This window comes from Scyliorhinus torazame, chromosome 5, assembly GCF_047496885.1.
Source record: "Scyliorhinus torazame isolate Kashiwa2021f chromosome 5, sScyTor2.1, whole genome shotgun sequence".
NCBI classification, from domain to species: Eukaryota; Metazoa; Chordata; class Chondrichthyes; order Carcharhiniformes; family Scyliorhinidae; genus Scyliorhinus; species Scyliorhinus torazame.
This window is the reverse complement of record NC_092711.1, coordinates 285,276,478-285,420,656: the sequence shown is the minus strand read 5'-3', so window position 1 is coordinate 285,420,656 and position 144,179 is coordinate 285,276,478. Positions and strand designations below refer to the sequence as shown.

The following is a 144,179-nucleotide window of genomic DNA, read 5'->3' as shown; positions in this document are numbered from 1 at the left end:
CAGCGCCTCGTGCACCTCCACCTTCACCGCCAAACCCAAGATCTCCTCCTCGTTCTCCGAGGCCTTTTGCCGCACCTCCCGGATCGCCGCCCCTTGGGCCTTCTGGGTCTTGACCAGCTTATCGATCGATGCCTTCATCGGCTCCAGCAGCTCTGCCTTCAGGTCTGCAAAACAGCGCTCGAGGAACTCCTGCTGCTCTTGCGCCCATTGCGCCCATGCTGCCTGGTCTCCACCCGCCGCCATCTTGGTTCTCCTCCCTCGCACTTTTCGCTGCACCAAAATCACTTTTTTCACCGCTCCACTCCTGGTCCCATCCATACAGTGCCAGGGGAATCATTCTGTCGCCTTCCCACACTGGGAACCGTCGAACAAATGCCGCTGGGGCCCCTAAAAAGAGCCCAAAAGTCCATTTCCAACAGGAGCTGCCGAACTCCGGCAACTTAGCTCAGCATAGCCGCAACCGGAAGTCCTGGTTCCCACAGATCTATTAGCTGCAAGCCATTCATAGCTTTCTAGCGGTGGTCTGTGATTGACAGCTTCTGCAAGCCATCTGTAGCTTTGATTCATTCATCTCCCTTCATGGGTCAGTGGCCTAAGTGGTGCAACTCAATTGTTTACAAATATTGACCTCATCAAAGAGAGGTAAGTGCAGTGCAATCACATGCTTGAGTGATTGGAATGCACTTAGTGCTTGGAATTCACCTCCAGCAGGAGAACATAATGCTGGATTCTCCAATTTTGAGACTATGCTGACGCCGGCTTGGGAACGATAGTGTTTTATGACAGCAAATATGGCGCAACAGGCGCACTCATTCAACAACTCTAAATGGGCTAACACCATCGCCATGTGGAATGCAACCGGTTCCAAGCAAAACGGCGCCGGATTCATCGGGTCCGTGATTGGCGCACGAGACTCATATGCCGCAGCCGCACTTAAATCATCCATCCATCTCCCCCCGCCCCCCCCCCCCCCCCGGCACACTCCCCCTCCCCCGGGGATGGCCGAACCCCCACCCTGCCCCACGTGCCAGCAACCATGCCAGCCGCAATGGCCGGGTGCCCTGGCCACTGATGCCATCAACTACCCAACCCCTGGGCTGCATGAGTCGGAATGTCTGACACAGTCATTGTTTGTGTTAGCCCCCCCCTCCCCCAGGAGGTCAGAAGGGGACCACCAGACCTGCAGCCCCTCACCATACTCGAGCAGAGGCCACTGGACGTGATCGGCGGCCCGGCGGAAAGGGTGATCGTCGACGCGGAGGTCAGCGGCGGGTGAGAAATGTGATACCTTGCGGATCCCCATGACACATGTGTGGACACCAGCCCCCCACACACACCCCTCACCCCCCCGCAACCCACACCCCCTCACCTCCCCGCAACCCACACCCCCTGTACCCCCCCCATAACCACCCCCCTCCCCCCAAGACTCCCCGTCCCACTCTATAACCATACATGCCGTCTTGTGTCTTACAGGACCCACCAGAGAAGGGGCCGGTCCATCCGGAGACCCCCACCCTCAGCCAGTGCCAGAGCTGGTGCCCCCCCCGGACGGCAGGGCACTGACGGAGAGAGCAGCCAGAACACCAGCCATCTGCTTGAGACTCAGGAGACACCGGAGTTCGAGTCGGAGGAGGACACAGACTTTCCGTCACAGCTGTCTCCAACACCCTCCACCATCCCAGAGACTATCACCTCGGTTGGGCACATTAGTGAAGAGGCTCCTGGGACACTGTCTGGTGCGCACCACACATTGTATCTGGTACAGTAGATGCAGGTGCCACCCCCACCCCCTCCACCCCTGCCCAGTCGGAATCCGGCCCCATCGGTGCCCCCAGTCCTGGCACCCATCCAGCTGCCATGGGCACTGTTGGGTGGCACTGCCCTCACTGGGGGCTGCCTGTCGTGGGTGTTCCACTGGGTAGTCACCCAGTGGGTGGCTGCAGATTGGGTGGGATGTTCGGGGGCGGGGAGGGATGCACTGTGGCGAGGGGTGGGGTGTGGGGTGGGCACTCCCATACGGCCAGTGTCACTGTGTAGAACCAGGGGCCAGGGTGGGTGCTCAGCAAGATGCGGTCAGTGTCTGGGCACCGTCCCAGTCCTGTGGGGGGCCACCCTGGCTGCTTGGCCTGTCCCCCCCCCCACCCCCCCCCGCCCCGGCCGCAACCAGTGCGGCCAGTGTCTGGACCAGCAGCCCACAGTCACTCCGCACCATTTGCCACCTCCTCTCTCGCTCAGCATCCAGGACGCCAGGTTCACGATTTTTATAACCACAAGTGAACGATGCCGTTGGGAAATCGGCCATTGGGACCGCTGGTGATATGCTTACTGTACTTTAAGGCCATGTGGCGAGCGCCGCATTAATGCCATTTTCGGGGCGCCGGAGCAACCCGATTTGGCGTCAACCGCGATTTTGGCGTCGGAAGCTATTCTCCGCCCAATTGCGTTTCACGATTTTGGTGTCAGCAAACGGAAAGTCCAGCATATAGTCTCCCAAAGGGAGAATCCAGCCAATGGGCTTTGGAGTTACTTTGTTATTGCCAGAGGGCACCAAATACTTGTTGCTGTCAATTTCCAGCAGTCCGAGAATCATGGAATCCCCACAGTGCAGAAGGAGGCCATTCGACCCATCAAGTCTGCACTGATCCTTTGAAATCCTATCTAGACACATGCCCCCACTTTATCTCTGTAACCCCACCTAACCTTTTGGACACTCAGGAGCAGTTTTTTTTGTCATATCCAATCCACTTAACCTGTACATCTTTGGACTGTGGGAGGAAACTAGAGCACCCGGAGGAAACCCATGCAGACATGGGGAGAAGGTACAAATTCCATAGTCACCCAAGGCTGGAATTGAACCCGGGTCCCTGGTGCTGTGAGGCAGCAGTGCTAACCACTGTGTAACGTGGTCAGTCTATTTTCTTCTCCTTTTCTGTAGTGATTCCCATTTGGGAATGTCCACTTGGGAGACTATGTTCTTCCTCTGGAGGTGAATTTCACCTGCTTTAAAATCCCCCTGGCAGTGCAAACCGGCAAGAAATTTAGTGTTCCATGCCATGCAGATTTATGCATGGTGTGGAATGCAAGGGATTCCTGAGCCTATTGGGCACCATTCTCATGTGAGAGTACCTTTAAGAAATGGATGTTTAAGCAATGTACCGTTAAGAAATGGAGCTGATCATATTACTGAAGTGATGTCAGGGGTGGGGGGTGGGGGGGGGGGGGGGGGGGGGGCGCGGAGCTGACCTCACTTCTGCTTTTTTGAGTTCCAGTGTGAGAAGGCAGCTGGGTGTGTCTGTGTGTTTTGCTGAGAGCTGCAGGAAGAAACACAGAGCTGGTCTGTTGATTTCTGAAATGCAAAGACTATAAATATATTGAATGTAACCTAATGTGTTATTATTTTTGAAGGTTTGAAGTCTTTTGGATGTTTAAAGGAACAGTTTGAAGGATTATTTAGTGCTGTAGTCTTTTGGGGTTATCTTTGAAGTAATGGGTGTTAAGATATTCAATGTTTGTTTTTAAATGGTTAACTTGAGTTCAAAGAATAAACATTGTTTTGTTTTAAAAAACACTTATCCATTTCTGCTGCATCACACCTGGAGAGTACGCTGTGTGTTTCCCACACCTGAAACTATTAAAAGTTGTGGGTCGGTTGAACTCCCTGAAACACTTTGGGGTTCTGTAAATGCGGACCCATAACAATTGGGGGCTCATCCGGGATAAAAATCTATCGATTGGATTGGCTTAATGAACTTAAAGACAGTGAGGGGTGAGCATATTGTGGTTGCTTTTCAGGTGTGGTATTTTAGTTTAAGTGGGGAGTGCGTTGTGGACAATGGCTCTTTCAGAGGCTCAGGAGTTTTTGGGGGTGGACACGGTAACACGCAATACCTTACGGACAGAGACTAAAAGCAGACAGTTAGATCTGGCAAAAGCATTGCAGTTAACATTGCCTGGCAAAATGCGAAAAGATGAGGTATTTACCGCGGTAGTGTAGCATTTAATTTTGCCTGAGATACATTCTGACTAATTAGAAATGGCAAAGCTCCAGTTGCAGATTAAGCAATTTGAACATGAAAAAGAATTAAAGCAGCTTGAATATGCAATGAGAGAAAAAGAAAAGGAGAGAGAAGAAAGAAACAAAGAAAGAGATAGAGATAGAGAGGAAAAAGAAAAGGAGAGAGAAGGAAGAAACAAAGAAAGAGATAGAGATAGAGAGGAAAGGGAAAAAGAGAGAGAGTTTGAACTTCATAAAATGGCTATGAAATATGAAAATCAGTTAAAATTGGCAGACGCAAAGGGAAACATACAGTTGGATGAGGTTAGTAAGACAGAGCGTCATAGTCGAAGACGTGGTGGGGATCTATTAAAATATGTCCAAGCATTGCCAACGTTTGACGAGAAGGAGGTAGAAGCCTTTTTCAATTCATTTGAGAAGGTAGCTAAACAAATGAAATGGCCACAGGACATGTGGATATTACTGATTCAAACAAACTGGTAGGGAGAGCTAGTGAAGTGTTTGCATCACTACCAGAGGAGGTACCTGGAACGTATGAGGAGGTGAAAAAATCCATCTTAGGTGCATATGAGCTAGTGCCTGAAGCTTACAGACAAAGGTTTAGAAATTTAAGGAAATAATTTGGTCAAACATACATGGAGTTTGAAAGGCTCAAACAGAGTAATTTTGATAGGTGGATAAGGGCTTTGAAAATAGACCAAATGCATGAAGCTCTCAGAGAAATATACTTTTGGAGGAGTTTAAAAATTAAATTCCTGATGTAGTGAGAACTCATGTGGAGGAGCAGAGGGTTAAAACTGCAAGATTAGCAGCAGAAATGGCAGATGATTATGAATTAGTTCATAAATCAAGGCTTGGTTTCCGACATCAGTTTCAGCCGGTGAGGGATAGAAACTGGGGACATGAGAAATACTCAAGTGGTAAAGGTAAAGGTAATCTGATGGGAGATAATAAAGAGAGTGTACCTCAGATTAAAAAAGAAATCCAGGAGGGTGGAAGAGAAATGAAAAGTTTCAAATGTTTTCACTGCAATAAACTAAGCCATGTAAAGTCACAGTGTTGGTGGGTGAAGAAAAGCACTGGGAAGGCTGATGTGGTAAAACAGGATAAGATAGTGGAGTTTGTTAGAGTGTTAAAGGAAAGCCCAAGGGAGGCGAAGGAGGTGCAAACGATTGTACAGTCTGTTCAAGAAGTAATTGATAAGAAGGTGCCAGATCTCTTTAAAGAATTTACATGTGTGGGTAAAGTTTATCATGTGTATCAGGAGGAGCAGGTAAAGAAGTCACAATTTTAAGAGATACAAGAGCTAGTCAATCTTTAATGGTAAGAGATGAGGAGTTATGTAGTTTGGGAAGAATGTTGCCAGAAAAGGTGGTAATATGTGGAATTCAGGGTGAGAGGAGTAGCGTTCCATTATATAAGGTAAGGTTGGAAAGTCCAGTGAAGAGCGGTGAAGTGGTTGTAGGAGTAATAGAGAAACTATCTTGTCCAGGAATACAATTTATCTTGGGTAATGATATAGCTGGATCGCAAGTGGGAGTGATGCCTACTGTGGTTGATAAGCCAGTGGAAAATCAGACAACTGAAGTGTTGAAGGACGAATATCTTGGGATTTTTCCAGATTATGGAGTAACAAGGTCGCAAAGTCACAGGTTAAGACAAGAGGAGAAATCAAAGAGTGAAGATGAAGTTGAAGTGCAATTATCAGAAATGATTTTTGATCAGATGGTTGAAAAAGAACAAGAACAGGTGGAAGATGAGACGGATATTTTTAGTTCAGGAAAATTGGCGGAGTTACAACAGAAAGATGTAGACATAAAACGGATATATAGAGGAATCTGAGAGTATACCAGAGTGTTATTACTGTAAAAGTGATGTCTTGATGAGAAAATGGAGACCTGTACATATGCAGGCGGATGAAAAGTGGGCAGAAGTTCAAGTAGTATTACCGGTCGGGTATAGAAAGGAGATGTTACGAGTTGCACATGAGGTACCAGTGGGAGGTCATTTGGGGATAAGGAAAACTCAAGTTAAAATCCAGAAACATTTTTATTGGCCTGGTCTACATAAAGATGTAGTTAAATTTTGTCAATCATGTCACATATGTCAAGTGATAGGGAAAACTCAAGCAGTGATAAAATCAGCGCCCTTAATACCCATTCCAGCCTTTGGGGAACCTTTTACAAGGGTCCTAATTGATTGTGTAGGACCGCTTCCTAAAACAAAAAGTTGGAATCAATATCTTTTGACTATAATTGATGTGTCTACTAGGTTTCAAGAGGCTATTCCAGTACGTAATATTACAGTTAAAAAGATTGTGGAGGAGTTACTTAAATTCCTCACTAGATATGGACTACCCACAGAAATTCAATCGGATCAAGGTTCAAATTTTACCTCAAAGTTATTCAAAAGAGTTATGGATAGTTTAGGAATAAAACAATTTAAATCAACTGTGTACCATCCAGAATCGCAGGGAGCATTAGAAAGGTGGCATCAGACATTAAAGACAATGTTGAGGGCTTATTGTCAAGATTATCCAGAGGATTGGGATAAAGGAATTCCATTCGTACTGTTTGCAATGAGAGATGCACCAAATGAGTCTACCAAATTTCGTGCTTTTGAACTAATTTTTGGTCATGAGGTAAGAGGACCACTTAAATTGATTAAAGAAAAATTAGTGGGTGAGAAATAGGAAGTTACACTATTGGATTACGTGTCAAATTTTAGGGAACGATTAAATAGAGCAGGTGAATTGGCTAGACAACATTTGAAAGTTGCACAAAATGTGATGAAACGGATAGCGGACAAGAAATCCAAAGTTCGTAGCTTTGCCAGATGTAGATAAAGTTTTAGTGTTGTTACCAGTGGTAGGTGAGCCTTTAAAAGCTAGGTTTTGTGGACCGTATCTGATTGAAAGGAAATTAAGTGAGGTGAATTATATGGTAAAAACACCAGATAGAAGGAAGACTCACCGAGTGTGTCATGTGAATATGCTTAAAAGGTACTTTGAAAGGGAAGGAGAGAAAAATGAGGTTTTAATGATTCTAACTCAAAGTGACGAACCAAATCCAGATGACTGTGAATTTGACAGACCTCAAATTAAATTGGAAAATGAGGATGTTCTTAAAAATTGGGATGCATTGTTAAGTTACCTTCCAGAGGAAAAACAAACTGACCTGAAAGAGTTATTGCTATCACATGGGCAAGTTTGTAGAGATAAATTGGGAAGTACTAAAATGGTTATATATGATGTAGATGTGGGAAATGCTGTTCCTATCAAACAACATCCATATAGATTTTATCCTTTAAAATTGGCACAGGTTAACAAAGAGATTGAGAGTATGCTTAATCATGGCATAATTCAAGTGGGTTGCAGCCAATGGAGCTCACCCATAGTGATGGTACCTAAACCAGACGGTACCCAACGGTTGTGTGTAGACTATAGAAAGGTGAATGCAGTTACAAGAACGGACTCTTATCTATCCCATGTTTGGAGGATTGCATTGAGAAAGTGGGACAATCCGCTTTTATTTCCAAATTGGATTTACTTAAAGGTTACTGACAGGTACCTTTATCCGAAAGGGCGGAGGAGATTTCAGCTTTTGTGACTCCAGATGGTATATGCCAATTCAAAGTTATGCCATTTGGCATGAAAAACGCCCCAGCCACATTTCAACGATTAACTAATACAGTTGTTTCAGGATTACCCAATTGTGCGGTATATATCGACAATCTGGTAGTTTTCAGCCAGACATGGAAAGAACATTTAAAACATCTTATGGAGTTATTCGATCGACTTCAGGAGGTGGGTTTGGTGATAAACTTAGCCAAAAGTGAATTTGGAAAAGCCCAAGTCACTTTCCTTGGCCATACAATCGGACAGGGTCGAATGGTCCCACCGGGATGTGAAAACAAAAGTTATTGGGGAGTTTCCGATACCCTCGACACGATGGGAAATAATGCGATTTCTTGGTATGAGTGGATTTTACCGGAAGTTTGTACCAAATTTTAGCAGTGTGGACGCTCCACTGACGGACTTGCTCAAGTAGCGTAACAAATTCCAGTGGACAGCGGAGTGTTAACAGGCTTTTGACGGCCTGAAGGCTGTGTTAACCACTGCTCCTGTGTTAGTCATCCCAAATTATACCAAACCATTCAAAGCGGCTGTTGATGCGGGTGATGTGGGCGTAGGTGCGGTGCTTCTACAAGATGACGACGAAGGGCGAGAGCGGCCTGTTGGTTATTTTTCAAAGAAATTGAATTCTCACCAGAAAAGGTATTCGACGATTGAGAAGGAGATTTTGAGTTTGATGCTGGCTTTGCAACATTTTCACATTCATATGACCAGCAATCCATCTGACACCATTATATATAGTTTGAAGGATAATTTAGTGTTGTAGTCTTTTGGGGTTATCTCTGAAGTAATGGGTGTTAAGATATTCAATGTTTGTTTTTCAAAGGTTAACTTGAGTTCATAGAATAAACATTTGTTTTGTTTTAAAAAACACTTATCCATTTCTGCTGTATCACACCTGGCGAGTACACTGTGTGCTTCCCACACCACAATCTATTAAAGGTTGTGGGTCGGTTGAACTCCCTGAAACACTTTGGCGTTCTGTAAACCCAGACCCATAATACCATGTTGAGCGGCCAGCCTGGTAGCGAGGTCCCGCGGCCGGCCACCCCACCCCCGCACCACAAATCAGCCTCCACCTACCACCCTTAGATTGCCTGAGTGCCCACCCCCAAGTACGGGGGGTGACCAGATGCACACCCCCTCTTGGGCCCCCTGAAATAGGGAGACCCCCCCCCCGGGACCCCTGTAATAGGGAGACCCGCCCCCCCCCCCCAGGAACCCCTGCAATAGGGAAACACCTGCAAGGGATGCCTGTAAAAGGGGACCCCCTACAAGGACCCCTGTAATAGGGGGACCCATGTCATATGGGGCCCTCCCAAGGACCCCTGAAATAAGAAGACACTTACAAGGACCCCCTGCCTAAAGGGAACTCCCACAGACCCCTCCACCCCAGAAAAGAGACCCTTTTCTGGAGATTTGTCTGGACATGAGTAGTGAGAAGAATTATAGCGGTAACACTTACCTTGAATTTCCACCTGTCCATTCCTTGAAGGAGACATTTGCGTCTGGTTCCCACAGATCCATTAGCTGCAAGCTATTCATAGCTTTCTAGTAGTTGTCTGTGATTGACAGCTTCTACCTACCATCTGCAGCTTTTCCCTTCATGGTTCAGTGGCCTAAATGGTGAAACCCCAATGTTTGTAAACATTGACCACATCAAAGAAGGAAAGTGCATTCCAATCACTCAAACCTGTGATTGCACTGCTCTTACCTCTCTTTGACATACTCTCCACCAACTCCACCCAACTTGTATCCCAAGGTAACCAAAATTCAGCCCTACCAACCGAAGCGGTAGCCCCTTCCCCCAATCTCCACTCTTGTCCCTGGGCATTAATTGGGAATATCGCACATTTCCCCCAGCGGCACAGTGGCACTGTGGTTAGCACTGCTGCCTCATGGTACCGAGGACACGGGTTTGATCCCAGCCCCGGGTCACTGTCCGACTGGAGTTTGCACATTCTCCCGGTAACTGCGTGGTTCCCACCCCACAACCCCAAAAGATGTGCAGGGTAGGTGGATTGGCCATGCTAAATTGCCCCTTTTTTGAAAAAACAGAATTGGATGCTCTAAATTTATTTTTTACAAATCTCACATTTCCCCATGTTGAACTTATACCCCGAAGAGTCAAACTCCCCCCAAATCCCCATGATCCTGTCAAAGATCTCGACCAGATTTGAAATATACAGCAGATCACCCGCATACAAAGAAACTCAGCGCTCCCCCCCCCCCCCCCCCCCCCCCGCTTAATACCCCTGAGCACTATTGTCAAGGGCTCAATCGGCAGGCAAAGAGCAGCAGGGAGAGCAGACACCCCTGCCTCGTCCCCCCGGTGCAACCCCAAGTACTCCGAGCTGACCCTGTTAGACGGAACAGTCGGCTTAGGTGCCTTATACAACAGCTGAATCCAGTCCACGAATCCCTCCAAACCCAAACCGGCCCAGTACCTCGAATAAGTATGCCCACTCTGTCCGATTGAAAGCTTTCTCCACGTTCATCGCCACAACCACTTCCACCTCTCGGCTCTCTTGAGGGCATCAAAATGACATTCAGAAACCTCCGGGCATTCATCGACAGCTGTCCCCCTTCACAAATCCTGTCTGGTCCTCATCTATCACCCCCGGCACACAATCCTGTATTCGCGTCGGCAGTACGTTCGCCAGTAGTTTCGCATCTACATTCAGCAGTGAAATTGGGTGGTATGACTCACGCTGCTCCAGATCCTTTCTTTAAAATGAGCAATATCGAAGCCAAAGACAACATGGGGTGGGGTGGGGGGTCACCATCAACTCATTAAAAATCTAGACTAACAGTGACCCAAAGTTGAAAAAACAGGCCCAAAGTTGACTCTGACCCAAAGTTCTTATAGAACTCTGCTGGAAATCCAACCGGACCTGGGGCCTTCCTCATCTGCATCAACCCCATGCAATCCATTACTTCCCTCAGCCCGATCAGAGCACTCAGCCCCTGTACTTTTACCTCCGCCACCCTCGGGAACTCCAGTCCACCCAAAAACTGCCTCATACTCTCATCCCCCACCAAAGGTTATACAATTTCCGGTAAAACGCCTCAAACACCCCATTAACCTCCTCCGGCTCCGTTACCACCACACACCCACCATCTCTCATCCTCCCAATTTCCTTCACCACAACCTGCCTCCTCAACTGATGCACAAGTATCCTGCTGGCTTTCTTCCCATATTCAGATATTGCCCCCCTGGCCCTGCGCAGCTGCCCCACTGCATTTCCTTTGGCCATAAGTCCAAACTCCATCTGAAGGTTCTGTTTTTCCTTCAACAGCGCCTCCTCAGGTACCGAGTACCTCCGGTCAACCCTCAGAACGGCCTCCATTAACCGCAACCTCTTCGCCAGCTCCACCCTCTCCTTGTGCGCCTGGATTAAGATAAACTTCCCCCTTATCACCGCTTTCAGCACCTCCCACAACGCGGAGGCAGAAACCTTTTCCCGTCTTATTCTGCGCCATAGTTCCGGATAGCCACCCCTATCTTTTTGCAAACCTCCTTATCCACCAATAAGCCCACATCCAACCTCCACTGTGGTCATTGGGGACTCCCCTTTGCCACCTGCAAATCCACCCAATGCAGCACGTGATCAGACTCGACGATCGTTGAATACTCCGATCCAACCACCCCTGCCAACAGCGCCTTATCCAGGACAAAGAAGTCAATCCAGGAGTACACCCGATGGATGTGCAAGTACGAAAGTTCCTTGCCCCTCCCATGCATTCCTTAAACCCCGACAACTCCTTTGCCATGGCCGATTCCCTAGGGATCTGGGACATGACCTGTCCAGCCTAGGGTTGATTACCTGGATGGTGTCAAACTTCTTGAGTGTTGTTGGAGCAGCATTCATCCAGCCAAATCAAGAGCATTCCACCACATGCCTGAATTATGCCAGAGATGGTGAAAAGGCTTTAGGGAGTAAATGAGGTCGCTTGGTTACTGCAGAATTCCCAACCACTTACCCGCTCTTGTAGCCTCAGCACTTACGTGGCTGGCCAAGTTAAGTTTCTTGTCAATCATGACCTCCTAGGCTGTGGATAGTGGGGGAGATTAGCATTCAACATCATCACCATTGCCTAAGGAGAAGTAGTTAGACTTTCTCCTGTTGGGAGACACTGTCTGATGCTTGCATGACCTTTTACTTACATTAGATATTTAAAAATTCAGCTCAAGAATGAACTTTCATACTATGAAGCTATTGTCCAAAGATGTGCAGGTGAGGTGGATTGGCCATGATAAATTGCCCTTAGTGTCCAAAATTGCCCTTAGTGTTGGGTGGAGTTACTGGGTTCTGGGGATAGGGTGGAGGTGTGGACCTTGGGTAGGGTGCTCTTTCCAAGAGCCAGTGCAGACTCGATGGGCTGAATGGCCTCCTTCTGCACTGTAAATTTTATGAAATGTTCTACATCTAGGAGTAAATTCATTTATAAAGTATTTATACCTACAGGCACAACTAAATGCTGGAAAACATAAAATAATCAGAAAGCATAATTATGAGTCAGCTGCTTTTGACTTTCTATAATGCCCAACTCAGAATTTCCAAGAGACTAATCGTATAAAGCATAATGCCAGTGCATTGCTTATTGAGTTGTAGTAGGATCAAAGATTGTGGACACAATCTACAGGCTATGTCGCACCAGTAGAGGCCGCTTCCAGGATTAACCCAGCTTGCCACCCCTCATGAGATCTAACGGGATCCCGCGAGCTGGATCCCACCAAAATCTGCATATTAGGGCGAGTAGCTAGTCTAATATGCAGCTCGCCTGATCTACCCGAGGCGTTTCGATCTAACCCTTGGTGACCTTAGGCGAGCGCTGTTCAGTAGAATCATAGAATTTACAGTGCAGAAGGCCATTCGGCTCAAGTCTGCACCGGCTCTTGGAAAGAGCACCTGTACAGGTCCCCACAAACAGGGACCAGTTGCGACAGCACTTGGATGATCGGAGTCCCTGGGGGGGTTGGACTCTGGGTAGGGTGGTACCCTGACACCACCTGTCTGGCAGTGCTACTTGGGTGCCAGCCTGGCACTGCCAAGGTGCTCAGGTGGCACTGCCAGGCTAGCAGGGGTACTGCCAAGGTGCCAAGCTGGCAGTGCAGCTGTCAGGTTGGCCCAGGCAGGGATGCCAAATTGGCATTGTGCCCACACTGGGGATCAGGCCTGGAGGTGTCCTGTCCGTGTAGTAACATTGTAGTTTGTGAACATAATGTTAACAACTGTTTGACAGTTGCGACGATTGGAAGCTGTTAGGAAAATTTGGATATAAATGTAGTGGGCAATATCAGGGTTAAAAGCCTGGCGTTAGAATGGGTTTGTTTAAAAAGGATTTTGTTTTGCTTCTAGGAAAGAGCAGGTATATCAATCTGGGATAATGGATAGTGGGGAAGTCCATGTGCTTTTGCACCCTGTGTTTTCAGCTTGGGGAGGTGAGGTCATTGCTGGGTGGAACTCAGAGAGGCAGTGAGATTGAAGACGCTTTGTGAGAGAGAGAGAGAGAGAGAGAGGGGGAGAGAGGAGCTGAGTTCTGATCTGTCTGACTGAGTCCACAATTCTTTCCAAGTACGAGAGTTTAAAAACAATAGTAATATTTTGAAAGCAGAGCAGTCTTGTCTCAATGCACGGAAGAGATCGAAACAACCCAGTGGAAGCAGCTATTTGAAGATTTTCAGCCAGAGTCTCAAAGGGTTCTAACCAGAGCCAGAATCTGTTCTGTACTGCAAGCATTACTCTATGCCCTGCTAATTTTGATAGAGAGCGGGTTTTTTTCTTGTTGTTTAGTGGGAAATTGTGTGGTAGTGTTAAGGGGTAAGCCGTTCCTTTCGGGTACAAAGTTAAAAAGTTTAATTGTAATTTGTCATAAAATTGTATTTATAATAAAGTTTTGTTTTAGAAATACCAAAGCCCTATTTTTTCCTGGAGAAAATCATTATTTAAACACTGTCTTAAAATAAACTAAAATATTGGGATTTTCATCCAGTATCCTAGCCACTGTTGGGGTCTGGTATGGGATCCTAATTGAGTGTAAGATATCCTTAATCCTCCAGTAGCACATAATTTTATTGATCCCTACCTCATTTCATACAGGAGGGTGATATTGGATTTTGGTAAATCTGTATGTTTTATTTATTTTAAAACCCAATGGGTGCAATTCAACAGAAATATTTTTGAGTGTCATTTTGGGTGAGTTTGGCAGGGTGTACCTCGATGGCTGTGATGACAAGTTTGCAGTGGAGGAAACCGGAGCACTCGGAGGAAACCCATGCAGACACAGGGAGAACGTGCAGACACCGTACAGACAGTGACACAAGCCGGGAATTGAACCTGGGATCCTGGCGCTGTGAAGCAACAATGCTAACCATTGTGCTACTGTACAGCCAGCGGACCTGCCTGCACCCCAGGCACAGTGGTCCAAAATCAAGTGTCCCTGCTGCAGACCCTGTTCAAAGGATGGGTGTGAGCGCGTTGTAAGCAGAAAGACAGGCGTCAGACTTTGGCATAAACTGAAGAGCACCAAAGCTTTCCTCATCACTCTTCCGCCTTGTATATTGATCCGCTGAGTGGCGATCCAGGGCCATCACTCTGGAGTGATGATACACAGACCCTTGGAAGGTGGGAGAGGGCGGAGAGGTGGGTGGTGCAATGCGGAGAATGATGGGGAATTGGGGGAAGGAGGGAAATGGGGGGGGGGGGGGGTGAGAAGATGTTGATCTGACAGCCTTCTATACTTATACGTCCCCCTAAACCCAGTATTCCAGAACCCAAGTATCTAAGAAAAAAAAGTACTTCTTTCCAGATACAGATAAGGAAACAGCCACCAGTAGGAACAAGCAGGAAACACAACCTGCAAATATTTTAGTTTATTGACAGTGTCAAAATACAAAAGACAATGGGAACAAAGTCCCACAGCTGTATATCCTAGCACTCGCATTGCCAAGAAACACATGGCTATTCAACGCGACTTGCGTTGGAAAAGGAGCCTTGACGGGGAACGCGCGTCCAAGGCCACACATAGCCTTGTGCTCCGCTTGCCGGAACTCCCCTGCGAGAGATCGGGATGCCATTATTTAAATGGCTTATTCCAAGGCCCTGAAGCGATAACCAACCTCCCCCCAGCCCAAACACAATGTGTGGGTGGGGGTGTCCCTGCAACCCCCCCCCCCCCCCCCCAAAAAGCAGGGCACCCCCAGCCTGATCGCGTGCAGACAAAAATGTCAATTTGGCAACTTGGCAGTGCCAACCTGGAAATGCCCATGCTAGCTGGCAATGCCACCTGGGCACCTTGGCAGTACCAGGTACATTAGAGGTACCCAACCAAAATATTTGAAAACCTTTAAGTTTCTAGAAATGTAACAATTAATCAGTACATGTCCAAACATTAGACAGAACAGTGCCTACGTGCAGATACTGCAACTATTCAATGTGGATTTGAGACTGTTCAAGACTGAATGAAGATCTCCTCTCACTTAATGTGGGAGAACCTCAATCCAAGTTTAAATGGAAGTGAGCCCATACCATAACACTGCTCATAATGCTGTATATGTTTGGATTTGGTTCAAAAGTCTCCAAACGTAGCTGTCGTATAGCTATCCAGTATGTCTCAGGAGCGTAACATTTTTAAAGTTTATGCTTTTGCTGCTTTGAACTATTTAGTACTGGATATTGAAATGCGTTTAACCAGTCTCAATCTGCATTTTTATTTTAAAAACACTCAAATCGATAGCACAAATCTGCTTTGCTAATAACATATGAAGCAGCATGATGGCACAGTAGTTAGCACTGCTGCCTCATGGAACTGAAGACACGGGTTCAATCCCGACCCATTGTCTGTGTGGAATTTGCACATTCTCCCCGTGTCTGCATGGGTCTCACCCCCACAGCCCAAAGATGTGCAGGGTAGGTGGATTAGCCATGCTAAATTGTCTCTTGGTGGCACAGTGGTTAGCACTGCTGCCTCACGGCACCAAGGTCCTAGGTGTGATCCCGGCTCTGGGTAACTGTCGTGTGGAGTTTGCACATTCTCCCCATGTTTGCGTGGGTTTTGCCCCCACAACCCAAAGATGTGCAGCGTAGGTGTATAGGCCACGATTAATTGCCCCTTCATTGGAAAAAATGAATTGGCTACTCTAAAAGGTTTTAAAAATTGTCTCTCAATTGGAAAAAAAAATGAATTGGGTACTTCGAATTTTAAAAAATGTGAAATTCTTTAATTTTAGAAAACTAGGGCAGCACGGTGGCGCAGTGGTAGCACTGCAGTCTCACGGCGCTGAGCTCCCAGGTTCGATCCCGGCTCTGGGTCACTGTCCGTGTGGAGTTTGCACATTCTCCCCGTGTTTGCGTGTATTTGGCCCCCACAACCCAAAGATGTGCAAGGTAGGTGAATTGATCACGCTAAATTGCCCTTTAATTGGAAAAAATGAAAAAAATGAATTGGGTACTCTAAACTTATATTTAAAATTTTTTAAAAAACTAACATGAAATTTTTAATAAGCATGTATGGTGTGAGAAGTACAGTATTTTACTTTTCTGGTAATGAGGTAAATAAACATTGCTGAACAGAGAGAAAGGAGCTTACTAAACATGCCTGATTCACCCAGATCAAGAGTGAAAAATGCTCTATTTCACCGAATCATCTTGATGCATAAAAAAGGCGCATGTTTTCGATCAGCGCAATGATTGGAGAAAAGATTGCTCAGTACAGTATTTAATGCTATTGCCGTGTGTGAACTGAAAATATTGGAAAAGTTCTGAAAGGCTGGTGGAGGTTGCTCACATCAATTACAATATCAGGAAAGAATGGCCAAAAGGAGCAAATAGTATTTTAGGACAAGCAATAGCTCAGGAAGAAATGAAGATATAATCCTATTCTTAAAAAAAAACATTTCTTACATGGTGCCTCTCATGATCACAGGATGTCTCAAAGCACCTTACTGCCAACAAAGTTATTTTTCTTTCATGAAGTGCAGTTGTAGTTGGAATGTAGTCAGTTGGGCACAGCAATGTGATAATAACTATCTAGTCTGTTAGTAACCTTTTTTTTTTTTAAACTTTAGTATTCATTTAGCATGCAAGTAAAGAGTCCATCTGCCACTATATTCTTCAAAAGGTGAAACATTATGAGACTCATCAGGTAAAATGAATCCGGAATTAATTGGTAAGTTTTGCAAGTGATCCATTCCAACATCAGCACCTGTGCAAAATTAAAGTAGTCTAGTTTGTTTATTGTTGTAAGAAGATGAATGAATCCTGGATGATTTTAATTGAAGATTCAAAAAGAGGTGGGGAATGTGGAGGAAATCAAAAACACCACACTATACTTAAAACTGGTTTTATTTATACATGTTCATAAATGACCTAGTCGGATGGAAAGTAGCACATTTTATAAATACACAAAACAGAACAGTCAACAGTAAGCTTAATTATGATAAAAGATTTTGGTTGGGGCTGGGGAAGAGAAGAAAGGGAATTAGATACTTCAAATGGCAAAAAAATTTAACAATGGCAACATGATTGTTTGAATTACTGATACATCAATAACTTCTAGTGCTATGTACAACTCAGATGAAGTACAGCATTTTACTGGTTGGGCCAATACTTTTGAAAAGATTTCATAAAACACTGACATTTATCCATGTGCTTAGCCGTTGGTCTACAGTACATTCAACACGCTCAATGTGGTTTAGATGATGTAACTGGAATACCATACAAAGGCTAGATGTTACAATGTTAATTGAATTCTATGTTTGAGCATTTAGGGTTGCTTTCTTCTTTTTCCCCAGCCCATGTTTGGTAACTCAACCAACAAATATTATGCAATGATGGTGAATCATGGCAACATTTTCCCCTTTATTCAGATAAAAATGTTTGAATTAATTTACTTTCTTATGCTGGGATCACTTTGAATACCTACTGAAAACATGCTCCACTTGACAAAGGATCTATTAATCTGTCAAATAACTTACTAAAATTAGTTGATTACATGTCGGGAAATATGTATTCTACATTCTTCACAGCATAGCCAGCAAATAATTGCTTTAACTTTACAACTGTGTACAGTCTATCATGCAACCCACATTGTAGTCCTGATTATCGGACAAATTTTGAACTGATTCATCCACAAGCAGATTTAACAAAAGCACTCCCAAACAGCATAAACCTGCATTTGAAACTTTGTTTTTCTGCAGTTAACAAGACCAACTTGTGGCACTTCCAAATAAACAGAAACATTACATAAATAAAAATCATAAAAAATGTTACTCAAAAATTTGAGATGGAACATTTGCCTCCATTTACTAGCAACATTTAAATTAAACTGGATAGATTTTTTTTTTTTTTTTTAAAAGGGTGTAGGAATATCAGGGTTCCCATAGCTACCTTGTGAACCTTTCCAAATTACTTTCTTATAATAGTTTTCTATTAAACTCTGATGTAAAATTCTGGCAAAGAGCACAATTATGGTTAAAAATAGGCAACATTAAAAAGTTAGTAATAAAAGGAAAATACTGCAGATGCTGGAGATCTGAAATAAAAACAAAATGATGCAACAACTCAGCAAGTCTGGCCGCATCTGTGGAGCGATTAAGGGCGCGATTCTTTGGCCACATTGCACGCAAGCGAGAGCACAACGCGGCCGGAGAATCTCAGGAAAAGCCTGCAGCGAGCCTCCCAACAGCTTCCATGTCTCATGGGATTCACCAGAGTCCCGAGAGACGTCGGAGTTGGAACTCCGCCCCAAATGGGGGGGTACAGAATGACGCTCGCGGAAGTAGGTCGTAAATCTCCTGACGACCTACCTGCCCGGGATCCACTGGCCTCCCCAAGGGGGCTGCAGCCGGGCGCCAATCAGTGCCGGTCCACACAAACGTGGACCAGGTGGAACGGCACCTGGGGGAGGGGGGGGGGGGGGGTCTCCCGGGCTATTGGAGACCCCTGAATGGCCAGGATAAGTGAAGGGTGATTCCCTGGCCCTCCCTCTGGAACATGGGCACCTAGGCACTACCCAGCTGGCACCTTGGCACTGCCACCCTGGCACAGCCACGGTGCCCATTTGGCACTGCCAAGCCAGCAGAAGCACTGCCTTGGTCAAGGGTGCCAAGGTGGTACTGCCAAGGGTGAGGGGGACCATGCCCATGAAATGAGGGTGGAAGGATTGAAGGGTGGAGAGTGCAGGGCCGCTAAGTAGGGGCCTCTGGGGAGGATGGGGTAATGAGTGGTGGTCTTAGAAGTGAGGTGCGCTGGATGGGGGCTTTGGGAGGCCTGAAGAGGGGTAACTTCCAGGGACCTCATAGTGGGGTGTCCTCACTTGGGGGTGGGGTAGTGTCCATGTGTGGGGGGTGACATTGCCCATGGGTGGGGGGGGGGGGGGGGGGGGGGTGTTGGCGACCCACAAGCTCACTTAGAGAGTGGGGCACCCTTTCAAAATGGCAGCCCGATCTCAGAGTTCAGCTCCACAGTGCTAAGAAAAATTCTAAGTGTGGGCTAAACTGGTGAGAAACTCCCCATGGCCCCAAAAATTGACTAAATGTCATTGAATAAGGGTGGGGAACTCGCTGGCAGAGCAGGTGGGAAACTTCCTGAATAAAACGTCACAAATTAACTTAGAAATCTTTTTGGAGAAACGCGCACAAAGTGTCAAATCCAATATGACTCTTGTTTGGTCCAAAGAGAGAGTCATATTTGACACAAAACATCAACAGTTTTCTCTCAATAGATGCAGCAGACCTGCTGGGTTTTCCAGCACCGTTTAATTATAAAAATTATGCAGGAAACTGCATTACAAAATCATCAGGCCAATACAGTGATTTAACATGCTAAACAATGTCTCAAGTTTTTACAAATCTGAGGTGGAATACATTTATCCCTTTCTTACTATCACTTTTGCAACATTGATGCAATTAGATGGTCTTTAAATATCTTTCCTCAAATCGGATAAGTGACCCATCAGAAATAAAGTGGGGAATGCACAAAGCAGGAGAGGAGATGGTTCATTATTTTTTGTTTAAAAAGTGGGGGTATAAATATCAACATGATTTTTGCTCTAGGGAACTATTTTATCTAATAATTGTTCAGTAATAATTTTAGAAGTTACTGTGAAATAATCTAGATCAAATTGGTTGGGCGAAGTGATAATCTAAACACTTATTGTATAAGGTGTTGGTGAGGCCGCATCTGGAGTATTGTGTTCAGTTTTGGTCTCCTTACCTGAGAAAGGACATATTGGCACTGGAGGGAGTGCAGAGGAGATTCACTAGGTTGATCGCAGAGTTGAGGGGATTAGATTATGACGAGAGGTTGAGTAGACTGGGACTGTACTCATTGGAGTTTAGAAGGATGCGGGGGGATCTTATTGAAACATATAAAATTATGAAGGGAATAGATAGGATAGATGCGGGCAGGCTGTTTCTACTGGTCGGGGAAAGCAGAACTAGGGGGCATAGCCTCAAAATAAGGGGAGGTAGATTTAGGACGGAGTGTAGGAGGAACTTCTTCACCCAAAGGGTTGTGAATCTCTGGAATTCCTTGCCCAGTGAAGCAGTTGAGGCTCCTTCTTTAAACGTTTTTAAGAAAAAGATAGATGCCTTTCTAAAGAATAATGGGATTCGGGGATATGGTGTACGGGCCGGAGAGTGGAGCTGAGTCCACAAAGATCAGCCATGATCTCATTAAATGGCGGAGCAGGCTCGAGGGGCCAGATGGCCTACTCCTGTTCCTAATTCTTATGTTCTTATTTATCTTCAATGTATTCTAATTTATCCTGAGATCTGGCAATCCTGACTAACAGAGGTGTAGAGGTGATTAGAGGCTTAGACAACTGCTTCCACAGGTAGACCATTTAGTTAATTTGGCATTTGCCACATCAAGGGACCAATTTTAACAGTTTAAATAACGACTGTTAAAGTTACATTTGATTGGTTCTTCGAAGTTTCAAGATGAAAAGAATCAGTTCTGGCAGAAAAAGGAAACATTAAATATAAAGGGGAAATATTAAATTCAAATATGGGGTGGGGAAAACAAAAACCTCAACAAAAGACATTAAAAAGGTATAATCTAGAACACTTCGGTAAGCCTGGGGAGAGAGACTAAAGCACAAAATTTACAACAGCTATTAGAAAGTTCTTTATTTAAAGGATGAAATGCTTGCAAGAAGTTACCAGGGAGGGTAGTTGAGCCAAATACAAGATCATTAAAAATGTAGCTGGATACTGCAACGAGAGACAGAGAGTTTGGGTACGAGAGACCAACATCAGTGCACCAAAGGGCATTTTCTGTCTCCCTGTCCTAACAGCTATTTAGTGACAAAAAAAATATTACCGAATGCAATACAGGTATGGCAGGTATATGTACTAAACATCCATAAAATTCTCAAATGTCCTGTCCTTTTTAAGTTGCAAAAAAGCTTTTGGTATTATACCACTGCAATGAATATTTCTATGCAAGAAGGTACAAGCTGCAAAAAAATGGCAATGAGACAATAATGAATTTCAGCTCCGCTATTTAAAATTATGCAGAGTGGCCAACTCCACTTACTAAAAAAAAATGTGCTAAATTACTAAAAAATAAAATCCACAAGACTTAATAGTCCTGAATAGGAAGCTCAACATGTATAACCTGCATCTTTACTAACCCCCCAAATCTTTGTAGAATAGGAACAAAGTCTCCAGGAGTATGTTTTGGAGGGAGTGAAATTAAAAACTCTTGTTGACATAAATATTCATAATGCATTCTTCTTTCACAATTAAAACTTGTTACTTAGCAACATGATTAAAACTCAGAGAAGGTGTTACCAATTAAATAAAGAACAGTGATTTTCATAGGGAAATGAATATTTTACTAGTTTCAGCAGGACTACCCAAGCTAAAGCAGAGGTTAAAAAGCAAAGTATTGTGGGGGAGAGGGAAAAAGATGTTAACTACGGGTACTTTGATACTAATAGGAACCATACACTGAATCTTCCATCATTTTATCCTTCATCCGTAATGAAATATAAATGTTATGCTTCGTGATTCACAGAGTAAAATTTACGGATAACTGGAGATGGCAATAATGATCAGAATACTTAAGTTCAGTAGCTCTATTGCAGAAGTATTAGTTTTTATCTAATTCATTTCCTTGGTCATTTTTCACATGCAGTGTTTATTAGACTTGACATTTTGCTTCAATGGGGGTAATTGTTCCTCGTGTAATAAAAGGCACTTCCTCTTCCAGTTGCTTTGCTAATCTCATTATGAATATGTTATACAGATTATATTCTGCACAAAAATACACACAATCAGAAAGTCCTTCCATACTTCTAGGTTCTTGTTGGGGTGTAGTAAAGAAGTAACATTACAATCTGTAAACATTAATGTAACCACACTGTACAATATGGAGTAAAGCACTATGTACAAGATTTGAGTTCTTTAAAAGTGAACATCTCCACATTCAATAAGTGAATGGGGGAACATATTGAGTGCAACACTTCAGAGAAAGGGAAAATAATACATGTGCAAAATGTGCTTTGTGAAAGAAAGAAAATAGATTATAACGGTATTGACACTCACTCCAGTAGATTACTGTTAAAACAGGTGTATTGGCAGTCATCTGTTCAGATATCTACAAGGCACTAAGGCAGGAATGATATGCTGTTACTTCGACAGTTGGGCTTTTTTTCAGTCCGGTCGGAATATAGGGAATTTTGGTAAGAATTCTATTAGTATTACCTGTAAAGAACAAGAAAAGTTACTTTTTTATTCAATACCAAATGCTGTTCAACATTCAGATCTTTATTCTGCAGTCCATAGGTCCTGCATGTTGCACTATTCCCAAATCAAAAAAGCTAGCCTCAGACCTCTGCAAAAGCTGATCTTGAGTGATCCACTAAGAATCAGACGAGCGGAGGTGACCAGCCTACTGATTTTTGCTTCCTCTCATTTCAATTCTAGGTCTGCTGCTAGTTAGCTAATTTCAATCAGGCAATGGTTATGACGACATTGCTGAAAATAAGATAATCCACCAATCCTCCCACTCTTGCTCAGTTTCCAGCTATTCTTGCAGTAAAATGCTTATGTGGGTGATGGGCAAGGATAAAATCACTCAGTCTGCAAACATGCTGCTGACATTCACTGGCAAGAATCAACATGCAGACTGTTCATAGGCAGTGCCCATGAAATTACATCCCAACAAGAATCAGCTTCTTCAGAGGAAGAAAATTGGCAAAGCAAAAGAGAGTTTTGTAACAGGGTTATCAAAATGAAAGTTTACTTACATATTCCATCATGTTACTGGACTCACATTTCCTTTTACTTAACTTCCAGTGCAAACCAAGCTAATCACAAAACAAAAAAAAACATTTAGCGAAGACAAATAAAAACTTTTCCTTAAAAACATCCTAGTGCAAGTGCTATATTAGGTCAGCCAAAGATTTCAACTTCTGGGGTAATTTGATTAATTCTGTACACGAACATTAGAAAGAAACTCCAGTAACACCACATTTAATAAAACGTCATCCTTTATCTGAAAGTTTAACAATTCAGCCTTACTACTCACTCTTCTCTACTACAAGTAGTGACTTAGCTGGTCTTGCTATCAGTCAATGCTGCCAATATTATTCTTTCTCCTACCCTGCATATTCAAGAAACATTCAGGTGAAGAACAGCTTTCATTAATCTATGAACTCCAGGAGCACGGTAGCACAGTGGGTAGCACTGTTGCCTCATGGCACCGAGGTCCCAGGTTCGATCCCGGCTCTGAGTCACAGTCCATGTGGAGTTTAAACACTCTCCCAGTGTTTGCGTGGGTTTCACCACCACAACTCAAAGATGTGCAGGGTAGGTGGATTTGCCACACTAAATTGCCCCTTAGTTGGAAAAATTAATTGGGTACTCCAAATTTAAAAAAAAAAATTAATGTAGGAACTCCAACATTGGGAACATCTTAAGATGCTTTACAGGAAGAGGAGCAGATGAAAGCATGGCTTGGATTTTTCCAGCACAAGAAAGGTCCCAATGTCAGGGCCCAACATGAGTCCTAAGCCAATGCAAGAAGGCAGTGGGACTGTGGTGTCAGTCTTCCCAGTGGCTACTCTCACAGGGATGAAGAAAATTTTATTTCTGTGCAAGAGCCAGCAGGTAAATGCCAGTGATTCGAGAGGTAACTCCTCCAGTGGGGCAACAGGGACAGCCATTACCCTGGACACAAGGTCTGCAGTCTCTAGAAATAAAGCCCCCACCTCCACACCCTGGCACACCATTAGGAGGCCAGCACCCTATGGGTACAGCACCACTGTTGACTAGTCATATGGCCATTGATTGGCCTTTTGAATGATTTAAATTGGTCGCTCACATCAGGTCAGTGGTGGCCAAGCTGCTGTTGTTCCTGCCACCGGAAAATGATCTGCCGGCGTTTGATTGAAGGAATGATTTAATGGGTGAATGAAACAATGCTGGACAGGGTATCAACAGCTGCATTTTGGATAAGTTGAAATCCAAGTTCCAAGTATGAACAATGGAAGCCCAGTCAAGGGGACAGGGGGGAAACTGATAGCTGAATCAAGGGCAGAGGAGGCAACAGTACAGAGATTAATCTTTAATCACAAGCTATCTTGTAGATTGAAATATGAAGCCTACTTCAGAGAAAATTAATAGAGAGACTGTACGTGGTTCAGTTCAGCCTGAGCAAATGACATCGCATCAGCGATTTATGCCAGTTGCCAAAAAACCCCGAGGTGCAGCAGAAAGAAGGCGTGACACGTCCAAGACTTGGGGCGCGATTTAACGGCCGCGTTGCGCATAGCTCAAATCCAGGCGTGCCGGATAAATCATGGGAGAGGTCAAGATCAGGATCTGCACCGGGCGCGAATCAGTTCGTGATCTAACCGGCCTGCTCCCGGTGACGGGTTTCGGATCCTGTCCAGTTGTGGTGGGACATCAATTGATGTAAATTAAGAGTAATCTCCATCGCAATAATGAGATGGAAGCCCAATCTCACTGCCTCCCGGGAACTAACCGGCCCCTTAGCAAGGTCGTGCGGGTGCCGTTTAGCACTCCTATTTAAAAACAGGAAGCTATAGCAATGGCTGCTGAAGGGAGCTGAGTAGCCATTTCCATTCCCTGGAATCCAGCCCAGGGGCACTGGAGCTGCTGCCCAGTGCTTTTGGGGGGGAGAAGAGAAGAGAACCCCAGAGATGGGGATGGGCCTGGTCAGGAGCTGGGTGCCATAGGTCGAGGCTTGCCGCTGGGCTGGGGAGGGTGGAGGAGGGGAGTGGGCGGTGTGATGGCCTTAGCATCTGCGGGGTCTATAGGCCATCCTCCAATATTGTGCATACCCATAACAGAGGCAACTATAGCTGCTGCCTGTCTGTCCTATCAAACACTTCCAGGACAGAGCCCCGTTTGTGCTTATATGCAGACGGTTACTTTAACTACCTTTGGCTGTGAGTAGCCTCTGCCTGCACAGCTGAAGGCTATTGCTAATAAGGAATTGACATCGTTAGTTATGTGAGCACTTCACAGGTGCGCAACATCGTTCCAAATGGGCCATCTGCCAACGCCGTTGAAGAAATTCTTTCGCAGATTGCTGATGCTTTTGTTTCTGGTGTGGCACGTGCTGCATGTAACTAGCATGTCATTGTAGGTTAAACACGCTGGAAGTCAAGGATGTTCAACTGCCAGTGGAATATGTGGATGCCACGATTTGGTTCTGACAAGACTGGGCTGTGTGGGGGAAGGGGGGGGGGGCCTGCACAGCTGCTGCTCCTGGACGGAGGATGGCACTGATACGTGGAACGAGTCACACATTGATGGACAGATTATTTCTACGACAAAGTTCTGGACATGGCAACACACTGTCAGGCTTATCCTCCATTTCTGATGAGGAACCAACGAGGGTTTTGTTTGTGAAAATGAGCTGATATAGCTTTGTATTGGTTTCCTTGTCGTTTAACGGTTAGTGTGATATGTGGAACGTTATGTAGTTGATTTTCAAATCTTTGTTACTGTTGACTGTTTCATAAACAAAATATTCTCAAGTGCATTCTTGTGGGTACACATGCCATGTCTCAGAGGAGTATAATAATCTAGCATTCCAATCAAAGCGAGAGGCCCGGGCACTTTGAATCCTAGGGCCTCAACACCACAGAGGAAGCAGCCAATAATCAAATACCCAAGCGCTGGGGATATCCACACAACCAGAGGGTGAGTGCATGGATCAGGGGAAGATGACCGAGGACGGTCTCCCTAATGTTCCCGGCAGTACTCTTGGGTCTAGTGGCTCCTGCTGTGACCGGGAATGAGTTTGCTGAGCAGGGTTCTCCACCACAATTGGCTTGGTGGATGACAGAAGGCAGGACACGCAAGGGTGAGAGGAGGCTCGGGGGATATGAGGGTCCCGGGTGGAAGCCTTAACTGATTGTTGGTCTCTGTCCTTCTCCAATTCCTTACAGCAACCAAGATGGATGGTGTTGTTGATCCCGCAGCGGCAGCCCTCGTGGTGCTGGCAGCAGCCCAGGCAGCCAAACGCCAGAGAAGGCGGCAGCAGCATCGACACAGGCTGGAGGTAGCACTCCATTTGCAGGGGGCCGCCCGACGCACCCTGCAGATCCGGATGCCCATCAGGCCAAGAAGGCATCCAGAGGGGGAATGCCCGTGACAGCCCCAGTCATAAGCATCGTTGATCTTTCAAGGAGATGATGGACAGCATGTGCCGCAGTAGGCTCCGTCTCAACAAGGAGACAGAGCAGCACTTGTGCCATTTCCTTGCAGACATGGCACCACGTGGAGGAAGAGAACACCCACTCCCAGTGGCTGTGAAGGTCACCGCAGCCCTGAGCTTTTAAGCAACGAGTTCATTGCAGGGCTCGAGTGGCGACTTGTGCTGCATTTTCCAAGCTACAACCTATCAGTGCACCCGTGACCAGGCAGCTGACCATATTAACTTTGAGGTGGATCAAGCCTGCTTAGCAAGATTTTCCACCATCGCTGGGATGCTCTAGGCCCAGGTGGTAATTGATGGCCAAATATCACCTTGTGCGCACTAGGGTATCAAGGAGGGTCCTTTATTAACAGAAAGGGGTTCCACTCCCTGAAAGGTCAACTCGTGTGCGACCACCACCTCTGGATCATGCAGGTGTGGGCACGCTTCCTATGGAGCGTGTACGACAGCTACATTTGGGACAATTAGAGATCCCCAGCGTCTTCGAAGACCACCCAGGATGATGGGTTGGCTCTTGGAGGATAAGGAGTACCCACTGAGGTCCTGGCTGATGACGCCAGTGCAGAGGCCGGAGACCAACATGGAAACCTGATATAACGAGGCCCGTGCTGCCATTGAGTTGTGTATCGGACTGCTGAAAATGGGATCTGATGCCTGGACCGCTGGTGGTGCACTGCTGTACACCTCCCAGAGACTCGCCTGCTTTGTGGTGATCCGCTCTGCCCTCCAAAACCTGGCACAGCAGCAGAGTGATGTGCTGGAGGGGCATACGGCCTCGACTGAGGAGGAGCTGAACAAGGAGAGGCTGGAGGGTGAGCCTGGGGAGAACCTGAGGGAGCAGCGAGAGTCCAGCATGCCTGGAGTGCTAGGGAGGCCCTCACCCTCACCCTCTAAACATAGGACGAGACTTTGTCCTTCAGCTCACTCCCTTCCCCCAACTCCCCACCCCCACCCCATTCCTCTCCCTCCCACCCCTTTCCCCCTGCCACATTCCTTGACCCTCTCACACATGCACCCCCCTCCCCAACTGTTTTGTTCCACCCTCCTAGCTTTATGTGTAAAACAACTCCAGGGTAATAAGCCTGTGTCGGCACTGTCATGGGGTCTCTATACAAGGCAAGAGGGTGATGATAACCAGCTTGAGTCAGCTCTGGTGCTCCTCAGTCTCTACCAAAGTTTAACTCGTCTTTCTGCTGACAGTGTGCTCATACCCAATGCCTACACGGTGTCTGCATCAGGGGCTCTTGCTGTAGGACCAGTGCCCAGGGTGTGGAGCGAGCAGCGGGCAGCTGGGGTTGTGGGCAGGCAAGTTATGAAGAATAACGTGACAGAGGATTCACATATATCATGTGTAACATGTTTTAATAGTGAACATTCAAATCCCCATTCTCCCTAGCTACAGATGGTGACCCCCACCAACCGTACTCGCTCAGTGATCCTTAATCTTTTTTTGTTTTTTTAAAATAAAGTTAGAGTACCCAATTCATTTTTTCCAATTAAGGGGCAATTTAGCATGGTCAATCCACCTACCCTGCTCATCTTTGGGTTGTGGGGGCGAAACCCACGCAAACACGGGGAGAATGTGCAAACTCCACACGGACAGTGACCCAGAGCCGGGATCAAACCTGGGACCTCGACTCCGTGAGACAGCTCTGCCCACTGAACTCAAGACGCGCTGGTGTCAGGAGGTGGGGGGAGGATTCAGGTGAGGTGGAGACCGCCGTAGTCTCCCTGGTGGCAGGCACCGGGTCGGCCTCCAGGGCTTCCTCCTCCCAGATGGTGCCCATAGGGCCCTATGGTCTCCATGGGACGGAGGGGCAACTGGAGTGAGCTCCAGAGGCCTCTGCATCATTCGACTCTTCTGGTCCTGGAGATGAGGGTGTTAACTTACCCTTGTGACTTCGTGGAGGTCACTGGTCTTCTTCCGACATTGTACGGCGGTCTCCTGGTCACGCTGCCCGAACTGGTCAGTGCCACTGGCTCCCAGACGTCCAGCAGCCTGTTCAGGTCCGCATCCCCGAAACATGGAGCAGGTCTAACGTGGTGCCATGGTTGAGTGCTGCCTGGGATTTAGTTCGGATGGAGCATTTATGAGCAGCTCCTCCTTGCTAACAGGGAACCGCCAGATGCGGTTCTGGCGAATCAGCTGGCGGGGCAGCCAGTTCCGCCGGGAAGTTCCAGGGGATCATTTCCGGCGTTCAATACAGGTCGGGGTTTCGCTGGCTTGGCCATCATGAAGCAGCCGGGAAGTCGCACCCGATATGACACTTGAAACCTTTCCAGTTGAATGGGGCCCATGATGGCAAAAAGGCAGTCCCAACAGCGTGAACATGGTCATGGGGATAAAAGTATCGATGTAGAGGGGACGCCACCTGTCATCAGAATATATACACTTGCCAATTTAATGCTCATGGAAGATGTTGCTGAGGGACCACATGTAGTTAGTGAAAACAAGGAAGCCAAGATTCACTCATGGGTGGCGAGAGATGATGATAGAGAAGACAGCAATTGTTGGAAATGTATTGGCTTCATCCAGATAGACAGGAATGGTTCTATGCAAAATCAGTCTGATAGAGAAACAGTGAAGGGGAGTGGAACAGTCACTACTTCAGGAAAGATGAAAAGGAATAATATACCAGGATGTAATTTGTAACTTGATTAAGGGCCATTTCAAAGTAGTGAAAGCTGGACTGGACTGATTCAAACAGGACTGATTCAAACAGGATTTTGGGACAGTTGACCATGTAGCTGAGCTTATTCACATCAATGTGCTAAATATATTGGCATCCTTCTAATAGTTGAGTTTATATATTCTCTCTCCTAAAATAAACTTCCAACAATAGGGCGGTGGAAGTATGTTTTGCAGAATGGAGATCTGTAGGTAGTGGTGATCCGCAGAGATCAGTGCTGGGACCTAAATGATCTGGAGGAAACTGCGGGTGGTCTGATTAGTAAGTTTGCGGATGCAACAAAGATTGGTGGAGTTGCTGATAGTGCCGAGGATACAACAGGATATAAATAGACTGTAGTCTTGGGCACAGAAATGGCAGATGGAGTTTAATCCGGACAAATGCAAGGTGATGCATTTTGGAGGATCAAATCTAGATATGAATTATACTGTAAATGGTAGAACCCTTAGGAACATTAACATATAGGGGGGATGTGGGCGTGCAGGTCCACAGTTCCCTAAAAGTGGCAACACAGGTGGCCAAGGTGAGTAAGAAGGCATATGGCATGCTTGCTTTCATCAGCTGGGCATTGAGTACAGGAGTTGGGAAATCATGTTGCAGCTGTATAATACCTTGGTTAGGCCGCATTTGGAGTATTGTGTGCAGTTCTGGTCACCACATTATCAGAAGGACGTGGAAGCTTTGGAGAGAGTGCAAAGAACGTTCACCAGGATGTTGCCTGATCTTGAGGATGTTGGCTATGAGGAGAGGTTGAGTAAACTAGGAAAGACGGAGGCTGAGGGGTGACCTGAAAGAGGTCTACAAAATTATGAGAGGCAGGGCAGCACGGTGGCACAGTGGGTTAGCCCTGCAGCCTCACGGCGCCGAGGTCACAGGTTCGATCACGGCTCTGGGTCACTGTCCGTGTGGAGTTTGCACATTCTCCCAGTGTTTGCGTGGGTTTCGCCCCAACAACCCAAAGATGTGCATTGGCCACGCTAAATTGCCCCTTAATTAGAAAAAATGAATTGGGTACACTAAATTCATTTTTTTTTTTTTAAAAAGAAAAAAAAAAATTATGAGAGGCATAGACAGGGTGGATAGTCAGAGGCTTTTTCCAAGTGTGGAAGTGTCACAAGGGATACTGCATAAGGAAGTGCCAAGGGATTTGGCCAAGGTTGGTATCATGACCGTTACAGGCTTGGAGGGCCGAAGGGCCTGTTCCAGTGCTGTATTGTTCTTTGTATAAGGCGGCACAGGTTCAAGGTGAGAGAGGGAAAGTTTAAGGGAGATGTGTGGGGTAGGTTTTTCATGCACTGGAACACGCTACCAGAGGATGTGGTGAAAGCAGGCACGTTAGCAACATTTAAGAGGCATCTGGATGGGTACATGATTAGGGAGGAAATAGAGGGATACGGACCGAGTACGGGCAGAATGTTTTGTTTTTTGTTAGGGCATCATACGCACGGTAGCATAGTGGTTAGCACTGCTGCTTCACAGCACCAGGGTCCCAGGTTCGATTCCCGGCTTGGCTCACTGTCTGTGCGGAGTCTGTACGTTCACCCTGTATCTGCATGGGTTTCCACCCACAAGTCCCAAAAGACGTGCCTGTTAGGTGAATTGGACACCCTGAATTCTCCTAGTGGACCCGAACAGGCACCGGAAATGGCGACTAGGGGTTTTCACAGTAACTTCATTGCAGTGTTAATGTAAACCTACTTTTGACAATAAAGATTGTTAAATTAAATGATCGGCATAGGCTTGGAGGGTTGAAGGGGCTGTTCCTGTGCTTTACTTTTCTTTGTTCTAATACAGGAATCCGTAATAAAGTTATTGATAGAGGACGACTGAATTCTCTCTTAAAGCAAGAAAATTCTGAACCGCATAACCGTGGCAGTGTAGAAAATACAGAGAATAATAACTTTATCATTTAAATGGAAAATTTAATCGTGGCTTTCAAAAGGGAATTGGATAATCAGAATGGAAAAAATGTTCATGGCTACAGGGAAAAGACAGCAAAACTAGCTGAGTTACTCGTGCAGAGAGCCAGTATGGACAGTATGCGCTAAAACCATTTGGATTCTTACAGGTCAAGGTATGGACATGTACAGGTACAAGCAAAAGATAGCGCCGCCATGTGGAATTACTGCTTGAAAACGTCTGAGCTTTTTGTTCAGAATCGTCATCAGTACAATTTTTGCCAATTCGTAAGCTACAGTATTTATGTACTTCACATAAAAGGACATAATTCATTTTCTCACCTTGTGATACAATCTGTTGTTCTCCCAATCTAACAGCTTTTGTATTGATCTTCTCGTCTGAAAAACATTAAATGAAAGATTTCCTCTTGGCGATATATTTAAAACACAAAGTATTTCCATAATGAAGCGGCAAGGTATTTGATAAAACAGAAGATTTATTTGATGTGAAGCATTTTATCATTCTGCATTTTGGACTTTTGACAACAACATTATAAAAAGGCAACCTATTACAAACTGTTCCAACTTTACTTGCTCAATCAGCAACTTCTGAAGAGATGGGAACCAATCCACATAAAAATCATACCAAAGACCTAATTTAAAATTTCATGATCCAGAATTTAAAATATTAAAAGTATGCATCAAGTGGCAGCACACACCTCCACTATCCTACAATGGGATTTCAGGAAACCAACAGGCAGGCACGGAAGTTTAAATTTTGCCTGCAGTGAGCTACCGAATGCACCACTTGGTGAAGAATTACAAAACGGCACTGCAATGGTGTTTTCCTGTCATTCTTTGCAACAGATAAATATAGATGCAAGTAAAGTTATAACTTCTTCACTTGCAGCTCCTACATCTGGTGCAGTTCTACAACATCAATTAATTCAATGCCACAATGAGAATTGGGGCTACCATTTACCCAAGAAAATGGCAATTCTGGCACGTAACAAGGCCTGTTGGAAGATCTTAGAAAACATTCCAGACTTTCAGTGTAGAGAAATAGAATGAACCAAATATTTTATTCATACCATGCTGCAATGGAGGATGGCTGCAACAGACTATCATGTAACTAATGTACACACTACCCCCCACCAAAAGAAAAGATGCCAGCATTAAAGTCAGAAGCTTTGAACAGGCTAATTATCAAAGCCTAAAATCCACAAGTTCCAAAACAAGAAAAAAAATATGACAATAGCATTTTCTCAAATTAACTTATAGTAGAGTGACGTCATGAAAATTAGAGTGCAAGTTACTGGATTAGTCAAATTGAATTGTGCAAGTACACGGACTTCCAGTAACAATCCTAATATGAGATTCATCTTTGTCCCCTTTCTTTGGCTACCTCTAATATTCCAAAAACTTCCCAGGCATTGCCATTGACAAGAAACTGAACTAGCCTTAGAAACACTGTAACTACACAGCAGGTCAGAGGCTAAGAATCCTGTGCACATCTGTCCACAATCTACAAGGCACATGTCAGAAGTGTGATGGAATGCTCTCCACTTGCCAAGATGAGTACAGTTCCAATGACACTCAAGACACTCGACACCATCCAGGACAAAGCAGCCAACTTGATTGGCACCTCTTCCACAAACACTCCCTCCATCACCGATGAACAGTAGCAGAAGTGTGTACCACCTACAAGATGCACTGAGTAAAGCTCCTCAGACAGCACCCTCCAAACCCACAAAAACTACCATCTAGAAAGACAAAAGCAGCAGAAACACCACTACCTGGAGGTTCCTTTCCAAGTCACCCACCATCCTGACCTGGAAATATATTGGGCGCGATTTAACGGAAAAACGAGATACCTGTTTTGAGTGCGCTCAGTGGGGTGTTTCCTGGAGTTTTAAGCGCTGAGAACTACCCCATTATTAAATGGGACTCTGCTGACTTCCGGTTGCGGCTATGCCTAGGTAGGTCGCACGTTTGGCAGCTCCCGCCGGGAACGGACTTTTGGGCTCTTCAGAGGGGCCCCAACGGCAATTGTTCGACGGCTCCCAGTGTGGGAAGGTGACAGCAAGGTTCCCCAGACATTATATGGATTGGACCAGGAGTGGAGCGGTTACAAAAGTGATCCTGGTGCAGCGGAAAGTGCGAGGGAGGAAAAGCAAGATGGCAGCGGGTGGAGACCAAACAGCATGGGCGCAGTGGTCGCAGGAGCAGCAGGAATTCCTTAAACGCTGCTTTGCGGAGCTGAAGACAGAAATGCTGGCGCCAATGAAGGCGGTGATTGAGAAGCTTGTGGAGACCCAGAAGGCCCAAGGTGCGGCGATCCAGGAGGTGCGGCAAAAAGCCCCGGAGAATGAGGATGAGATCTTGGGCCTGGCGGTGAAGGTGGAGGAGCACGAGGCGCTGCACAAGAGGTGGCAGGAAAAATTTGAGGACCTGGAGAATAGGTCGAGGAGGAAGAATCTTCAGATTCTGGGTCTCCCTGAAGGAGTGGAGGGGCCCCGATGCCGGGGCATATATGAGCACGATGCTCAATTCGCTGATGGGCACGGGAGCTTTCGCGAGGCCCCTGGAGCTGGATGGGGCTCATTGAGTCCTGGCAAGGAGACCCAAAGCCAACGAGCCGCCAAGGGTTGTAATGGTGAGGTTCCACCGCTTTATGGACAGGGAGTGTGTCCTGAGATGGGCCAAAAAAGAACGGAGCAGCAGGTGGGAGAACACAGAGATCCGTATTTACCAGGACTGGAGTGCGGAGGTGGCTAAGAAGAGGGCTGGTTTTAACCGGGCTAAGGGGGTTCTCCATCGGAAGGGGGTGAAGTTCGGGATGTTGCAGCCAGCGCGTTTGTGGGTCACGTTCCAAGATCAGCACCACTATTTAGAAACGCCTGATGAGGCATGGAACTTTATCGAGCATGAAAAGTTGGATTCAAACTGAGGGTTTGCCGTGGAGGGATGTTTACTGTGTTTGGGGAATGTTCTTTTTGTTTCGGTGCTGGGTGGGGATGGGTGAATGGATTTGATGTGGGGGCTGTGGGAGAGTGTGGACGTCGGTGTTGGAGGGGCAGGGCCCCGCGGAGGAAGAGGGGGGATGGAGGCCCGGGGATGGGGAGTTGGGGTAAGGCCGCAAAAAGGAGCTGTGCCAGAAGGGGCGGGGCCGGCTCAGACGGAAAGCGCGGGCTTTTTCCCGTGCTAGGGAAGGATGGGGGCGGGGCCAGGGGGGCAGTGCTGGAGAGGAGCGCACACTGACTGCCAAGGGATGGGGGGAATTTTCACACTGGGGGGTCGATGGAATGGCGGGAGGCCAGGGTCAGCAGGAGTCAGCTGACTTACGGGAGTGTCATGGGGGAGCAAAATGGCTAGATGAGGATCTAGCAGGGGGGGGGGGGGGGGAAACTGGGTTGCTGCTGCATTGGCCAAGGGGGAGCTGGAAGTAGGAGAGGTGGTCGGGGCGGGGGTCCGCCGCCTGGGGGACTGGATGGTGCGTGGCTGGCCTAGAAAAGGAGATGGCTAGTCGGCAGGGGGGGGGGGGGGGGGGGGGGGGGGGACGGAACGGACGGACGAGTAGCCCCCTGATCCGGCTGATAACTTGGAATGTGAGGGGCCTGAACGGGCCGGTCAAGAGGGCCCGAGTGTTTGCGCACTTAAAGGGACTGAAGGCAGACGTGGTTATGCTCCAGGAGACACATTTGAAGGTGGCAGATCAGATTAGGCTGAGAAAGGGATGGGTAGGGCAGGTCTTTCGGGGGGGGGGGGGACTTTAGGCCAAGGTGCTCAGGGGGTTTATGGACCAGATGGGGGGAGTGGATCCATGGAGGTTTGCCAGGCCGCAGGCCAGGGAATGTTCTTTCTTTTCCCACGTCCATAGAGCCTACTCCCGGACAGTTTTTTCATTTTGAGTAGGGCGCTAATCCCGAAAGTGAAGGGAACGGAATACTCGGCCATAGCCATCTCGGACCACGCCCCGCATTGGGTGGAGCTGGAGTTGGGGGAGGAGAGGGACCAGCGCCCGCTGTGGCGCCTTGATGTGGGACTGTTGGTGGATGAGGGGGGGTGCGGGCGGGGTGAGGGGGTGTATTGAAAGATACTTGGAGGCCAATGACAACGGGGAGGTGCAGATGGGGGTAGTCTGGGAGGCGTTGGTCAGGGGAGAGCTAATCTCCATTAGGGCCCACAGGGAGGAGAGAGAGAGGAGGGAGAGGGAGAGGTTGGTGGGGGAGATTTTAAGGGTGGACAGTGTAGCCACCTAAAGTGGCCAACTCCCATTTCAAAATGGCGAATGGCAAAGGCTGATGGGAAAGTCAGCCAACAAGACAAAAACCAGCAGCTGCAGGTTTGTTGTGTATTTACCTCTGCAAAAACCAGACAACATCGATACCAGCGACCATCAGCATAACAAAGTAACAGCTATATGCATACTGATGAGCAATCCCCGGGAACAATAAGTAACATTTATGACACACAAAGCAAAGCCAGACTCCTCGGTGCCAGCAGGAGCCAACACAGAGGAGGTGAACGAGCACCTCAAGACCGCCCATCGATATGGGAACCGCTCCAGTATTGGAGAAAATCGAACCAAGCGATTGGGACAAAGTCCAATCACTTGGGATCAGGTACAGGGTCCGCCCCGAAAGGCGGGAAGCCCCTGGGGACTATAAGAGTTGAGCCCCAAGTTCGAATCGCTCTCTTCACCGCTCTCTTCTTCCTGCCCGGGTCACCCAGCAAAAGGGACCAACATTGACTGTGACCGGTGCAGTGACTCCAGTGATCATCAAAATCATAAGTCTTAATTCAACGCTCGCTACGAGATAGGCGTTCATAGCTACCAATCCGTACCAACTTCGAATCCCGCAGACTCAGAACCCGAACGAAAGGCCATTTGTTCCCCTGACCTGGTGGGCCAGTTCAAAGTTAAGTATAGGCCTGTTAGTTATAGAAGTAGCTTAGACGTAGAATTTGTGCACGAGTAGCGATTACTGTGTATAATAAATGTGCTTTGATTTAAATCTTACTAATCGGTGTATTGGGTTCTTGATCATTACTCGGACTTGAACCTCGTGGCGGTATCATAAAGATACCTGGCGATTCGAGAGCAAAGGTAATAAAACAGAGCAATTGAACCAAGGAGAAAATCAGCAACAACAGGAGTTATGCAGAGGCCCCCCGAGGAGGGACTACTCAGGGAGCGACGGAACCTCCAGACGGAATTCGACCTGATGACTACGGGGAAAGCAGAGGAACAGTGGAGGAAAGCGCAAGGGGCGGTTTATGAGTATGGGGAGAAGGCGAGTCGGATGCTGTCACATCAGCTTCGTAAGAGGGAGGCAGCGAGGGAGATTGGGGGAGTTAGGGATAGAGGGGGGAATATGGTGCGGAGTGCGGTGAGAATAAACGAGGTATTTAGGGACATCTGTGGGGATCTGTACAGGTCTGAGCCCCCAGCGGGGAGGAGGGGATGCGATGATTCCTAGATCAGCTGAGGTTCCAGAGGGTGGAGGAGGAGCAGGTGGCTGGTTTGGGGGCACCGACTGGGCTGGAGGGGCTGGTTAAAGGATTGGGGAACATACAAGCGGGAAGGCCCCGGTGCCGGATGGGTTCCCGGTTGAATTTTATAGGAAATACGTGGACCTGCTGGGCCCATTGCTAGTGAGGACTTTTAATAAGGCGGAGGGGGACCATGCCCCCGACAATGTCTAGGGCGCTGATTTCTTTGATCTTGAAGCGGGACAAGGATCCATTGCAATGTGGGTCGTATAGACCGATCTTGCTCCTCAATGTTGACGCTAAGTTGCTGGTGAAGGTGCTGGCTACGAGAATTGAGGACTGTGTCCCGGGGGTGATTCATGAGGACCAGACGGGATTCGTGAAGGGTAGGCAGCTAAATACAAATGTGCGGAGGCTCCTCAATGTGATTATGATGCCCTCGGTGGAGGGGGAAGCGGAGGTAGTGGCAGCTATGGACGCGGAGAAGGCCTTTGATCGGGTGGAGTGGGAGTATCTTTGGGAAGTGTTGCGGAGGTTTGGGGAGGGGTTCATCAGCTGGGTCAGACTGCTCTATAGAGCCCTGGTGGCGAGTGTGGCTACGAACCGGCGGCGGTCGGAGAACTTTCGGCTGTACCGGGGGACGAGACAGGGGTGCCCCTTATCCCCCTTGTTGTTTGCACTGGCAATTGAGCCGCTGGCCATGGCACTGATAGAGTCCAGGAAATGGATGGGATTGGTTCGGGGGGAGGGGAGAAGAGGAACACCGGTTGTCGTTGTATGCCGATGACCTGTTGTTGTATGTTGCGGATCCAGTGGAGGGGATGGCGTAGTGAGCTCTTTGTGGTGCACTCAGGGGACCAGGGAAGGGGGATAGACGGGTTAGCGCTGAAGAGGGCGGAAAGGAGCTATCGGTACCTGGGGATTCAAGTAGCTAGGAGTTGGGGGGCCCTGCACAAGCTTAATTTGACACGGTTGGTGGAGCAGATGGAGGAGGATTTTAAAAGATGGGATATGCTGCCACTCTCACTGGCGGGTAGGGTGCAGTCGGTAAAAATGACAGTCCTTCCGAGGTTTCTCTTTGTGTTCCAGTGCCTTCCCATTTTGATCGCCAAGGCCTTTTTCAAACGGGTAAGCAGGAGCATCATGGGATTTGTGTGGGCGAATAAGACCCCGAGGGTGAAGAGGGTGTTTCTGGAACATAGCAGGGACCGGGGGGGGGGGGGGGGGGGGGCTGGCGCTGCCGAATCTGTGTGGCTATTATTGGGCAGCCAATGTGGCGATGATCCGTAAGTGGGTAATGGAGGGAGAGGGGGCGGCGTGGAAGAGGTTAGAGATGGCGTCCTGTGTGGGCACGAGCCTGAGGGCACTGGTGACGGCACCGCTGCCGCTCTCACCGACAAGGTACGCCACGAGTCCGGTGGTGGCGGCGACGCTGAAGATCTGGGGGCAGTGGAGGCGACACAGGGGTGAGGTGGGGGCCTCGATTTGGTCCCCGATTCGGGAGAACCATTGGTTCATCCCGGGAAGGATTGATGGGGGGTTTCGGAGCTGGCATCGGGCAGGGATTAGAAGAATGGGGGACCTGTTCATTGATGGGACATTTGCGAGCCTAGGGGCGTTGGAGGAGAAGTTTGGGCTACCCCCGAGAAACGCTTTTAGGTATATGCAAGTGAGGGCGTTTGTGAGGCAGCAGGTGAGGGAATTCCCGCTGCTTCCGGCACGTGGGATGCAGGACAGCGTGATTTTGGGTGTATGGGTTGGAGAAGGCAAGGTTTCGGCGATTTATCAGGAGCTGCAGGAAGAGGAGGAGGCCTCGGTGGAGGAGTTAAAGGGCAAGTGGGAGGAGGAGCTTGGGGAGGAGATAGATGAGGGTCTGTGGGCTGATGCCCTGAGTAGGGTTAATTCTTCCTCCTCTTGCACCAGGCTTAGCCTAATTCAGTTCAGTTACTCACAGAGCGCATATGACAGGGGCGATGTTGAGTAGGTTCTTTGGAGTGGAGGACAGATGTGGGAGGTGCTCAGGGAGCCCGGCAAATCACATCCATATGTTCTGGTCGTGCCCAGCACTAGATAGGTTTTGGAGGGGTTTTGCGAAGACTATGTCCAAGGTGGTGAATGCCCGGGTCAAGCCGAGCTGGGGATTAGCATTATTTGGGGTATCGGACGAGCCGGGAGTGTAGGAGGCGAAAGAGGCCGGTATTCTGGCCTTTGCATCCCTGGTAGCCCGGCGGAGGATTTTGCTACTATGGAAGGATGTGAAGCCCCCTAGTGTGGAAGCTTGGATCAATGACATGGCAGGGTTATTCAAGCTGGAGAGGATAAAGTTTGCCTTGCGAGGGTCTGTGCAGGGGTTCCTCAGGCGGTGGCAACCGTTCCTAGACTATCTCATGGAGCGTTAGGAGGTCAGCCGCAGCAGCCCAGGGGCGAGGGGGGGGGGGGTTTCTCTTAGGGTGGTGGTTTACTTGGGTTAAGGTGTTTTTTTTTCCTATTTGTGCTTTTTACTGTTATATGGGGGGGTTACTGTATATGGGGGAAATCCAATGTATAATTTCTACTTGTGTTCTTGTTGCTTTCTTTTTGTTGGGGGGGGTTTGTTGAAAATTTGTTGAAAAACTTGAATATATATATATTTTTTAAATGGGACTCTGCTTCTTCTTTGGGCCTCACGATGGGGTTTAACTACTCACTTAAATATGCAAATCTGGAATGGGCAGGATCCAGATGACGACCTCGCAAGATCTCGTTAGATCTCATGAGGCGTAACAAAGCCGGTAAATCTCGCGTTCTACCCATTGTCCCAGGATTTTTCCCCAGCGACAGTGAAGGAACGGCAATATATTTCCAAGTCAGGGTGGTGAGTGACTTGGAGGGGATCCCCCAGGTGGTGGGATGCCCAGGTTTCTGCTGCTCTCTCTATATCTATATATATATATTGAGGGCAGCACGGTAGCATTGTAGATAGCACAATTGCTTCACAGCTCCAGGGTCCCAGGTTCAATTCCGGCTTGGGTCACTGTCTGTGCGGAGTCTGCACATCCTCCCCGTGTGTGCGTGGGTTTCCTCCGGGTGCTCCGGTTTCCTCCCACAGTCCAAAGATGTGCAGGTTAGGTGGATTGGCCATGATAAATTGCCCTTAGTGTCCTAAATTGCCCTTAGTGTTGGGTGGGGTTACTGGGTTATGGGGATAGGGTGGAGGTGTTGACCTTGGGTAGGGTGCTCTTTCCAAGAGCCGGTGCAGTCTCGATGGGCTGAATGGCCTCCTTCTGCACTGTAAATTCTATGAAATCTATGAAAATAAATTTAGAGTACCCACTGCTTTTTTTCCAATTAAGGGGCAATTCAGCATGGCCACCCACATACCCTGCACATCTTTGGGTTGTGTGGGTGAGACTCATGCAGACACGAGGAGAATGTGCAAACTCCACATTAATTATATTTGATTCAACTTTTAATAAGCCAGTATCAGAGCTGCTGCAACTGAAATTCCATGAAAATTGTTGTTTTGAGTACACGTTGGCAATTGTATTCTTCAGTAAAGTCCAAATCTTGGTAATACTTTGCTACTTATTAAACACATGAATGCATAAGTCACAAGCTTCAAATATGAAATGACAATTTCAATGCAAAACATTAAAACCAAAGTTAATAAAATTCCTTTACAATTTTTGAAAGTGCACAAAGTGATTTTAAAATCAAAGTTTAGATGCTAATTATTTTTAGATACTCATTTATTTTCTCAGAAATGTTGTTTTCTTTTTATGCGAAAGTTCAAACAAACTCAATTTTCCTGTCAGTTATATTAGATGCAGCAGGATCACTTAGGCACAGCATTTAAGCAGCACGTAGCATTGTGGATAGCACAATTGCTTTACAGGTCCAGGGTCCCAGGTTTGATTCTGGCTTGGGTCACTGTCTGTGCGGAGTCTGCACATCCTCCCAGTGTGTGCGTGGGTTTCCTCCGGGTGCTCCAGTTTCCTCCCACAGTCCAAAGATGTGCAGGTTAGGTGGATTGGCCATGATAAATTGCCCTTAGTGTCCAAAATTTCCCTTAGTGTTGGGTGGGGTTACTGGGTTATGGGGATAGGGTGGAGGTGTTGACCTTGGGTAGGGTGCTCTTTCCAAGAGCCGATGCAGACTCGATGAGCAGAATGGCTTCCTTCTGCACTGTAAATTTTATGATATGTGCACACAGTTCACCGACCAAGATGGCTTTATACAAAAAAAATTCTGAAAAGTTAAAAATTCAGATTTACTTAGTCAGATTTACTTCCAATATTGTTATAATTTCATTAATAGGAAACATAACTCTCCCAATAAATTTTCTGAGTAAAGAGTGCATCCTCATAACTGACAGCTAATGCTGAAATGCATTTTGCCAAAGACAATCCAAGGGCTGTTGGAATTAGTTTCCTAAAGTGAAACAGGCATTTCTGGCTGGCTTGTCAGTTTAGCAAATTTTGTGTCAACATCACTTTAAGAGTCAGATGATTATGATCAAACCCCTACTTGATCATCATAATACTCCAGTGCAGCTAACTGAATGCTGCATTGTTCAAGTAGACATCCTTCAGACGACATGTTGAACTGAAGTCCCATCTGCCTATTCAGATAGACTTTTGAGGAAGAGCAGTGCTCCTTCCAACATAAACACCAAATAAAAATGAACTGACCACTGATGTTTGCAGCACCTAATGGAGAGCAAAATGGCTGCCACAATTGCCTTCGTAACAATAGTCACTGCCCTTCAAAATAATTAACTGTATGCAAAACCATCCAAATGGTTTGGAGAAGTATGCAGGATAAATATAAGGCAAAGTCTATTTCATTTTCTTCAATGGTATCCATGCAGACCTTCTATGGTCAAGTATGTCAATTCAAAGATGAATATCATCCTTCAGTTGGAAAATATTTAGTAATTTTTGTAACAGGCCTTATTGAAGAAAGAAATACTTTAAAAAAATAAAAATAATTTAGAGTACCCAATTCATTTTTTCCAATTAAACGGCTAATTTAGCGTGGCCAATCCACCTACCACAGATGGGATCTACCCCAGAATACTGAAGGAGGCTGGAGAGGAAATTGCTGAGGCCTTGACAGAAATCTTTGGATCCTCGCTGTCTTCAGGGGATGTCCCGGAGGACTGGAGAATAGCCAATGTTGTTCCTCTGTTTAAGAAGGGTAGCAAGGATAATCCCGGGAACTACAGGCCGGTGAGCCTTACTTCAGTGGTAGGGAAATTACTGGAGAGAATTCTTCGAGACAGGATCTACTCCCATTTGGAAGCAAATGGACGTATTAGTGAGAGGCAGCACGGTTTTGTGAAGGGGAGGTCGTGTCTCACTAACTTGATAGAGTTTTTCGAGGAGGTCACTAAGATGATTGATGCAGGTAGGGCAGTAGATGTTGTCTATATGGACTTCAGTAAGGCCTTTGACAAGGTCCCTCATGGTAGACTAGTACAAAAGGTGAAGTCACACGGGATCAGGGGTGAACTGGCAAGGTGGATACAGAACTGGCTAGGCCATAGAAGGCAGAGGGTAGCAATGGAGGGATGCTTTTCTAATTGGAGGGCTGTGACCAGTGGTGTTCCACAGGGATCAGTGCTGGGACCTTTGCTCTTTGTAGTATATATAAATGATTTGGAGGAAAATGTAACTGGTCTGATTAGTAAGTTTGCAGATGACACAAAGGTTGGTGGAATTGCGGATAACGATGAGGACTGTCTGAGGATACAGCAGGATTTAGATTGTTTGGAGACTTGGGCGGAGAGATGACAGATGGAGTTTAATCCGGACAAATGTGAGGTAATGCATTTTGGAAGGGCTAATGCAGGTAGGGAATATACAGTGAATGGTAGAACCCTCAAGAGTATTGAAAGTCAAAGAGATCTAGGAGTACAGGTCCACAGGTCATTGAAAGGGGCAACACAGGTGGAGAAGGTAGTCAAGAAGGCATACGGCATGCTTGCCTTCATTGGCCGGGGCATTGAGTATAAGAATTGGCAAGTCATGTTGCAGCTGTATAGAACCTTAGTTAGGCCACACTTGGAGTATAGTGTTCAATTCTGGTCGCCACACTACCAGAAGGATGTGGAGGCTTTAGAGAGGGTGCAGAAGAGATTTACCAGAATGTTGCCTGGTATGGAGGGCATAAGCTATGAGGAGCGATTGAATAAACTCGGTTTGTTCTCACTGGAACGAAGGAGGTTGAGGGGCGACCTGATAGAGGTATACAAAATTATGAGGGGCATAGACAGAGTGGATAGTCAGAGGCTTTTCCCCAGGGTAGAGGGGTCAATTACTAGGGGGCATAGGTTTAAGGTGAGAGGGGCAAGGTTTAGAGTAGATGTACGAGGCAAGTTTTCTACGCAGAGGGTAGTGGGTGCCTGGAACTCACTACCGGAGGAGGTAGTGGAAGCAGGGACGATAGGGACATTTAAGGGGCATCTTGACAAATATATGAATAGTATGGGAATAGAAGGATATGGACCCAGGAAGTGTAGAAGATTGTAGTTTAGTCGGGCAGTATGGTCGGCACGGGCTTGGAGGGCCGAAGGGCCTGTTCCTGTGCTGTACATTTCTTTGTTCTTTGTTCTTTGTACCCTGCACATCTTTGGGTTGTGGGGGGGCGAAATCCACGCAAACATTTCCCCTCGTGGAACATATTTAAGGCGGAGCTCAGTGTCATGGGGTTCAGTGTTGATGTTGAGGAATCCCAGGACCACTCCCACCCAACCAATAAGAATGTGGACAGGTTAGAGGGTTGGGCAGATTAACTTTACTGATGAAACATGCAATGATACATTTTCAGGGGAAGAGGGTATGGATGCAATGGTAATATTTTAAAAAGATTACAAGATATACAATCATTTTTAAAAGTTGGAAGACAAGTTGTGAAAATCTATTAAAAAATTAAAGGATTAACAATCTTAGCTTCATTAATAAGGACATGGGAGTACAAAGCAAGGAGGTAATGTTTTAAAATGTAAAATCACTGAACAGCTACACTATGGTGTTGAGTTTTGGGCAATTTCTTCGGGAAGGCTGTGGGTAGGGTACAGAAGAAATATACCAAGAAGGCTCTTTTTTACGAGAGACTAGAGATATTGGGGCTCATTTCAAGATGACGGATCAAAGAGCTGAATGGACTGGTTTTGATGGAGAAATATATTATCAAAGGGCAAGTTAATAACTTGAAGTCAGAAATTCAAGGCCACCACCAATAGAAGGGAAAAGCGAGGAAACTACTTTAAAAAAAAAAAATGCAGGTCTGCTAAAACCTGACCCGATTAGAAAGGGAAAGTAAAGTCCATAATAGCTTTCATAAGGAAATAGAATAGATATATGAAAAAAGACATGACAGGCTGAATTTTACAGGCCACCCATGGGCAGGAGGACCCATACGTTGTGCCACTGGTGGCCAGTCTGTGATCCAATTGAGACGTTAAAGTTGGCAATTAATGTCCAAGAGCCTCAGCCTGCCGCTGCATTGATTTAACAGCTGGGCAAAGAGGCTGGTGCTCAAGTGAAGCCTGGCAGCTTAATCCCTACTGGCCATTGGCAGAGGTCAATTAAATGTCTCTCCATAGTCTTCCTAGTCAGCCTGGCCTCAGCAAGATCCCAGTCGTACCCGAATGTCCAGGTCCATCACTCCTCGTCTACCTTAAGTACCAAAAGTGGCCAATCCTCCTGGTGTTGCTGCAGGAGTGCATAGTTTCTGGCCTCCAACTGGTTGGCAGCTCGATGAGGCAGGACTTCCTCCAGAGAGATGGAAGTCCGGTCTCATACTAATCATACTGTCGCCCGAAATGTACCAACTAACAGAGGCAGGCTCACCCCTGACATTTCTGCTGGGATGTGTGGAGCTCCCCCTAAACATATAATCCAGGCCAATGTTTGCGGAAAGAAATGGGTATAGGACTAAATGTATAGCTCTATCAGATGCCCATATTATCACTCTGGAGCAAGTGACCCCCTCCTATTCTCTAAAATTCTGATTCAATAAAGCAACATATATTGTAACTGTTCCAGTAATCTAGTTTTGTTCACCTCCCACCAGCGGCAGGCTGGAACCCAGATAAGCTACATATGGACAAATACAACTAATTTAAATATTTAAGGAACCAATAAGGGTTGATGTCTGGTCCACTGGCATTTTGACAACAGCGAGGTGTGCCCCCCAGCAAATCTCCACCATCTCCCCCCAACATCATGAGTGCATCAGCAACTCAAGGCAGGCAAATTGCCTATGGCAACCAGGGGAGCCATCAAAATTGGAGGCTCTTTGGCCCATTGAAGGGGCTGCATGAAGGAAAAGCCAAATACTCTACGGGGGGCTTACTCCTCCATCCCGAGGGGCTTTCTGCTCTCAGCACTTACTAAAAATTTGGCTCATTTGAGGGTGCTTCCATTTTGAGGTGCTCTTGCTGCCCCAATCTGCCTCTGCAATGCCCACTTCTCCCGGTGGGGTTGCCAACAGCATAGGAAGCAGTGTGCATGAATTGAACAAAAAGCCTGGAGACAACCAATTAGGAGATCACCTCTGGTAAAATTGCTGAGTGGATCCCATTGTCTGGATCTCCATTTTATCCCGAAGCCCACAGCAAAATCCTGCCCTGGGGGTCTCATCCCGAAATTGTATTCTAAAGTGATGACCTGGTCTTAACTTTGATAACCTTGACGTAAGAAATAGTAAGAAATAGGAGTGGGAGTAGACCATTTGGTCCCTCAGGTTCTAGATGCATGCTGCACTTCATCTCATCACCAATGTCTTACATTTGTCTCGTCTTCATCCATTATTGAATTAACAAAACTTCCTCAAACTAACTATTGGTAAGAGTGATGTCATTGTGCTGAATTATACATGGCAGATTCCCCATCACCCTGGCTAAAAGAAAAAGATGAGGCGCACCCCCGCCTCCACCTTCAAACCCATTGTTGGGGTTTTTAAGGGTGCTAAATAAATGTATGCTGGTTAGGCCAAGGCCTGTACCTGGAAACTAAAACTTGGGTAATTACATCCAAGGAATGTGTGAAATATCATTCAAGGTACTTTTAATTTTAATACTAACCAGCGTTTTTGTTGAGTAACTACTGCTGAAAAATGTATGTGGATTAAAAAGGCGCAACTGTAATGCTTCATAATTGAATTGTATGTCGATATTTACCAAAGATCACCCATGAATAATGGTTGCTTGGGCAACATGCCCAAGGGTGGCCACCACTGGCTGCAGTTGTATAACAATAAAAAAATAATATCTTCATGAGAATGGGAGAAAAATGGGTTAAAAAATGTTTTCAAGACTGGCCCTAATTCTAAAATTTGCAATAGCTATCATTAGTCCCATTTATTCTAACTGATGCGTACAAATGATCTAATTTGTGCAGGATTAAGATTAAGTACTTACTCTTTTGTTAAGACAGATGACAGGCCACAGGCTGCAGCCCAAGGTGCAACAGCAACACAGACAACCACATAGAAGCCACTTCACATTAATGGGAAGATTTTTCTTTAAACATCCATTTACCCGACCAATGCTCATCTTATACTCCTCTGGAGCCACCTAGAACAAAAGAAAGCAGCGCAGCAATGTAGATATTTATAGCAAAGACAGATTGCAAATCAAGTTAACAAATAAGCATTTGACAGTGGACTTTGAACCAGTATTGTAACAGGGAATCAACTGTCGCACACATACATGCGCGCTGATGTATCCATTCACATACTGTGTAAAGAATGTGTGATGAGCGTAGGAATTTTTTATATTGATTGTATTATATATATATGTTGCAGTAATGCTATTAAATGCCTTGGTTAAGGTATATATCTATTGCAGTAATTTAAAAAAATAATCTTAATTTAACCTACAGGCAGCCGATGTGTCTACAAAATGTGCAACTAGAATGTTGTAAAAGTGAGATTATCATTAATTCCAACCAGGTATATGTTTACAAAAAGAGACCTAATAGTATTTTGTTATGATTACTGGAGATTCCCTGGAGAGTAGATAATTTGAGACAGTGTTTAGATTTAGATAAGAGGTTGTGGGATGAGAAGGATAAAGGCAATGTAATAATAGGAGGAACATGTCTGTAGCAGTCAGTTTAGCTATTAGGATTTGCTAGGTGGTTCAAGATGAGCAGCAGCTTTTGCCAAATGCTGTCAGGTTGAGCAAGTTTGACACAGACAGAAAAATCTGCAGGTTGTTTCCTGAAAAGGTCTCTTTCTCTCTCTTCAAACAGTCTTTCCAATAACTTTCTACACAGAGGACAGAAAGTATCTCTGTGTTGGCTAACTTTATTTATAAGTGGCTTTTGACCTGTGCCGGGTGTTGCTTAATTTGAATAGTGAAGGTACAAGTTAATAGTAAAAAAGGTTTCCTTTTCATGGATCATAGATCTACTTTAATTTTAAAATGTTTAATCCTGTATTAAGAATAAAGTTTGTTTTAATATAGAAGATATTTATTGGTCAGCAGAATTACTCCCGGAACAAAGTATCTTTTCCTCACAACTTTAAAAATTAAAAAAAGAAGTTTTGGGGATTCTTGTCCAGGATCTTAACAAAATGACAACATTCACCACAAAAGTGAAAACAGAGATTACTTTTAAAACTAAAATAGGTAATTTGCCAGGATATAATTTTTATCAATTGCTTGACGCTGTTTCTGTGAAATCAAAGCAAAACAGCCCAAGCAAAAATTGTATTTAAAATGCCACTTCATCGTTATTCTTAACTTTGTCTACTTCCCTTTACGCATTTTCTTTCCTACTTTTTGAAGTGTATAGTGATAACCCTCATTGAGATTTTCCTTCTCGACATCTGGGTTATTGCACTCCAGTGAGTTCCATTTTCTACAATAACTGTTCGATATTTGCAATAATCTGATTCAACAATGCAAGGTCTTTTTGTCTCTGTGGGCCATAGCTTCCACCCAGCGGTGTAAAGTGATGTCCCACCGGAATTACAAGAGTTTAAAGCACAATGACCTGCTCTAGAAAGCTTAGTTAAAATTTCTGCTCACTGGAGCTGCTTGGGACCTGCAGCAAGAGTCCCCGTAGGCCACAGCACAATGTAACTCCAGCGAGCTCAGTGAGGCCACACTCCCTTTTTACAGCACTGACTGCTGGGAAGCAGACTGGTTTAAAAGGCCCAGTGAAATGGACCGGCCAGTTAAGGAAGGAAAGTGTCCAGACAAGTGCATGGAATTCAGGGGATCCGGAGGGTTGTCGGGGCTACAAGTCAGGGTGGGGGATTGGATCAGGCAGGGGTCCTTAAAGAGCCGGGCCCACAGCTTGGTGGGGTTCAAAGTCTGGTGGTTTCCTTTACAGGACTTGGTCTGGGTTTTTTAAATAGGCTGACAATTTTTATTTCTATTTCTATTTTTATTTTATTTCTAACTCTATCAGAATAACTATTGGTGTAAAACTGGCCGAACCATCTGAAGTTAGTGATTTAAATCATATTGTTGGATGGTTCCCAGCGCACTTGTCAAGGGGAGTTAGCACTCGTGAACAATTCGTTCCCCCCCCCCCCCCTCCCCACCAAACTCCAACACTTGGGAGCCAGGAGGTTACAGGCTTAAATCTCTTTCCTTTAAAACATCGGACAGTTGTATGGATAATTATTAACAATTTTTAAAAGTCAATCAAAGGCTCTAAGAAACCACTCATGAAGACCCAATGCCCCTGATCTGCAAGGTCACTCAGTATTGACAAGTGGAACATATTGTTTCATTATTCTAAATAAGTCAAAAACTAAAGGTTCATTTTCAATCTTACTTGCATATTTGAGGCAATATAGGTAAGTATTTTGACATGCATCAACAGGTAGGGATGCATCTTCGGGAGGATTAAAAGTAGTTTACAAGATTAAGAAATGTTAATGAACATTAAAACATTAACATTGAAATAAACAGTATGCAATAGAGAACAGAAAAGCTTAACAGATGATTAAAATACTTCAAACAGAATCATACAATGACACCCATTGATCTTTGAAGGGGAAAAAGGCAAGGCCTCGTGGTAAAAAAATAATTTCAGATTAGTTTCAGTGATGCCGTTATTTCAGTTGGGACTTAAGAGTTCCATTGCAAGCATAGCCCTGAAAGTTATTCAAAAGCCATCATTTCAAAATTTACAGATGGCAGTTTATGGCTTCCACTTGAACAGAAAGCCCATATTCAAACACATTTCTTATCTTTTTTATGACTTGTATAAGACATTTTAATAGGGAGATTCTATTATTGTGATATATTTGCAAATGTAAACAAATGTAAGAAAACCTTTGAATCATAACTACAAGCAAAATATCTTTCTTGTAAAGTATGCATTGCCACAAGAAAAATGCAAATGAGCATCCAGCTACTGGTCAGTAAGGTGTGCTTCCCACACTGCAAATGAGTCTTACTTCCTCTTAGCTTTATATTGGTCCTGCCAATAAAGTAGGGTTGTAACATTTTACGACAGGATGCAAAAACACTTCACAAATAGTGAAAAGACTGGCAAAGCCCAGCAGGCTAACCATGCCTCTTCAATCATAATAAGCAAGCCCTCTAATCTATCAACTGTCAGGTACAGTCACAATGCAACTCACTCGTTTATTGCTTACACTTCTCTGCAATGCACAACCACCCTCTCCACAGGCTCTTTCTTTGCTGCAGATTTAGAGTAAGAAGCTTCCTTTCTTATTTATGCATATAGTAGAATTTTGTCATCCAGTGTGTCCCCTGGAGCTACATACTACGCCACAAGTGACATTTACACTACAGTTTTATTCTTGTGTGTGTGTAGGATTGGGGGGGGGGGGGGGTGAAGAGGAACTGGGGACAGGGGAAAGAGAAAATACAAATTTCAAGAGCAGAGTTTTCTGCATGGATTTGATGACAATGAAGCTATAGCAAAAAGCAATAAGGGACCTGAGCTAAATAATATTTTTGTTACAAAATACACAATAGATGGTGTAAATGTTCTTTCAAAAATGAGAATGGACAAATCTGCCAATTTCTTTGGTGTCCTTTCCTGCAGCATTCAATGAAATTAGATCATAATCTGAAAAACTATTGTGCTTTAATTCTAGAAATTGGCAGAAATTACATTTGGGCCTGTAAAATTCTGTATTGACACAGTTCTGTGACCTGAAGGACCATTGCTCCACTCAAAATTTGTGAGAAGATCATCTTTTTCTGAAGGGTACAATTTACAGCATACTAGTTATATCTTGCAATCAGAAGATGAAATTAAAATTAGTGCTCATATTACAGTTACTTACTGTGACAGCTACATTTCTTTTCATATTGACAACTTTATATTTTGCACCCCGACTACATTACAGCTTCATTTAAATTGTTTTAAACTAATAAAAAATATAACAGTCCTCTTCTTGCTAAATTCAACAAACACAGACATTGGGTGGGATTTACCCAGTAACCCGCCGCGTGTTCCGCGGTGCCGATGGTGACCGCCATTGGCCAGCGGAGGGATCTTCTGGTCCTGCTGTTGTTAATGGGGTTTCCCATTGAATGCACCACTTGCTGCCAGGAAATCTGGAAAGTTCCAGCCATCAGGTATCTGTCATCTTTTAGAAATGCCTTCCCCGCCCACCTGCTCTGATTAGGCAAGTATATTCTTAGGTGAAAAGTACAACTCCAGATTGCGTGTGTAAATATGAATTGCAAATCCTAACTGTAAATTAACAATTGTATTAAGTAGCCTAGTGAACATGTGTGCAACAATAGCTCATTTTAATTACTCAATTGAGGGTTTCAATATACTCATTTTTACAGTCAGCGAACAAATAAGTTTTGGTCAGCACCCCTCATCCCCGCTACACTAAACACAGTTGAACCAAGGAGGCACCAAAGCATGCCTGCAGAACTGTTTCCTGGGGAGAAAGGAAAAGGAAGAAAAAAGGGGGGGGGGGGAAGGAAGAAAAGGAAAAGAAAAAAAAAGAAAAAGGAAGAAGGATTTCAGAAAATTATAAATTAATTATACCATGACTTCTAATTCAAATGTTAACTTCGTAATTACTGGATTAAAATTTGTATTACACCTTATTTCAATCATTAATGTAATACATAGTTAAAATTAGGATATTTCAGAAGCTGTGCTTAATAATCATGTAAACTTTAAACTTCATATAGACTGGTCAAATAAAATTGGTAAACGTAATCTGGTGCAGAAAGTAATCAAGAAGGCTAATGGAATGCTCGCTTTTATATCTAGAGGACTGGAGTATAAGAATGCAGAAGTTATGCTGCAGTTTTACAAAACCCTGGTTAGACCAGGAGTACTGTAAGCAGATCTGGGCACCACACCTTCGGAAGGATAATTTGGCCTTGAAAGGAGTGCAACTTGTGTTTACGAGAATGATACCTGAACTTTAAGGGTTAAGTTATGAGGAGAGATTCTCTAGAATTTAGAAGTTAGAAGGTTAAGGGGTGATCCGATCGAAGGGTTCAAGATGTTAACAGGGAAAGACAGGGTAGATAAAGATAAACTGTTTCCACTGGTTGGAGATTCTAGATTTGGGGGCAAAAATTTAAAAATTAGTGCCAGGCCATTCAGGAGATATTGGCAAGCACTTCATGCACAAAGGGTGGTAGAAGTTTGAAACTCTCAAACAAACGGCAGTTGATGCTAGATCAGTTGTTAATTTTAAATCTGAGACAGATACATTTTTGTTAACAAAAGTATTAAGGGATATGGGCTAAAGGCAGGTATTTATCAAATCTATAGAATTTCTTCAGTGCAGAAGGAGGCCATTCGGCCCATCGTGTTTTCTCCCACCCTCTGAAAGAGCACCTTACTAAATAAGCCCACTTCCTCGCCCTAAAATCCTACCTACCTAACTTGCACATCTTTGTACAGTGTAAGGAAACCAAAACACCCAGATGAAACCCACGCAGACACAGGAAGGTGCAAACTCTAGACACCCAAGACCGGAATTGAACTCGGGTCCCTGGCACTGTGAGACAGCATTTTGCCACCCTGCTGTGCCAGGGTGGAATTAGGCCACAGATCAGCCATGATCTCATTGAACGGTGGGGCAGGCTCGAGGGGCTGAATGGCTTACTCCTGTTCCTATGTTCCCAAGAGGAGTTTGTAGCATGCTTTTGAGATGGTTTCCTAGAACATACATTGAAGAGCCAACTAGAGACAAACCTTTTTAAAAATCTAGTATTGTATAACAAGACCAGGTTAATTAATAAATTTCACAAAAAAGATTCTCTGGGAAAAGTGATAATACAATTGAATTCCAAATTAAGATTGAGTAGCAACATAGACTAGAATCTTAAAACATAAACAAAGCCAACTTTAAAGGTATGAGCAGAGAGCTAGATAGGAGGGGAGAGCTTGATAAAGTTGATTGAATAAATAAATTGGACTGAAAGGTATGGCAGGAAATAAACAAGGGAAACATTTAAATAAGTTATTCAAAATGTTCAACAAAAGCACATTCCATTATAAAAGCCAGTGAGAAAGATCCAAGTTTGGCTATTAGTTAAGAATAGTCCAGGTTAAAAGTAGTTTATAATGTTGCAAAGAGAAGTAGCAAAGCCGAGGAATTTTTAAAAAACAAACAGCAAACGGTGATCAAAATGTTGATTAAAAAAGGAAAAAAACGTATACCAGCCAGGAAAATAAAAACCTTGTAAGAGTTTTTACAAGTAGATGGAAAAGAAAGTAGCTAAAGTAAATAGAGGCAGGTGTAATTATCATGGTGAAGGAGGAAGGGGAAGAAACATTGGAATTTTCTTTCAACGAAGACAAAAATTACATTTCAGAAATAGAAATTAACTAAGGGGCTAATGAGAGAGACATTTAAAATAATTAATTTTGGGAAATTTGGGGGACTAAAGGCCTACAAACCCTCAAGACCTACATTCTCAATTCAATAGCTGCAACCAAATAAGGTTTAAAAAATATACCCCTCTTAAGAATCTAGAATACCAGCTGTATATTAGGAATTAAAATAAGTTAGGAACAGTCTGCTCCATAAATATTTAGATATGGTTCAAATTACTTCATGTTAACCATCTGACCTTTGTAGAGTATATTCTGAACAAGCTGTGCGTATCAATGTAAGCTCTGCAGCTAGGACAGAGGAAGTGAAGGGGCAGGTAGGAAGAAAATAAATTAAGAAAGATACTAGGAAGGAAATGATCAGTTTTCAATAACTCACCTTTCCTGTAAGCACAGAGGGAAATTCTGGATCAAATTTGTTGCTGAGGCCAAACCTTAGGGGAAAAAAAACATGAAAAAGTGTTTAAGTCCTCGCTACTAGAGGGGAGTAACTTTATGGAAAAAGCTACCATGCAAATACCGTGCAAGCATTCCTTTTTTCCGACATGTATATGCTGTAATGAGAGAAAGCCCTTTTTCACAAACAACACTTACTGGGATTGATAATGAGGAAGATTTTCATCTTCTTTGGACAGACTAGATTTCAGTAATGCAAATGTTGCACACCACAGCTCCTTTTAAAAAATAAAGGTCACTCAAATCACAATTACATTCCCTCCCATTTAAAATAAAATCCTAACTGCTGGATGAAATCTTTTCAATAACCTATGGATTTTCATAACTATGGGACACTTTTCACTGAGTGAGCCAAGAAATTTTTCAGATTCACTTGAGCATAAACACCATGGGCGCGATTCTCCGCTCCCGTGACTAAGTGCTCACGCCGTCGAGGTTCACGACGGCGCGAAACGGCCCCGAACTCGATCTATTCAGGGCTCGAAAATGGGCTAGGATTGGGGCCGCGAGAAACTCGGGGGGGGGGGGGGTCGCTAAAGCAGCGTCGTCAGCGCGCGCCGGGCATTCGCACCGCATAAAAGCGGCGCCGCGTCATCTGCCGCCTAACTGGCGTCACCCGCGCATTCGCAGGTTGGCCGGCGCCAACCCGCGCATGCGTGGTTGCTGTCCTCCCCGAGGCCGCCCCGCAAGAAGATGTCGGATGGATCTTGAGGGGCGAGGAGGAAAGGAGGTGGGCACCGATCGCGGGCCGACCCCTTTTGAGTCCTACCCCGGTGAAAGAACCCCCCCTCGCCCCCCCCCACAGGCCACCTCCCCAGCGTTCCCGCGCTATTCCCGCCGGCAGCGACCAGGTGTGGATGGCGCCGGCGGGAAGCCTTCGTTTTGGGCAGGCCGCTCGGCCCATCCGGGCCTGAGAATAGCGGGGGTGGCGGAGAATCGCCATTTTGGGTGTCTCGGGCGATTCACCGGACTGTGCCGCGCAGAACTAGATAGTGCTGATCTCGCCGCTTGGGTGTATCGCGGGAGGGCGTCGGACCGCGTCGCGTGAAAAAATGGCGCCCCAGGCGATTCTCCCAAACGGCGCGGCATCGGAGAATCGTGCCCCATTACTCCAGACCAAGTTATGGCAATTACATCAAAATGATGGTACTGGTTTCAAAACAAGTTGGCAGATAGAATACCATCAAAGAGCACCTTGGTCCAATTAAAAACTGTTTTCTAAAGACAACCTAATTCATTTCAAACCAGTATTTGCAACATTAACTACTCCGGTTTGAGAATGCCTGGTTTACTGCATAGTCAGTGAAATGGCAATTCTATGCACATACAGAAGTATGTCAAAATAATTTATAGGTGTTTTAAATAGGAGAAAATAAAGCCTATGACAGACGTTCAATGCTGCAGGAAGATTGCACATTACATTTTTAAAAATTAAGGGAGAGAAGAAAACATTTTCTACTTCATTTAAATAAAATCCTTTTAATCTTAGAATGGAGGGCACACAAAAACACAATATTAGTAAGGATCATAATTCACTGTTTACTATAAACAGCAAGCTCAGCAACGTGTCAAGTTACAAGAACTACTGGATAATAGAAACAAGATCTCTCAATCCAATGTGTAGACTAGATTAGAATACAATCAAAGAGTATGCACACATTTTACAACATAATTTTTAAAAATGCAATTACAATGAAAGTATCGTCTATCTTGGCAGTTTATTAGGTTGCCAGGTTCTCAAAATCTCATCAGAAAGTTGCAGAGTGCTGCAAAGAATCAAGTGTTTCCCCACCCCGTTTTAAAAGAAAGGAATGGATTTAAACAAGCTGACTTTCGCAAAACCTCAATACTGCACTTGTCAGTTATTGAATGAACTACTCTGCTTGGGAAAGGTACCCCAGTCACCGCTGTCCTTGCCGCCCGCCCCCTCAGCGATATCATCAGATAACAGGTCCTTGCATGTATGCTGATGACATCCTGCTCTACCTCATCACCACCACTTGACTCCTGCACCGACTCCGATTTATCACTGATTATCCAATCAGTGGTAGACCTATGGAAATTTCCTTCAATTATATATCAAGGGAGATCAAAATCACTGTATTCTTCATTCCCCAACCACTGGCTGAAGCTGAAACAGACTGTTCCTAACTTAGGCATCCCATTTGAACCTGGGCTGGCTTCTAACCCCATATCCCCTTCATCACCAGATAAATTACATTGGCCTTTGTAATGTCGCCCATCTCTGCAGCAGCTGTCAACTGCTGAAATGCTTATCCAGGCCTTTTGTGATCTCCAAACTTGATTGTGGGTGATGAGACACAGTGGGCGCGATCCAATGGCCACGCTGTATCAGAAAAAATTATTGTTGCAAACTCCATGCAGCAAATTTAGAGAAACTACATAACATAACAAAAAACTCCTAAAACTTCAATTTATTTGATGCCCTGAAACCAGAAGCTGTTAAAATAAATACCAACTGGGGCAGGAAGGGGCAATTGATGTGACCTTCAATAACACCATGTTATCTTTAAGAATATAAACTTGCAGAAAAATTGCTGCTAACTAACGCTACAAGCAGGAATCTTAGAGGGAACTATAAATGTAAAAGCCTTCAAATGCAGTGGCACCTGTTTTGAGAATTATTGCAACGATGCCCTGTTAGATTCTGAAATATATAATCAGGTTGACCTACAACTCTGAAACTCGAGTTGCACTTTCCATTTCACTGGTAACCAATGAAAAAAATGCAAAGGTATTATCCAGTCTGTTTACTGGCTTTCAAAGATTACTCAGAATCTATTTCAGAATACTTTTCTTGTCATGGTATAATCAATCTCTCTACAATCACCAAACTGCTTATTGACTATGTATACAAACAGGATATCTTGTCTATCCCAGGGTCATCTTCTTCATGGCAAAGCAATATTCGATATAGCCATCTGATCACCTTAACAGCTGACAACTTGACGCAGCAAGCACTAATTGAAAGGATCAAAGGACAGGCTGCCAATATCCATTCTGGCATGTACAAACCAATTTTGATTGATATCCTAGTACTAGTAAATAATTACATGATAAAAGCTTCTCAAATGAGACCATTACGTATTTTACAACTACTAGAAACAAAATACAATGTAAATTATTGTCCAAGTAATAAATCATATTATACGTAGGTTTTCTCTTTTTATAGGGGTGGGGGGCAATGGTATGAATTCTAATATTTTCACCTCGGGCCACACATGTTCTTTAATCAAACTGCTTCCATGATTAATCAGAAAGGGAGAGAGGCAAAAAGTAGGAAACTATGGACCGGTTAGATTGACCTCTGTGATAATAATAATAATCTTTATTGTCACAAGTAGGCTTACAATGAAGTTGCTGTGAAAATCTGTGGTGGGAAGTTACTGGAATCAATCATTGAGGAGATGACTGAACATTTGGAAAGACAAAGCTCAATCCACCATTGTCAGCATGGTTTTATGAGGGGAAGTCATACATGACAAACTTGCTTGAGTTCTTAGAAGACGTAACCAGCAAGGGGATATTGGGGAACCTGTGGATGTAGAATATCTAGAAGGTGTTTGATAAGGTGCCACATAAAAGACTGATCCAGAAGGGGAGATCGCAGGGGATTGGGGTTGAATACTAGATTGGTTTGAGGATTGGCTGATTGATAGAAAGCAGAGGGTCAGGATAAATGGCCAACTGTAACTAGCAGGATGCCGCGGGGTTCAGTCCTCAACTGTTTACAATTTATATAAATGATCTACAAGCAGGGTCAGAGTGCAATATAGCAAAGTTTGCAGATAAACTAAAATAGGTGGGAAAGCAGCCAGTGAAGAGGAGATAAAGATTTTACAGACGGATATAGATAGGCTAGGGCAGGCATTGTCAAACGCTGGGGCGCGACCCGTGGGTGGGTCATGGGCGGGTGTCGGGAGCCGTCCGTCGCGGCGCTTCCTATCGCGCAAATCCGAGCACAACAGCCGGCTTTTAATAATGCCAGCTGCGAGCGGCCTTCAAAATGGCCAGGAACAGATTTTAAAAATTCGGCCGCACTGCGCATGCGTGCCCGATCATCGGTGCCATTGCGCAAAACTATGCACATGCGCACCGATGATCGGGCATGCATGCGCAGTGTGGCCGCATTTTCTTTTATATGGTCACAGCCCTTTTTTTCCCCAGTTCAGGGGGGACAAAGGGACCATTGGAGCCAAAGGGACCCAAAACCATTTCCTCCATTTATGTCAGCAATAAACAAGGTAAGAGAAAATGGTGGGTCGTGCAGGTCGGCCGGCGTGGGTCGCGAAGGTCGACCGGGTTGGGTCCCGAAGGTTGGCCAGTTGGTAAAAATGGGTCCCCGGAAAAAAAGTTTGAAAAACACTGGGCTCGGGAATAGGGCCAAAATTTGGCAGATGGAGTTTAATGTAGATAAGTGTGAGGTTATCCATTTTGGCCGTAAAAACAGAAAGGCAAATTATTATCTAAATGGAAAGCAGATTCACGATGCGTCTGAGCAGAGGGATCTGGGAGTCTTTGTTGATGAATTGCAGAAAGTTAGTATGCAGGTACAGCACGCAATTAAAAAGGAAAGAGGAATGTTAGTGTTTATTGCAAAAGGACTGAAGTATAAAAGTAGAGAAGTGTTGTTCCAATTGTATAGGGTGTTGGTAAGACCACATCTGAAGTATTGTGTCCAGTTTTGGTCTCCTTATTTGAAAAAGGATGTGGTGGCATTGGAGGCAATTCAAAAGAGGTTCACCAGATTGATTTTGGGGATGAAAGGGTTGATTTATGAGGAGAGATTAAACAGTTTGGGCTTATACTCGCTGGAGTTTAGAAGGATGAGAGGGGATCCGATGTGTATAAAATACTAAATGGGATTGATAAAGTAAATGTTGACCAAATGTTCCCCCTTGTGGGGAAATCTAGAACGAGAGGTTACAGATATAGGTTGAGAGGCGGTAGATTTAAAACGGAGATTAGGAGAAGAGTGGTGAATTTGTGGAACTTGCTGCCCCATAGTGTGGTGGAATCGGAGCCATGTAAATGGTTTCAAGAAAGAGATAAATATATTTTTGATTAAAAATGGGTTAAAGGGATATGGGCAACAGGTGGAGAGGTGGATTTGAGACCAGGAAGAGATCAGGAAGCGGAACAGGCTTGAAGGGCTGAAATGCTGAATTTGAAAACCAGGATGAAAACTTAAAATTCAAAATCCTAAAGTGCGATGGTCCTAAAGTGTCAATGGTCTGAGCTCATTAATTCGCCCCATAAATCTCTCCACTTCATTGTCTCTTTCCTGCTTTAAAACACTCCTTAAAACCTACCTCCATCATCCCTAATATTACTTTATGTAGCTCAGTACATTGCCCAAATCAAACAGGAATGTGGGTTCACATTCAATGACAGAAGTGAATACAGTACCCAAACAATGGTCACAACTTAAATATTCATTTCCTCCACCACTGACACAGTGACAGCAGTGTGTATTATATACAAGATGCACTGTAGTAACTCACCAAGGCTCTTTCAACTGCACCTTCCAAACCCACGATCTCTATCACCTAGAAGGACAAGGGCAGCAGATGCATGGGAACACCATCACCTGTAGGTTCCTCTACAAGTCGCACACCACCTGACTTGGAACTATATCACCATTCCTTTATTGTGCTGGATCAAAATCCTGGAACAATCTTCTCAGCAGCAGTGGGTGTACCAGCACCTGATGGGTTGCAGCAGTTGATGATTGTCGCTTCCTCTCAAGGGCAATTAGGGATGCCATGCCAGTGATGTCCACATCCCATTAAAGAATAAAAAACTGAAATAACATTTCCAGTGTTGATAATACACTCCAGTCCCCCCTGGTTGCAGAAGGCCTCAGGTGGACACCACATGTATGTCTTGACCATATAGTTGAGCATTCTATTTGTCCTTTTGATTGTTTAGCATATACAACCACTGATAAGCAGCAGAGTTTGCATGGAATTCCTTCTGCACTCAAATCATTAATCAAAGTTAAAAATAGTAAGGGTCACAATATTGATCTTGGGACTCCCAGTTCAGCTCATCCTCACCCTAAAATAACTCTCCAAACACTCCCATCAATCAGTTTCTTATCCATTCCAGAGTTTCACCTGAAATTCTTATCATTTAAACTTTCTCAAATGTCAGGGTACATTATATGAAGTATATAAGCTGCTTAAGACACATTTTGTCACAGAAAGTGATCAGGCATATTTTTTCTCTCGGTCTAAATCTATAGGAATTTACAGGGAATTCCCAAGTTCCCATGACTTAAACTCAATACCAAATGGAGATCAAAGAGCATTCAGCTCTTGTTCTTTCTGAAAATGTGCCCGCATTATCTACTCATTTTTCATTAGGGGGGGGGGGACTGGTGATCCATGTCAGACAAATCTCATTTTTCATCTCTCTGGAATAAATACCATCCATTCATGGGAATTTGGTTCTGAGCCATTTCAACCTGTCTGGTGATTCAAAATCATTAAGATCAAATTAATTTTACTTAGATTATTGCAGTGGGAGGATGGTACTTTACCTGACGTTTTCCCTAGCAATGCTTGGAGGAATGTATAAGTGTAAATGTATACATTAGGTATCTTATGCTCTTTGTTGTCAGCCTCATTGGTACCTTTCATAGTTTTAAAATTCACTTGTCATTTTAGTATGCCAATAACTTTTTGAACCAAGCACCATTCCCCTCAACACTGATATATTTCCACATGTTTTTGTAATCATCCAGAAGGACTGCTTCTCCATCCTTTTTGTCAGATTTAGAGGTTTCCCCCCCTTTCTTTGCTAATCCATTCAATGATATGTTTGTAAACTGTAAAATGTTACTGCAATTAGGTTACCATTCACCCAATCACATCTGTGCCTGCTCCTTGCTCGAGCATTCAAAAATGAATCCCTTGCCCTTATAGCCTTTATCATCCTCTGCACGATTCAGTTTATCCACCTTCCAATTATTGTATCCATCAACTAATGCCATTGATAAAGCAATTGCTGCTTTAACAATGCTCCATCTTTCCTTATTCTCAGCAATTAAATTGATGGACACCATCATTTGCTACCAAACTAGAGAAAGAAAATCTGTCCCCATTCACCCTCTTAAAATCCTTCATACTTCTGAAAACATCTATTAAATCTCCTCATCGTTTTCTTCTCCAGTGGAAATAGTTCCAGTATGTTAGTCATTCTTATGGACAGCACAGTGGCGCAGTGGTTAACACTGGGAGTGCGGCGCTGAGGACCCAGGTTCGAATCCCGGCCCTGGGTAACTGTCCATGTGGAGTTTGCACATTCTCCCCGTGGGTTTCACCCCCACAATCCAAAAGGTGTTCAGGTTAGGTGGATTGGCCATGCTAAATTGCCCCTTAATTGGGGGAAAAAAAAAATGGGTACTCTATGAATTTATTTTTACAAAATGTTAGTCATTCTTCATACATATTGCCCACCATTGATAAATAATTGCTCACATGGAATGGAAATACCAATGCAGTTTGGTCAAGCCAGTTGGTCTAGTTCTATGTTGTAACTTCTACGTACGTATCTTTGCTACGTTTATTCTAGAGAGGGGAACAGTGGTTAACACTGCTGCCTCACAGTGCATGAGACCGAGATTTGATTCTGGCCTTGGGTGACTATCTGTGTTTACACGTTCTCCCAGTGTCTATGTGGGTTTCATCCGGGTTCCTCCCACAGTTCAAAGATACGTACGGTTATGTGGATTGGCCAAGCTAAAAATTTCCCTTTGTGTCCAAAGATGTGCAGGTGAGGTGGGGTTACAGGTGGGGAAGTGGTCTCTTTCAGAGGGTCAGTAGACTTGATGGCCCAATTCGGCAGGTGTTTACAAAGGAGGCAGCAGGAGGGGGGACAGGCGCACCCAAATTTGTTGTATTATTACTGGCCTGCAAACATGGAGAAGGTGGGAGAAGGGGGCAGATTGGGTGCAGGTGGACGAGGCATCGTGTGTGGGGGTAAGTTTAAGGGACCTGGCTGCGGTCCCCTTTTCTTTTCCCCAGGGTGCATATGGTGAGTCCAGAGGTGGCATCATCCTTAAAGGTCTGGAACCAGCCAAGGTGGCATTTTGGCGTGGAGGGGTATGTCGGGTAATATTATTCGTGAGGGAGTTCTAGGACTTTGACCCAGAGACAGTGAAGGAACAGCGACATATACAAGTCAGAATCGAGAGTGGCTTGGAGGGGAACTCCCATGTAGTGTTCCCATATATCTGCTACCTAGCCCATCTAGGTGGTAGTGGTTAGAAGGTGTAGCCTAAGAAACCTTTAGCGTGAGCTTCCTCTTACTGTGGAGGCTTCTGCCAGTCTACATCAAATAGCTTGTTCTGAAAACTGCTCATATTCCACCATAGCAGTGGTGCACAACATTTCTGAAAAAGTCAATTTGCCCCATCTCCCAATGTTATCAGATGCTTTTGAAAAAAATCCAGAACCTGATCCAAAAGAATAATCCATTCTTCCCTGGGTTATACCCTGTCTGTGCACCAGGTTTTGTTGACATCCATCCACCAGTTGTTGAGATAATCTGTTTACAGTCAAACAGAGTAATAGTGGTGAAAGCATTACCTCCACCCACCTTCAGCAGCAGAGGTAAAAATACTGTAGATGTCAGAAAACTGAAGTAAAAACTGCAATCTAGAAACTTTCAGTTGGTCTGGTAGCATTGTGGAAAGAGAAACAGAGTTAACATTTTATATCGAAGGCTTATCATCAAAACTGACAAAAAGTCTTCAACGTGAAACATTCTTTCTCTTCTAGAAAAAAATGTTCATGGGATGTGGGATTGCAGACCCATCCTGAAATGGCATTGAGTAGGTCAGCCACCTTCTTGAACTGCTGACTTCTGGGTGTTGTAGGTGCACCCACATTATTGCTATTAGGTGACGAGCTCCAGGACTTTGACCCAGCAATGATGAAGGAACGATGCAGCATCGGGATGACCGTGACTGGGATGGGAACTTGCAAGTGGTGATGTTCTCATGTGCCTGTTGCCCTAGTTCATCTGGATGGCAGAGGGTACAGATTTTGAAGGTACTGTCAAAGGAGCTGTTGCATGTTGTAACAGTGCATCCAGTATACAGTACACACTGCTGCCACTGTTCCCAGTGGTGTAGGGGGATGCTGCCAGACCTGCTGAATATTTCCAGCATTTTCAGTTTTTGTTCGTTAAACTGCACATTCCAAATCTGTGATACTCCTTTATTCATTTTAATGGTTGCAACCGTGCAATTTCTCCAATGCTCCACGAGCACCAAAACAAAAAATTTTCTCTATAACTTTTCTTCATTTCACTCACAGAAAACAGGCATCACTATTGTCTGGTAACTAGGCGATTTTCACAGTAACTTCATTAAAGTGTTACTGTAAGCCTACTTGTGACACTAATAAAGATTATTATTTTTAAAGAAATATTTTTATTCAAATTTTTAAATATTTTCAACAAACCCACCCTTACAGAAGAAAGAAAAACAAAGAACACATAAACATCTTACAACTACATCACGAATTCCCCCAATATACAAACCCCCCATTAAGCAATAATAAATACAGTAGAAAACACAAAGTACCCCCCCCCCCCACTCTGGGTTGCTGCTGCTGCTGACCACCTCCTAAAACCCCGCTAGAAAGTCTAGGAACGGTTGCCACCGCCTGAAGAACCCACCACCTGAAGAACCCTTGCACAGACCCTCTCAAGGCAAATTTTACCCTCTCCAATTTAATGAACCCTGCCATGTCACTGATCCAGGCTTCCATGCTCGGGGGCCTCGCATCCTTCCACTGTAGCAGAATCCTCCGCCGGGCTACCAGGGACGCAAACGCCAGAATACGGACCTCTTTCGCCTCCTGCACTCCCGGCTCGTCCGATACCCTAAATAGTGCTAACCCCCAGCTCGGCTTAACCCGGGTGTTCACCACCTTAGACACCGTTCTCGCAATACCCCTCCAGAACCCATCCAGGGCCGGGCACGCCCAGAACATGTGGGTATGATTTGCTGGTCTCCCCGAGCACCTCCCACACCTGTCTTCCACCCCAAAGAACCTGCTCAGCCTCGCTCCTGTCATATGCGCTCTGTGAAGAACCTTAAATTGTATCAGGCTAAGCCTGGCACAAGAGGAAGAATTAACCCTACTCAGGGCGTCCGCCCACGTACCCTCGTCTATCTCCTCCCATTTACCGTTTAACTCCTCCACCGAGGTCTCCTCCTCCTCATGCATCTCCTGGTAGATCGGCGAGACCCTGCCCTCTCCAACCCACACCCCTGAGAGCACCCTATCCTGGATCCTGAGTGCTGGAAGCAGCGGGAACTCCCTCACCTGCCGTCTTACAAACACCCTTACCTGCATGTACCTATTATTATTTTTATTAATAAGTTGCCCTTGAGAAGATGGTCGTGAGCGACTTTCCTGAGTATAATGGGAGTGTCTTGCAGTGTATTTAAGAATCACCCACATTGTTGTGGGTCTAGAGTTACATGTAGGCCAGATCAAGAATGGCAGATTTCCTTCCCTAAAGTACATTTGTGAGTTTTTACGACAATCCAGTAGTTTGTGGTTCCCATGACCGATATTAGCTTTTTATTTCAGATTCCATTAATTGAATTTAAACACCCCAGCTGTCATGCTGGGATTTGAACCCACGTCACCAGATCTATCATCCAGGCTTCTGATGAATCATACTGACAACAAACATTTTCCTCAGCATCTGTCCCCGAGCACTGAGCTAAAAGCATGAAAATCAATGCAGGTACTGCCTCTAGATTTTTACTTCAAAGGGGAGCAATCAAGTCGATGTTGCAACCACGCAGGGTTGCAATACTGGATATAGATATAGTTAATGGAAATACAAGTGAATTAATAGCACGGCAAGTTTAACGATGATTTTACAATCATCTCAAGCCCAACTAATCACATTCGTCTTGGAATAAAACGTAACCCAATTAAATGTCATCACATGCTTAAAAAGGTAAACAAATACATTTGTTTGAATGGGTTCACACACGAACCGTTCCGATTATATAAATCACCACCGTTCCTTACATGTGACAGAATGCAGAGCTTTCAACAACAACTGCTATTATAAAAAGGTGGTCATTGTAATGAATGTCTTGAATACGGGGTTCAGCGGCAGAATGGGAATACTGAACACTTTTCAAATCAGATCCACTACTCTGGTTAAAAATACAGGCCACCGAGACCGAGTACAGACTGTAGCAAGCGGACAACATTAATCCCTTCCAGGTACAGTTGCCCGCTAGCCCAGTTTTCCCTGGCGATGCTTCCGCGTCCCTTTGCCTGGTTACCGCCGCCTCATGCTCGGCTGTTGACAGCAAAGGCCGGGAGCTGGACCAGGGCCGTCTCCGGGCAACCCGCCCGGCCGGCAAGCCGGGCTCTCCACCCAATCCGCACCCACCATGTCCCAACTTACACTGTTATATGCCCGGCCCCCCGCACCACCACGGGGTCAGGAGAGTATCGGATCAAATGCTCGTCCATCACCACCCGCTCGTCCTCCTCGTCCAGCTCATATATCGTGTCGAAGTCCGCCATGTTACTGCTCAGGGGCACAAGCCGTGCCCATGCCTGCGCATGCGCTCACCCCGGCCCCGCCGACGTCACAAGCAGCCCCCCCCGCCCCCGCCGCTTGGCGGCCACATGCCGAATCACAGGAGCAGCCAGCCTGGGAATGAGTGGGAGACTGGGAATGCCTGAGACTGGGAATAAGTGAGAGACTGGGGATGAGTGAGAGACTGGGAATGACTGGGAATGAGTGAGAGACTGGGAATGAGTGAGAGACTGGGAATGACTGAGAATGAGTGGGAGACTGGGAATGAGTGAGAGACTGGAAATGACTGAGAATGAGTGAGAGACTGGGATTAAGTGAGAGACTGGGAATGACTGAGAATGAGTGAGAGACTGGGAGTGAGTGAGAGACTGGGAATGAGCGAGAGACTGGGAGTGAGTGGGAATGAGTGAGAGACTGGGAATGATTGAGAATGAGTGAGAGACTAGGAGTGACTGAGAGACTGGGAATGACTGAGAATGAGTGAGAGACTGGGAATGACTGAGAGACTGAGAATGACTGACAATGAGCGAGAGACTGGGAATGAGTAAGAGACTGGAATGAGTGAGAATGAGTGAGAGACTGGGAATGAGTGAGAGACTGGGAATGAATGAGAATGAGTGAGAGACTAGGAATGAGTGAAAGACTAGGAATGAGTGTGAAACTGGGAATGAGTGAGGGATTGGGAATGACTGAGAAACTGGGAATGAGTGAGAGACTGGGAATGAGTGGGAATGACAGAGATTGGGAATGACTGGGACACTGGTGTAGCCATCAGGGATGGCCACTTTCAGCATAAAAAATGGACACTCGCAGAGCATACAGGGAAAAATGGACAATGCAAAGTAACAAGCAGGCACAGAGCCTGAATGTGTATTTAGAAGACAGACTGCAGACAGAACCAAAACTCTTGGCCGATTTGCACAATGATGGCCCATCTCCGATAAAAGACTAGTGCTCAGGTGGCCGATACCATCCCAGATATTCCGGCGCCACTACCTCAGCAAGAAGATACAAACAAAGCCAGGCCAATGGCCACTTAGGCACGCCCAGCCATCAAGGCACCCGCCCCTTTATTGGCTCAAATCGATGGCGGTGATCGAGAAGCTGCCCAATTGATTGGGACCAAGTTTAAGGCCCGCCTAAAAGTGCGCGAAGCCCCTCGAGTATAAGAGGAACCCCACCATGTGTTTGGTCTCTTGGATTTGGCTCTCAACTGGAGAGACCCCTCCATCTGCATCACCAGAAGCAAGTTCAAGTTCAACGCTCGCTACCAGACGGATGACCATAGCTACACTCCTACTACCTCTTCGACCCCAACAGCCTCAGATCCGAACAACGGCCACTGTTCCTCTGACCTAAGCGGGTACCCGAAGCTAAGTATAGGTGTTAGTGATAGACATAGTTTAGCCTGTAGTGTTATTGTGCATGAGGAAACCATACTGTGTGTAAATAAAGTACCATTAACTTTGAACTAACTAACTGGTGTATTGGCTCTTTGATCGATATGTGGTCGAAACTTGTGGCGGTATCAAGAGATACCTGGCGACTCTGAAAAGCATATTCATAATTAAGATTAAGAAAGGCGACCTTATTAACCACCATATTTATAGCCACTAAAAGATAGCAACATTACTGGCGACTCTGGCAGGATTCGACCTAGAAGTGACTTTGTCACTCCGAGAGAACCCAACTTTGAATTAGAAACCCAATTGGAAAAAGTAAAAACCACAAGCGTAAGACCAGTATCGATCAAACCTCCAAGATTCGGAAGTGTGCAATTTGCATGGATACTAAGAAGGGATATAAGGTAATCTCGATAGATTTTGTTGCGTAAAACTGTCGGGAGTCTTGTAGACCGGAAAATAGCTTAAGCCGCACCCATGTTTGCATCACTGCTTTATTCCCCCCTGTTCCAAATTTACAGTAGAAACCCAGAGATTACAGTAGGGATGGCAATGAAGGCAATGGAACGCCTTATGCATCCACAAGAGCTCGAGGTCGCAGCGACCAATAGAGCAGAGCAGTGTCCCATATGGGAAGAAGAGATTAGGAAGTATCTAAAAGTGAAAGGATGGCCGCTTTGGAACGGATTTTGCGCAAACGAGGAAACAGGTCCCGGGAGTATAGGACAGACTTGGTGGGATAACCTGACCGAGATCTATAAAAAGAATTTAGGAAAAGTTTGTAAGCCGATGCCAATCATATCCTGCTTGGCACAATTGCGAGGCAGAGAGGAGGTTGTGAAGAATAGTGAGGGAGATGTCACCGAATGCGAAAAAGTTAATAAGCAACTCAGAGAGCAGTTAGCAGCGAAGGACAAGGAGATGGCTGATGTCAAACGGGCACACCAATCTTGTCTCACTCACCTAAGCAGCTTTCAGTCCCAGTACGATAAGGCCTACCAATACACGCAACGCACAGTATTGGTAAGAGAAGAGACAGAACTTCAAGTCGAACAATTAAAGATGCAATGTAAGGATTTAAGGCAGCCCTAAGAGCACTCCACAGTTCCACCATGGAACAAAGGCAGAGTTCGGTGGACCACGCCAAATGCCGAAAGCAAATTGCAGATCTGCAATCCCTGCTCTCAGTACAAAGTGGTTTCCAAGATACATTTGGACCCTAGCCAGATCAGGAAAATGGCCCCGATTGGCAGGAGCTAAATGAAACTGCCCATCGCTATGTGCATGGAACATGTACTCAAGATAAAACCCAGAAAAGGAAAGCATCCCCATCCCCGACTGCACAGGTGGTGCACAATCCCATGAACCCTGTCACCACACAGCGCAGGGCCACAACAGACGGAGACCCCGATTTTCTGTACACCACGCCATTAACCGTCACCCAATTAAGGGACGCGTGTGACAAAATCAAACCGTTCCAACCCACATCGGACCTGCACCATTATTTTGCGAGAGTTAAGCAATAGGTGACCATGTACGCCCTGGACGAAAAAGAGCAAGTTAAGCTCACAGTTTTGAGCCTCGACCCCTCAGTCGTGGCAGCCCTTCCCGACCCACAAAATGTAGGAGGAGGTACCCTCCAAGAAATGCATGCAGCGATCCTAGATGCGATCGGCTACAATAAGGGAGATCCCGTAGAATGACTCAATAAATGCAGACAGAAAACGACCGAGCACCCAACAGCGATTGCTGGACGCCTTCGGACCCACTTTACTGCAGTATTTGGAGAGTTAGTCAGCGCCCATTTGACACCAGAAAATATGGCCAAATGGACTTGTATCCTAGTCTCCCACGCGATCGAAGCAGGACAGAGAGCTTGCGCCAATTATGACGCCTCAGACGACACGCATAATAAGAAATGGGTATTAAAGAGATTATCCCGAGCTTGGGAACAGTCCGTTCAGAGAAGGTCAGAACAAGGAAAAGTAGAGGAAGAGCAGGCAGATGCTAACATGCATCCAGTCAGGACACATCAAAACCCCGCATGGGTAAGAAACAGCCCACAGCAGGAGGGACGAAACAGCCCACAGCAGCCTAAATCACAAGAATGCTATAATTGTAGACAGTTAGGACATTATGCCCGAGAATGCAATGCCCCCCAGAAACAGCAGTGAAACCAGCAGGAAAATGCCCCAAATAAGAACAAAGCCAAGCCCATTCACAGTGTTAGCGCCCGTTCCGAGAGCGCAGACATGAACGGCACCGATTGACGGTGTTTGGACTCCCCAACCTTTGTCTGCGACACCCTTTGGGACAAGTCCGGAAGACCGGTAGTAGCAGACACAGTCCGGGGACACCCCATAGAATTTCTTTGGGACACAGGAGGGTCCCGTACGACGTTAAATTCCTCCACAATGTTCCAACGGGATACATGGCCCACCACAGACACCATTACCCTTAGCGGCTTCACAGGACACTTACAGCAGGGACACATTACGGCCCCTGTGGCTATTCAGATAGACAATATTAAGACAAAACAGCCCGTTGTTCTAGTGGATATACCCCAGACAGCCGAACACATTTTGGGGATAGATTTCATGAGCTCCCGCAATCTTTTGTTCGACCCCGTCAATAGATATGTGTGGAGAATGGCAAAGGCAGCACGAGCCCCCGCCACGCTCACAGTTGGAGACTACGCATACAGGATTAGCGCAGTAGGAGACTTCTGGTTTAATCCACGAACCATTAGTCAAGACAAAGAAGTTAGAGACATTTTACAGAAACACAAAGCATCTTTTGCCCAGCACAAACACGACTGCAGCAAGATCGCAAGTTTAGTTAACATCACAGGTCCCGATCCTAACCCCAGAAACAGTACGGTTTGCCCCAACAAGCAGAGGGAGAAATTGCAAAAGTCATCCAAAGTTTACTTGACCAAGGCGTACTTCATTCAGTTAACTCAACTAACAATGCCCCAATTTGGCCCGTAAGGAAACCCGATGGCTCATGGCGACTGACCAGCGATTATAGGGAACTAAACAAAGTGACCCCATTAGCAGCCCCCACCGTGGCCCGATTCCCGAGACAATGTTAAAACAGGGACTCCAGTCGAGATTTTTCACGGTTTTGGACATCAGCAACGGCTTTTGGTCCATTCCATTGGATAAAGCGTGCCAATACAAATTTGCTTTCACCTTCCAGGGACAGCAATACACGTGGACGTGCCTACCACAAGGCTTCCACAACTCCCACTCCATTTTCCACAGACAATTGGCAAATGGATTAGCTAAATTTTCCCGACCCAAATGCCTCGTTCAGTATGTAGATGACCTAGTCCTACAGATGGACACTAAGGGAGAGCACATTTAGCTTCTCACCGAATTATTAGGTCTCTTTCACGAAATTGGATGTAAAGTTAACCCCAAAAAGGCCCAGATTCTCCAGGAAAAGGTCATTTATTTAGGCACAGTAATCACCCATGGCAAACACGAGATCGAGGAGAAACTCATTGACTCCATTGTTAAATTACCCTTGCCCCATAATGTTACAGCCCTCCGGTCATTTATCGGACTGGTTGGCTACTGCAGGAACCACATAGACGGTTTTGCCACAAAGGCAGCCCCTCTTTCCAAGCTCCTAAAAACGCAAGCCCCATGGAAATGGCTTCCACAGCACACGGATGCCGTGGATGCATTGAAACGTGCCCTGAGCACAGCTCCCGTTTTACAGGTACCAGACGCACTCTTCCCATACACAATAGAGGTAGCATCCACCGACCGAACCCTTTCGGCTGTGCTCCTTCAGGAAAGACATGATCGTTTAGGCCCCGTAGCCTACGCCTCACAAGTTCTCGATCCGGTAGAACATGGATTTTCTGCCAGCAAAAGGCACTTGCTCGCAGTTTTTGGGGCTGTTCAGTACTTTGTGTACATATCAGGACTCAACCCCGTAACCATTTTGACAGAGCACACCCCAACCCAACTTCTAATAGACGGTAGACTAAAGGACGGCACAGTCAGCCAAATTCGTGCAGCACGATGGACCCTACTCCTACAAGGACGGGACATTACGGTTAAAAGGACTAAGACACACACGTTTCTAGCAGACAATTTACAGTACGCAGGCACCCCACATGAGTGTGAGATCATTACCACCAAGCACAATACAGGACCCTTTGTCCCCAAATCAGCTCCCCCGAAACCAGACTACATCCCAGAGACCCCAGCCCACAGGCCCAGACGCAGCTCTTAGGATTTATGTGTATGGCTCCTCCACAGTTTTAAATGGTAAAAGAATCACAGGTTGTGGTACATATGTAGAGGACGTGCAGCGACGCGTGTTAGAAGAAATCTCACTGAAATTGCCTGGACATCTCGGTTCGCAGGCAGCCGAATTAGCAGCCGTAGCCTACATTGTACAGCACCCCGACTCGTTCCCGACCCCAGCCGACATATACTCCGACAGCCTATATGTCTGCAATAGCTTAACTGAGTTCCTACCCCTGTGGGAATCTAGAGGTTTTGTTTCCGCCGACGGAAAACCCCTACCCTCAGCCCCATTACTCCAGCATATCCTCAAGACAGCTAAAGGCCGTAAATACGTTAAGACGGACGCCCTAGCAAAAGCAGGTTCCACACATGGTCACTTTTGGAATCCCCCCGAGAGTGCCCCAGTACACGCGGTCCAGGTCTCACAGACCAATATTCAAGATTTAGCCCAAGCACAGAAGGAAGACGAAAAGCCCAGGGACGTTTTAAAAGGTAACTTCCCAGCCCCCTATGATAAGTACAGAAACGTTTTATCAGCACACAATGACATAATTTTAAAAGACGGTATTTATGTGGTCCCCACCCAAGATAGAAACCAGATTATCTGCCAATTCCATGACAACCATGGACACCAAGGGATAGATTCAACCCTTGCTCATCTAAGACCTCTCTGCTGATGGCCCGATTTAAAATCCAATGTGACTCATTACATTGAGAATTGTTTGATTTGCGCCCAGAACAATCCAGACAGGTATGCGAAGAAAGGTCAACTCAGTCACACAGTCACACTGTTAATGGCCCCTGGACGAATTTACAGATAGATTATATACGGTTTTAAATATGTGTTGGTAGTGATTGACACCTTCACGAAACGCGTGGAAGCTTTTCCATCTAGGACTAACACGGCAAAAACGACAGCCAAGATTCGAACACAGCAAATTTTCACAAGGTGGGGACTCCCCCGTAGTATCGAGGCAGACCAATACTCACTTCACAGGATGCGCCATGAAAAATGTCCTCACAATTTTCGGCATATGACAAAAATTCCATGTAGACTATCACCCCCAATCCAGCGGGATTGTAGAACGCATGAATCGAACCCTCAAAGCAACCCTTAGGAAAATGGTACATCAGCACAATATGACATGGGACACAGTTCTCCCATTTGCACTCATGTTCATTAGGAACATGTTATCGACTTCAACAGGATACACCCCCAACACCCTCATGACCGGACGACCCATGAAGGGAACAGAATACTTATTAGGGCTTGATTTGGCCAGCCCCACACACCTCCCTCACCCATGAGAAAGCAGTACAACAAATCCTGGAAAACGTTAAAGCAGCCCAGCTCGCTGCAGCTGTTAGGCTTGGCTCACGGAAAAAACAGAGTAAAGAATGTTTTGATAAAATGGTACACCCAACGGAATTTTCAGTAGGACAGCAAGTCATGTTCTCTCTGTACAACCCCAGTTCATTTCTTTCCCCCAAATTCGCAGGACCCTACTCAATTTCGGACAAAGTCAGCCCCTCCGTTTATAAGATCACTTATCCCAATGGCAAGTCAGGATGGTTTCACATAAACCAGCTTAAGGTTTACGGCACACAGTGCAACCACTCCCACCACATCTCACTCGCAGCAGCAGACGAACATGCACTGCCCATGAACGACCTATTCCTACCCTCCCCCAACCAGTCCAGCCCATCCATGGATACCACTTCGACTCCACCTCCAGACCCACGACTCCGCCCCTCCCTTCATTCGATCAGCACCGACAGCGACAGCACTGATACGTTAGACCTCATAGAACCGCCACACAATTTAAATTCTGCACCAGGCCCCACTCCCAGTAACTCCGAGCAGGATATGTTTGACCCCTACAAGACCACTTATGTAAAAGCCCCTGAACCGGACCCACTGACCGATGATGATGGATTGCCCCCTACCGCCTCCACCCTAGACACTAAGCATTGGCACCGCGACAGTTCCTACCGACTCATCCATAACGATGAGATGGACCCCACATCGGCCCACGCCGCCTTGGCACAGCTACTCCAGTCATGAGTGTGGCAACCAGGAGAAGATGATGACTCAGAGTCTGACTCCCACCAGGCTAGCCCCTTTGCAACTCTTTTTACAGTAGAACAATGAGGTGTCCAGATGATGAGAAAAAGGAACCGATTGAGATTTACGGTGTCCCTCTTTCTGATGGAGCCTGCCCGCTTTCTTGTTTCAGCTTGTTTTTTAAAAAATGTTGAATGTTTATATGTTGTTCGACTCACGATACAGTTTATTCATGGCCCCACGCCAAATCTTGATGCAGTCATAACTGCTCTTTTAATGCCACACGGCAGTTAAAGGGACAAGTTTGTTGGCAGACACCAGTTGATACAGTCATAACTACTCTTCTGATTCGACAGCAATCATAAGAACCAGTTTATCCACGGTGAACACCCTGGCAGTGGAGTAATGGCACAGATCCCCGCCCTGCCTGAGGACCCCGATCTGGTCAGCTAGGCTCGGGTAGTGCACCTGCGGCACTTGTCACCGCCCTACCTGGGGATTCCACCCATTCTTGCCACGCCCATACGCACCCCATTCGGAGCTTTTATTTTGAAACTCTTTTACTGTTTTTTAGGATGTGGTTTAAAGAATGCTCTTTGCCACAAGTTTTGTTTGCTTTCCGGTGACCCTTAGGTCGCTATTCCCACATGCTATTTACATGTTCAAACACTTGGGTGAAACGATTTGCTGCTGGCCGGCGAAATTGTCCGCCCACTCAGCGCATCGATCACACAGGCTACGAGACTGCTCGCACCGTGACAGTATTTTCTTTTCCGGATGTCTTGTCTCCAAAAATATTTGGTTTTAAAAAAAAAATGAGGGAATCAGATATGGTGACAATTCTAATGGGCAATTGATGATAAAAGGAGAGACAGACAGACATACGAGATATTAAATAAGGTAATAACAGATATTATGCTCATGTCTACAGGAAATCCAAAACACCAGAAGACAGAGGAAGACCAAGAGAAAAATGGAGACGGACATAATGACCTACATTTGGATCATTGTGGGATCACTACAGTTGCGCGCAGAAGCGACCCCCCTAACCCCCACCACACAGGCTGTGAATGTATCCCATCACTGCCATACACCACACCCAGAAACAGCCACTGACACACCAACCTGGTGCGACAACCTCATAAAATGGTATTTCCTTTCATACATCGTGGAAGCCCTACTAGTCATAGCAATGCTCTGCGGTGTCATCCAGACAATGAGACTTTGAAAATGGCGAAGGAAAGCCTCCCGCACTCCAGTATACACACTTAGACCCCCTATTTTCAGACTCCAGCAAACCCCCCACTCTCTCTGAATAAATAAAGTGCATCGATTATTTTATTGATTTGTTCTAATAAAAGAAAGGATTTGAATTTTCTGTACTTGACCGCCAAGTTACAGAGAAATGTAACGCTGCTATTGTATAGTTTTATACTGTTTGTAAAAAAAAATTATTGACCCTATTTGCATTTGATTAATGGGCTGGAAGCCTGATTCTCCAGGCTTCATGATGCTCCTGCTCTCTCGACTGGAATTTACACAGGTGTGGATTGGTGCATGTAATTTCCATTGTGGCCATGACACGGCAGACAATGCAGTAGGTCAAAGGGGGTACATATGTAGCATAAATGCCCCAAAGTCTATGGAGGGCCCCTCTCCCCCATCAGGAACAGCCCCATCGGACTCCTAACAGAGAACAGTTATCTGGATGGTTTATTTTCATTTCCCTTCATGCTTGAATGCATCCCAAGTACAGTGCTTTGAAGCTAACTACAATGTTTATAGACGTCTCCGAGATAAGTGCTTTAACTTCCTCTTTTTCTCAGCAGGAAGCAGTTAATTTCTTTTGGTGTGGCCAGGAACTATCAGTGGTTGCTAGATGTTTATAAACATTTTAGATGAAGAGCAATGGTGAAAGTACACAGCTCTGAGGAAATCCAATATTTGTTAACATGGGCTCTGAGTAAATCCTGGAAACTAACATTTGTTGGGTAGTCTTGTGAATGAAATTACTGATTTGAAGTCGGAAAATACGGTTAACATCAAGATTTTACAATATTGAGCACATTCCTTAAGAATCTTTCCGCTGCTCTGATGTGGGCTGTTTGCTTTCCGAGGATTGACTCACTTAAATTGCTTCTCTACCTCCCACTTGTTGATGGTAACACGAGATCCTTCTAATTCATGAGATGAAGCTAGCTGCAAAGCCACTAGTTCCACAAATTAATCATTTTCAAACCCGCTGAAGAATCCATTCAATTCACTCACAACATCATAATGATTTTCTGTGGACAAATAGGGGTAATTTCTCTTTCCTTAGCATGAAACCTGACATTTTATGTACACACTTCCATGCACCTCTTGCATTGGTTGTCCTAAAACAATTATGCAGCTTATCTCTACACATCTTTTGCCTTCTGAATTGCCTTTCTCATATTGATATTGTTCATCAAATTTATTTTGGTCTCCTCCTTTAACAGTAAGCTTTATTAGTGTCACAAGTAGGCAATGAAGTTACTGTGAAAATCCCCTAGTCGCCACATTCCACCACCTGCTTGGGTACACTGAAGGAGAATTCTAGTCGAATTCACCTAACAAGCACGTCTTTCGGGACTTGTGGGAGGAAACCAGAGGAAACCCACACAGACAGTGGGGGAACATGCAGACCCCGCACAGACAATGATCCCCAAGCCAGGAATCAAACCTGGGACCCTGGCGCTGTGAAGCAACAGTGATAGCCCACTGTGCTGCCGGTATTATTACCTTTAACTCCTTTTTAATCCAAGGTTTCTTGTTTGGGATAGATCTTAATTGTTTCAGAATGGACATGAGGCAGTTCACAGAAGATGATATAATAGTTTGATATCCGGCCTCTTATTTACATCTTCATTCTCCATAAAAACGTCCCAATTTGTGCAATCCAAGCAAATTTGCAGATCGGGAATGCCCACAGTTTCCCAGACTTTAAACATTTTCCCGTCTGTTTTTGCAGTTTTCAGTTTTTGTTGTTATTCACAGAGGAGGTGCACATTATGATCTGAATCTCCAATCTTTTTTCTTTTGGAACTGTTTTTATTATAATTTTTAACCAATTTAATGCAAAAAATACACTAACACAGAAGAATAACCAAACAGTAAGAATCCCTCCTTCCCCTTGCAACACTACAACCTTACCCCTAAGCTCCGCACCACCCAATCCCCCCTCCCCTAACAGGTAACAGTGACCAACTCTTTAAAGTACATAATAAACAGCCGCCATCCAAGGTAAAACTCTTCCACAAGGCTTTTGCGGTACACTTGACCTTCTTGAGGTGCTAAAACTGCATCAGGTCACCCGGCCACGCAGAGGTGCTGGGCGTTGTAGTCGGTCTCCAACCCAAGAGGATCCCCCTCCTTGCCACAATCAGGACGTCTGCCCCCACACCTGGCCGGAGCTCCGGCATATCCGAAACCCCAAAAATCGCCACCAGTGGACAAGGCTCCAGCCCGATGCCCAGGATTGCCGACATAGTATCAAAAAAGGACCTCCAGAAGCCCACCAGCTTTGAGCACAACCAGAACTTGTGTGTGTGGTGTGCCAGCCTCCTCGAACACCCATCACATCTATCCTCCACCCCATCGAAAAACTGACTCATTCTAGCCTTCACGAGGTGTACTCAAAATACTACCTTTAGCTGGATGAGAGTCAGCCTCACAGAAGATGAGGTTACATTCACCCTCCTCAGTGCCTCTCTCTAAACCTACTCTTCCAAGTTCGGTCCAGCTCCTCTGCCCACTTTGCCTTCACACCCTCAACTGAGCTCATCTCCTCCCCCACTATACCATGGTATATGCCCGACGTACTGACTACCTCTGACCCTGAGCAGGATAAAGTCCGTTCGAGCAAGTTAGAATCTGTAAGCCCATATTTCTCCTTCAGTTCCCCCAGGCTAAACCGACCCTCTAAAAACAAATCTCCCACCTTCTCCAACCTCTTTTCCTTGCACTCCCTAAAATTCACATCTGACCTAGCAGGCTCGAATAACTGATGGGAGCTAGCCTCAAGGCAGCCTTCAAATTGAAATGTTGATGGAATTGCCTCCAAATTTTTAATGTGGCTACTACCCCCAGATTAGTCAAGTGTTTCTTCGGCACTACTAGAAACAGAGCCATTACCAATGAACAAAGAACAAAGAAATGTACAGCACAGGAACAGGCCCTTCGGCCCTCCAAGCCCGTGCCGACCATGCTGCCCGACTAAACTACAATCTTCTACACTTCCTGGGTCCATATCCCTCTATTCCCATCCTATTCATGTATTTGTCAAGATGCCCCTTAAATGTCCCTATCGTCCCTGCTTCCGCCACCTGCTCCGGTAGCGAGTTCCAGGCATCCACTACCCTCTGCGTAAAAAACTTGCCTCGTACATCTACTCTAAACCTTGCCCCTCTCACCTTAAACCTATGCCCCCTAGTAATTGACCCCTCTACCCTGGGGAAAAGCCTCTGACTATCCACTCTGTCTATGCCCCTCATAATTTTGTATACCTCTATCAGGTCTCCCCTCAACCTCCTTCATTCCAGTGAGAACAAACCGAGTTTATTCAACCGCTCCTCATAGCTAATGCCCTCCATACCAGGCAACATTCTGGTAAATCTCTTCTGCACCCTCTCTAAAGCCTCCACATCCTTCTGGTAGTGTGGCGACCAGAATTGAACACTATACTCCAAGTGTGGCCTAACTAAGGTTCTATACAGCTGCAACATGACTTGCCAATTCTTATACTCAATGCCCCGGCCAATGAAGGCAAACATGCCGTATGCCTTCTTGACTACCTTCTCCACCTGTGTTGCCCCTTTCAATGACCTGTGGACCTGTACTCCTAGATCTCTTTGACTTTCAATACTCTTGAGGGTTCTACCATTCACTATGTTCCCTACCTGCATTAGACCTTCCAAAATGCATTACCTCACATTTGTCCGGATTAAATTCCATCTGCCATCTCTCCGCCCAAGTCTCCAGACAATCTAAATCCTGCTGTATCCTCCGACAGTCCTCATCGCTATCCGCAATTCCACCAACCTTTGTGTCGTCTGCAAACTTACTAATCAGACCAGTTACATTTTCCTCCAAAACATTTATATATACGACAAAGAGCAAAGGTCCCAGCACTGATCCCTGTGGAACACCACTGGTCACAGCCCTCCAATGAGAAAAGCATCCCTCCATTGCTACTCTCTGCCTTCTATGGCCTAGCCAGTTCTGTATCCACCTTGCCAGCTCACCCCTGATCCCGTGTGACTTCACCTTTTGTACTAGTCTACCATGAGGGACCTTGTCAAAGGCCTTACTGAAGTCCATATAGACAACATCCACTGCCCTACCTGCATCAATCATCTTAGTGACCTCCTCGAAAAACTCTATCAAGTTAGTGAGACACGACCTCCCCTTCACAAAACCGTGCTGCCTCCCACTAATACGTCCATTTGCTTCCAAATGGGAGTAGATCCTGTCTCGAAGAATTCTCTCCAGTAATTTCCCTACCACTGAAGTAAGGCTCACCGGCCTGTAGTTCCCGGGATTATCCTTGCTACCCTTCTTAAACAGAGGAACAACATTGGCTATTCTCCAGTCCTCCGGGACATCCCCTGAAGACAGCGAGGATCCAAAGATTTCTGTCAAGGCCTCAGCAATTTCCTCTCCAGCCTCCTTCAGTATTCTGGGGTAGATCCCATCAGGCCCTGGGGACTTATCTACCTTAATATTTTTTAAGACTCCCAACACCTCGTCTTTTTGGATCACAATGTGACCCAGGCTATCTACACCCCCTTCTCCAGACTCAACATCTACCAATTCCTTCTCTTTGGTGAATACTGATGCAAAGTATTCATTTAGTACCTCGCCCATTTCCTCTGGCTCCACACATAGATTCTCTTGCCTATCCTTCAGTGGCCAACCCTTTCCCTGGCTACCCTCTTGCTTTTTATGTACGTGTAAACAGCCTTGGGATTTTCCTTAACCCTATTTGCCAATGACTTTTCGTGACCCCTTCTAGCCCTCCTGACTCCTTGCTTAAGTTCCTTCCTACTTTCCTTATATTCCACGCAGGCTTCGTCTGTTCCCAGCCTTTTAGCCCTGACAAATGCCTCCTTTATCTTTTTGACGAGGCCTACAATATCACTCGTCACCCAAGGTTCCCGAAAATTGCCGTATTTATCCTTCTTCCTCACAGGAACATGCCGGTCCTGTATTCCTTTCAACTGCCACTTGAAAGCCTCCCACATGTCAGATGTTGATTTGCCCTCAAACATCCGCCCCCAATCTATGTTCTTCAGGTCCCGCCTAATATTGTTATAATTAGCCTTCCCCCAATTTAGCACATTCATCCTCGGACCACTCTTATCCTTGTCCACCAGTACTTTAAAACTTACTGAATTGTGGTCACTGTTACCGAAATGCTCCCCTACTGAAACATCTACCACCTGGCCGGGCTCATTCCCCAATACCAGGTCCAGTACCGCCCCTTCCCTAGTTGGACTGTCGACATATTGTTTTAAGAAGCCCTCCTGGATGCTCCTTACAAACTCCGCCCCATCTAAGCCCCTGGCACTAAGTCAGTCCCAGTCAATATTGGGGAAGTTGAAGTCTCCCATCACCACAACCCTGTTGTTTTTACTCTTTTCCAAAATCTGTCTACCTATCTGCTCCTCTATCTCCCGCTGGCTGTTGGGAGGCCTGTAGTATACCCCCAACATTGTGACTGCACCCTTCTTATTCCTGATCTCTACCCATATAGCCTCACTGCCCTCTGAGGTGTCCTCTCGCAGTACAGCTGTGATATTCTCCCGAACAAGTAGCGCAACTCCGCCTCCCCTTTTACATCCCCCTCTATCCCGCCTGAAACATCTAAATCCTGGAACGTTTAGCTGCCAATCCCGCCCTTCCCTCAACCAGGTCTCTGTAATGGCAACAACATCATAGTTCCAAGTACTAATCCAAGCTCTAAGTTCATCTGCCTTACCCGTAATACTCCTTGCATTAAAACATATGCACTTCAGGCCACCAGACCCGCTGTGTTCAGCAACTTCTCCCTGTCTGCTCTCCCTCAGAGCCACACTGTCCCTATTCCCTAGTTCTCCCTCAATGCTCTCACCTTCTGACCTATTGCTCCCATGCCCACCCCCCTGCCATACTAGTTTAAACCCTCCCGTGTGACACTAGCAAACCTCACGGCCAGGATATTTATGCCTCTCCGGTTTAGATGCAACCCGTCCTTATACAGGTCACCCGTCCTTCTTATACAATGCCCCAAGGCTTGTCCCCCTCACAGACTCCAATTCCACCCGGACCCACAGTTCCTCCGAATCCCCGCACCACTCTAGCACTTTTCAGTATTGGCCGTCCAATTGGTAAAGCCAAGCCCTCTACTTGTCTCTCCCTCTAGAGCACAGTCCTCCTCATCCTGGTGCCATTACCCACCCAAATAAACCCAATCACAAGCCGGTCGATCTCTTTGGAGAACACCTTGGGCAGAAACATTGGGAGACACTGAAATAAAAATAAAAATCTTCGCAAGCTTTGGCCAAATCTTGGCTGAGTGCAATCTTAACCGATTTCACTCGGCCTGCCAGGGATAGTGGGAGACCGTCACACCTTTACAGGTCTACTCTAACATTCCCCACCAGACTTGTGTAGTTCCCTTGCTATCTGGACCCGCAAATACCGAAAATGACTTCCTGATAGCCAGAACAGAACCCACAAAGCACCCCCCCTCTGCCCAGTACCCCAACCACCATTTATTCGCTCTTTACTATTTCCCTGGCTTATAGCCAGAGAAGGCTCCAAAGTGCTGCAAAATCCCCATAAGTCGTCCCACTGACGACTCTGGATCCCTAACATATAACAACAAATCATCGGCGTATAGCGAGACCCTATCCTCCACCCCGCTTCTAACTATTCCTTCACAAGCTTTCACAGTCCTCAGCGCCATAGCTAGTGGCTCTATTAGAACATAGAACATAGAACGATACAGCGCAGTACAGGCCCTTCGGCCCACGATGTTGCACCGAAACAAAAGCCATCTAACCTACACTATGCCATTATCATCCATATGTTTATCCAATAAACTTTTAAATGCCCTCAATGTTGGCGAGTTCACTACTGTAGCAGGTAGGGCATTCCACGGCCTCACTACTCTTTGCATAAAGAACCTACCTCTGACCTCTGTCCTATATCTATTACCCCTCAGTTTAAAGCTATGTCCCCTCGTGCCAGCCATTTCCATCCGCGGGAGAAGGCTCTCACTGTCCACCCTATCCAACCCCCTGATCATTTTGTATGCCTCTATTAAGTCTCCTCTTAACCTTCTCTCCAACGAAAACAACCTCAAGTCCATCAGCCTTTCCTCATAAGATTTTCCCTCCATACCAGGCAACATCCTGGTAAATCTCCTCTGCACCCGCTCCAAAGCCTCCACATCCTTCCTATAATGCGGTGACCAGAACTGTACGCAATACTCCAAATGCGGCCGTACCAGAGTTCTGTACAGCTGCAACATGATCTCCTGACTCCAGAACTCAATCCCTCTACCAATAAAGGCCAACACTCCATAGGCCTTCTTCACAACCCTATCAACCTGGGTGGCAACTTTCAGGGATCTATGTACATGGACACCTAGATCCCTCTGGTCATCCACACTTCCAAGAACTTTACCATTAGCCAAATATTCCGCATTCCTGTTATTCCTTCCAAAGTGAATCACCACACACTTCTCTACATTAAACTCCATTTGCCACCTCTCAGCCCAGCTCTGCAGCTTATCTATATCCCTCTGTAACCTGCTACATCCTTCCACACTATCGACACCACCACCGACTTTAGTATCGTCTGCAAATTTACTCACCCACCCTTCTGCGCCTTCCTCTAGGTCATTGATAAAAATGACAAACAGCAACGGCCCCAGAACAGATCCTTGTGGTACTCCACTTGTAACTGAACTCCATTCTGAACATTTCCCATCAACCACCACCCTCTGTCTTCTTTCAGCTAGCCAATTTCTGATCCACATCTCTAAATCACCCTCAATCCCCAGCCTCCGTATTTTCTGCAATAGCCTACCGTGGGGAACCTTATCAAACGCTTTGCTGAAATCCATATACACCACATCAACTGCTCTACCCTCATCTACCTGTTCAGTCACCTTCTCAAAGAACTCGATAAGGTTTGTGAGGCATGACCTACCCTTCACAAAGCCATGCTGACTATCCCTGATCATATTATTCCTATCTAGATGATTATAAATCTTGTCTCTTATAATCCTCTCCAAGACTTTACCCACTACAGACGTGAGGCTCACCGGTCTATAGTTGCCGGGGTTGTCTCTGCTCCCCTTTTTGAACAAAGGGACCACATTTGCTATCCTCCAGTCCTCTGGCACTATTCCTGTAGCCAATGATGACATAAAAATCAAAGCCAAAGGTCCAGCAATCTCTTCCCTGGCCTCCCAGAGGATCCTAGGATAAATCCCATCAGGACCCGGGGACTTATCTATTTTCAGCCTGTCCAGAATTGCCAACACCTCTTCCCTACGTACCTCAATGCCATCTATTCTATTATTGCTAACGCAAACAGCAAAGAGGACATAGGACATCCCTGCCTGGTGCCCCTGTATAGACAAAAGGGCTCAGAAGGCACTCAGAAGTGCAAACACTGGCAAATGGGACCACATACAACAACCGCGCCCACGCTACAAAACCCAAATTTCTCTGGTATCACGAACAGATCGTGCCACTCTACCCAGAAGATGCTGTCTCCGCATCAAGCAAAATTATGATCCCCCAGGCTAAGTACCACGTTCAACATAAATCTCCAATCTTTATTGAATCAAAGACCTGTAGGAGTCAAGAATGAAGGAAAAATATTGATCCAAAGTCTTCTTTCCACAAGTTGGTTTGTCAACACACCTGGTGTAGTTAATAGAGTGACCCCCAAATCAATGACTGATATCACTAAGGATGGTTGTCAGTGAATCTGGAGAGGAAGCAGCCAGTTCTGGGACTGTTTCATAACCAAACCCTATTGGCATCCACTGGAATACAAACCAAAATGTATATATTGGGGAGGCAGTGGTGTAATGACATGGACTTTAGACTAGTAATCTGGAATATCCAGGGTAATGCTCTGGGGACTGGAAGTTGAATCCCACCATGGCAGATAAATCAATAAAAATCTGGAATTAAAAGACCATGAAACCATTGTCCACTGTCATAAAAACCCATTTGGTTCACTAATTGGAAGGAAACCTGCCATCCTTACCTGGTCTGACTTACATGTAATTCCAGACCCACAGCAATGGGTCAGACATTTAACTGGCAGAAATGACCTAGCAGGCAGCACGGTGGCGCAGAGGGTTAGCCCTGCTGCCTCACGGCGCCGAGGTCCCAGGTTCGATCCCGGCTCTGGGTCAATGTCTGTGTGGAATTTGCACATTCTCCCCGTGTTTGCGTGGGTTTTGCCCCCACATCCCAAAGATGTGCAGGTTAGGTGGATTGGCCACGCTAAATTCCCCCTTAATTGGAATTTTTTTTCTAAATTTACTCTAAATTTATTTTTTAAAATAAGAAATGACCTAGCAAGTCACTCAGTTCAAGGGCAAGTAGGAATAGGCAAAAAATGCTGGTCTCGCCACAATGGGATGCCCACATCCCATGAATGAATTTTTAAGAAGTGTAATTCACTGAATTCATGGGGAAGAGCAATCACAGTAATTCAATGTTAGAGAGGCAAATACAATTCCTAACCTAAATGTTTATTCACATGCATGCATATGCTGCTTGATAGGGATCTATTTGTAGTAATTGAGGATCTGTCCTGAAGTAATAGATACAGTTTACACTACTACTGGGTCGATATTTGGGTATACTTACTGTTCTGGTTCACACATGAGACATGGCTACATGGGCAAAGTACAGGAGAGGAATATGAGCAACAATGAAACCATTGGTTGGACTTTGAAAGGAGAGTCAGGAACTTGACCCCAGGGGCTCGATTTAATGCTCCCCCGCTGGAGGGTGTGAAGGCAAGGTGGGAACGTTAAATCCTGCGAGCTGCCACCAATACCCCCATCCATGCTTCCACGATATATATACTATTGGATGGAGAGGGAGTTAGGACGTCCTCCTGCCAGTGGTCAGTTGAGGCACTGAAATGTGCAATTAATGCCAGCATCTAACCAGTGACTTGAGAGGTCCAAACGGCCAGGCCGATAGATTTCCTGGTGGTGGCCAGGGATGAGGTTTCTTCCTTAAATAACCTCATGGGCCAATCGGGAGGTTCTCCCCCGCCCCCTATGGTATACGCCACAAGCTGTCCATCCCCCATGGCCTGTCAAACCCCAGCACCTATTCCCTCACTGACTCCCATTGCTGATCCCAAACACTTGCATAGACTATCACTGCCAATATGCATTACTGGCAGTAGCCACTTCTCCTGCTGGCACTACCAGTACAACGAGAGCTGCATCCAATTGTCAGGCAATGCTCTGATTTCCTGTCCGTGACAGGTGAAAATTCTGCCTATTAACAGCCAATTAACCACTAATTGACTGTAGGGCAGCCATTCTTCTCCTGGTTGGGCTCCATCCTGACTTTTTAGCTTGTGGAACAGGGGACCACAGTGCCCTGTATAATTCAGCCCCCAAATAGATTCTGGGTCCTGATCCCGCACTGTGTGTGATGTAAGGATCAGCGATTTGCCCGTCACTCATGCAATGCTATTTTGAAATACGAATACCCTAATTGGACAAGGGATGAGCCCAGTGCCCTTTTAGTGGCACAGAGTATCTACAGGAAGTGGGTGCAGGCTGCAGAGCACCAGCTGTAAAATAGCACAGCCCAGGTTTTGTTGTCTAGTTGAGTCCAGCGGGGTGGGAGAAGAGTGGGGACGGGGTTGGGCTGGGGGTGGTGGGAAGAAGTATATAGTGCACTGTGAGGGTGAAGAGGGGCTGATTACAATATGTGTGTTTGTGTGTGAGAGGAGGTGGCAGGGTGGTGGGTCCAGGAGAGGGTCTTCACTGAGTCTTTTGTCACAAGGGAATATGGAGAGCTTGGCCCATCTCACCAGCGACAACTTCTGCCCCCCCAACTCCCAGTCTTGCCAGTGCCCCTTTAACCCTCGAAGTCTTCTTGATTTTATTTCTTCTGAGTTGGTCACTTTGCTAAAAATCTAAAACAACAGCAGTCTCCACCTCCCTTGTCCAAAGAGTGCTGGTTATGTGGGTTGACCATGCAAAATTGCTCCTTAGTGTCCAAAGATGTGCAGGCTTGGTGTGGTTATGGTGCTATGGAGTTAGGGCAGGGAAGTGGGCTTGGGTAGGGTGCCCTTTCAGAGGGTCGGTGCAGACTCGATGAGCCCAATGGCTTACTTCTGCACGGCAGGAATTCTATAGTTTTATTCTATGGTTTTAACAAGCTCTTAAAGGTGATTAATGTGCCATTAATCAGAAGCAGCGAGCGAACCCATGTTCCTTTTCCCCGCCTCGAGATCCACAGGTAGCCTCCAGTCCCATGTCTCCACAAGAGTTAAAATCTTCAGTATGGCAGGGAGAAAAGCTGATAATCGAAGTTTTAAAATTATTTTTTTTGTTATTTTTATCCTTGGTAATGGCTGGCATTAGGCAGGATGAGGAAACTTTACAAGTATGACATCAATGAAAAATGACCAAAGAACAATGTGGATGTTCTAATATTAGAATATACAACTCAGGACTTAATAAAATTTGTAAACATAAAGTAGCTAACATACATTATGGTGATAAAATACATACCTAGTCCTAAGTTATGCTTTTCGTCAACTTTTATGTAAACATCTGATTAGTTTGCCAGGCATGTGACCTGTGAACTTTATCAAAGTGGGTGATTTTGCTGACTTATGTACAGACTAAAGGTAATTAGCCTAGTCCACGCTGTATAATAAGCACCTCTCTCCATTAGAGAGAGAATTGGTCATGGAGAGATTGAGGGGCACCATTCTGCAAGTGTGGGGCAAGACAAAGAGTTAACAATCACTCTTATACCCCATTCTTTGTCAAGTGCCTCAGACTATGATATTCATTTTGCTTAAACTGAAACATTTCAAACTTGATGAAATGGGTGACACGTGGCACAGCGGTTAGCACTGTTGCCTCATAGTGCCAGCGACCCAGGTTCAATTCCGGCTTTGGGTTACTGTCTGTGTGGAGTTTGTACGTTCTCGCCCTGTCTGCGTGGGTTTCTCTCCAGTTTCCTCCTACATTCCAAAGATGTGCAGGTTAGGTGGATTGGCCATGCTAAATTACCCCTTAGTTGTGCAGCTTATCTGGGGATAGGGTGGGGGAGTGGGTCTAGGTGGGCTGCTCTTCCCAAGGGTCAGTGCAGACTCGCTGGGACAAATGACCTCCTTCTGCACTGCAGAGATTATGTGGATTCTATGAAATGAGAACTTGGAAAAGCAGACTGCCAAACCTGCAGTGTAATTTTAAATGTCAATAGAAAGTGAATTCTTCTTGGATTTGAAAGAAAATGTAAAAACAGATGCTGAGATCTTCTGGACAATTAAAAAAATCTATTCAATTACTTTAAATGTTTAAGAATGCTGATACTGCCACCTACACTGTTTAAAAATGTCTGTATAATTGCTATGATGTGGAGATGCCGGCGTTGGACTGGGGTGAGCACAGTACGAAGTCTTACAACACCAGGTTAAAGTCCAACAGGTTTGTTTCGATGTCACTAGCTTTCGGAGCGCTGCTCCTTCCTCAGGTGAATGAAACTGAGGAAGGAGCAGCGCTCCGAAAGCTAGCAACATCGAAACAAACCTGTTGGACTTTAACCTGGTGTTGGAAGACTTCGTACTGTATAATTGCTGGGAGGGGTGCTGCGAGTATGCCTCTAACCACAAATGCACTAAGTCCTCTGCTGTCCAAAAGAAATGAAAGTTTCAGCCAGGCTGCGTAAGTAGGAAGCTGTCTGGTTAAAACGGTCACTGAAGCTGCAGATTGTAGCAAGCAGTCTGAGTATAAATAATATTCTGATGATTTTCTGACTGGGAAAGCAATAGAAACTAAAGCCTCTCCAAATTATTATTATGTTTTTATTTCCTTAAATAGCTCATTATCACAAATTGGGTTAAGTTATTTTGTTTTATTGAGTCTTCCTCAGGCGGCACAGTGGGCAGTGGTTAACACTGCTGCCTCATGGCGCTGAGGACCCATGTTCGATCCCAGCCCCGGGTCACTGTCTGTGTGGAATATGCACATCCTCCTCATGTCGGCATGGGTCTCACCACCACAACCCAAAGATGTTCAGGGTAGGTGAATTGGCCACGCTAAATTACCCCCTAATTAGGAAAAGAAATTGGGCACCCTAAATTAAAAGAAAAGAGACTTCTGAACCAGATTCAAGGTAGTCCATGAGGATATTCTCTTTTAGTGGAAATACTCACTAATTATTGCCCCTATCTTTGCACCCCCTGCTGTGTGGAAAATTAATTTAGCTCAAATCTTTGAAATGAACCAGGCAATTCATGTGTGCAGGATTGCTTCAATGTGGTGTCTTGATGCTTACATTACATTTGCCAACGTTAGGGGACCCAAATTATAGGTGCACCGACTGGTGTCATTCCAAACCAATTGACCAACATCCTGTGGTAGATATTCTATATTTTTCAGAATTGTATTCAAGCTTTTAAGCATTAACTAGTTGATTTAACTCCCACACTTTAAAACCTAATAAAAATCCAAATTGACCAAATCCAAATCCTATTTGCTTGTTGGTGCTGGAATGCAAAAACAGACGGAAATGCACCCAAAACACCCTTTTATTAACAAGTTAGATAAAGAATTGTACCTTAAGATGTCAAAAAGCTAGTTCCTGCAGGTTAATACATTTCTAGATTTAAAAATGAGGCACAGCAATTGGGAACGGAGATTAACTTGTCCAACGCATCACACAAGACAACACTATTTTGACTGTGTAACAGTATACAGTTGCATAGTATACAGAATATGACCCCACGTTTAATAATACAACAGGCAAAACAATGTACTCTGCTGTCCATTCATGTTTAGAGGTGACTTCTCACCTCCTTTATAAAATATTTGGACAGTTTATGAAAAGCTTTTTAAATGTGTATTGAGTTTACTTTTATGGATCCAAACTGATAATAAAAAAGGAAATCATCAACGCAATATGGCCAGGAATGTTATCAAGATTCTTGAAAAAAGATCTTCCAAATAACTTTAGTGTTCAAGTCAAAGTTTGATCTGGATATAAAACATTCGCTTGTGATCACGTGATTTTGTAAATTGCGAATCCCTCCCTGATATCCGTAAAATTCACATGTTCTGAAAATGTAAAGCGCCTTTTTTTCTCTCCCTCTTATTGGAGTGGAGTGCTCTCTGTACATAATCCTGGGCATACGGCTGGGTCGTCCTCACAAGCTCTGTAGTCCTTGCTGTTGTGCACTGTGGTTAGAGTGTGACAGTTACTTGGGCCATATTCCCGACAGGCGGGCCCCCAGAGATGAGCCCCCCGAGCAGCATCTGCCCCGCCATCTCTACAGGACTCCCTGGACCTGGGCCGTGGGGGGCTAGACAGCCATCAGACTGAGCCAACTGTTTCTTGGTCATCTTCCGCTCCTTTGCCCTCCGATTCTGGAACCATATTTTCACCTGAGTGGAAACAGAATTAAAACCGTAAAATGTATCTTAAAAGGTGGAAAATAAGCAGGGCTCATTCAACCTGTTGGGACAGGGCCAACATTCAATCAGACCATGGCTGTCATGCATCTAACTATCTACCTGCCTTGGTTCCTCAACACTTAATGCTCTTGCTTATAGCCTATCAATTGCAGTGTCAATATTCTAATTGACCCAGCCTCAGCAGCTTTTCTGGAGAAAGAGACCTTCAGATTTCCATTATCCTGTGGTAAAATGGACAGCGGCCCGAATTTAGGCCCGATATAAATTTGGACACTCTAAATTAAGAATTGGACATTTTAAATTAAATTACAGTCAGCTCTAGGCAGGGCTGCTGGCAATTCAAACTTGGCCCAGATCAAATACACTGAACCCAAACTGACTGTCAGGACATGTCTGGACCTGACCGCATCAGTAAATAATCGGTCCCATTGATATGAATCGATTGTTTTGGGTTGTCCAGATAAAGCTAGACTTTCTGGCACCCAGTTACCATACATCGAGTAAGGTTACGTGCGAACAACACGCCTAGAGATGGACCCCTGGGGGTGGGTTCCTGGTGTCCTGCAGAGTTGGAATCGGCATATCCATTGAGTTTTGCGACCCCTGTCCTGGGACCTCATTGGCTGAGGGCCAGAGAACTTTCTGGAAAGGCACTAAGAGGGGTATAAAGATCGACCACCCAGTCAATGCAGAGGTAGTAGAGAAGATTGGACAACTGACCAGAGATGGAAGGAAGCAACGTGTGAGACCCACCTTTGCGGATGAAGGCCCTGTGACAATTGAGACTCAGTGAATTGGACCCACAGCTTGAATGAGTTCATCGGCATGGGTAGTATTAAGACTCTGTGGTGCTATGGAAAACGCGTGGACTTCTAAAAGACACCTCAGGCATTCAAAGTATTAAGAATCTTGGGAGTGTTATTATTTGAGATAATTTAATGGAGGGTGACTTTACTGTACTCAATAATAAATCTGGCTATATTTGTCAACTTGTATTTGTCTTTGTTCATCTTGCAAAGAAAGGCACCTGGGTAAAAGGTTTGAGTAACAAACTGGTCGAAGTGTCTGAGGTTCTGCAGACAACAATCCTTTAGCACCATATTGCAGCCTGGAATGTGTAAAGCACTTCACATGAGGTCTTACTTTTTACAGTGTGGAGACCGTTATATATAACTTTTTTATTTAAATTCTTTCATGAGATTTGAGCATCACTAGAAAGATTTAAAAAAAAAAAAATTTAGAGCACCCAATTTATTTTTTTCCAATTAAGGGGCAATTTAGCATGGCCAATCCACCTAACCTGCACATCTTTGGGTTGTGGGGGTGTAACCCATGCAAACATGGGGAGAATGTGCAAACTCCACATGGACAGTGACCCAGAGAATCATAGAATCACAGAATTCACAGTGCAGAAGGAGGCCATTCGGCCCATCAATTCTGCACCACTCCTCAGAAAGAATACCCTACCTAAGCCTATACCTCCACCCTATGCCCTTACCTCCACCCTATCCCCACACCTCCACCCTATTCCCGTAACCCTACCTTACCTTTTTTGGACACTAATGGCAATTTAGCATAGCCAATCCACCTAACCTGCACATCTTTGGACTGCGGGAGGAAACCGCAGCACCCGGAGGAAACCCACGCAAACACGGGGAGAACGTACAGACTCCGCACAGACAGTGACCCAAGCCGGGAATTGAACCTGGGACCCTGGAGCTGTGAAACAACTGTGCTAACCACTGTGCTGCCCATTCGAACCTGGGACCTCGACGCCGTGAGACAGCAGTGCTAACCACTGGATCACTATGCTGCCCACATCACTGGAAAGATCAGCATTTGTTGCTCATCCTTTTGCTTTGCCCTGGAACTGAATGGTTTGCGACACAATTTCCAAGGATTATTCAGAGTCAACTCTTATCATTGTGGATCTGGACTCACATATATACCAGGTTAGGTATGGATGGATTGGATTGGATAGATTGGATTTGTTTATTGTCACGTGTACCGAGGTACAGTGAAAAGTATTTTTCTGCGAGCAGCTCAACAGGTCATTTAGTACATGAGAAGAAAAGGGAATAAAAGAAAATACATAATAGGGCAACACAACATATACCAATGTAACTACATTAGCACTGGCATCGGATGAAGCATACAGGGTGTAGTGTTAATGAAGTCAGTCCATAAGAGGGTTATTTAGGAGTCTGGTGACAGTGGGGAAGAAGCTGTTTTTGAGTCTGTTTGTGCGTGTTCTCAGACTTCTGTATCTCCTGCCCGATGGAAGAAGTTGGAAGAGTGAGTAAAGGAAGGGTCTTTGATTATGTTGCCCTCTTTCCCCAGGCAGTGGGAGGTGTAGATGGAGTCAATGGATGGGAGGCAGGTTCGTGTGATGGACTGGGCGGTGTTCACGACTCTGAACTTTCTTGCGGTCCTGGGCCGAGCAGTTGCCATACCAGGCTGTGATGCAGCCCGATAGGATGCTTTCTGTGGTGCATCTGTAAAAGTTGGTAAGAGTCAATGTGGACATGCTGAATTTCCTTAGTTTCCTGAGGAAGTATAGGCGCTGTTGTGCTTTCTTGGTGGTAGCGTCGACGTGGGTGGACCAGGACAGATTTTTGGAGATGTGCACCCCTAGGAATTTGAAACTGCTAACCATCTCCACCTCGGCCCCGTTGATGCTGACAGGGGTGTGTACAGTACTTTGCTTCCTGAAGTCAATTACCAGCTCTTTAGTTTTGCTGGCATTGAGAGAGAGATTGTTGTCGCTACACCACTCCACTAGGTTCTCTATCTCCCTCCTGTATTCGGACTCATCGTTATTCGGGATCCGGCCCACTATGGTCGTATCGTCAGCAAACTTGTAGATGGAGTTGGAACCAAGTTTTGCCATGCAGTCGTGTGTGTACAGGGAGTAGAGTAGGGGGCTAAGTACACAGCCTTGCAGGGCGCCGGTGTTGAGGACTATTGTGGAGGAGGTGTTGTTGTTCATTCTTACTGATTGTGGTCTGTTGGTCAGAAAATCGAGGATCCAGTTGCAGAGTTGGGAGCCAAGTCCTAGGTTTTGGAGCTTTGATATGAGCTTGGCTGGGATTTTGGTGTTGAAGGCGGAGCTGTAGTCAATAAATAGGAGTCTAATGTAGGAGTCCTTGTTTTCGAGATGCTCAAGGGATGAGTGTAGGGCCAGGGAAATGGTGTCTGATGTGAACTGGTTGCAGCGGTATGCGAATTGCAGTGGATCAAGGCATTCTGGGAGTATGGAGGTGATGCGCTTCATGATCAACCTCTCGAAGCACTTCATTACGACTGAAGTCAGAGCCACTGGTCGGTAGTCATTGAGGCACATTGCCTGATTCTTCTTTGGTACCAGTATGATGGTGGTCTTCTTGAAGCAGGTGGGGGCCTCGGAGTGGAGTAGGGACAAGTTAAAGATGTCCGTGAATACCTCTGCCAGCTGGTTCGCGCAGGCTCTGAGTGCACGACCAGGGATCCCGTCTGGGCCCGTCGCCTTCCGAGGGTTCACTTTCAGGAAGGCCAATCTGACTTCAGAAGCTGTGATGGTGGGTATGGGTGAATTATGGGCTGCTGGGGCACTCGCCAGCGGATTGTTGGTTACCTGCTCGTACCGAGCATAGCATGCATTGAGTTCATCGGGGAGGGGTGCGTTGCTGCCAGAGATACTGTTCGGCTTTGCTTTGTAGCCCGTTATGTTGTTTAGTCCTTGCCACAACCGCCGAGAGTCTGTCTGTGACTCTACCTTGGTTTGATATTCTCTCTTGGCATTCCGGATGGCTTTGCGGAGGTCGTACCTGGATTTCTTGTATAGGTCAGGGTTGTCTGCCTTGAACGCCTCAGATCTGTCCTTCAGTAGGGAGTCAATCTCGCGATTGAGCCATGGTTTCCGGTTGGGGAACGCACGTACTGCTTTATTTGGCACGCAGTCGTCCACACATTTGCTGATGAAGTCTGTGATGGTGGTGGCATACTCATTTAAGTTGGTCGCTGAGTTCTTAAATATGGACCAGTCCACTGTCTCTAAGCAGTCATGTAAGAGCTCTTCTGTCTCCTCGGTCCAGCACTGCACAACCTTCTTAGTTGGATTCTCCCGCTTGAGTTTCTGCTTGTATGCCGGGAGAAGGAGCACCGTCTTATGGTCTGATTTCCCAAAGTGCGGTCGGGGGATGGAACGGTAGGCGCCTTGATTTTTGAGTAGCAGTGGTCAAGAGTGTTGTCGTCCCTGGTGGGACAGGAGATGTGCTGGTGGAATTTTGGCAGTACACTCTTGAGGTTGGCCTTGTTGAAGTCTCCGGCCACGATGAACAAGGCCTCCGGGTGTTCTGTTTCGTAGTTGTTTATTACTGTGTATAGTTCACAGATGGCAGATTTCCTTCCCTGAAGGGCATTAATGAACCAAGCTGGGTTTTTATAAAAATGACAATTCAATGATAATTTCATGCTTATTGATGAGTCAAGCTTTCAATTTCAGATTTTCATTAATTGAATTGAAATTCCACCAACTGCGATGGCGGGATTTGAACCCCTGGCCCCAGATCATTAGTCTGGATTCCCAGCCGGGGGGGGGGGGGGAAAGGAAAAGGTCTAATTTTCTCAACAACGCTTAGTGAAACTATATCGTTCTTCCAAAAAAAAAAGAAATGCTTAAATATTTTCAGAAATAAGATTAGAAAATTATGGGAATACACAGCAGGTGTGCCTCGGGACTTCTAACTGGAGTTGAGGCTGGGGAGAGGCAAATGATGGGAGGAGAATCTTCTTAGTGAGTATAGGTTGAGACTTTGTGGGGAAGCCAATGCTGAAAATGAGAAGGTCACAGAAAGCAATAATAATCTGGGAACAGCTGCATCTACCAAGATGGCCGCATATTTCATTACTCGGTATTGTGTTAACGAACCTGTCTTTCCGAGAGTCCGAGGATGGTGGCCAGTTCGGATTTTCTCTTGATAGTGATGTACCTGTTGTAGTGGAATTCCTTTTCCAGCTCAAGCCTCTGATGATCTGTGTAGACTACCCTGTACTTGTCTTTTGTCCGGGTTTTACCTGAAAAACCATAGCGAGGAATTTTAAAGCAATATCATTACTAACCCAACAAACCTGAATCTGAAAGTCATCTCTTTTAGTTGATGGCCAGACTCTTAATTGGAGACCTATATTGTGTTTAAATGTCTGCATTCATTCTTAGCCATCCACCTGTTGCATGTAGAGTAAGGCGCTAACATACAGGCCTTGCCCTGCACTAACTCTGGCCTTCTCTTTCAACGTTCAACACTCGATTTATACGTTTTTGACGAGAACTCATTAAATAGGCCGACACGGTAGCACGGTGGTTAGCACTGTTTCTTCACAGCGCTGGGGTCAAGGTTCGATTCTAGGCTTGGGTCACTGTCTGTGCGGAGTCCGCACGTTCTTCCCCTGTCTGCATGGGTTTCCTCCGGGTGCTCCAATTTCCTCCTGCAGGCCAAAGATGGGCAGGTTAGGTGGATTGGCCATGCTAAATTGCTCTTAGTGTCCAAGGAAAGGTTAGGTGGGGTTAGGAGTCTGCGTGTTCTCCCCCTGTCTGCATGGGGTTCCTCCGGGTGCTCCGGTTTCCTCCTGCAGTCCAAAGATGGGCAGGTTAGGTGGATTGGGAATGCTAAATTGCTCTCAGTGTCCAAGAAAAGGTTAGGTGGGGTTACGGGGATCGGTTGGAGGTGTGGGCTTAGGTAGGGCGCTCTTTCCGAGGGCCGGTGCAGACTCGATGGGCCGAATGGCCTTCTTCTGCACTATAAATTCTGTGATTCTATGAAATAACTGAAGGGTCCTGCAAAAGTGTATCGAAAGTTATTCAAGCAAATTGACCAACCAATTAGCATCGTTACTGATGGCCAGAATTAGTGTCATTTCAGCCTCGCCTATGAAAAATAATTTTCAAGCAAAAATACTTTCGATCTTTGCCGTTCCACCCGTTCTTAAATTGTGTTTGACCAGTTGAAGATACCTAGTAAATTAGAATTCTCCACTTAATATATTTTTGATATATGCTAACGCCCAACATTCCAAGTTTTTAAAAAAAGTCCCAGTATCTGTAATGGTAATTATCTGAACTGTCAAATGAAAGTTTGGAGGTATCAATACCCAACACGTTTTCACTAACCGACCTGAATCAGCCATGATTAAATTGAGGGTGTTCTTTATATTCACTGAACAGTGATCACAATTCATTGAACTCTTCACCCTTCTGTTGCAGGTTCACAAGCTTCTCAATGCAGCTATCCAAAGTCAGAGTGTTGTGTACGCCTGTAATTCGATAAATATTTACCTTCCCACCAGAACTGTGTCCCAGATAAGTAAATTCTCGAAACAAAATGTAGTTCAGTGTGCAAAATGACACTTCAGGCAAGTGTCGATTTCGACAGCTCTGCCCTCTATCGTGTCTCTCCCTCCAGCGAGCGTCCCCAATGACAACGAAACATTCCTGTTCAGTCTGGTTTCTGACTGACCGGTGCTGAAACCGCGGCTTTCAAAAGCAGAAACTCCCCGAGTTAACAAAACAAAAAATCTACGTCAAGCATTATATCACTGGGAAACAAAATCAAAGAGGTCGAAGTCACAGAGATCAAAGGAATGATAGGAGTGGACCCGTTTGCTTATATAATTAATTGTATACCGAACCACTCCACTTCCAGGGCACGGTCATCTTATAGGCTTAAAGTGTCTTGTGCAATATTTTGAATTTCAGTGTAAATGAACGAAAAATATCTCGCCCTCTCACGTTTCTACTTACGTTTTGTCAATAACTGCCGCTCATTCCCAGTGATGGAAAGGTGGGACCGGACTACCCTATGGAGCACACACACACACACACACTCGGGCAAATTAACAACGCGGTATTCATATGATAAAGCGAGCACACTCCACACAAAGAGCTACAAGTCAGTTTTACAAAAGGGTGGCTTCCTAGTAGCTGGATCACAGGGAAATCTGTTTGATTTCCCTCGCATAAACAAATGGCGGCGTCTACTTTCATCTTAAAAGCATCTTTTCTGTTTTGCTTAGAAAAAAACAAACGTCGAAAATGAAAGCCGGCTTTTACCTGACGGTCTCCGGGGCGCGAAAGCAGACGAAGGAAAAGGAGGGAACCAAAATTTGTGCAAGGGAAATGCTAACTCGGATTCGGTATTCAACTTTTGAATCTATATTGCTACCAGCGACAATAGAGGAAGCAATTCATAATTTTGCTCTATTTAACACGAATATTAAGCATCGTTTTGTCCCATGATGTGTCCGTTTTAACAAAGCCAAGTGGAATATAAGAATCCACTTTAAATAACCCATTTTATTCAATGCATTTTGAACCAAATAGACAGCGAAAGTGTGGCGTTTGGGTGAATGGTCCACTGGTGAAATGTGAATTTACTATTGCCTCCTCAAAATAACAGTCCTTGTATTTCCTTAGAAGCGTATAAACCAATATTCAAACCATTTGAATTGTGTTCAGAATGCAGAAAATGTTGCAGCTCATTCATTTCTCTGAAAGATTCTTGAATCTCTTTTCTGTCTCGTCTGTTGAAATACTTGCAACCAATATAAATATGTTTGTCCACCAGGCCCTGGCCATGCAACTGTCTTTACGTTTCTACAAGGAGTCAGAGTGTTGCTTACGCCAAATTGTATTCTTTTCTGCTTGTTGACGATGGCCCCATTCCAGATGTGGATGGGACTTATGCTGTGCATTTCCAGCATAGCCTGATATCTTAATCGATTTTATTTAGCATTGGGAATTTTATTTATTTTAATGTTCACTTGTTAAGGGCAAGTCGGTTTAACGTGGTTCTCACACAGACAGAGTCCTGAATGACACACTTGTTTCATTCCAACAACCTCCTCATAAACCATTTTGAAAGAGCTTTTCCAATTTGATACAAAACAGAAATCAGTTTGATTGATAATTGACTTGCCACACACCCAGGTCACAGATGAAACATGTTTGCATTTGAACAAGAATCGACCTGTCTTGCGAGGGTGTGTGTTAAGGGTTAAAATTCAACAGGTTCTCCGAAGCCTATGTAAATATGACCTCGGTTTATGACGCGGCCATCCGCACTCGCATTATTCACCTTGGTAATAAAATTCAGGAGACATTGCGGGCCAGACAATGCTACAAGGACAAGATTCATTATTTATTGTGAAAATCGTCACCCTTTCCGGTAATATAAAGCGGCCATGTTCCCAGATAATGAGGCGTTAGGAAGCGTAACAGGGCGCATATCAAAGCGAGCAGAAGTGTTGAAAGGGCCTGCCGCCTGAATATGACAAATAACAATGTGGTGACTGAAGAAACGGGACCTCACAGCTAGTTTACAGGATAGCAAATTAGCATTCAAACCGAGACCGGCGCCTGGCTACATTCCCACCTCTGGCAATGTGCATGGGATTCTATCACTGGAATCTGGGAATTGAATATACTTCTGTCTCTCTCTCCCCCCCCCCCCCACACGAAAAAAAGTCTGATTTTGTTAAGGTGGGTAGAAACTTCTCCCCCCCCCGCAAAAGACTTTCACGCGCTGGAAGTCACCAAGAGATTTGCTTAGCTGCAGAAACACACTGTGGGTTGAAATGCTAAGTTCTGGAGGGAGGGAGAGACTTCACACGGCACCGACAAGAGGGACGAGGTGGAAGTCAACACGTTGTGTGGGACTAACACCGGGAGCTTGCGAAGAGGGAGCCAGGATGGTTCACACGCCAAGTAACCTCTGTGTAACCTCGAAGTGGGGACGCGCGAGAGAGAGAGGGTTTAGTCCTCGCCTCCACTCCACCCCTTGGCCCTTCTTCAAAAAAGCAAGTCTGAAGCTCACACTCCCCGGCCCTAAAACTTGGTCAAGCTGGTTAGTTACATTTGACACTAGGGTTCGATGTGCTTCTGGAGTATGTGGAGTAGTGTCGATTTCCTGACTGATAACTGGTCCTCTGACAATGGTGCAACGTCGAAGTTCTTTCGTAAATTATTCGTGGGGGGGGGGGGGCGGGGGAACATAAGATATAAGATGACAATGGTCATCATTTCCCCAATTCTGCCTGTGCAGCGGCTCCACCTGAAAAACTCAGTGAATAGAACCTGGATTTTGTTGTTACGAACAAGGAGCAGGATGAGCCACTAAAGAGAAAATGCTGGAAAATCTCAGCAAGTCTGGCAGCATCTGTAGGGAGAGAAAAGAGCTAACGTTTCGAGTCCGATGACTCTTTATCAAAGCCATTCTGCCCCTCGAGGCGTCTCCGCCATTTAATAAAATCATGGCTGATCTTACTTTAACCTGCACCCCGCCCACATAACCTATACCCCCCGCCCCAACGCCGTCCCTTACCAAGAATTCGCCACCTCTGCCTTCAAATATTTGCTTCCACCGCCTTTCAGGAAGAGAGTTCCAAAGGCTGAGATAAATACATTTCTCCTCATCTCCGTTTTAAACAGGGACCCACATAGTTCTAGATTCTCCCACAATGAGGGAATATTCTCTCCATCTGCTGACATCCGGCGGTGAACTGGTTTCAAATTATAAAGTCCACATTCAAACTCTTGTCAAATGTGATTAATAAACAAGGCGCCGCAGATACAACCACCCGGCCTGAAGCAGAGTTTGGACATTAGGATGGTTCATAGCCGAGGCTGCCAGACAGAACCACCTGTATTCCTTCCTATTTGACTAAAACGAAACCAATCAGTTCCGTCTTAAATAAACGGGCATTGACATAAAGAGAGTTCCCACACATTAATGTTCAGTGTTTCCTCGACATGCTGGGTCCAATCAACCTTTAGACTCTCAACAGTCTTGGGGTAGAGTGAACGTGTAGGCGGTAATACTCTCGGGACCGTCCGATCTTGCAAGAAGTGGCGTGTTTTCCCACGCAGAGCCTGGTTGGCGAGCATGTGGAAGGTGCACTCACGCTGTGGTGGGACACACGAAGGGCTGGGCCCGGCCTTTCGTGCCCTTTCACACATTAGGTGATAGGCACCACTCTTAGCTTTCCCATTCAACCCAGTTCAGTGGGAACTCCGGGCCTGTCCCTATTTTGTACCCAGTAATAGGTAAGCTTCATGTTGGCTACACTTCCTTCCACCAGTCCGGGTGGGATTATGTTTCAACCTCGGCCAATTATTTTATATATTGCAAAATTCAAGTTAATGAAACCTCCGAGATTTCGCCAGTAATGCAATTGCAGAAAAATCCGATTTGCAAAACGAAAAAAAAAAATCAATTTCCTGGCCGTATAAATTCACCCTCGTGAAAAAGAGAGACTTCACCAAATCCTAGAATGTGCAGCTCAAGGTTTAGCACACAAGCTGATTTTATTGCAGTCAAACGCAACAGCAAGCATGACTGTAAAAGTGTAACAGGGCGCCCGACTATCGCCTCAAGTATCCCCACACCCTGCTTCGCCAGATTTGAGAGATCAAACGAATTTCTATAAACGTTTCTTTTTTAAAAAAAGCAAAGGATTCCTTTCCGAGAATGACAACGTAGAACTAACTCTACCAAAGACACCAAACATCATCGTCCTTTAATCCCAGATCCCAATACTCCAGAAAGTCAAGCAGGAATCATATTGTAATATCTTTCTAAAAACTCCAATGCGGTGATTGCACTGATGGTTTCAATCAAATATAGTAGCTGTAAGCTATGAATGTCTGTACTGATCATTAGTTCATTGTCCTCCTTGATGAACCTACAGTTTAATATGCAGTTGTCTTACTTGTGCCCTGAATGTTACTTAAGCTGGAGATTTTTCGAGTCTTGAGAGTTCTTACCTGCGGCAGAGATCTGCGCCGTTTTCTTCATCCATTCGTAAGGATTGCGCCTTTGGCTATTGGGCGAGGTTTGTCCTCCTGAAGTTGCATCTAAAGGTGGAAGGATTCCTGCCGCTGAGGGGTTCAAGGCATTATAGTCAGGCGAGCTGTAAGGAACCTGCCCTGGAGTAGAGTTACTTATCTGCACTGGCACTGTGTTCGATGGACCGGGCCCATAAGAACTCCAGTCCTCCCTTGGTGGACCATATGGAGAGGTCCAAGACACCGAGGTTTGAGGGTGGTTTTCCACATTAGGCACATGATATCCCGCGTACTCCGAGTACTGTGGAGGAGAAACGAAGTTCTGTGTGGACAAATTGATGTTTGGTCGTCGGACAGGCCCTGGGTACATGCTTACTTCTTTATCCAATATATATCCCACATACATGGCTAGGGTTAGGGTTTGCGTACATGCTGCAGCCAGACGCAGCTGTCTCCTCGCACTGGTATTGGTCTGGTAAGGCTCATGCTGAACTGCCCCTATCGCACATGATTAACCATTGTTTACAGGACCCTGCTCCTAACCGTGTGCCATAGGCGCCGCAACGTCATTGCACCGCCTGGCCATCGATTTGCATTCAAATAAGAAGTGATGCCTGTTCTGGTTAGGAGAGAAAAAAAACACCTTTCTGCTCGGCGGCACTTCCTATTGCCTGGGAAATCCACCTCAACAATCACAATCCTTAAAGAAAATCACACGCCACTCTTTCATCCATTGGCTTAGATACCTTGATAGGTTTAAATCTGACCTCGAATATAACGTTACTAAAGTCAAGGGAATATATCGAATGCCTCAATGGCATCTGGCTGGAGAAACGAATAGTTTGCAGAAAAAACGGTTTTAACCTAAGGTGAACTGAGTTGAGCCGAGCACAACTTGTGTGAGGTAGTTTGAATGACGGCCTGCTGACTCACGATTTGTTCACATTGGACAAGGAGGTCAATCAAGTTATTTTTTTCAAGAGTATCTGTCTCGCTTTAATTCTACATTGGTAGAGAAAACCCAATAAGTTGAACCACCCATTAGAGATGATTCAATTGTGCGCGTCAACATGTAATCTCGCATGTCAGGAAGCTGCTCGAAGGCACATTTGATCCTTATCCTCCCAGGCTGACCCAGTTCGCGGGATATCTAATGGTCTAAAACTAGCTTTAAAAGCGCAACTTCAAACTGGTATGAGATAGCCTTTTGGAAGTGACCAAATCAAACGATTCTGTTTAGCAATACTGTAGGTAGCTGCGATTCTTCCGACTTTAACATGTAAAATACCCACGGGAGAGGGATGCTGTCCACCAAAGTTTTTCAGATTGTTATGCAGATGGCCCCAGGTCCATCTGACACAACTATTGACCGTGCGAAGAGGTGCAAAGTATTATGAAGCGGTTTCTTCACACAAGCATTACCGCTGAAAATTCTTCACAGTTATAGTGGAGCCACTTGTTAAATCACGCCCCCCCCCCCCCCCCCCCCAACAACAGAAGGTATGTGTATCTGATCAGAGCAGCCACTTTCATTGTAATAAATATCTTTTTCCTCTCCTGGGGGCTGCAGTGTGAGAGATTCACCTGGATCTGGGCCTGCATTGAAGGTTGCAGTTACACTCTTACTCTAAGAGTAGGGGCCAGAATTAGGATCTGCAAATCGCCAAAACCTTGGTTAATACTGCACGCAGGTGACGTTTTTATGTCTGAGTGTGTACAAACAGCCAGTCTGCTAAATCCACTTAAAAAGTTATGTTGCTAAATCCTTCACTTTGGTTTGTAAAGTGCCCAATTGGACCACAATTCTGATCGCTGAATTCAGTTGATGTTGGACTGGAGGCACATTTCCTAGATGTGGAATATGCTTGGCAATTAGGCAAATTGTGAATACATACTTCGTCTGAAAAGAGAATATTTTACTAAATATTATAGATATGCAAGTACAAGGCAATGGTCAATTTCTCCTTTGGCAGTTTACAGCGTGATAAATATTTCTGTTTCTTTCTGATTGTTTTTTGTTTCTTGTAGTTTGTCTTTTTTTTGTAATAATCTTTATTAGTGTAAAAGTAGGCTTACATTAACACTTCAATGAAGTTACTGTGAAAACCCCCTAGCCGACACACTACGGTGGCTGTTCGGGTACATTGAGGGAGAATTCAGAATGTCCAATTCACCTAACAAGTCTGTCTTTCGGGACTGGTGGGAGGAATCCGGAGCACCCAGAGGAAACTCAGGCAGACACGGGGAGAATGTGCGGACTCCACACAGATAGTGACCCAAGTGGAGAATCGAACCCACGTCCTTGGCGCTGTGAAGCAGCAGTGCTAACTACTGTGATGCATATTTAATTTTGCTTCTAAATGGTGTGACCAATACAATAATAAAAGCACAAAATATCCTATAATTTTATATAAATATTAGATTTCAAGTACAGATTCTCTGAAGACATTTCCAAATTTTACCGAACAGATATACTTATCCAAAGAGAGAGAAACTAACAATCTTGTCTGGGATAAAGGAAATCAAGCACATCACATTACTTACTCTGATTTTGAAAATTCTGGCCATGATTATAGGGCAGTAGGAACATGGTCTCCTGGTGATGCAATGCTGGGACTGAGCGCAGTCTATAATATACAGGATATTACAATCATTTGCCCAGAGATAATGAACAACTCAATATAATTGGATATTGGATGGGATTGAGCTGCAACCTTAGAACCATAGAATTCCTACAGTACAGAAGGACGCCATTCCACCCATCTAGTCTGCACTGGCCCTCTGAAAGAGCACCCCACCTAGGTCCACTCCCCGGTCTTATCCCTATAACCCCACCCAACCTGCACATCTTTGGACACTAAGAGACAATTTAGCATGGCCAATCCACCTAACCTGTACATCTTTGGCCTGTGGGAGGAAACCGGAACACCCAGAGGAAACCCATGCAGACATGGGGAGAGCATACAAACTCCACACAGACAGTCACTCAAGGCCAGAATTCAATCCAGGTCCCTGGTGCTGTGAGACAACGGTGTTAACCACTGAGCCACCATGCCACCTCTGTTAAAGTATCGGCAAATTATTATGCAATGAATGCATAAATATATCTTTATATTTGAGATGATGAAGAAAGCCATGGATCTGTTTGATTTAGGAAGGAATCAGGAAGGCGGTATAGAAATTGGGGAAGGTGGTGGGCATGCGGGGATCAAATTAATGGTATCCAAGAAATACAAATCTGAGTATTTTCTGAATGGGGATAAACTAGGAACTGTGGCAGAGCAAATAGGTTTGACTATCCCTGAATGTAAATCACTAAAAGTGGACAGTGCATAAAGCAGTGGTGGAGACTAATAGAGCATTTACCTTCATTTTGAGACAGATACAAAAAGGCAGAAAGTTATGCTTTACTTGCGTAGAATCTTGAATCACATCCAACCTGGAAAAGTATATTTATCTCTGCGGACTGTAGGGATGGCACGGTGGTGCAATGGTTAGCACTGCTGCCTCACAGCGCTGAGGACACAGGTTCAATCCCAGCCTGGCTCACTGTCCCGTGTCTACGTGGGTCTGACCCCCACAACCCAAAGATGTGCAGTGTAGGTAGATTGGCCATGCCAAATTAGCCCTTACTTGGGGGAAAAAAAAGAATTGGGTACTTTAAATTTAAAAAAAACTCTGGAGACTGTACACCAGGTAGATATATTGGTCTTGGAAGAAGTACATGCTGCCATGAGAACATAGCGAAGCTTAAAAGAAGCACTATTATACTTTGCAATGATAGGTCATTTATCTTCTCATGGGCAGCACGGTGGCGTAGTGGGTTAGCCCTGCTGCCTCACTGCGCCGAGGTCCCAGGTTAGATCCCAGCTCTGGGTCACTGTCTGTGTGGAGTTTGCACATTCTCCACATGTTTGTGTGGGTATTGCCCCCACAACACAAAGATGTGATGGCTAGGTGGATTGGCCACGCTAATTTGCCCATTAATTAAAAAAAATGAATTGGGTACTCTAAATTTATTTAAAAAAAATAATTTATCTCCTCTTTCATCATTTAATAAGATCATGGCCAATCTGTGACTTTGTGCCATATAGAACATAGAACATACAGTGCCGAAGGAGGCCATTCGGCCCATCGAATCTGCACCAACCCACTTAAGCCCTCACCGCCACTCTATCCCGGTAACCCAATAACCCCTCCTCATCTTTTTTGGACAGTAAGGGCATTTTAGCATGGCCAATCCACCTAACCTGCACATCTTTGGACTGTGGGAGGAAACCGGAGTACCCAGAGGAAACCCACGCAGACATGGGGAGAATGTGCAGACTCCGCACAGTGACCCAGCGAGGAATCAAACCTGGGACCCTGGCGCTGTGAAGCCACAGTGCTAGCCACCTGTGCTACCATGCTGCCCTCCACCTTCACCCCATATCCCTTAATACCTGTAGTTAACAAATACCTATCAACCTCAGTTTTTTATATAGCCATTAACATTTTATGCTGACCATGAAAACTACAGGCCTTGTTCTGCAAGTCAGCATTCTTTGAGAAAAATAATCATCAGGAGCCTCTCTCCTCAATGCCACCCTTATTACTAATGGAAATGTTCTTCCTGCTGCATGCTGCACACAGGTTTCCACACAGATATGTTGCACTTGAAATTGCTTCGAACCGCAACAGGCTTTGAGTAGGAACTGTTCTGGTGTAAAGGAAATTGCTGGCAATTAAAAGGTAAAGAGGCAAAATGGGTGACAAATAATTGAAGAAAAGTGTGCCATAGCATGTCTTTATACACAAGGATGTGTATGAACTCTTTGCGTGTGCACATTATCGAAGAACTCTGGTTCGTTTGTCATGTACAATGCTTCTGAAGCTTGTCTGTTTTAATTAAAAGGGGTGAGCCTTTGACTAAACAATTAATGATGTTCCTAACAATCATATAAAAGTGAACATTATAAACAGTTTATCTCAAACCAGGCCATAAATGCCTAGTCAAAAAGCACAGTTAAAGATAGATGTCCTTTAAAATTGAGCAATAAATTCAAAGTGGGCTTGTTTCAAAGTGACAGAATGGCAGAACCTTGCAAGCCTTTGAATGACTGTCTGATTACTCTTATTAATTACTGAGATAGGGGAGAGTGTTTTTTTTACACATTTACTTTTTGGACCTGACTTGGGACGAACATATCTGTCAGCTCAAATAACCTCCAATTGATTAATTGGGAATTGAATTGTGTGGTTCGACCAACTATACAACTTCCTTCCAGCTTTTGTATCCTGCCTTTGGTGTAAGGATTTACAGCATATCACCCTCGAGGTTTTATATCACCCTGTAGTTATTTTCCACACTGGAATTTGTTGAACTTCTTTGTATGGCCACACTTCTGATCTGCAACCAGTGTATTTGCCCAACATACAGCCTCAGATTCCAGTGTGGATGCTTGTGGTGACTTCTTAACATGAGATGGTTTAAGAAAATGGTGAATAAAAATGTACTTGACAGATGTACCCAATGACCATAAATGTCTAGAAGAGACAATGGTTCTACATTGTCTGTGTTTAAGAATGTTTGACGCAAACAACCTGAAGCAAACATGGAAATGGAAGCCAGGAGGAATAGTTGCTAGAATTTGATGAAGAGAACTTCTAGTCAAAACAATAGCAATGATGGAGGTGAAGAGCATTCACAAATATGTGAGCTGGAGGTAAAAGCTCTAGACAGAATTAGGTGACAGCGATTGGTTACCGCTCCATAATCCTCAAAGGTGCAGTAAGAATGATGATGGTAAGTTTTTTTAAAAATTTAAAGTACCCAATTTATTTTTTTCCAATTAAGGGACAATTAAGTGTGGCCAACCCACCTACCCTGCATATTGTGGGGGTGAGACCCACCCAGACATGGAGAGAATGTACAAACCCCACACGGACAGTAACCTGGGGTCGAGATCGAACCTGGGTCCTCGGCGCAGAGGCAGCAGTGCTAACCACTGTGCCACCGTCTGCCCCCACGATGATGGTAAGATGATAAAAGTTATTTTCTGTATTTAGAGCAGATGTAACTGTAAATTTAATACATTATAAAATGTACTCCGTATGTTTACATATGTGTAGAATTAAGGTAACATGAGTGCATTCATTTATGCAGAAAGTTCAGGTACCTTTTGATAAACAGTATTTGTAAAAGACACCAGCTGTAAGTTCCATTTTTAAAAAGATGATATCGTTGCTTTTTTTAATAGTAGGAATAAGCATGAAAATCAATGTACAGTGACAATTTGCTAAAAGAGGACCCAAACCCTAATGTTATACTGTGATGTTATACAGACTCCCTCTGTTATGTCTGTCATATCACACCACATACCACAGCCTAGTAAACAAAGTGTTGCCCATGGAAAACAGAATGTGCATTGGAGGTTTATTTTTACTTCTAGCAAACAAGTTGCCAACCATCATAAATTTGCAGCATAGAATTTTTCTGAAGGTATACTAAAAGTAGATTTAGATTTATTGTCATGTGTGCCAAGGTACAATGAAAATTTTGTTCTCCAGGCAGATGGTACCAGACTCCTCAATGGACAGAAATTAAAAAAAAAAAATTCGAGTACCCAATTATTTTGAAAAACACAGGACATAATAATCTTTATTAGTGTCACAAATAGGCTTTACATTAAAAAAAAATAAATTTAGAGTACTCAATTATTTTTTCCAATCAATTGGCAATTTAACATGGCCAAACCACCTCTCCTGCACATCTTTGGGTTGTGGGGGTGAAACCCACGCAGACATGGTGAGAATGTGCAAACTCTACATGTACAGTGACCCAGGGCCGGGATTCGAACCTGGGTCCTCAGCGCTGTAGGCAGCAATGTTAACCATTGTGCCACCGTGCTGCCCCCAAGTAGGTTTACATTAATACTGCAATGAAGTTACTGTGAAAATCCCCTACTCGCCACACTCTGGCACCTGTTTGGGTACACTGAGGGAGAAATCGGAATGTCCAATTCACCCAACAAGCACGTTTTTCGGGACTTGTGGGAGGAAACCGGAGCACCTGGAGGAAACCCATGCAGACACAAGGCGAACGTGCAGACTCCACCAGACAGTGACCCAAGCCGGGAATCGAACCTGGGTCCCTAACGCTATGAAGCAACAGTGCTAACCACTGTGCAAATATGCTACCCGTACTATGTATACACAATGTAAATACATAGACAAAGACATCTGGTGAAACATACGGAGTGTAGTGCTACAACAGTAGAGAAGATGAGTAAAGAGATCAGTTCTATCCATTCATGGAGTTTGCATATTGTCCCCGTGTCTGCGTGGGTTTCACCCCCACAACCCAAAGATGTGCAGGTTAGGAGGATTGGCCATGCTAAATTGCCCCTTAATTGGAAAAAAATAATTGGGTACTCTAAATTTATTTAAAAAAAAGTTCTGTCCATTGAGGAGTCTGGTAACAGCAGCGAAAAAGCTGTTTTTGAATCTGTTGGTGCGTGTTCTCGCAGCGGAAAGTGTAGACAGATTCAGTGGATAGGAGGGTGGGTCTGCATGATGGACTGGGCTGTATTCATGACTCACTACTAGATATAATTAGACAATTGTAAGCAATTTATGAAAATTACAAGGAATGTACAGCACAGAAACAGGCTTTTCATACCTTCAGGTCTATGCCAGTGTTTATTCTCTACATAAACTTCATCTAACTCTATCAGCACAACTCTTCATTTCTCCCTCGTGTGTTTATGCAACTTTCCCTTAACCACACCTATACTGCTCCTTGCAATACCACATTCTCACTCCTTAAGTACCTCTATTGCACTTATTAAATCATTGCATCATTGTTTTAGAATTGCTAAAAAAATCTCTACAATGATCTTGTTGTTTTTACCTTGTTAGGAGGAAAATAGTTAAATCTATGGTAGTGCAGGCAGGCATAGGCTCTGGTGCCATCTGGTGGACAATTCATAGTTAAACCCTTAAACACCTCTATAACCAGCTTGGAGTTGATGGCACCAAGTACTTAATAGAAATAAAGTGATTTTCAAAGTAAAATATACATATTATATTGACTTAATGATTTGCATGTAAAAATGCACCAATAAGTTTAATGAAAGTGTCAGAGTAAAATCTAGCCTCAGGCTTAATGTGTTGAATGGCTTCCTGGGTACTATTAGATGTTAATTCTGTGATTGCTTCTTGCTTGGGATGCCTTTTAAAGAGTTGACTTAGTAATGCACTTATTTATGACTCAGCAGATGATAGATTTCAATCCCACATGAAGACTTGAAAGCATAATTTCATAGTATCATAGAATTTACAGTGCAGAAAGAGGCCATTCGGCCCATCAAGTCTGCACCGGCCCTTGGAACGCACATCCTACTTAAGGCCACACCTCCACCCTATCCCTGTAACCCAGTAACCCCACCTAACCTTTTGGACACTAAGGGGCAATTTAGCATGGCCAATCCACATAACCTGCACATCTTTGGACTGTGGGAGGAAACCGGAGCACCCGGAGGAAACACACGCACACACGGGGAGAAAGTGCAAACTCCACACAGACAGTCATCCAAGGCCGGAATTGAACCCAGGTCCCTGAACCTGTGAGGCAGCAGCGCCAACTGAGCCACCGTGTTGCCCAAATCAGGGGTTTTCAATCTCAGGGTCACGACCCACGGGTGGGTCGCAGACAGGTTTAGGGAGGGTCGCGGTGCAATCGATTGTGGTGTTCCTGATCGCGGGAGGAAAACTGATTGGCCGCAACAGCTTTTAAAAATGCCGACTGCGATGGAGTTTTGAGATTGCTGTCCATCCTGCGCATGTGTACCGGATCAAGCAGTGCGCAGGCCCGGAGCCCAGCAGGGTGGACCGCCTCCATCTGATGTCAGTGTGCTGTCCAGGGCCAGTTTTTTTCAGCAAATGACAGCGTCCTCCCATTGTAAGCGGCAGCGAGAGAAGGTCAGGTGCCCCGTTCGCTGACATCACATATTCTGGGTGTGAGAGAGATTCCTCCATTTTGCAGCTGCCAGCAGTGCTGGTGTGAACTCCAGGGCCATGAAGAAGACGCTGAAAATGGGAACAAAGCAGCATCAAGGTGATTACTTGAGGTATGGGTTATTAATTGTGCCACTGCAAATCGGGATTCATAGTTCATGTGTGTCATATGTAGGGAAGCACTGGCAAATAAAAGTTTAAAACCCTCAAAACTTCAAAGACATTTGAAGACTAAACATGTTGAGTTGAAGGACTATTTATATTTTTGAACGGTGCAGTGAGATCTTAAATCATCAGCTGAATTCATGATCAGAAATGTAACATTGAATAACAAAGCAAGTGAGATCGTGAGGACCAACCAGGCTCACCTGTCACATTAAAGGTAAGTGAAAATGGTGGGTCACGAAGGTCGGCTGGCATGGGTTGCGAAGGTCAACCGGTAAGGGTCGCGAAGGTCAGCCGGCGTGGGTCGGGAAGGCCGGCATGGGTCACGAAGTTCGGCTGCCGTGGGTCCAGGAGGATGGCTAATTGGTAAAAATGGGTCCCGGGCAAAAAGTTTGAAAAACACTGATTTAAATTGATACCCGAGTGCAGTATCAGGTGAGGACTGCACTGTTGGAAATGCTGTCCTTTGGGTGACATGCTCAACTGAAGTTCAGCCTGCTAGCTTGGTAACACATGATAGTATTGGGGGAAGAGCTGGGTGTGCCCTGGCTAACATATTAACTTTAAGCAATGACACCAAAAACAGATAAATTAGTCATCAAGCACATTGCTATTTGCAGGACGTTGCTGGACAGAGTGGCTACTACATATATCATTGACAGTTACATTGCACGTTAACAACAACAACTTATATCTATATAGTGCCTTTAACATACTAAAATGTGTTCACTGACTGGAGTGGTTCAAAGCAAATGTAAAAATTTTTTTTAAGTACCCAATTCTTTTTTGTCCAATAAAGGGGCAATTTAGCGTGGCCAATCCACCTAACCTGCACATCTTTGGGTTGTGGGAGTGAGGCCCATGCAGACATGATGAGACTGTGCAAACTCCACACGGACAGTGACTCGGGGCCAAGATCAAACTTGGGTCCTCGGTGCCATGAGGCAGCAGTGCTAACCAATGCACCACTGTGCAGCATTTGACATTGAGACACATAAAGAGATATTGGGGCATACGGACAACTACTCACTCATTGAGGTAGGTTTTAAGGAGCGTTTTTAAAGGAGGAGAGAGATATAGAGAGGTTTAGGAAGGGAATTCCAGGGCTTAGGCTTAGGCAGTTGAAGGCATAGCCAACCAATGGTGGAGCATTTAAAATCAAGGATGTTCAAGAGGCCCGAATTGGAGGAGTGCATATATCACGGACACTTGTGGGGCTGGAGAAGATTACAGAGATAGAGAGAGAGGGGGAGGGAGGGACGATGGACGAACTTGTAAACGAGGATGAGAATTTTAAAACTGTGGCGTTGCTTAACTGGGAGTCAAAGTATGTTTATCGTATTTTATACTTTGAAACATTTCAATACACAATATAGCTACAAATATTTGTCTTTTATATTAGATTTCAGACTGTTCTATTTATATTTTCAGTGGTATGACTTTTCTCGTCTTGCAGTTCTGTTAGAAGTCACTCTTATGTGGAATTACTAAAGTAGAAAGAGAAAATGGAAATCCAACTTTATAAATCCTGGAAACACCAAATCTTTCCATATACATGATTAAAATATTATCTCATACAGTGGTCTTAATCGATGCTTCTTACTGCTTCACATTCAACTTACATTGGCTGCTGAGAGGTCGGTTAGCTCAGTTGGCTGGACAGCTGGTTCATGATGCGGACCGATGACAACAGCGTGAGTTCAACTCCCGTACTGGCTGAGGTTATTCATGAAAGCCCTGCCTTTTCAACCTTGCCCTTCGCCTGAGGTGTGGTGACTCTCAGGTTAAATCGCCACCAGTCAGCTCTCTCTCAAAAGAGAAAGAGCAGCCTACGGTCCTCGGGGACTAAGGTGACTTTCACATTGCCCGTTGAACAGAACTGGGGTGATGTATTAGCTTTAAACTAGGGGACCTAAGTTTCAGTGCAGAGTGATGGGATGGAAATCTTTGTTCATTAGTGTCTTCCCTGCTGGTCCAGTGGTTTGGATTCTGAGCTCTCCAGGTTCGATTCCAGGTCAGGGAAGGCTCATTTCTTTTCAAAAAAACAATCAATCAGGTCAAATGGAGGATGATTTTGCTCAAATCTTTGCTCATTGGTGAGTGGAACACCAAAAGAGAAAGAAAAACAAAATACATTTAAAAATTGTAGTTTTAACCTCAGGGGAATGAAATGTGTCATTTTGCGATTCTTTATTCAGTTTTTGATGATTTGCTTGGTAAAACAATGTCCCTCGCTGTAGTGCCTAATTGGAACTAGCTTCTCAAATTAAAGGCATTTCATTACAGTTGAGTACCTGTTCCCAAAAATGACAAAGGATATGCACTGGAAATATTAACCAGTCTATTTGTCTTTATAGACACTGACTGATCTTACTTCTGGTATTTGCTGCTTTTGTCATTGTCTGTGGCAGAGGGCTCATTATGTGATCTTTCTCGCCACCTAGTGGCGAAAGCACATCCATTTATAAAATAGTTAAAAAAAAACCATTGGGGGGGTTTAAAAAAAATCTGAGCTGAAAGATTTTCATTTCACATGTGCATTGGCTGGATAGTGCGTGGAGCAATTGGCACAGCCTACTCAAAGGCATCAGTGGGATGCCCAACCAACAGAAATCACCCACAATGAGACTGTGTCGACACAAAGCAGATCAGCTGGCACTGAAACTAGAACAACATTTAGATCTAGCTTTGACAAAGAATCGTTCAGACTCGAAACATTAGCTCCGTTCTCTCTCCACAGATCGTGTCAGACCTGCTGAGATTGTCCAGAATTTTCTGATTCCAGCATCCGCAGTAATTTTCTTTTATCCTGGAATTAGAACCTTTCCCCTCCATCACTCAGCCACAGGAGCTCTTTTCTACTGAAGAGTTAATCTGCTTCTCCCCCCTCCGAGTGATTGTTTTGGGGGATGTCAACCACAGGGCCTGGAGATGTGGTTTGATGAAAATCAGCAATGATTTCTAGACTTTTAATTCCAGATTTATATTGAACTCAAATTTCACCATTTGCTGTGGTGAGATTTGAACCCATGTCCCCCGGAGTGCCACCCTGTGTTTCGGGATTACAAGCCAGTGACAATACCACTATGCCACCACCTCCTCACATGGAGCATGTTGACACTCCACATGCTAAAGACCCCACTGCTGCCTGACAGCGCCAAGGGCCCGGGTTCGATTCTGACCTCAGTTGACTGTCTGTGTGGAATTTGCACATCCTTCCTGTGTCTGCGTAGGTTCCTCCATGTGCTCTGGTTTGGTTATGCTAAATTGCCCTGAGGAGGGGTTATGGGGAAAGGGTGGGGGATTGGGCCTAGGTAAGGTGATCTTTCTGAGGGTCGGTGCAGACTTTAAAAAAATTTAGAGTACCCAATTAATTTTTTCCAATTAAGGGGCAATTTAGCGTGGCCAATCTACCTACCCTGCACATCTTTGTGTTGTGGGGGCGAAACCCACGCAAATACGGGGTTAATGTGTAAACTCCACACGGACAGTGACCCAGAGCCGGGATCGGACCTGGCACCTCGGCGCCGTGTGGCAGCAATGCTAACCACTGCACCACCGTGCTGCCCCGGGTTGGTGCAGACTTGGTGGGCCGAATGGTCTCCTTCTGCACTGTAGGGATTCTATGAATGATTCGCTCCAGGAGTGATTGCATGAAAAAAAAAGTCTTTGGTATTTCTAAAACATAACTTTTATCATAAATACAATATTAAACTATTAACTTTACCCCCGAAAAAGAACAGCTTAGAATTACCCCTTAACATTACTATACAATTTCCCATTAAACAACAAGAAAAGAAACATACAGCTCTTAATCCATTTTTAAATTAGAAGGGCATAGGGTGATACTTGTGATACAGAACAGATTCCGGCTCTGGTTAGAACTGCAGAGACTCTGACTGAATATATTCAAATAGCTGCTTCCACTGATTGTTTCAGCCTTTTCCTTGCTTTCAGACAAGACTGCTCTGCTTAGAAAATATTCTTACTTGTTTTTAAACTGTCCTATTTGGAAAGAATTGTAGACACAGAGTCAGGCAGATCAGAACTCAGCTCCTCGCTCCCTCAAAGCATCTCCAAACTCACTGCCTCTCTGCTTTTCTGAACTGCACCCAGAAATGACCTCATCTCCCCAAGTTGAAAACATATTGGGCATGATCGAATGGCCATGTTTCACCTAAAAACAGTGCGCTGTGGTACAATGGGGCCGATAGAAGCTGGGCGATCCCATTCCCGAATTGTATCCAGCTCACAATGCTCGCGAGATCTAACACGATCTCACGAGATGTTGCAAAGTGAACCCCGACCATTGTGGGCAGGATCACCTTTTGGCAAATCTGCATAATAGAGGGAGGCAGCTAGCCTCATTCTAATGTGCAGTTTCCTGAGGCACTTGAGGCATTGGGATCTATCTCCTTTGCCTCGGAGACCTCGAGTGAACGTCATTCACTACTAGTCTCCACAAATGGAACAGTATTCGTGGGGGGGGGTATCCCAGTGGATTGGAGGCATCCAGGTGCTTAGCCTCTGGGCAGGGTGGCACCGTACATTACATTAATCTTTATTGTCACAAGTAGGCTTACATTAACACTGCAATGAAGTTACTGTGAAAAGCTTCTAGTCGCCACACTCCGGCGCCTGTTTGGGTAGACGGAGGGAGAATTCAGAATGTCCAAATTACCTAACAGCACACCTTTCGGGACTTGTGGGAGGAAACCGGAGCACCAGGAGGAAACCCACGCAGACACAGGGAGAAACGTGCAGACTCCGCACAGAAAGTGACCCTAGGACCCTTTCGCTGTGAAGCAATAGTGCTAACCGCTGTGCTACTGTGCCGCCCACAGCTGGCACTTCCCTGGTACTGCTGCTACCACCTGGGTACCCTGGCACTTCCAGCCTAGCACCCTGGCAGTGCCCCCTGGGTGCCACCTAACACTGCCAGCTGACAGGGGCGCTGCCAGGTTTGCATTGCCAAGGTGGCAATGTGTGCGTAATGGCAATTAGGCCGGGTGTTGGGGGGATCTCAGGGACTCCCACTTAGCAAGTTGGAGCTTGGGTGGGGGCCTGGGTTTGTCTCGGGGGCTTCAGTGATCGGGGTGCCACTCGCTACACTGAGGAGATCTGGCGAGTGGAGCGCCTCAGTGTGGAAAATGGGGCTATGTGTGGCCTCAGCCGTGCATTCCCTACCGAGGCTCTTTTGCAACGCCGAGAAACATGCGGCCAAACGCGCTCGCTCCGGCACTTTGTTCCCATTTGGTTAAATTGCAGCGATTATCTCTGCACTCTTCAAAAACATATTCATTAACGCCCCCAGGGACTTCCCCAGGTAAAACACTGTGCAGTAGTCCAGACTGATAAACACATTCCATGTCAATATCACCCGCTGTTTCAAAATCAAAATCCTTTTTAAATAAACACATTCTCACCCCAGGCTCTTAACCCTTATATTGGCCACTACACTTATACTCCAATTTTCCTAACATCTTCCGATCGTCACACTTGGGAATTAAAAAATATATAATTTTGGGATGTAAACATCACTGGCAAGTATTCATCGCCAGTCCTCAAGTGCCCTTGAGAAGGTGATGATGAGCTGCCTCTCAGAAGAGTGTAGAAAAGCAAGATATTGCTTCAATTTCTATCTAATTCGTATCTAAAAGCTAGATAGAAAATTCACAGACCGCAGTGTTTTATTACTTTTTCTATATGAAGAATGTTATGAACATATCAATTACCATTCAATTATTTGCACATTTTAAGTTTATACAAGCTACTCTTAATGCTTTCAAAAACTGAAGTGGGATCTCCTGAAGGCATTCAACGATCCGGTACTTAAAAGTAATTCCCAAGCAGGGTTTGCTGACCATTTGCCAGGCATGGTTCTCTAAATCTCAAACCAAGGATAGGTACCAATTGGGAAGTTGGAATACAGCCAAGAACGAAGTAATCTGTGAAAACTGAAATAATCTAGGCTCCGCAAAAGATGCAAAAATGAAGCACGTCTTTCCAAATTCACTTCACTCTGGAGGTTAGATTTGTATCTCTGCTGTGCACCACCTTCAGTAGTTGTGTTTGTTTTTTGTGGTACAGTAATTGGGAATTTATCCAACTTTTTTTTAGTCTTTTGGACAGTTCCCTGCTAAATGTAAAGTTAATTTGAGCCCTTATTTATTTGGATAGAAATCTCTTTTCAGAAGGGGATAAACTAAAATACTCTTAAAAATCAATACTGAAAAAACATCTCTGAAGAGTTTGAAGTATTATAACAGAGCATAATAAAATATTTATTACATTTAACTTCTATCAAAAAGAACAAAGGAAATATCACTGGCACTATCTGGTTTAAAAAACTAAATAGAAGTAGCTTTAAAAAAAAGTTGCTTAACTGTTCTGTCGTCTTCGATTAAACGTTCTACTTTTGTCAAAGAATTTGGATTGAACCTTCCTGCTGCAAATTTTCTATTTTCTTTACTGCGATGGTTCTGCATATTCTGTGTTTAAAGGGACTTGTGGCATAGTGGTCGCGCCCTTACTTTAGTTTCTTTAGTTTCTCTCCTATCCCTGCTTACGCCTCTCTGACCTCATCTTGCCTGTGAGTTTAACCTTCTGTTCCTTCAATCCTATTCCCATTAAAATGCTGATCACCTAACTTCCCGCTTTGTCCCCCACGTAAATCAACATTGTGAGCAGTTATCTCCTTTCAGCTATCGCTCCTCTGTTCTGTTAATCTTCCGTTATATACTACCCTCCTCAAAAAAAGAACCCCACTGTCCTTGCAAACTATCGATCCAACTCCAACCTTCCTCTCCAAAGTCCTTGAGCCTGTTGTTACCTCCCAAATGTATTTCTATGTTTCTCAGACCTCAAAGCTTGAATCAGTCCAATTAGGTTTCCACACCTGCCAGAGAATTGAAATAGCTCTTATCAAAGTCACAAATGATGATCTTATGTGACTGTGACAAAGGTAAACTTTCTCCTTTGTCCTTCTCTTGTCTGCAGCCTTTGACACCACTAGCCTCACTGTCCTCCTCCAGCGCCTTTCCACTGAAGTCCAGCTGGGTGAGTATTATGTCCACAGAGGAGTCCACATGAGAGGCTAAGAGAAACTGGTTGTTTATTGAACAAAGAAAGTATTGACACATTGTACACAGGTCCCAGTAGGGACCACTGTCTACTCGGCTCCCACTTGGGCCAAGCTTTAATACATACTGTCCATGTCCCGCTGATAGGGTCCTTGACCTCAGTGGGGAAGCTCGTACTCAACAAGACTCATAGGGAGACTAACTTATCCGACCACATGAGTCTCATGTGGATTTTAACAGTGGGGCTACACTCTTAGCTATTGAATTGTAGCCAGAGAATCAGTTGCAATGGCTTCTCTTCCGGCTTCCAAATTCTTACGTCAGGTATCCCCCAAAGGTTGATCTATGGCCCCCTTCTATTTCTCAACTACATGCTGTACCCTGGCGGCATCGTCCAAAACAATAGTGTTAGTTTTCACATGTAAACTGGTGACACCCAGCTCTACGTCTCTATCACCTCTCTTGACTCCTCCGTTGCCGCTAAATTATCGGACTGCTTATCCAACATCCAGTTCTGGATGAGTAGGAATTTCTTACAATTAAATCGTGGGAAGACTGAAGCTGTTACTTTCAGTCTCTGCTTGAAACCCCATTCTCTACTTTGAAATGTGAGAGTACCTTTAAGAAATGGGTGTTTAAGAAATGTACCTTTAAGAAATGGGTGTTTATCAGTGATGTCAGAGTGTGGGTGGAGCTGGGCTGTCCGTCAGCTTTTTACTTTTGTTTTAGGCTGTTTGCTGTCGGGTGTGTTTTAGTTTTGTTTTCTGTGTTGGAGCTGAAGCCAGACAGAGCAGGTTCACTGTTGATCTCTCTGCCATGAAAAAACTATCTTTTGATCATTTGGTGAATTTAGAATGTTGTCAGTAGTGAATGTAAACCTAATGTGCTTCTGTTTAAAGGTGTTTATTTTGTCTTCTGGATGTTGTTTGGGAAGTTATTAAGGATTACTTAGTGTTGTGTTCTTTGGGGGTTGTATTTGAATTAATGGTTGCTAAGATGTTCACTGTATGTTTTAAAAAGGTTCACCTGAGTTCATAGAATAAACATTGTTTTGCTTTAAAAAGTACTTTTCCATTTCTGCTGCACCACACCTGTAGAGTGGGCTATGTGCTCCCCATACCACAATCTATTAAAAGTTGTGGGTCAGGTGAATTCCATGATACACTTTACTCTAAACCCTGGCCCATAGCAAATTGGGAGCTCGAGGGGGATATAAGTCTATCTATTGGATTGGCTTAGTGAACTTAAAGACAGTGAGGGGTGAGCATATTGTGGTTGCTTTTCAGGTGTGGTATTCTAGTTTAAGTAGGGAGTGTGTTGTGGACAATGCTCTTTCAGAGGCTCTGAGGTTTTTGGGGTGGAGACGGTCACACGCAGTACCTTACGGACAGAGACTAAAAGCTGACTGTTAGATTTGGCATTACTGTTGTAATAGCGAGTTAACATTACCTGACAAACTGCGCAAAGATGAGGTAATGATGGCGGTGGCTAAGCATTTAAAGTTGCCTGAGATACAGTTTGACTCATTGGAAATGGCAAAAATTCAGTTACGAATTAAACAAATGAAACATGAGAAAGAATTAAAGCAGCTTGAATGTGAAAGAGAGGGAAAAGAAAGAGAGAGAGCGGAAAAAGAAAGAGAGAGAGAGGAAAAAGAAAAGAAGAGAGAAGAAAGGAGAAAAGAAAGAATAGCCCTAGCAGAACAAAAAGAAAGAGAAAGGGAGATACAGATCAGGGAAAAAGATAAAGAGAGAGAGTTTGAACTTCAGAAAATGGCCATGAAACATAACAGTCAGTTAAAATTGGCAGACGTAAAGGGAAACGTCCAGTTGAATGATAGTGATGAGGATAGTGAGAAACAGGTCAAAGTCGAAGGCTTGGTGGGAATCTATTTAAATATGTCCAAGCATTGCCAAGGTTTGACGAGAAGGAGGCAGAAGCCTTTTTTATTTCATTTGAGAAGTCAGCTAAACAAATGAAATGGCCACAGGACATGTGGGTATTACTGATTCAAACAAAGCTGATAGGTAGGGCGAGTGAAGTGTTTGCATCACTACCGGAAGAGGTATCTGGAACGTATGAGGAGGTGAAAAAAATCCATCTTAGGTACATATGGACTAGTGCCTGAAGCTTACAGACAAAGGTGTAGAAATTTAAGGAAAGAATTTGGTCAAACATACATGGAGTTTGAAAGGATCAAACAGAGTAATTTTGATTGGTGGATAAAGGCTTTGAAAATAGACCAAACGTATGAAGCACTCAGAGAAATTCTACTTTGGGCGGAGTTTAAAAATTCTATTTCTGATATAGTGAGAACTCATGTGAAAGAGCAGAGGGTTAAAACTGTGAGATTAGCAGCAGAAATGGTAGATGATTATGAATTAGTTCATAAATCAAAGATTGGTTTCCAACACCAGTTTCAGCCTGTGAGGGATAGAAACTGGGGACATGAGAAATATTCAAGTAGTAGAGGCAAAGGTGATATGATGGGAGATAATAAGAGAGTGTACCTCAGATTAAAAAAGAAATCCAGGAGGGTGGAAAGGAAATGAAAAGTTTCAAATGTTTTCACTGGAATAAACTAGGCCATGTAAAGTCACAGTGTTGGTGGTTGAAGAAAAGCACTGGGAAGGCTGATGTGGTAAAACAGGATAAGACAGTGGGGTTTGTTAAAGTGGTAAAGGAAAGCCCAAGTGAAGTGAAGGAGGTGTAAAAGATTGTACAGCCTGATCAAGAGGTGATTGATAAGAAGGTGCCAGATCTCTTTAAAGAATTTACTTGTGTGTGTAAAGTTTATTCATGTGTACCAGGAGGAGCAGGTAAAGAAGTCACAATTTTAAGAGATACGGGAGCTAGTCAATCTTTAATGGTAAAAGATGAGGAGTTATGTAGTTTGGGAAGAATGTTGCCAGAAAATGTGGTAATATGTGGAATTCAGGGTGAGAGGAGTAGTGTTCCATTATATAAGGTAAGGTTGGAAAGTCCAGTGAAGAGTGGTGAAGTGATAGTAGGAGTAATAGAGAAACTATCTTGTCCAGGAATACAGTTTATCATGGGTAATGACATAGCTGGATCGTAGGTGGGAGTGATGCCTACGGTGGTTGATAAGCCAGTGCAGAATCAGACAACTGAAATGCTGAAGGACGAATATCCTGGGATTTTTCTGGATTGTCTAGTAACAAGGTCACAAAGTCACAGGTTAAGACAAGAGGAGAAATCAAAGAGTGAAGATGAAGTTGAAGAGCAATTATCAGAAACAATTTTTGATCAGATGGTTGAAAAAGAACAAGAACAGGTGGAGGATGTGGCGGATATTTTTTGTTCAGAGAAATTTGCGGAGTTACAACAAAAAGATATAGAAATAAAACGGATGTATCAGAAAGCATATATGGAAGAGGAATCTGAGTGTATACCAGAGTGTTATTCCCGTAAAAGTAATGTCTTGATGAGAAAATGGAGACCTTTACATATGTAGGCGGATGAAAAGTGGGCAGAAGTTCATCAAGGAGTATTGCCGGTCGGGTATAGAAAGGAGGTGTTGCGAGTTGCACATGTGATACCAGTGGGAGGTCATTTGGGAATAAGGAAAACTCAAGCTAAAATACAAAAACATTTTTTATTGGCCTGGACTACATAAAGATGTAGTTAAATTTTGTCAATCATGTCACACAGTGATAGGGAAACCTCAAGCAGTGATAAAACCAGCACCCTTAATACCCATTCCAGCATTTGAGGACCCTTTTACACGGGTCCTAATTGATTGCGTAGGACTGCTTCCTAAAACATGTGTCATGTGAATATGCTTAAAAAGTACTTTGAAAGGGAGGGAGAGAAAAAGGAGATTTTAACGATTCTAACTCAAAGTGACAAACTAAATCCAGATGACTGTGAATTTGACATACCTCAAATTAAATTGGAAAAGAGATGTTCTTAAAAATTGGGATAAATTGTTGTGTTATTTTCCAGAGGAAAAACAAACTGACTTGTAAGAGTTATTGATATCATGTGGGCAAGGTTGTAGAGATAAATTGGGAAGTATTAAAATGGCTATACATGATGTAGATGTGGGAAATGCTGTTCCAACCAAACAACATCCATACCCTTTAAAATTGGCACAGGTTAACAAAGAGATTGAGAGTATGCATAAAAATGGCATAATTGAAGTGGGCTTCAGCCAATGGAGCTCACCCTTCGTGATGGTACCAAAACCAGATGGTACCCAATGGTTGTGTGTGGACTATAGAAAGGTTAATGCAGTTACAAGAACAGACTCTTATCCTATCCCACGTTTGGAGGATTGCATTGAGAAAGTGGGACAATCAGCTTTTATTTCCAAACTGGATTTACTTAAAGGTTACTGGCAGGTACCTTTATCCAAAAGGGCGGAGGAGATTTCAGCTTTTGTGACTCCAGATGGTATATACCAATTCAAATTTATGCCATTTGGCATGAAAAACACCCCAGCCACATTTCAATGGTTAACTAACAAAATTGTTTCAGGATTACCCAATTGTGCGGTATACATCGACGATGTGGTAATTTTCAGCCAGACATGGAAAGAATATTTAAAACATCTGATGGAGTTATTCGATCGACTTCAGGAGTTGGGTTTGGTGATAAACTTAGCCAAAAGTGAATGTGGAAAAGCCCAAGTCACTTTCCTTAAGGAGTTTCCAATCCCCTGAACATGAAGGGACATAATGCGATTTCTTGGCATGAGTGGATTTGATTGAACATTTGTGAAAAACTTTTGTGGTGTGATCGCTCCACTGATGGACTTGCTGAAGAAACGTCAAAAATTTCAGTGGACAGCGGACTTTCAGCAGGCATTTGACTGCCTGATAGCTGTGATAACCAATGCTCCTGTGTTGGAGAATTGCAAGGGACTCTGTGATCAGATTGAACTAAAGTATCTGACGTTAAAGAGAAATGCCGAGGCGTAGCGAAATGGACGGATCATGCAGAGACCTTCTTGTTCAAAGAGACTGTCAATCGAGAAGGATTTCAGTTGGAGGAAGAAGAACGAAAAAAATGGACTATATTACACCTGTTTGCGTGTGTTGTTTTTTTTGAAACGATAAAGTATATTTACTGTGTGCATTTCTTAAAGGATAGTGAAAAGGTGAAAAATGAAATCATCTTGAAGTTGATGGGGTTTTTTTTCTTGGGGGGGAGGTGTCATGTGAGAGTACCTTTAAGAAATGGGTGTTTAAGAAATGTACCTTTAAGAAATGGGTGTTTAAGAAATGTACCTTTAAGAAATGGGTGTTTATCAGTGATGTCAGAGTGTGGGTGGAACTGGGCTGTCTGTCAGCTTTTTACTTTTGTTTTAGGCTGTTTGCTGCAGGGTGTGTTTTAGTTTAGTTTTCAGTGTTGGAGCTGAAGCCAGCCACGGCAGGTGCACCGTTGATCTCTCTGCCATGAAAAGACTATCTCTTGATCATTTGGTGAATTCAGATTTATAAATGTTCTCAGTAGTGAATGTAAACCAGTAGCGAATGTAAACCTAATGTGCTTCTGTTAAAAGGTGTTTCTTTTGTCTTCTGGATGTTGTTTGGGAAGTTATTAAGGATTACTTAATGTTGTATTCTTTGGGGGTTGTATTTGAATTAATGGTTGCTCAGATGTTCACTGTATGTTTTAAAAAGTGAACTTGAGTTCATAGAATAAACATTGTTTTGCTTTAAAAAATACTTTTCCATTTCTGCTGTACCACACCTGTAGAGTGGGCCGTGTGCTCCCCATACTACAATCTATTAAAAGTTGTGGGTCAGGTGAATTCCATGATACACTTTGGGGTTCTCTAAACCCTGGCCCACAACAACTTACTGACTCTAGTCCTCTCTATAGTTTGAGACTGAGCCAGTCTATTTGCAACCTTTGTGTCACATTTAATCCTGAGATGAACTTCCAACCTCATATTTATGCCACTGCAAAGGCCACCTATTTCCACCTCCATAACATCACTCAAATGTGCCCCACCTCATCTGCTGCAGAAACCCTCTTTCACACCTTTGTTCCCTCAAGGCTCAATCCCTCCATCTGGGTTAGTCTCCCATATTCTCCCCTCCATAGGCTCATCCAAAACTCTGCTAACCATGTTTTAAGTCCCATTCCCTATCACTCCTGTGCTCACTGACCTACATTGCCTCCCGCTCAAGCAACATCTTGGTTATAAAATTCTCATAAGTTCATAAGATAGCGGAGCAGCATTCGCCTATTTGGCCCATTCGAGCCTGCTCCGCCATTCGATCATGGCTGATCTCATCCTGCCTTAACTCCACCGTCCTGCCCGTTCTCCAGAACCCTTCAACCTATTACCAATTAAAAATCTGTCTAACTCCTCCTTAAATTTACTCACCGTCCCAGCATCCACCGCACTCTGGGGTAACAAATTCCACAGATTCACAACTCTTTGGGAGACATAGTTTCTCTTCAACTCTGTTTTGAATTTGCTACCCCTTATTCTAAGACTATGACTTCGCATTCTAGAATGCCCCACAAGAGGAAGCACATCTACTTTATCAACACCTTTTATTATCTTGTAGTCCTCAATTTCATCTCCCCTCACTCTTCTAAACTCTACAGAGTATAGGCCTAAACTGTTCAATCTCTCTTCATGCGACAAACCCCTCATCTCTGGAATCAACCTAGTGAACCTCCTCTGAACTGCCTCCAATGCCACTACATCTTTCCTCAAATAAGGGGACCGAAACCTCGTACGATACTCCAGGTGTGGACACACCTGTGCCTTCTATAGTTGCAACCACACTTCCTTACCTTTGTACTCTATTCCTTTAGCTATAAATGCCAACATTCTATTCGCTTTCTTTATTAGCTGCTGTACCTGCATACTAGTTTTCTGTGATTCATAAAAGGGACCCTCAAATCCCTCTCAGAGCACCCTCAAATCTCTCCCCATTTAGATAATAAGTTGCCTTCTCATTTTTCTGACCAAAATGCATGATCTCACACCTATATAGATGAAACTCCATCTGCCACATTCTGACCCACTCTCCTAACCTAGGTGGCTCTTGAAATAGTGGATACATTGGTGGTCATCTTCCAGGATTCTATAGACTGCGGGACAGTTCCTGCAGATTGGAGGGTGGCTAATGTAACTCCACTATTTAAAAAGGGAGGTAGGGAGAAATCAGGGTATTATAGACCAGTAAGCCTGACGTCAGTGGGGAAAATTCGAGAATCCATTATCAAAGATTTTATAGCAGAGCACTTAGAAAACAATGGCAGGATCGGAGAGAGTCAGCATAGATTTATGAAGGGGAAATCATGCTTAACAAATCTACTGGAATTCTTTGAGTATGTAACAAGTAGAGTTTAAGAGTGGGAGCCAGTGGATATGGTGCACTTGGACTTTCAGAAGGCTTTTGACAAAGTCCCACATAAAGGATTAGCGTGTAAAATTAAAGCATATGGGATTGGGAGAAGCGTATTGTGATGGATTGAAAACTGGTTGGCAGAGAGGAAACAAAGAGTAGGAATTAACAGTTTTTTTTCCAAATTGGCAGTGGTGTACCACAGGGATTGCTGCTAGGACCTCAGCTGTTCACAATATATATTAATGATTTAGATGAGGGAACAAAATGTCATATCTCCAAATTTGCAAATGACACCAAGTTGGGAGGGAGGGTGAACTGTGAGGAGAATACACAGATCCTCCAGTGTGATTTGGACAACTTGAGTGAGTGGGAAAATGAATGGCAGATGCAGTATAATTTGGATAAATGTGAGGTTACCACTTTGGTAGCAAAAACACGAAGGCAGACTATTGTCTGGATGGCCATAAATTAGGAGAGGAAAACATGCAACGTGACCAGGGTGTCCTAGTACACCAGTCATTGAAGATAAGCATGCAGGTGCAGCAAGCGGTAAAGAATGCAAATGGTATGTTGGCCTTCATTGCGAGAGGAATCAAGTACAGGAGCAGGGATGTCTTGCTGCAATTATACAGGGCCTTGGTGAGGCCACACCTGGAATATTGTGTGCAGTTTTGGTCTCCTTATCTGAGGAAGGATGTTCTAGCTATAGAGAGAGTGCAACAAAGGTTTACCAGTACTGACGTACGAGGAGAGATTGAATCGATTAGGATTGTATTCGCTGGAGTTCAGAAGAATGAGGGGGACCTCATAGAAACCTATAAAATTCTAACAGTACTGGGCAGAGTAGATGCAGGAAGGATGTTCCCGATGGTGGATGTGTCCAGAACCAGAGGCCACAGTCTGAGGATAGGGTGTAAACTATTTAGGATAGAGATTAGGAGAAATTTCTTCACCCAGAGAGTGGTAAGCTTGTGGAATTCATTACCAAAGGAAGTAGTTGAGTCCAAAACATTGTATGGTTTCAAGAAGCAGTTAGATATAGCACTTAGGGCAAAGGGAATCAAAGGATATGGGGGAAAGCAGGATTAGTCTATTGAGTTGGATGGTCAGCCATAATCATAATGAATGGCAGAGTGGGCTTGAAGGGTCAAATGGCCTCCTGCTCCTGTTTTTTAGAAGGTTCTTATTTCCTCATTACAACTTACTGTACTGCCTATTTTTGTGTTGTCTGTAAATTTGGATATGGAACCGTCTATTCCTGTAGCCAAGTCTTTTATATAGATTGTAAATAGATGGGGCCCAAGGACCAAACCCTGTGGTAGCCCACTAATTACATCTTGCCAATCTTTTATCTCAACTCTCTGTCTTCTGTCCGTCAGCCAGTCTTCTATCCAAGCTAATAAATTACCTCTAATTTCATGTGATATAAAGTTGTGAATTAACCTTCTGTGCGGCACCTTATCAAACGCCTTCCAGAAGTCCAGATATACCTCATCTACAAGATGCCCATTATCCACTTTGCTTGTTACATCTTTGTTTTCAAGTCACTCCATGGCCTTGACCCTTTCTGCCTCTGTCCTCATCGTCAATCTCCTAACCTTCTGTGTGATATCTGGCTTCTTCAGCATTCCCAATGTTAATTGCTATTGGTTGCTGTGCCTTTAGTTGCTAAGGCACCAAGTTCTGGAATACCCTCCCTACACATTGCCACCTCTTTTCCTTGCTGTTCTCCTTAAGATATTTGTTAAAACTTATCGCTTTGACTAAGCTTTTGATTGATTGATTGATTTATTGTCAAATATAGCAAAGTACAGTGAAAAGCATTGTTCTGCGGCCAAGGGAACATACACAGTAGACAAAAAGAATAATCAACAAAGTACACCGACAAACAGTGATTGGTTACACTGTGGAACAAGAGCCAAAGCAAATACATGAGCAAGAGCAGCATAGGAAGCCGTGAATAGTGTTCTTACAAGGAATAGATCAGTTTGAGGGAGAGTCGTTGAGGAGTCTAGTAGCTGTGGGAAGAAGCTGTTCCTATGTCTGGATGAGCAGGTCTTCAGACTTCTGTATCTTCTGCCTGATTGAAGGGTGTTAGCGAGAAAATAACATATATTAATAAAACGATGTTCCAGGTTAAAAGCAGCACATGGGGAGTGGAAAACAGGTAGGCAAAGGGTTAAATTGTTGGATCAGCCAGAAACCTTACGAAAACCTGCACTCAGGATAATTTAATCATCCTACAGGTCATTATAACAATAATGGGGAACTCATGTCACAAGACTATGGCCCCAGCTTGTCTGCAGGAGATTTATTGTTCTACCCAGAGCAGGAAATACAAACCCATTGACGCCTCATCAAGGACTAACGGCATTATTTCAGGTTAAGGGGAACATTCTGAACATGATCTGGTAACTTGTAAAACCCATTGTATGAGTAAATTGGTTTCCCATTAAGGGGCTCAGGAAACATCTCTACCGATACCTGCTGACCAGATTGCATTGAATGAAATTGATCGAAAACGTCAATGCCTATTTGTAACTGTGAGCAAACTTAAAATATATATTCATGAAATCCCTGTAAAAATCAGAACAGACTTGTGCTTGCTGAAGGCAGCAACATCTTCTGGTTCTCCTGTTGTGCACACAGCCATTTTTCGAATAAACAAAAGTTTTACCAACACCAGGCAGTCGCAAACGGACTCTGAGCATTTCTTCCCTCCAGCAAAGGGTCTGGAAGAGGGAAAAACCTGGGTGGCAGGGGTCACTGACAATGCTGTCTGCCTTCCTGAAGCAGCGGGGAGTGTAGACCGAATCAATGGGAGGATGGAAAGCTTGTGTGATACGTTGGGCTGAGTTCACCACACTCTGAAGTTTCTTGCGATCTTGGGCCAAGCAGTTGCCATACCGAGCTGTGATACAGCCGGATAGGATGCTCTCTATGGCACATCTGTAGACGTTTGTGAGAGTCGATGCAGATGTGCCAAATTTCTTTACCTCAGTGTCTCAGTGTCATATTTTGCTTTGTAATGTTCCTGTGATTCTTCCTGTGAAGCACCTTGAGACATTTCATTACATTAAAAGCACTATTTAACTATAAGCTGCTGTTGCTAGTATGGTACCCAAGGAAAGTCTTGTGGTATAGTGAGTAGTGCCCTGATCTCTGAGCTAGAAGCTTTGGTTTGAGCCCTGCTCCTGCTGGTCATGGAAGGTGTGTTTGACGTGTGGCCAAGCTGGCTGACTGTAAATCATTCTGATGTGCCGATGGCAATCGGTAAGAGTGGGGGATTCCCCATGTGGTAGCTGCAGTGCAACAGCCTCCCTGTGTTGAAACACTTCATGTGCAAGCTCTTACCATGGGCTCCATGACAAGCATCCTCCTTGCTTATAGGGACTGCTAGAGAGAGGAGGGAGAGAGAGAGAGGGGTCTGACAGCATCCATGGGGACCATAAGTAGTTCCTGTCTAGAAGCAAAGAAAAGGAGAGCGATCAAGAGAGAACAAAAAGCAAAAGAAAACAGAAATAAACTGTGATCTAAAATTGTTAAACTCAATGTGGAGTCTGGAAGACTGTAATGTGCCCAGCTGAAAGATAAGGTGCTCTTCCTCAAGTTTGCAATAAGCTTCATTATAACTCTGCAAAAGCCAAGGACAGAGAGGTCAAAGTGGGAGCAAGGTGGAGAATTAAAATGACAGGTGACTGGAGTCTCGGGGTAATGCTTATGGAGTGAACAGATATGTTCCACGAAGTGGTCACCCAATCTGTGTCTGGTCGCCTCAGTGTAGAGGAGACCACACTGTGAATATAGTGAACTAAATTAAAGGAACTGCAGGAAAATTACCGCTTCGTCTGGAAGGCTTTGGGTGGTGAGAAGACAGGAGTTAAATGGTCATCATCCTTTGCGCTTGTATGGAAAGGTGCCGTGGGAAGGGGAGGATGTGTTGGAATGATTGAGGAGTGGTCCAGGGTGATGTGGAGGAAATGGTCCCTTTGGTATGCTGAAAGGAATGGAGGAAAAAATGTCTCTGCCACGATTCTTCCATTCACACTTCCTCTACACACGTCCAGCGATGCTGGTGTACCACACAGGTTGGAGAACCGGTGGGGGCCCTGCCTTGCTTCAGTGTGGGAGGGCCAATCCAATTCAAGTGTGCTCAGGCACTTAACTGCTCAGAGTCGGACTTCCCAGCTGATTAAAGCTCCCGGAGATCGGAAATCCCATCCGTGAAAGCTGCTGAGAAATCAGAGTCCAGCACCTCTCTGGTGCTGGCTGTGGCACTGAGAGTGGTGGCTGCTGCTGACAATGCTTACTCTCAGGGTTGAGTCTAGATCCCTGGAGGCAGGGATGAGTGCTTGAGTGGGTCAGGATAGGGGTCAAGAGGAAGTGGTCACCAGTGATAATGTGTGGGAAGGGTGCAGATGCCAGGATAAGGGGTTGGTTTTCAGTGGCACGGCCTTCAGTGGCACCCCACTTCCCGATGTTGGTCCCTCAATTGGGTGCCATATACCCGTCAATAAGGGGCCCCTCCTAAGAGATCGCAGACAAACCCAACGGGCTTACATTGGCTCTAAGTAACTGATTATGAGCCTAATTGGCATCATGCCACACCAGTGGGCATCGTTCAGAACAAAGTTGAGGACAGTTTCTAAGAAGCCAGGAATCAGACACAGATACCCCCTCCCACTAGGTTCTCCGTCATCGTGCCCACTCTGGCAGGCTCCACTGAACTTAGACATTCATTTGTTTCTTTCCATGTTTCAGTACCACTTCCTTTGGGTTTCCACCACGAACTCTTCAGTCATTTCACAGAATCACAGAAATGTTACAGCGCAGAAGGAGGCCATTTGACCAATCATGTCTGTACACCTACCCTTCCCCATCTTCCCCCTGAACATTTGTGAACATAGGGCAGCACGGTAGTACAGTGGGTAGCACTGTGGCTTCACAGCTCCAGGGTCCCAGGTTCGATTCCCGGCTTGGGTCACTGTCTGTGCGGAGTCTGCATGTTCTCACCGTGTCTGCGTGGATTTCCTCCGGATGCTCCCGTTTCCCCCCACAATTCCCGAAAGAAGTGCTGTTAGGTAATTTGGACATTCTGAATTCTCGCTCTGTGTACCCGAAGAGGCATCGGAATGTGGCGACTAGGAGCTTTTCCACAGTAACTTCATTGCAGTGTTAATGTAAGCCAACTTGTGACAATAAAGACTAGATTATTAATTTTTTATATTGTCATTTTCATAAACCAGTCTAATTCCATTTTGAATGCTTTGATTGAACTTTCTGCCACCACACTCCCAGGCAGTGCATTCCAAACCCCCACACTCACTGTGTAAAAAGGTTTATCCTTGTTCCGGTTGCGGCTATGCTGAGCTAAGTTTCATGTTCGGCAGCTCCCGTTAGAAACGGATGTTTGGGCTCTTTTTAGGGGCCCCAGCGGCATTTGTTCGACGGTTCCCAGTATGGGAAGGTGACAGTACGATTTCCCCGGGACTGTATGGATTGGACCAGGAGTGGAGCGGTGAAAAAAGTGATTTTGGTGCAGCAAAACGTGCGAGGGAGGAGAACCAAGATGACGGCGGGTGGAGACCAGGCAGCGTGGGAGCAATGGTCGCATGAGCAGCAGGAGTTCATCAAGCGCTGTTTTGCAGACCTGAAGGCAGAGCTGCTGGAGCCGATGAAGGCATCGATCGATGAGCTGGTCGAGACCCAGAAGGCCCAAGGGGTGGCGATCCGGGAGGTGCGGCAAAAGGCCTCGGAGAACGAGGACGAGATCTTGGGCCTGGCGGTGAAGGTGGAGGCGCACAAAGCGCTGCACAGGAAGTGGCAAGAAAAGTTTGAAGACATGGAGAATCGGTCGAGGAGGAAGAACCTTCGGATTCTGGGTCTCCCGGAGGGAGTGGAGGGGTCGGATGCTGGAGCATACGTGGTCACGATGCTGAACATGCTGATGGGCGCGGGAGCTTTCCCGAGGCCCCTGGAGCTGGATGGGGCTCACCGAGTCCTGGCGAGGAGGCCCAAGGCCAACGAGCCGCCGCGGTCGGTAATGGTGCGGTTCCACCGCTTTGTGGACAGGGAGTGTGTCCTGAGATGGGCTAAAAAGGAGCGGAGCAGCAGGTGGGAGAACGCAGAGATCCGTATATATCAGGACTAGAGCGCGAAGATGGCCAAGAAGAGGGCCGGGTACAATCGGGCTAAGGCGGTTCTGCATCGGAAGGGGGTGAAATTCGGGATGCTGCAGCCGGCGCGATTGTGGGTCATGTTTAAGGACCGACACCATTACTTTGGGACGCTGGAGGAGGCGTGGACCTTTATCCAGGCCGAAAAGTTGGACACGGACTGACGGTTTGTTGGGAGGGGGTGTCGAGGGGGGGTTATTGTGGTTATTGTGTTCTGGGGGATGTTCTGTTCTGTTTTCTTTGGTGCCGGGTGGGGTTGGGTAAATGATTGAAATGGGGGTTGTGTGAGAGTGTGGGCGTCGGTGCTTGGAAGGACGGGGCCCCACCGGTGGGGAGGGGGAATTGGAGGCCCGAGGTGGGGAGCTGATATAAGGCCGCAAAAGGGAGCTGCGGCAGAGAGGGCGGGGCCAGCTTGGTGGAAAGCGTGGGCTTTTTCCGCGCGAGGGAAAGAAGGGGGCGGGACCGGGGGGGAAAGGCGATGTTGGAGAGGAACGCACGCTGACTGTCAGGACGGGGAGGAGAGATTCTCACACTGGGGGGTCGACGGAGTGGCGGGAGAGGCCGGGGTCAGCAGGAGTCAGCTGACTTACGGGAGTGCCATGGGAGGAGCAATACAGCTAGGGGGTACTTAGCTGGAGGGGGGGGGGGGAGAAGGGGGCAGGAACTGGGTTGCTGCTGCATTGGCCAAAGGGGAGCTGGAGTTCGGAGGGAGAGTCGGAGCGGGGGTCCGCCGCCTGGGGGAATGGAGGGAGCGGGAGGCGCGGGCCTAGAAAAGGAGATGGCTAGTCGGCAAGGGGGGGGGGGGGTGGGAAGCCCCCTGATCCGGCTGATAACTTGGAATGTGAGAGGCCTGAACGGGCCGGTCAAGAGGGCCCGTGTGTTCGCGCACCTGAAGGGACTGAAGGCAGATGTGGTTATGCTCCAGGAGACCCATTTGAAGGTGGCAGATCAGGTTAGGCAGAGGAAGGGGTGGGTAGGGCAGGTTTTCCACTCCGGTTTGGATGTGAAGAATCGAGGGGTGGCGATCTTGGTGGGGAAGCGGGTGTCGTTTGAGGCTCTGAACATCGTGGCAGATAATGGAGGGCGGTACGTGATGGTGAGTGGTAAGCTGCAAGGGGGGCGGGTGGTATTAGTGAATGTATTCGCCCCAAATTGGGACAATGCCGGATTCATGAGGCGCATGTTGGGTCGGATTCCGGATCTGGAGACAGGGAGCTTGATAATGGGGGGGGGGGGGGGACTTCAACACGGTGTTGGACCCAGCATTGGACCGCTCCAGGTCCAGGACGGGTAAAAGGCTGGCGGCAGCCAAGGTGCTTAGGGGGTTTATGGACCAAATGGGGGGAGTGGACCCATGGAGGTTTGCCAGGCTGGAAGCCAGGGAATTTTCCTTTTTTCCCATGTCCATAAAGCCTCCTCCCGGATAGATTTCTTCATTATGAGTAGGGCACTAATCCCGAGAGTGCGGGGCAGGGAATATTCGGCCGTAGCTATCTCAGATCATGCCCCGCATTGGGTGGAGCTGGAGTTGGGGGAGGAGAGGGACCAGCGCCCGCTGTGGCGCCTCGATGTGGGATTGTTGGCGGATGAGGAGGTGAGCGGGTGGATCTAGGGGTGCATTGAAAGATATTTAGAGGCTAATGACAATGGGGAGGTGCAGGTGGACGTGATCTGGGAGGCGTTGAAGGCGGTGGTCAGGGGAGAGCTAATCTCCACTAGGGCCCATAAGGAGAGGAAGGAGAGGAGAGAGAGGGAGAGATTGGTGGGGGAGATATTAAGGGTGGATAGGAGGTATGCAGATGTCCCCGAGGAGGGATTACTCAAGGAGCGATGAAGCCTCCAGGCCGAATTCGACCTGTTGACTACCAGGAAGGCAGAGGTGCAGTGGAGGAAAGTGCAAGGGGCGGTGTATGAATATGGGGAGAAGGCGAGCCGGATGTTGGCACATCAGCTTCGGAAGCGGGTGGTAGCGAGGGAGATTGGGGGAGTTAGGGATAGAGGGGGTAACACGGTGCGGAGTGCGGTGGGAATAAATGGGGTATTCAGGGACTTTTATGAGGAGCTGTACAGGTCTGAGCCCCCGACGGGGAGGGGGGTGCGCCGATTTTTGGATCGGCTGAGGTTCCCGAGGGTGGAGGAGGAGCAGATGGTTGGGCAAGGGGCACTGATTGGGCTGGAGGAGCTGGTGAAGGGGTTGGGGAGCATGCAGGCAGGGTAGGCCCCGGGTCCAGATGGGTTTTCGGTGGAATTCTATCGGACGTACAAGGACCTGTTGGGCCCACTACTAGTGAGGACTTTCAATGAGGCGAGGGAGGGGGGGCCTTGCCCCCGACAATGTCCAGGGCGCTGATCTCGCTGATCCCGAAGTGGGACAAGGACCCATTACAGTGTGGGTCGTACAGGCCGATCTCGTTCCTCAACGTTGACGCGAAGTTGTTGGTGAAGGTGCTGGCTATCAGAATCGAGGACTGTCTCCCGGGGGTGATTCACGAGGACCAGACGGGATTTGTGAAGGGTAGGCAGTTGAACACCAATGTGCGGAGGCTCCTCAATGTAATTATGATGCCTGCAGTGGAGGTGGAAGTGGCGGTAGTGGTGGCTATGGACGGGGAGAAGGCCTTCGGTAGGGTGGAGTGGGAGTATCTTTGGGAGGTGCTGAGGAGGATTGGGTTTGGGGAGGGGTTCATCAGTTGAGTTCGGCTACTTTATGAAGCCCCGGTGGCGAGTGTGGCCACGAACCGACGGAGGTCGGAATACTTTCGGCTGTACCGGGGGACAAGGCAGGGATAGCCCCTATCCCCCTTGCTGTTCGCATTGGCAATTGAGCCTTTGGCCATGGCACTGAGGGAGTCCAAGAACTGGAGGGGACTGGTTTGGGGGGAGAGGAACACTGGGTGCCGCTGTATGCCGATGACCTGTTATTGTATGTGGCAGACCCAGTGGAGGGGATGCCGGAGGTTATGCGGATCCTCAGGGATTTCGGGGACTTTTCCGGTATAAGCTTAACGTAGGGAAGAGTGAGCTCTTTGTGATACACCCAGGGGACCAGGGGAGGGAGTTAGACGAGCTTCCGCTGAAGAGGGCGGAAAGGAGCTTTCAGAACCTGGGGATCCAGGTGGCTAGGAGTTGGGGGGCCCTACACAAGCTCAATTTGACGCAGCTGGTGGAGCAGATGGAGGAGGAGTTTAAGGGATATGTTGCCACTGTCGTTGGCGGGTAGGGTGCAGTCGGTGAAAATGACGGTCCTTCCGAGGTTCCTCTTTGTGTTCCAGTGCCTTCCCACCCTGATCCCAAAGGCCTTTTTTAAACGGGTCAGCAGGAGCACCATGGGATTCGTGTGGGCGAATAAGACCCCGAGGGTAAAAAGGGTGTTTCTGGAGTGTAGCAGGGACAGAGGAGGGCTAGCATTGCCCAATCTATGTGGGTACTACTGGGCTGCCAATGTGGCGATGATCCATAAGTGGATAATGGAGGGGGAGGGGGCGGCGTGGAAGAGGCTGGAGATGGCGTCCTGTGTGGGCACGAGTCTGAGAACGCTGGTGACGGCACAGCTGCCGCTCCCGCCGTCAAGGTACACCACGATTCCGGTGGTGGCGGCGACTCTGAAAACTTGGGGGCAGTGGAGGCGTCACAGGGGTGAGGTAGAGGCCTTGGTTTGGTTCCAGATCCGAGAGAACCATCGGTTCATCCCGGGGAGAATGGATGGGGGGTTTCTGAGCGGGCATCAGGCAGGAATTAAAAGAATGGGGGACCTGTTTATCGGTGGGATGTTTGCGTGCCTTAGGGCACTGGAGGAGAAATTTGGGCTGCCTCCCGGAAATGCCTTCAGGTACATGCAGGTGAGGGCGTTCATGAGACGGCAGGTGAGGGAATTTCCGCTGCTTCCAGCACGTAAGATTCAAGATAGGGTGCTCTCGGGGGTGTGGGTTGGAGAAGGCAAGGTCTCGGTGGTCTATCAGGAGATGCAGGAAGAGGAGGAGACCTCGGTGGAGGAGCTAAAGGGTAAATGGGAGGAGGAGCTTGGGGAGGAGATAGATGAGGGTCTGTGGGCTGATGCCCTGGGTAGGGTTAATTCTTGCTCCTCTTGCGCCAGGCTTAGCCTGATACAATTGAAGGTTCTTCACAGAGCGCATATGACTGGGGCGAGGTTGAATTGGTTTTTTGGGGTAGAGGACAGGTGCTCGGGGAGCCCAGGAAACCACGCCCATATGTTCTGGGCGTGTCCGGCGCTGGATGGGTTTTGGAGGGGCTTTGCGAGGACTGTGTCTAAGGTGGTGAACACCCGGGCAAGCTGAGCTGGGGGTGAGCATTATTTGGGGTATCGGACGAGCCTCGAGTGCAGGAGGCGAAAGAGGCCGGTATACCGGCCTTTGCGTCCCTGGTAGCCCGGCGGAGGATTCTGCTACAGTGGAAGGATGCGAAGCCCCCAAGCGTAGAAGCCTGGATCAGCGACATGGCAGGGTTCATTAAATTGGAGAGGGTAAAGTTTGCCTTGCGAGGGTCTGTGCAAGGGTTCTTCAGGTGGTGGCAACCGTTCCTAGACGTTCTAGCGGAACGTTAGGAGGTGGTCAGCAACAGCAGCAACCCAAGGGAGGAGGGGGGGGGCGTTGAGAGGGGGAGGAGGGGGGCGGGGGTTTGGGTATGTGTTTATTATTGCTTCATGGGGGGCTTTGTACATTGGGGTAATTCACGATATAAGTGTACGATGTTGATCTTTGTGTTTTATACTTTTCTTTTTTCTGTAAGCGGGCGGGGGGGGGGTGGTTGTTGAAAATTTGCTAAAATTGAATAAAAATACTTTAAAAAAAAAGTTTCTCCTCACTTTTGCTTCTTTCACTAATTTCTTGAAATCTGTGTCCTCTCGTTCTCGATCCTTTTCTTCCCTCCCCTCTTGCCAAACCCCATATGATTTTGAATTCCTCTATCAAATTTCCTCTCAAACTCTTTTTCTCTCTGGAAAACTGCCCTAACTTCTCTAATCTATCTTCACCATTCTTGTGAATCTTTTATGCATTTTCTCGAATACCTTCACATCCTTCCTAAGTGAGGTGCCCAGGATTGGACACAATATTTTAGCTGAGGCCGAAATAGTGGCTTGTACAAAATCAACAGAACCACCTTGCTCTTGTACCCTATGTCCCTATTCATAAAGCCCAGGACATTGCATGCTTTATGAACTGCTCTCTCTCTCTCTGCCTTTTACCCTGTCAGAACCGTTTCCTTTTGTTCCTTTCCCACCTCTTCCACACCCCACCCCATTTCAATTGGTTTAAAACCTGCTAGATCTCTAACTTTTCCCAATTCTGATGAAAGGTAGCTCAATGGTTAGCACTGTTGCTTCACAGCACCAGAGTCCCAGGCTCGATTCCCGGCTTGGGTCACTGTCCATGTGGTGTCTGAACGTTCTCCCTGTGTTTGCGTGGGTTTCCTCCGGGTGCTCCGGTTTCCTCCCACAAGTTCCGAAAGACATGCTTGTTAGGTGAATTGGGCATTCCGAATTCTTCCTCCATGTACCCGAACAGGCGCCTAAGTGTGGGGACTAGGGAACTTTCACAGTAACTTCATTGCAGTGTTAATGTAAGCCTATTTGTGACACTAATAAAAATTATTATTTAACTTTGTTTCTATTGACACAAATGCTGCCAGACCTGCTAGCTTTTTTCTGTATTTGAGCAGAATTTTCACAGGCTAATGAGGTTAACATGGTATACTGTGTGGCCCTATCATAGTGTTGTCTTGCATTTCAAGCTATGAATTCCCCAACTCTACTGACGATTATGTGCAGGACTTTCCCGCCATACCCGCCCGGGACCGAAAAATCCCGACCGAGGTCACTGTCCTTTTCCATTGTCCGCGCTTGCCCGTGGCATTCTTGCGCATGCAGGGAGGAAAAATCCAACCCTACGACTGTGCCTGGATGATGTTCCCAATGTGCATTCCGGCTGCTTGTTCTAGGTTCAGAAATAACCATTAACAGCTTCTCCAGAGGGCGGCAGCCAGTGGCGCAATGGTTAGCACTGCTGCCTCACGGACCCTGGGACCCGAGTTCAATCCGGGCCCTGAGTCACTGTCCGTGTGGAGTTTTCACATTCTCCCCATGTCTGCATGGGCCGCACCCCCACAACCCAAAGATGTGCAGGCTAGGTGGATGACCACACTAAATTGCTCTTCATTGGGAAAAAAAAATTGAGTACTCTAAATCTATAAAAATAAGGCAGCTTCTCCTGGTCGCAGGTCAGTCTCAGCTGATAAAACAGATATGCCTCATTTATCTTAGAATCATAGAATCCCTAAAGCGCAGAAGGAGGCCATTCGGCCCATCGATTCTGCACCAACCCTCTCCCAGAGCACCCTATCTAGGCCCAATCTCCCATTCTATCTCCACAACCCCATCCAACCTTTGGATACTAAGGGACAATTTAGCATGTCAATCCGCCTAACCTGCACATCTTTGGACTGTGGGAGGAAACCGGAGCACCCGGAGGAAATCCACGCAGACATGGCGAGAACGTACAAACTCCACACAGTCACCGAGGTCAGAACCAAACCCGAGTCTCTGATGCTGTGATGCAGCAGTGCTAACCACTGTGTCACCGTGCTGCCCGTGATGTCCATCGCACTGGGTTCAATGGTGCTGCAAATCATGGAATTTTGTCTTCACAGAAAGCATTGAAGGATGCCATTTGGCCAACCATGTCTGTGCAATCTCTCTGAGACAGCAATTCGCTTGCTGCCTTTTCCCTGCCTTCTCTCTGTTGGCCTACACATTCTCCCTTTTTGAATAATAATCCAATATTCCTCTTGAATGGCTCCATTGAATCTGCCTCCATCACACTCTCAGGCAGCTCATTCCAGATTCCAACCACTTGCTGCGTGAAAACCTTTCTCCTCCTGTCTTCATTGCTTCTTTTGCCAATTACCTTCAATCTGTGTTCTCTCATTCACGATATTTCCAACAATGGGAACAGTTTCTCCCAACCTATTCTGTCCAGTTCCTGTGCGATTTAGTATACCTTGATCAAATCTCCTCTCAACCTTCTCTTTTCCAAGGAAAACATTCCCAACTTCCCCAATCTACCCACTCAATTTGCTCTTCCTCGGAACCATTCTTGTGAATCTTTTCTGCAACCTCTCTAATGCCTTCACATCCTTCCTAAAGAGTGGCACCCAGAACTAGACGCAATTTCTCCAGCTGAGGGCTGAACCAATGTTTTATACAAGTTCAACATGCTTGCTTTTGTAATCTATGCCCCTATTAATAACACTAGGATGCTGCATGCTTTATTAATCGCTGTCTCAGTCTTTCCTGCCAATGATTTATGCACAAATACACTCAGCTCCATCTGTTCCTGCAGATTGTATCCTTTGTTTTAGATTGTCCATTCACGTTCTTTCTACCAAAACAAATCATTTCCCACTTTCCCACATTAAATGTCCACCCATTGTCCACCCATTCCACCAACCTGGTTTGTCATAGAGTTTAACCTTTTGAAGGTCTACACTATCCTCCTCACAAATCCTAATATTTTCCACCAGAATATCTCCTGTTGTGGGTTATGCTTCAGAGATATGCAGAGGTGACACATTAGTTTCTATGGGTGCAGGAGCTTTATTTATAATGTTTCTAAAATGTTTTCTTTCATGCAAACAACTTCGGGCTTCAGTTATGTTCTTGTTTCTTTGGGCAGGAATTTCGAGCCGTTCTCTACTCCCGATGTTGGCGCACTCCAAACCCATGGTGGCGAGCAGTGCATTGAATGGGAAACCCCATTGATTACGCCAAGACCAGAAGACCCTGCCGCCAGCCACTGATGAGCTGCTCTCCGCAGCTGCAGAACGCACCGTGGAGATGAGGGAAAACCCGTCATCTGTTTCTACACCCAGGTTTAATAAACAGCACACAGAGAACAAGAGGAGTCAACAGACACACATATTCAAACACCGAATATTTGAACAATTGAATACTGCATCTTTCCCCCGTAAAACTAAAAGAACTTATTTCATATTAAGCGAGCATAAAAAGACAAAAATACACCCATTGAATCATTTCTCAGAGTTCAGTGTGTCCATTGTCTCTAAGTGCAGAAATATTTTTTACGATGTGAAGGTCTCTGATGAGAATTCTGAGAGCTACAAATTTAAGGTTGTGATCAGCTCGATGACTAACATCACAGTCAGTTACAGGAAAGGGAATTGTATCATCATAATCCTCAAACTATCCTGGTCTGCTCACTATTGAGGGTGTTGTATTCCACATTGGGTTGTCATCCCAACAGACTGGTACCAAGGTTGATCTTCTTTGGTCCATATGAAGACGGTGTAAGTTGTGGTTGCGATTTAGTGATTTGATGTACTTAAAATTGTGGTTTTGTAGCATGTAATCAATAAAACCATAAAATATAGAAGCAGAATTAGGCCATTCGGCCCATCGAGTTGCTCCACCATTTGATCATGGTTGATATGTTCGTCATCCCCATTCTCCCCATAACCCCTGATCCCTTGTATTTGCGCCCTTCAAAGTACTGTGACAAGTACTCTGGCCGAATCTATTGTGACATCTGTTGCCACTTGTGTGTTGAAATGCTTCAGGAGCGATGGAGATGCTGTCTTCACCATTAACGTGCCAAATACTGTTTGATGTGTGATTGCCAATTCCAATGTTTATATTTGCATGGCAACTTTCATAGACGATCAATAATCTTTACATATTTACAATAAATTTGTGATGTGTATCAAGGAATGCCGATCCTTTCACATTAGATCAGATAGGGAGCATGTGCATGGCTTTGACATTGTATTGTGTAGGTTTTACCACAACTGCTGTAACTCTGTACCCGAGAAAGTCAATTTTAGATGCTGCAAGTTTGCATTTGTCCTTGTTGAGTATCAAATTGTGTTGTGAGTCGAGTGGGCACCACTGATAATTGCTGATTGTGTTCTGCTTTCTCCCTTCCATGGGCAGTGGCGTTATCAAATAGGTTAAGTGCCCTCTCAAAATCTGACAAGAATAAGAAATTATCTTCTGGAATGTACCAGCTGCTGAACCTAGTCCATAGGGCATTCTGTGGTACTGAAACACACCCTCATGCCTAACAAAAGCTTTGTATCGGGTTTTGTTCCGCTGATGATATCTGAAGAAAGCTCCATTGCATGAAGACTGTGGAGTTGTGAAATTACAACAATAGCTCTTAAGTCCTAGGAAGTGGATTTGTCGGGAAATACTTTGTTGACCAACTTAAGGTCAACGTGCAGTTTAGATTTGCCATTTTTGCATCATGCAATGACTGGGTTCGATATCCATGACGATGAGTTGATTCACTCCATGATACCATCTGCTTCAAGTTGTTTCAGCTCCTGTGACACTTCAGCATGGACCACAAACAGCAACTGTCTCAAGTTTTGTGAAACTGGGGGAAATGACGTGAGAAGCATGGCCATACATTTTAATCTCCATAAATCCAGTAATTAAGAAAGGATAGTTTTGGGGATAGTCAGTGTGATTAATCATGTTAATGTGTGTTTGAATGTGTCAAATTGGAAACCAAGCTTATTGAACAGGTATACCCCATAAGTCTTCAACCATTGGCTACATGGAACGTGAAATTGCCCCTGTGCCCCCTTCGGCTCTTTCAAACATTGTGAGCCAGATTCTCCGTTTGGGAGACTATGGGCTGGATTCTCCGGTCTGCAAGCCATATGTTTCTCAGCGATGCGCTGTTTGCTGGCGGTGGGATTCTATTCTGCCACCACTTGTCAATGGGATTTCCCCTTGAAGCCACATCACCGGGAAACCTGGGGGCGGGGGTACCCTGCCAGTGGGAAAAATGAATTGCAGCAGCTGGAGAACTCTGGCCAATGTCTTCCCCCCACCAGAGATGAATCGACTGATTTGCACTCTCGTAGGGAACAGTGCCCAGAGGCAATTCACTATGCTTTGCCATGCAAGTTTCTGCATGGTGGGAAATACAAGGGATTTCCTCGTGAATCCAGCCATTGGGCTGCCGTTTTAAGCATCGGGCTGCCATTTTGAACAGGTACCCCGATAGCAAGATCCACAACTGCCTCCCTCGCAATCCCTACCACCACGGGATTTGTTGGGTCACCCCCCACATTATGCACGCATGAGAGTGACCCGACTCCCCCACCAACCCCAACCAGAGACCCCCACAACACAAATCCCATAACAGAGACCTCCACAATAGAGACTCCCACCAGGGACCTCCATAACAGAGACCTCCATAACAAAGATCCCTACCAGGGTCCTCCATACCAGAGACCTCCATAATAGAGATCCCTACCAGGGTCCTCCATAACAGAGACACCCATCAAGACCCTCTGCTGAGAAAAAGGGGAAGTGAAAGTACTGAACTGCTTTTGTTGCTGTCAAGAGCTGTCAATTATTGCTAGATGTTTATAAACACTGCGGTTAGGTGCACAACAGGGTATTTGAGATCCATTCAAGATGTGAAGGGAAATGAAATTAAACAATCCAGATATCTGGCTGTCTGGAAGTTGTCAATCACAGCCTAGTAAAAAGCCTTGCAGATCAGAGGAGGTTTTAACCTTGGAAATGTGGGGTGCGATTTAACGGCAAGATTTGTGTGTCATTTTGGGTGCGATTGATGGGATGTTTCTCGGCGGCCCCATTGGCAAGATCATTCCCTCCCACTATGCCACCCAGGAGACCACCTCGGAGAAGATCTCCAAGGAGACCACCATCGAGGCGATCAACTATCACTCCCACCTTCCACCAACGCAGAGACTCACACCTCGGTGGATGACATTAGTGGACAGTCTTCTGGGGCACAATCTGGTGAGCACCACACAGTTGCTGCTGCACATCAGGTGGAAGCAGGAACATCCAAAGGAGCCATCAGTCGGGCGATCTGCTAGATCCCGGGACTCTGCTGAGAGCGGCATGGTGCTTAACATTGTTGCGTCACAGCACCAGGGACCTGGGTTCAATTCTGGCCTCCGATGACTGTGTGGAATTTGCACTTTCTCCTCGTATCTGTGTGGGGTCACTCCAGGTACTCTGGTTTCCTCCCACAGTCCAAAGATGTGCAGGTAGGGGGAATTGGTCATGCTAAATTGCCCCTTAGAATCCAAAAAGTTAGATAGGATTACTGGGTACTGGGGATAGGGTGGGACGTGGGTCTAGGTAGGGTGCTCTTTCCAAGGGTCGGTGTAGACTCGATGGGCCAAATGGCCTCCTTCCATATTGTAGGGATTCTATGATTCCAAAAGTTAGATGCGGAGCGTAGGTTCTCCCAGAGCTGATTCAGATGCTTGGACACTGCTGCGAGGTTCAGGAGGGGATGTCAGCGACATTCCGGCGAGTGCATAGCCAATTGGAGGAGCCCCAAAGGCTAGAGGTGCAGAAGATGATGCCTGCAATGTGTAGCTCTGAGGCCAGCACTGCTAAGGTGGCATTGTAGTAGGAAATCTGGAGCATAAGGTAAGCGTTTTGGGCTTGGCTCAGTCTGTGACAACCATGGCTGAGGGCCTCAACATCATCTCCCAGTCGCTGAGGGGCCTGTCCCAGACACAGATGGACATTGCCAGGCCACTGCAGTGCATGTCCCAGTCACTGAGGAGCATTGCTGAGGGCGTCGACACCATGGACTGGTGGAACCAGATGACGCAGAGCCCTCTGCAACTCACTCCAACTGCCCCTCTGTCCCGTGGAGATCCCCACGGCCCTATGGGCATTTTTAGGGAGGAGGAAGCGCTGGTGGCTAACCCGGGGTCTCCTACCAAGGAGACTACGGTGGTCTCCAGTTCTTCCGACTCCCCAGCTCCTGACACAGGTGCATCTCAAGTGCAGTGGCAGAACAGGGTGGCACGGGGAAGCCAGTATCACTCCCAAGTTGGCCTGGGCCCTCCAGCTCCAGACCGTCCAGATGACATCCACCAAGGGCACCATAGCAGAAAAAACAGCAGGTTGCCTCCATCTCTGATGTGCATCCTGGGGACACAACTAGATGTAGCATGAGACCATGAAAAATCAAGAAGATTGAGGAGCACTGAGTAGGCACCTAGTGGGCACTGGGGGAGGGGGTGTCACTATGTGTAGCGAGGGGAAATTAAAATATCCAATGTTCACATTAAAACAGTAAGAAGTCTTACAACCAGGTTAAAGTCCCAACAGGTTTGTTTCGAATCATTACCTTTCGGAGCACTGCTCCTTCCTCATGTGAATGAGGAAGGAGCTGTGCTCCGAAAGCTTGTGATTCGAAACAAACCTGTTGGACTTTAACCTGGTGTTGTAAGACTTCTTATTGTGCTCACCCCAGTCCAATGCCGGCATCTCCACATCATGGCTACACATTAAAACATGTTACACATGATACATGTGAAGCCTCTGTTACATTATTCCTCACAGCTGGCCTGCTTGCACCTGCAACCCCTGTTGGCCAATGCTCCCTCACCAGCCACCTGCCCCCCCCCGCCCCCCCCCCCCACTGACCCCTCCCCCCCACACGATCAAATGTGCCTGATGCAGACCCCACTCAGAGGATAGGTGTGAGCGCCTTGTCAGCAGAAAGACAAGTCAGACTTTAGCATAAACTGAGGAACTTATCTCACAAGTGAGTGATCATCACTCTCCTGCCTTGTATATTGACCCGCCGACAGTGCCAACACAGGCCCATCACCCTGGATTGATGTTACACTCTGAGCGGGCGGAATCGGGGAGCAGGGGGGAAGAAAGGGGAGAATGGGGAGGAGGGGAGGTGGGTGGGGAAGGAGGGGAATGGGAGAGAAGGAGGGGAGTGGGGAGAAAGAGGGGAATGCAGGGGGTAGGGGTTGAGCTGAATGAACAAAACCTTATCCTATGAAAATCGGGTGAGGATGAGGGTCTCCAGCGAGCCAGTTGTGCTGGAGAATATCGCTCTGCACTCCCCCCCCACCCCGCCACATCAGGAGCCCCTGGAACCCAGACCCCTGCCGGGAACATTAGGGAGATCGTGCTCAGGCGCCCTCCAGTGATCCACACACTCACCCTTTGGTCGCGCGGATATCCCCAGTGCTGAAGCCCAGCTCTGGAGTGTTTGATTGTTGGCTGCTGCGTCTCTGGTGCTGATGCTTCTAGAGGTCAAGCAAACTGTTCAGGCTTCAGAGTTTGATTGAAATGCGATGCAATAATCATCGTTTGAAACATGGCAGGTGTATTCACGAGAAGCCACTTGAGGATATTTTCTTTATTAAACGGCCAACAGTAACAAGGATTTGAAAATCAATTATGTAACATTCCACATATCACACGAACCATTAGACAACAAGAATACGTCACCGTTTCACATTGCTTCAATACAAAGTTATATCAGCTCATTTTCACAAAATAAACCCTCACAGCTTCTTCAACAGAAACGGAGGATAAGCTTGAGAATGTGTTACCATGTCCAGAACTTTATCATAGAAATGATCTGTCCATCAATGTGTTAATTGTGCAATCCTCAGTCCAGGAGCCACAACTGTGCAGGCCCTCCCACACGGCCCAATCTCACCAGAATCAAATCCTGGCATCCACATATGTCACTGGTGCTCAAGGTGTAGTTGACCATCCAGCATGTTTAACCCATAGTGATATGCCATTTACATGCAGCACTCTTAAAAAAAATTGTCTTGGAAAAATTGCCCTTTCTGGCTTCAGAAAAGGAAGGAAACAGCAACAGCAGCCTCCAGGCATCTGCAGCCACCAGCAGTAGCATAGCGCGAACATAGCCTGTGAATATTAGTTTATTGCCAGTATCAAAATACAATCAGGACACCAATCACTTGGCACCCAGAACATACCTATCCTCCCCACCTCTCCTGACCTACATCTGCGGAAAGGCACTCCAGCCCAGCCCACCAGAAAAGACCGCTCCAACGTGGAACACGGCAGAGGAGGGAGGGAAAAACAGGTCTAGCACATTATAAACATGACCAAATACAGAACATTTTACACCGAAAGAAAACACAGATCAGGCAGGAATATAACGCGGACACCAACTGCACACCAAAGACAAAATTGAGACAAAAAGACAAAAGAATACAGTACCACCAGCTTCTGAGTCAGCGCACGTTCTCCCCACCCCACCCACCCCCCTCCAGTCCCAGCAGCAGACTCACATCGGTGGAAAGGTGCTAAGAAGTGACGCTGGTGGTTAGCACTGTTGCTTCACAGCACCAGGGTCCCAGGTTTGATTCCCGGCTTGGGTCACTGTCTGTGGAGTCTGCACATTCTCCCCGTGTCTGCGTGGGTTTCCTCCGGGTACTCTGATTTCCTCCCACAATTCCCGAAAGACGTGCTTGTTAGGTGAATTGGACATTCTGAATTCTCCCTCAGTGTTTCCGAACAGGCGTCAGAGTGTGGCGTTTAGGGGATTTTCATAGTAACTTCATTGCAGTGTTAATGTAAGCCTACTTGTGACAATAATAAAGATTATTATTATTAACCACTGGAGAACACCACCAATACAGGACACAGCGGAAGGAGAAGAGAGAACACCCTAACTCTTCTCCAGCACTGGTAGTTTGCCGGGATCCAGAATGTAGAAGCGAGGGGTCGCAGCAGACAAGCGCACAGCTGCCATGCAAAGGAGCAATACACTGCCAATGGCGCAAATACGACTGACCGTCCCCTCCCCCGCAGCCCCTTTAGTGGGCCTGCATCAGTGGATAGCTGTTTGGTAAGCCAACCACCGGAAGGTCTCACCAACCTGGAGCATAGTGGAGGAGGGAGAGAGAGCGAAAACCATCTCCCCCTCTCCAGTACTGGCAGCGTCTTACACCGTTCCACCGACTACCAGGCCATAGAGGCAGGAAGGGTTGCAACTGGCAAAAAGATAATCCGCAGTTACCTGGTATCCATCAAACAATTCCTCCCCTCGACAAATATAGACCAAACACAATGCTAAAGGAAACCAAGGAACACTGGCAACCCGCCTGGCTCTCATAACAGGAGCAGTAGATTGCTACTGAACATAACAAGTCATCGGTAGTCAAGGAAATTGTCCAGGTGCAACTCTCCGGCTGCAAAAGTGAGCCGGGCTGCCACCTTCCTCCCCTGCAGAGTCATCTTCTGATCTTCCATCACCACCCTGTCCGAGGACTGGGCCACAGGAACACAGGGGGCATTAACATGTGATCCACAGGTCCAGAACAGAATACACAGTCAACACAGAAAACAGACCTTTAAAAACCTCCACTGACTGCTTGAACAAGCCTGCCTGCATCCTCAGCCAGGTAGTAGGCCTGCCAAAATCCTCTCCTCGCCGCACTCCAGGTAAAAGAGACCGAAAGACCTTCTTTCTTCTTTACCTTCATCCAGAAAGCAGCAAGTAAGCCCAAGGGGAACAGGTAGCAGGCAAGCAGAACAAGGCAGCAACAGACAGCAAACAAACTCTCAGCTACAGCAGCCTCCAGGCATTTGCAAGTCACCAACAGGAGCAAGCAAAGTGCACTCACAACTAACAAGGCCAATTCCTCATTAGCAATAGCCTCCAGCTGTGAAGCCAGAGGCTGCTCACAGTCAAAGGAAGTTAACGTGACCGTCAGCATATAGCCAAGAACAGGGCTCTGTCCTGGAAGTGTTTGTTAGGACAGCCAGGCAGCAGCTGTAGTTGTCCCTGTTATGGGTCTCCACAATATTTAAAGATAGCTTTAAGATCTTACGGACGGAAAGCCCCTCACACTATTACCCCCCCCCCCTCGGTCCAGGGTTGACCCCCAACCTGGAAAAGTTCAGCACCCCCCCCGCCGACCAAGCCCAATCCCCCCTGAGCACTGAGGCAGCAACTCCAGTGCCCTTGAGCTGCATGCCGGAAAATAGAAATGGCTACTCACCTCCTCAGC

The 144,179-nt window shown here is 45.7% G+C and overlaps 2 protein-coding genes and 1 long non-coding RNA gene across 3 annotated transcripts; 1 reads left to right on the top strand and 2 right to left on the bottom strand.

The window, feature by feature from the left end:
* Nucleotides 1-16,978: 16,978 nt before the first annotated feature.
* chic1 (cysteine-rich hydrophobic domain 1) lies at nucleotides 16,979-64,321 on the bottom strand. The gene is made up of 6 exons (XM_072505643.1): nucleotides 64,172-64,321; nucleotides 52,620-52,674; nucleotides 45,844-45,999; nucleotides 31,284-31,340; nucleotides 22,911-22,970; nucleotides 16,979-22,365 (listed from the first exon to the last, which is right to left on the bottom strand). Exons 1-6 carry the CDS (start codon nucleotides 64,291-64,293, stop codon nucleotides 22,315-22,317), a joined length of 501 nt encoding a protein of 166 aa, XP_072361744.1. The 5' UTR covers nucleotides 64,294-64,321; the 3' UTR covers nucleotides 16,979-22,314.
* Nucleotides 64,322-86,816: 22,495 nt separating this feature from the next.
* On the bottom strand, nucleotides 86,817-99,215 carry cdx4 (caudal type homeobox 4). Its single transcript, XM_072505642.1, has 3 exons — nucleotides 98,559-99,215; nucleotides 92,670-92,815; nucleotides 86,817-87,730 (listed from the first exon to the last, which is right to left on the bottom strand). The coding sequence occupies exons 1-3, from the start codon at nucleotides 98,983-98,985 to the stop codon at nucleotides 87,530-87,532; spliced, it is 774 nt and encodes a 257-aa protein (XP_072361743.1). The 5' UTR covers nucleotides 98,986-99,215; the 3' UTR covers nucleotides 86,817-87,529.
* A 5,206-nt stretch (nucleotides 99,216-104,421) lies between these two features.
* Nucleotides 104,422-136,744, top strand: LOC140422792 (uncharacterized). Its single transcript, XR_011947609.1, has 2 exons — nucleotides 104,422-104,595; nucleotides 136,028-136,744. It is a non-coding gene; the product is annotated as an uncharacterized lncRNA (long non-coding RNA).
* The last annotated feature ends 7,435 nt before the right edge of the window (nucleotides 136,745-144,179 follow it).

Coding starts and splice junctions, on each gene's coding strand:
- chic1 (XM_072505643.1), bottom strand. CDS start 64,293: ATGGCGGACTTCGACACGATATATGAGCTGGACGAGGAGGACGAGCGG. Junction 52,675..64,171: donor GGGGCCGGGCATATAACAGT/GTAAGTTGGGAC, acceptor TTTTCCCCTAAG/GTTTGGCCTCAGCAACAAAT. Junction 46,000..52,619: donor CCTCTGTGCTTACAGGAAAG/GTGAGTTATTGA, acceptor CTTTTGTTCTAG/GTGGCTCCAGAGGAGTATAA.
- cdx4 (XM_072505642.1), bottom strand. CDS start 98,985: ATGTATGTGGGATATATATTGGATAAAGAAGTAAGCATGTACCCAGGG. Junction 92,816..98,558: donor GGCGCAGATCTCTGCCGCAG/GTAAGAACTCTC, acceptor ATGGTTTTTCAG/GTAAAACCCGGACAAAAGAC. Junction 87,731..92,669: donor TCGGACTCTCGGAAAGACAG/GTTCGTTAACAC, acceptor GTTTCCACTCAG/GTGAAAATATGGTTCCAGAA.